Source organism: Rhyacophila brunnea, unplaced genomic scaffold, assembly GCF_057557595.1.
Source record: "Rhyacophila brunnea isolate RB1 unplaced genomic scaffold, BYU_Rbru_1.0 scaffold_15, whole genome shotgun sequence".
In the NCBI taxonomy this organism is placed as follows: domain Eukaryota; kingdom Metazoa; phylum Arthropoda; class Insecta; order Trichoptera; family Rhyacophilidae; genus Rhyacophila; species Rhyacophila brunnea.
This window is the reverse complement of record NW_028232806.1, coordinates 30,176,296-30,320,474: the sequence shown is the minus strand read 5'-3', so window position 1 is coordinate 30,320,474 and position 144,179 is coordinate 30,176,296. Positions and strand designations below refer to the sequence as shown.

General features: G+C 33.6%; 6 protein-coding genes across 7 annotated transcripts; 3 read left to right on the top strand and 3 right to left on the bottom strand.

Moving 5' to 3' along the window:
• The first annotated feature begins 77,871 nt into the window (after window positions 1-77,871).
• On the top strand, window positions 77,872-81,657 carry LOC147075232 (GATA zinc finger domain-containing protein 1-like). The gene is made up of 3 exons (XM_085942815.1): window positions 77,872-78,391; window positions 80,588-80,774; window positions 81,295-81,657. Exons 1-3 carry the CDS (start codon window positions 78,017-78,019, stop codon window positions 81,462-81,464), a joined length of 732 nt encoding a protein of 243 aa, XP_085798941.1. The 5' UTR covers window positions 77,872-78,016; the 3' UTR covers window positions 81,465-81,657.
• A 3,143-nt stretch (window positions 81,658-84,800) lies between these two features.
• On the top strand, window positions 84,801-85,837 carry LOC147075231 (U6 snRNA-associated Sm-like protein LSm6). The gene is made up of 2 exons (XM_085942814.1): window positions 84,801-85,096; window positions 85,353-85,837. The coding sequence occupies exons 1-2, from the start codon at window positions 85,006-85,008 to the stop codon at window positions 85,499-85,501; spliced, it is 240 nt and encodes a 79-aa protein (XP_085798940.1). The 5' UTR covers window positions 84,801-85,005; the 3' UTR covers window positions 85,502-85,837.
• A 3,460-nt stretch (window positions 85,838-89,297) lies between these two features.
• Window positions 89,298-98,498, bottom strand: LOC147075230 (uncharacterized). The gene is made up of 3 exons (XM_085943090.1): window positions 98,319-98,498; window positions 94,006-94,100; window positions 89,298-89,581 (listed from the first exon to the last, which is right to left on the bottom strand). Exons 1-3 carry the CDS (start codon window positions 98,349-98,351, stop codon window positions 89,464-89,466), a joined length of 246 nt encoding a protein of 81 aa, XP_085799216.1. The 5' UTR covers window positions 98,352-98,498; the 3' UTR covers window positions 89,298-89,463.
• A 7,652-nt stretch (window positions 98,499-106,150) lies between these two features.
• LOC147075229 (uncharacterized) lies at window positions 106,151-116,986 on the bottom strand. Its single transcript, XM_085943020.1, has 2 exons — window positions 116,819-116,986; window positions 106,151-107,308 (listed from the first exon to the last, which is right to left on the bottom strand). The coding sequence occupies exons 1-2, from the start codon at window positions 116,840-116,842 to the stop codon at window positions 107,003-107,005; spliced, it is 330 nt and encodes a 109-aa protein (XP_085799146.1). The 5' UTR covers window positions 116,843-116,986; the 3' UTR covers window positions 106,151-107,002.
• A 3,237-nt stretch (window positions 116,987-120,223) lies between these two features.
• On the bottom strand, window positions 120,224-140,010 carry shrb (charged multivesicular body protein shrub). 2 transcript variants are annotated; one of them, XM_085943326.1, is made up of 6 exons: window positions 139,694-140,010; window positions 137,321-137,498; window positions 135,460-135,610; window positions 134,043-134,148; window positions 131,726-131,770; window positions 120,224-121,784 (listed from the first exon to the last, which is right to left on the bottom strand). In XM_085943326.1, exons 1-5 carry the CDS (start codon window positions 139,872-139,874, stop codon window positions 131,733-131,735), a joined length of 654 nt encoding a protein of 217 aa, XP_085799452.1. In that variant the 5' UTR covers window positions 139,875-140,010; the 3' UTR covers window positions 120,224-121,784; window positions 131,726-131,732. The 2 variants fall into 2 exon arrangements, with proteins under 2 accessions (XP_085799452.1, XP_085799451.1); XM_085943325.1 differs by lacking the exon at window positions 120,224-121,784 and adding an exon at window positions 129,749-131,392.
• A 607-nt stretch (window positions 140,011-140,617) lies between these two features.
• LOC147075227 (uncharacterized) lies at window positions 140,618-143,856 on the top strand. Its single transcript, XM_085943079.1, has 2 exons — window positions 140,618-141,829; window positions 142,806-143,856. Exon 1 carries the CDS (start codon window positions 140,695-140,697, stop codon window positions 141,238-141,240), a length of 546 nt encoding a protein of 181 aa, XP_085799205.1. The 5' UTR covers window positions 140,618-140,694; the 3' UTR covers window positions 141,241-141,829; window positions 142,806-143,856.
• The last annotated feature ends 323 nt before the right edge of the window (window positions 143,857-144,179 follow it).

The following is a 144,179-nucleotide window of genomic DNA, read 5'->3' as shown; positions in this document are numbered from 1 at the left end:
TGTATATTTTAATTTAGCAGTGACATATATCTAATTTCAATGACAACTCAAAATGATTTAAGCCTACTTATAATGAAAGGTACGAAACATGGCGATCCCCAACGAATAGAACTAGGTTGAATACATAGCTCGAAAATAGGAATAATTTCTGGACAAATTTAGTCATCCGTTAGTACTAAAGATGAAGAAAATGTCAGACAATTATACCCACTAATTTGACGAAATAGTTAAGCTTTGTAGAATAATTAGTATGTGGCAGTGCAGCGCACAGAATCAGGGGAGTGGCCAGGAGTGGCATATATTTTGAGAGCCCAGGTGTGGATGGATTTAGGCTAGAGTTGATTAATAGAAATGTATACATATTTACTTAAATTGAGCTATATAATATAATATATTTGATTTCCTTGTTATCTATTTTCTACTTATATACCTTTTTCAATAACTTGAACTGCAGTTGGAAAACAAAGAAGTCATCAATGTTTAACATGGAAATAGAGATGCGGCAACCCATAAGATCCACAAAACGTGACCCGTTGCTTAGATCAGTACTTCTGAAACTTTTTCATTATACTGACTCCTAAATCTTAAAAAAAAAAAAAAAACAGGACTACCCGAAAAATATAGGAAAAAATAACAGAATTTACTGTATAGGTGTGTAGTTGTTTATAGGCCAAACAGTACATTTTCAACATAAAATATAATTTAACATAGCAAAAACGATAACAATAATCGAATTTCGTTTTGTATAAGCACACATTTTAAAATGTTAATATTTACACACCGCAAAAAGAGTTGCAGGAAGGTTGCGGGTAATCATTTTTTTACTATGCATCGAATCAATTTGTGAGTAAACTGTATAGAATTCACTTATTACAGCAATTTACTAAAACCAGTATTGTCGTAAATTAAACCCGACTTATTTATTAAAATTTTAATGTTTTACTATATATTATATTATAATAAAGATGATATATACATATCCTATATACATGGTTAGGTAGATTAAATTGTGCGGTTATGTGATAATTTATAAATTGTGGTGTTACCTACTGCCAAAGGGTCACAAGTCGATACTTTAGGTATTTAGAGTTAACAACAGATTATGCGTTTATATAAGTATTATAAATAAATGTAAGATAGAAAAAAAATCAAGTCGTCCGATATATAGAACATGCACAAAAAGCAGAAATAAATTAGCAGTATGCCTTATTTTAGAGGTCATGTTATTCTTTTAAATTGCAATTACTCCATTACATGATTTTGAGACTTACCAACTTTTGGCAGTGATAGTAAATTTTGTCTAACCACTGAATTATTTTTTGCTTTCCTAGAAGGAGCTTGAGGGGGTTGAACTTCCAGTTTAAGAGTATTGGCATAAATAATAACGTCAAGTTCGATAAGTTTAGTTCCATTATAATTCCGTCAACGAACCCCAAATCAAACTAAGCTACGTCCCCCTGTCAACGCTTAAACCAAATAGCCAACGGGTTGGTTTCACTTATGTTTAGATACTGGACTTGCGCATTTCTCCCCTTTATTAAATTCCTGTCTGCAGGGTCTTCCCCCAAATATCTTCTCCAAGGGTCCGATTTATAGATTAATAATCTATAATAGTTTGCAATTAAAGATTAACTATTACTGAACTCGCATGCTATAGGAAATATTTAGATTGAAGTTAAACAGAGTTCTGAGAGTCCATCGCTCCTTTTCTTGTATTGGGCAATATTACCAATATTAACAATGACGTTGAACACATATTTTTATCAGTCATTACGTGTAAATTGTATGTTTATATTATATTATACTTATTTTAAAAACTAATTGATTAATTTATTAAAATACTTTTAACATAAATTATCCGGAAATTTTATGATTCGTATTGTCACTTGCTGTATATAGCAGAACTACAGTAAAGCGCGAAATATATTATGGTGCATGTCGCGGACTATCACGTGACGTCACAGTAAGCTACCGCTACGGGAAAAGGTGTATAAAGTCGTTTTTCTTGGTGTTTAAAATGTTATCAGACTGATGGTCCCATCCCGTAGCACATTGTGAACCTTTAAACTTTAAACGAACATTGTCAGATCTGCCGAAATCACCAAAACAACAATGAGGTCACCTCAAGTTGAACCGTAGTGCATTGACACCTGCCTGACGTTTTGAACGTTTTATTATTTTCTAGATGTCTACACTTTTTCAAAACATGTCAAAATCACATTTTTATTATTTTTAGTGTTTGGCACTATGTATTTTCTATAAGAATATTGTCTATTATCTATGGTCTGCAGGTTGGATTCTGTTCAAAATATTATCTATGGATACAAGTAATTTTAACGTACGCACACGTAGAAACTGTTAAAATTAAGGCTATACCTCAGCTGAGGCATAGTCTAAAAAGATCGTAGCTAGGCGATGCGCGGATTGTGCAAATGACGCGTGCCGAACGAAATATAATTTATCATATAAATCTAACATGCGTCCATTTAATGTTCTGTTTATTGTTCTATTAGTAACAATAATAATATATTCATTGACATGTTTCCTTTTTCAAGTAAATGGGTAAAGTTTTATAGTCATCTTTACACGATTTAAGAATTAATACCCCCGTTGCCATCACGAAACAAATTGCCGTGTTCACAGCTCGACTTTCGCTCTCCGATTGCCTGCGAGTCCAAAATTTCGTCGCACCTATAGTTGAAAATTATTTGCCGTTTTACTGATGTATGCTCCTAATTGAAATTAGCATGAATAATTAATAATAATTCAAAATATTAATGCATTAGAGTTGGCATTATAATTGAACTTAGAGAGGTGGTGATCATTCAAAATATTCTGCAAAATTACGAAACCATAGACTAAATTTGTCGCCGTGACAGCGTGACAGTGTGTCATGCATCTCAATTTGATCAGAACCTAATACTGCACTTCGCCTTAAACAACTTCAATGACATACGAAATATCAGCTAACACTTTCGAATGACTACATAGCTATGTAATAATATTTAGAGAATTATGCATCTAGAATTAAATGAAGAGGCATTGATCCGCGCGCCGGTGGGCGGGGAGCAGAATCCAGAGCGGGCGGCCAAGTGCCAACAATGGTGGGCGGAATGGCGCTTTTAAAAGGTGACATTAATTCGAACTTATTACCCAACCGCCCATCCTCCAGCCCGGCAGTCTCCCATCTAAATAATTTCCATATTGTTGTCCGCATCGAAACGAGAATATTAGATTTGATCGAATCTCCCGATGACATCAAAGAGTCGTGGTGATTAACAGCTGTCTTTACATTTTTGAAGTTAATTACGACATAAGTATAACAGCTGCTAATTTATTATTACCTCTTCACTTAGTAGTTCATCTTACGAATCCCGCTGGTTTACAAAGTTATATTTTGTTAATTCCCACAGGTACATTCCAACATAACACTTTAACCAAAAATTCAATTAAAAAAGTGATAAATCGTATTCTAAGATTTAATTACGAGTACCTCGAGATAATAATATGAACTATTAGGCATAACGTTTTTAACATTCCCTTTTTTACTAGATGCCTTTATGGATACCTTGCATTTACTATCGAAGTTTCTTTAAGGATTTTGCCACACAAACTACTTGATGCTATGAGTAAGTCAAAGTATTTTTTTTCCGGCTCAGAAAAATGCCTTAAGATCTATAGTCTTCCCGCATCGGCTATTTCCAATTTGAATTCGACCATGGCTTATGAAACCGCCTTGCAAAAACCATGGATTTTTTTTTGTAGCGCAAGGCGGTGGTGATTCCGTTGAATATTTCGTCGTATTCATTAGGAACTGAGAACTGTATATATAACCCCATTTTTACTATGGAAAAAGAAATGTCACGTAGAACTGATATTCTGAGCATATACTTGTCCTCAGTGGCGAAGGGTGACTTTTTGAAAGAGGTAGGCTGTGGAGATCAGAGAAAAAGAACACATTTGTCAGGTATGGGAAATATGAAGATAATACGATATTACTACTGATGAATAGGTACCTACTCACTAATGATAATGACACACTAATTGACTAATACGATGAAATTTCAAAAACTCACTGACGACATAAAATTGAGCGAAGAGTGTAAATTACGCATTTTTCAAAACATTCTATATTTATTAATATGCGATTATAAGCCATAGAATTTTTTTTTTAAATTATCTAGTTATTAATTATTTTTGTCATGACAACAATATTGTGCGCGATGGTTTTAGGCTCTGCGATAGGAGACTAACATTGTCATACAATTCGATAGACTGGGCGGGGTTAAGTGACGTAAAGTCCATACGAAAAAAAATCACAATTCCTGGAGAGGGATACATTGACATGTATTTACGTCAAGACAGATGGCGCGCTGTGGTATATATTTTTGAACTTTTGCAGATTGTTTTGTTATCTGTATGCTTCATTCCTACATATACGACACCTGTCGTTGGCAAATTAAATTATTTTTATAGAATACAAATAAATCAAATAATCATATTATAAATATGTCAATATGCAATTAAAAAATATTTTTCTTAAGAAGGTAGGCTTTAAATAATCGCCTAGTATGGAGTCTTCGCCACTGCTTGTCCTAAAGTTTATGACTGCAATAACTGGATTTGAAGGGCATAAATCAATTTTACACGTCACCGTATATTATTTAGATTTTTTTATTACTTACATCACAATACAGATATTAAAAAGCGCATCTCTTCCGGTTTGGTGTGCCATGGTCCCGGATGTCCGCGTCTGCCATCTGTAATAAAAAGTTCAGGTTGTGCCGCTCCTTGGTGAAAATTGGACAATCGAGGAGTAAATGTAGGAAGGACGTCCTGGTCGCTTCCGTCGTCACATGGGCACTTTCCGTCAGATGTTATTTTAAACCGGTGCAAGTATGCTCGCATGACTCCGTGACCTCTCATCTCAAAACATAGCCCCTTCACGATGCTAATAAATTCCGTCCGTTCCGGTGATGACACTTTGAGTTACCGTACGAGATTGACAAAATTACAGTAGGCAAAAGGGAAATGCCTATTTTGACAATATAAATAATAGGGTCTCATCATCATTATTTGTTATATGTTTTACCTATAAAATGATCAATTTGAAAACTTAACTATTAGGTTGATGAAATCTGACGCATATCAATCAATTATATGTAGATACTTATGTATTGTTTAATGCTATCGATGTTTAAAATAACAAAATAGCGCCTGCACACGTGCATGGATTTACTTACACCAATAGTGTGCATCTTAAACTATCGCGATAATAACTGTTTACACGTAAAATTGCTAACTGTCTCGCCAATCTCATTCTTCAAGAGTAAGTGAGACGCGATGTTGTCATTTTATGATACTATTTGATAGTCGTAAAAAATGGGTAACCTCAAAATGATTCTCTGTGCGGTGTAGTCCGTTTTTTTTTCCGGCAGGTTCGCTACAATCGCTCTACTGCGCAGGCGTAAATATCGAACAAATTATCGCGTGAAATTTCAGAAGCCTCCGAAGATTTTTGATTCATGTATGCAATCTTGCAACGTGCATTTTCTTGTTATGGCCGCGATAATACGTACCCATGCACGTTTAATACTTTGGACGCTGAAGACGCACCTGGCGTGTAATGACCAGGCGGCCGATCGATGTAATTAACGTGCATTTTAAAGGTGGTAATTAAAAAATCATTATCTATTCAGCAGTGAATGAGTTAAGTTTAAATATAAATGTTATATTGATGTTTTTAGAAATAGCCGAATTATGAATATGTATCGTCTTTATCATTAATTATATATCTATCTTAAGTTATATATCTTAAGCATTAAATTTTGTCACGTGACCGAAACGTCCATATTTAGTATTGGTAATATTTGAGGACACTCAGTGGGATTTACACTTCTTGCGTGTTATAATCTGACCGTCATTAAATCATAAACCAAAGTCGGAATTAAAGTCTTGGTCTATGGCGACTTTACATGTAATGTGTAAAAAATCTAAATTAAAGTTTTTGGACGACTTCATCGTGCAGTAGAGAGAAACCAGTTTCAAGATTAAATGTGATCAAACAATTATGTCGCTCTACAGATAGAATAACAATACACGAGACTATCAATATGATGAAAGCTACAGAGGCGTGAGGATACCCAGGGGCGTGCGACCAGGGGTGGAGGAGCCTGGGAAGGGATTCTGGGGGCGCCCTTTGATCGCGCTGCTCTTTTGTCAACACAATAGCGCTCATCCGTAAATTCTTTCCACTTAACTGGAAATATAACGATAATTAAGTTGTCTGGGAGGTGCCGTGTATAACGAACCTAATGGATGATGTCACTATGGTTTTCGCGAAGCTTCTGTTCGTGGAATAGACGACGATTCAACGATGTATGTTTGTCATTGAAATATTCTAAAGAGAGGATATTCCATCATCATCAGGCGAGGTCGATCTCCTGCTAAATGAAAGCTTTCCCTAACTCCGTCAACTGCCTAGTACTTCACTACCACGTACATCCATATAAATAAATAAGTTCCACCTGGTTTTAGGGCATCCCTGTAACAGTGTAGAAGAGTGGAGGTAGGCTGTTAAAATCCGCCAAAAATCGTGCACACTGAACTTTGTCAGTTATACGTATTTGTTTTTATTGAACTAAGACTACAATTTGCAGATAATGTTGGTTAGTTTTTAACCCTTCATCAATCAATGTACCCGGCATAATGGTACCCACACTAAACTAAACGACTACAGGACAGTGGTGAGAGACTGTGAGATGTGTAGGTAGGCTGTTAAGATTTTACTTAAATAGAGCACAATAAACTTTGTCAGTCATACGTATTTGTTTTCATTGAAATAAGACTGCAATTTGCAGATGGTGTTGGTTAGTTTTTAAAAATCAATTAATCCCTACCCAAACCAAACAATAATAGTTTTGGTATACTTTTGGCGATACGACCAAATTATTGTACTGTACTTGTAGCAGTGGCGAAGTGTGGAGGTAGACTGTTAAGATCCGGCATAAATAGCGCATACTAAACTTTGTTAGATAAACGTTTTTGTTTTCATTGAACTAAGACTGTAATGTGTAGATAGTGTTGGTTAGTTTTTAAAATTCAATTAAACCTAGTCTAATCCAAGTCACAGTAGTGAGTAGATAATAGTCAAAAATATTCGTTTTTCTATAAAATATCTAAAATTATGCCATTAAACATCATCTGTAATGTGTATTAAGGGGGGACATGCTCGTCGAAGGTCAAAATTGAGTTTTTATTGTATTTTCAAACCATTATCCTGGACACTCCTTAATCGTTGTAGATAATCTATTTATATAATTTAAAATAACTATAAAGGATAATAAGGCTTCAAAATTATATAAATAGATTATCTACAACGTTTAAGGAGTGTCCAGGATAATGGTTTGAAAATACAATAAAAACTCAATTTTGACCTTCGACGAGCATGTCCCCCCTTAAAAATTCAACGAAAAAAAATAAGTACCTATGACTGAAAAAGTGTACACTATTTTGCCGGGTCGTCTATAATTATTATCAAAATAGTTAACTATTATGGTTTGGTTTAGGCAGGGTTGATTTGAATTTTAAAAACTAACCAGCATCATCTGAAAATTGTATTCTCAGTTCAATCAAAACAAATAAGTATGACTGATAAAGTTTAGTGTGCACTATCTATGTAAAATTTTAACAGCCTGCCTCCACCTCTCGCTCCTCACGTGTCCTGTAGTATTTTAGTGTCTTGTGGGTACCACTATACCGGGTACTCATTAGCGCGCCGTAACTGTGACTGTTGCAGATACAGTAACCAGTATGGACGCCAAATAATTAGTTAGGAGGCGTAGTAACATCATGTTTGGAAACCACTGGTTTAAAGTGACTTTTGATAACCAACTATTTTTGTTTTTATAGATTAATCCATTTAGAGTCACTTTGTATATTTAACTCAAAAATTACAAAATTGCAAAATGTGAGTTATGACTTGGCGATTAATTTGTCACTAGCCAAAGTAGCCAATTTCCAATTTAGTACCATAAGCAGTTATCCAAACCTCCCCTCCATGCAGTGAAAAAATGATTGACCTACGTCTTTTACGAATTTCAGGACAGTATTTTATTTATCAGTTCATGACCTTACCAACCCAGTATTGACTACATAACATAATCGCCTACCAACCATAATTATGTAAGTAAAAATATGTAGTTTATGAAATTACTATATGTTAATCAATAATAATTATATAAAGTAATATTATTGATGCTAAACGTCGCTTAGCAGTCACTCACTCGTTCGTTTGACATACAATCCCTTTGGAGGAGTGAACGTTCACTGCGAATTCCATTGAAATTGTCAGTAGAACTGTGACTCTGTCGATACTTTGCGTATATTTATGCCATGCTAATAGAAAATAAAGCTCACAATTAATTATCAATTTAATCAAAACATATTTTTTACTATGACCTTTTACGGAAATGTAATACATACCTACCGCAAACGGATTGAGGTCTCGGTGAAAACAGATATTTTCGAAGTATGTAGGTATGTGTAAAATGGTGTAATACATAATATTATTATTGAAAATACATAATTTTGAAAAAGGTGAACCGAGCGGTATTCGGACTCACGACTTTCAGTGTGCGGGTGAGAGCTCTTATCCGTTAAGGTGATACATCAGTGAAACGGAAAATAATTTTCAACTATTGGCGCGACGAAATTTTGGACTCGATCGCATTCTGAGAGAGAACGTCGAGCTGGAAACGCGTCACTTTATTTCGTGATGGCGACGGGCGTATTAATTCTTAAATCGTGTAAAGATGACTAAGAATATTACCCATTTACTTTAAAAAGAAAACATGCCAATGAATATATTATTATTGTTACTAATATAACAATAAACAGAACATAAAATGGACGTATGTTGGATTTATATGACAAATTATATTTCGTTTGGCATGCGTCATTTGCATCCGCGACCCGCAATCCGCGCATCGCCTAGCCACGATCTTTTTAGACCGTGCCTCAACTGAGGTACAACTTTAAGCCACCGAACCGATACGTCGCTATTAATAAATAATTTATTAACAGCGAAATAATAATAATAATACATTATTTTAATAACTCCGCTCTCTGTAAGATTTCAAACTTAATGAAAAGCAACCAACTTTTTAATTATATTTCGGTAATAATTATATGAATGGTATATTTTTACGCCCACGATGGCCGAAGCGTCGGCCTATAAGGTTATGGGTCCCAGGTTCGAATCACGGGTCTGGCAAGTACATGATATATTATTTTTCAATTTGTGTTTGACTCAAAGTATGGACGGATTAGGTTGAGCAAGTCGCTAACATCCATTTCTCGTAATAACAAAAATCTTTTAATACAACCGTCCACTCTGTGGATGCCCATATGATCGAACATGGTAAAATATATATAATATGTATGCTCCTAGATGGCGCTGGGTGTTAATTAAACTTATTTAAACTTAGCCCTCGCGAATATTTTTATTATTATTATATATATTGTGTATAATATACCTACTGAATACACACGTAGTTTAGTTTGTGTTTTTTGTGTGTTTTATAACAAATAATTTTAATTTGTAAATTTGTTAGTATAAATAACAACGTAATCTCAATGCTATACGGATACGCTCATCTGTTTCCAGTACAACAGCGCATGATGAACTATCAGAGCCGCGCCAGGTGTGGTTGCCGCCCGGGTACTAATCCAAAATTGCCGCCTCCCTTCCCAAACAGGTACATATTTTTAATGGAAATATAAGAGAAATGAAAAATGGTTTAATAAATTTATTTATTCTCATTAAAATCTTTATAATATTATAAATATTTATGTAGTTTTTTTATAATAACGATGTTTACTAAAATGGTAGGAAATTGAGCCGTAGGCGATTTTTTAACTGCATATGTATAAAACAAAATATTCAGTAGAGAAATGCATTTGAAATGAGACCCCAAACAATAAATAATATTACTATTAAATAATATACCTACTATAAAATACATTTTACATTAATTCGCCGACTTGACTTCCCTTAGCAAGAAGTGCCACCCTAGATAGATTTTAGCTAATGTTTTTATTTATTTATTTATTTAAAAAAGACACGTTAGACGAGTACCTACATAACAAATTATTAATTCAGGACATTGACAACATGACATTTGGAATAAAAAGTACAAGTAATCAGTTAGAGAAAAATGTTATTGAAAGTAATTGGTACTTTGGGCATAAAGGGTAAAGATAACAAAAGAAACTGGATAAGGAAGCAGACAAGAATACGCGATGTGATAAATGTAGCTAAGCAGATGAAATGGCAATGGGCTGGACATGTCGCTCGGAGAGTGAAGACCGCTGGACAAATGCTATCATACAGTGGTACCCCAGGGGCACTAAACGCCCACAAGGACCCCCTAAAGCCCGCTCGTAAAATTCGGTGGATGCAGGTACGTGGCACCAAACAACTAGAGACCGGGAAGAGTGAAGAGAGCTAGGGGATGTCTTCATCCAGCAGTGGATCGACCCCGGCTGATGATGGATAAGTATTAGATAGATATTAAAAATGTATTTTCCGCGCATTTTTTCCATCCCCTAAATCCTTTTGCCAGGGTCCTACGCACCGCCAACAGCCCCGCTTGGTGCGACCCTGACTGATACGGCGAACTGCATACGTATAATATTATTAACATGTAACCGATCTTATTATATTACTTTAAATGTATTTAAAACATCATAATAAAGAACAGATATGTCTAAATGATAATAAAATCTATTATCAATCTGCCATGGCACATTTCGGGATTCAGGTTCCATTAATTACAGTAATAAGTGAGAAAATTAATAACATTTCTACCCCGAACCCTGCTCCTGAGATCCTCCACCCCTCCGCTTCATCATTTCTGTAACCCGCTTGACACGACATCTATGGAAATCATTTCACAATTAAGATTATTACATTTTACCGGTGAAAAAATGCGATAGTCCAATTTTATTATTTATTAGATATTTAAATTTTATTATTATTTCTCTAAATTACATACAAGGAATTCTTATGGTGTCTATATTTTATTTGCATGCATGTTATAATTAATTTTATTTACTGTTATTTCTTGGCGGAATGGATGAGTTGATAATGCTTTGTGACTAAAGCTACCGACCGAATTTTACCACGAACCTGTGGATTCTCCTGCCGTAAGAAGTGTAGGAGTCAACCGGCGGTGGACGCCTTCGTGGGGCATAGAGAGGTAAAAACAAATTCAACGTCTTGTAATTATATCAACGGTACTAAGCCGGTTTTTTGTGTTTTATAAATGTGAAAAATTACTTGAAACATATTAAATAATTATCGTTAAAAAAACCTTATTTTACGACACTGGATAGTAGATCTACTAGCTATTATGTAGTAGCCTACTGTCTGCCATCGATGAATGTGTATGGTGCTTGAACTTGGCTTGAAGCTGGTCGTTAAAAACGATTCAAATTAAATAATACAAAACGTTAATAGATAATATAATATTTTTCTTTTATTCAACGAATAATTCACAAGATTAACATACTTACATAATTTTGAAAACACTTCTGAGAATATAATATAAATAACCAACAGAAAAAATCTTTTTTGAAAAAAATACAACACCCAGCAGGAATCGAACATGCATCTCTCGGGTTTCGCGCCCGTGCATGTAGACCACTATGCTATAGGCGTCATATCTAATTGCGACAAATTTTAATTACTGGCTCTTACTTACTTACTTACTCTCTGAAGCGCTTGCCAAATTGAGTTACTATTGGCGATCGGCTTTTTGTATTTTTAAAGTAGGTAATACTTTAATTACTAACCGATGTCACGGATCACTCCAATACTATTTTTTGTTGTAACATACTTGAACATGCTAATAGTTTAATTAATTATTTTTATTTAACGATTAATTCACAAGATTTAAGATTTAAGATTAAGAATGTAATATTATTACATTACAACGTTTTTATTAGCTCGTATTCTTGTTTGTCCGGTAGTTGTTTGTCCATTACAAATCTTGCAATTGATTTTTAACTAACTTCCCGACTAGCTTGACATTTGAAACTTTTAGAATATATCAGAACACGATGCCAATGCATTCTTTTAATACTTTTAGCTATCTTTAAGTAGAATTGAATTCATTTTCAGTTAAATCTGTTTTGTATGGAAAGTTATTTCAGAAAAATCCGTAAAAAGTAAAATACTATTATTGGTTGCTAAGGGGGTGGTCCTAGCAACTAAATTATTAATATATACGTGCGTAACTATGGAAATCAAAATAAAATGTTAAAATGACATTTCAGTATTCTATATTTGTTTGTTTGTTTGTTTTTTATGTACTTCATAATATCAGGTACAAGTTTGAGCATATTGAGCATAATAATTCAACAGAAAATTTAAAAAATTAGTATATGAAAATTTCTTTTTATCTTGTAATTATTTTTTGTTAAATTAAACATATTAAAAAAATAATGTTATTAAATTTGGTTTCTGTAATTTTGAACGCACCTCGTAACGGAAAAATGCTGAAAATCTTATTATAACATTGTTATCTAATTCTATCATTGCATATTGAGCATAATAATTCTTTTTTGAAAAAATACGACACCCAGCAGGAATCGAACATGCATCTCTTGGGTTTCGCGCCCATGCACATTGGTTATTTACATTTTCTCAGAAGTATTTTCAAAACTGTGTACTTAGTATTAAATAGTATTCATTAAATTTACTTAAAGCTCATATTATGATTCCATAGGTATCATTAATTAGTATATCAGGTATTTAACCTTTTCTCACAAATGTATCTTACCTGTTCAACCCATCGTCTCTCAATATTAAATTATTAATAAAGGCAAAGAGCACGTAACTCACGAGTCTAACAATATTCGGTTTTGCCTCAGAATCACATTTAGTCATATTATTCTGCAGTGGCACGCTCTATTTTTCCAAGTAGTGGGATGCCAACAAATGAAAATAGGATACGTTTTTCGTATAAACAAGTTTAGTTGAAGGTTCATAATAATGAATCCCTCCTACTATGTTGTCAAACTAATAGCACGTTTTACAAGACGTTGTTTATAAAGCTTATACTCACCTACTCATTGGAAACAGCGCATCTATTATATACACAAGACTGCTATCGGGGATAGTTTTCCATATTGTTGTATTGAAGTATTATAATTTTTACAATAAGTTAGTTGTAATTGTTACATTAAGTGCTATGTTCTACCTCTCTCGGTTGTGCTAACTTTTAGAGTGAGATAGACAGTTTTGACTGCTTAGACGGCTAACGTATTGTAACAATTATAATACCACAATACAAACATTATGATAAACTACCCTCGATAACCGCCGATAGCAGTCTTGTGTATAGAATAGATGCGCTGAACATTGCAAAATAAACGATGCTTAAACATTTTTGAAAGAAAATTTATGTTACTATTTAACTAACTAAATTTTAATAATAAATACAACCATAATAATTACAAGATAAAAAGTACTTTTTATATACAACGTTTTTAAATTGTCTGTTGAATCATATAAACTTGACTTGACTAGCTTAAACGATCAAAAAAATTTATACTTGATAGAAATAATACTGAAATGTCATTTTGACATGTCATATTGATTTCCATAGTAACGCACGTATATAATAATATAGTTGCTAGGACCACTCCCTTAGCAAGCAATAATGGTGTCGAAATAACTTTTCATACAAAACAGAATTAACTGAAAATGAATTCAATTCTACTTAAAGATGGCTAAAATTATTAAAAAAAAATGCATTAGCATCGTGTTCTGATATATTCTAAAAGTTTCAAATGTTTAGCTAATCGGGAAGTTAGTTAAAAATCGATTACAAGATTTGTACCGGACAAAGAACCACCGGATAAAAAATAAGAATACGAGCTAAGAAAAACGTTGTAAAGATACTGTAATAATAACGTAACCTATGTACCAAATATGTGACAATTTCACATTTCTATCTTTGACTTTTTGAAAAAATCTTTTTAATGTTTTCAGATACATATTTATTTAATTAATACAGTTAAAATTGTTAATTATCAACAAAAAAAATCTCAAATTGCAAGCTTCGTATTTTTCCGCTAGGTTCTCTGTTGGCATATATGATCCCCCTTAAGGGGAGTTTAACGTTACTAGAAGTATCTAGCGATATAATAGGAAGCGTGCAATTTACTGATAATTAATATTTTCAAGTATTTTAATAAGTAAATAGATACTTATCAAACAACTTTTAAGACGAGAATATTTTTAAATCAAAGAAAGAAAATTACAGTAAATTGAAAAACCCCCTGTTATACAATGTACACTCGTCTAACGATACCCTTGGTGTCCTATGATTATTACATGGTATTTTAATACTGTTTTTTTACAATTAAAATGCAGTTTAATCAAGGTTTTCGAAGATGACAAAGAGATTTTTTAATTGTTTATTTTTAATAGATTTAATTTTAAAAATACCGTTAAATATGATAAAGCGTATTTAACTATATATCTTTTTTATTTATATCTAATCGAGGTTCTGAATTGTGACCATACCGAAACTAGATTCGGTAGAATTTATTACCTTCATGTAGTTCTAGAGATATACCTAGATGTTATAAATTAAATTAATGTAAGATTACTAAACTTACATAATTATTCTGAAAATACTCATGAGATAATGTAGCCAATAGAAAAAATCTTTTTCGAAAAAAGTAAGACATCCGGCAGGAACTTTTTTCGACAACATTTTTTCAGAATTATGTATGTTCAATAATTAGAATAGTACATTCTTAAATCTTGTGAATTATTCATTTAATAAAAGAAATAGTTAATTAAGATTACTAAGATTACTTAAGTTTAACAATTAATAACAACAATTAATTTTTTGTAAAAAATAAATAATTTAAAGCATGTTTTTTTTTAGAATTATTAATAACCATGTCCTTGCTTTTTCGTACAAGGTGGTTGTTAGTAATTTTGAATAATCAAAAACACCCAGGCTTTGAGAAAACACACATAAATATTGTGTCCTGACCGGGAATCGAACCCAGAACTCTCGGGGGGAAGGCAAGCACCTTGCGCACTGCACCACGAGAGCCGCTAATTTAAAACATGTTGCGTGTCACCGTAAAGAATTTGCAAAAACTTATAATATTAAATACAGTACAATTATTATTAGTTGAAAAAACCAGTGGAAAATTTAACGAAAACTCATTTTTTTTCGACCATGTCCAATCCTAATAAGATCATATTATGGACTTCCACTACATTGATGAGGATCTCTTTTTGGCCCGCAAAGCAGTTGAACATGACTTTCGTCTTTGTTACATTTATTTTCAAACCTACTTTGTTGCTTACTTCAGCGAGTTTCTGCATTCTGCTTTGGAGGTCTTCTGAGTCTTGCGAGAAAATATATTATACATATTAAATACTACATACACGTCACTGTATTGATATAATAGACAAGAAACGTTATTATTCTTCGTAGAATCGTTGTACAAACTTGTATGCTCCCCGACCTTCCCTTTTACCGCTTTAGTCACTCTGTACAAAACGCATCCAACCTGAAAGTTAATCGTAATTATTACAAAACATTTGACATATTAAATCATAAAATTAATTATTACTCTCACTGTATTGAATTCGGCAATATAATCAAATAAACTGACAGTTATCAACTACCCTCCTTGTTTTCGTGTCGTATAATGTAATTGTTTAGGGTTGTGACTTCATTTTAATACTGTTGTTATAACTCTTCAACGATCTCTACATTCCGCTATTTATATATTTTAAGCATATCCAATGGGTCGATCGTGATCAATCAACTTGTAGCATTGGATCTACTATCCCAGTGGTCGGCAAACCACGGCTCGCGAGCCACACGTGGTTCTTTGGCCCCTTGAGTGTGGCTCTTCTACAAATGACCACGTACGGACTAAAACAGTGAAAGATAAAACAGTCAAAATGTCTTCGAATATAACCAACCAGCATTTCGAAGATCATAAATTGGTTTCAGTTTTGTGACATAAATGAAACAGGACAAATTTGTACAATTTATTTCATCTACAGGTAATAAAGAAGAACTTTTAGGATTTTTGCCACTCAAAGGTCAAACACGTGGAGAGGATATTGCAAATACTGTAATTTAGTGCATGGAAAAACATCATATTCCACTCGATAAAATTGTGTCAATTTCAACAGATAGGGCGAAAAGTACGACCAGTGTAGGAAAAGGGTTTGTTACTACTTTGAAAGAAAAAAATAATCACAATGCATCATTCGTCAAAAAGCGTTTTGTGCGCAGACATTTCCAAAAGAAATTAGCAAAGTTAGCTCTTAGTTATCGCCAATTTTTTTTTTTAGTTAGTTTAGTACGCAGATCTTCTGCTGCATAACATGGTACGTTGATTATCAAGAGGAAACGTTTTAAAACGTTTTGCTTTCTTATTAACAGAAATTAAACCATTTCTCCTTGAGAATGATGTTCACTATCCAGAAATAGGTAACGGACAATCAGTTGATCCAAAAATTTATTTCATGGGAGACATTACGTCTCATTAGAACAAGTTATTTCATTCGAAAACAAAGTATCCCTTTTTGCTTAAGATTTCGAAAGAGAATCTTCGATTCACTTTCAAAGCCTGCTGAAACATCGCTACGAAAATAATTCTGATATTGACATTTGCTATTTCAAAACAACAATTTTAAATATGAGGAAAGCTCTTCTCAACAGGATTCAGGAATTCAGAAACAGCAAAGCGACGTTAGTCTTTGTTAAAAAAACTTCTTAATGCTACGGTAACAGAATTATTTTTTTCTCCCTTTAATGTTGACATTGGCAACTTTGAAATTTTGAAATGTAATTGCTGGATTTAAAAAATGAAAAATTATGGAGCTCTAAATTTCAACGTCTCTGTGCTGATATGGACATATTGGAGAAAAACAAATATGACTATGGTTCATAGTACAAGTAGTCTACTTTGAAAGACCTGGAGAAGTAAGACATGATGATTTTTAACACCTGGAATAGTATTCCTGACTCATAATATGATCAATTGAAAAAACTAGCGTTTGCTGTTCTTTCCCTTTCCGGTTCTACATATTCATGCGAACAATCTTTTGCAAGCATGAACCTTATCAAGATTGAGAAGTCGTCTTATTGATGAAAACCTAAATCGTGCCTAAAATTAAAAACGACATCATACAATCCTGACTAACCCAAACTTTTCAAGGAGATGGAAGGCAATTGTTAATTTAAAAATAATAATTGATGTAATTCAGTGCTCGAAATGGAAAAGTTTACGAACTGGAGCACTCGGAAATTTTCTGAAGATATTAACATAGTTAACAAATGTTATGTGTATTTCATAAAAAATAAGTTTGTTAGATTTTTGTTATAATATGGCCTATCTAGCTCAGGCTGTCAAATTATTTATTCCACGAGACGGAGCGATAACTTTACCGATTTCACGAAAAGGAACGGCGCTCCGGTACGTTCCGGTCCATTTCGAGCCCTGATGTAATTTATATCTCTATAGACTTTATTTATTTAATTTTATGGATACCGTCCATACAATTCAATTTTTATCAATAAATAATATCATTATTAAGTAAGACATCAAGTTTTTTTCACTGTACCTACCTATAGTTTAATTAAGACTTAAAACTTTATTAAATTAATAATCAGTGTACCTACATTATATAGTTTAAGTTTAAAAAATTTGGCTCTTCAAAGAAATCGCAATCGTTGTACTCTTGATATTTGGCTCTCTTGACTTATGAGTTTGCCGACCAATGTACTATCCAATATGAAAACTGGCAATGATCTCCCACTATCATTTTTCAACGTAAACAAATGAATTACATTTAGTTGAAGACACTGAGGCTTCGGCCGCATAGGCAGGTGCTTCGCTAGTTGCTATGTTCGTCTACTAAAAACACTACTGCCACATTGCACGCTACGTGCTTAGGTACAAATTCATTTGACATTTGAGAGCGCTCAAAAGTCAACAACGATATGTCACTCTAAAAACTAACCAAAAAGCTACTTCTCACAGAGGATTTAAGTTTAAAATTTCGAAAGTCACAAATTCGAACTTGTTGGGTGCATTATGTCAATTCATCCCATGCGTCATTATTCATAACCTCAAAATATACGGTGTTTGACGTTTGTCATACTGAAGAAACATCCGCCATCTTACAAAATCACTAGGTGACACAATAAAAATTACCACACGTTTGTTCGCCGGGAGACTCACGAGGTGACTCATAATCACGTAGCGAAGTGCCAAGCGTGCAGTGTGGCCATTGCAATAGAATAGTGTGCGTTCGTTCATTAGTATATGTCACCTAGCACGTAGCCACCAAGCAAGGCACCTGCCTATGTGGCCTTAGCCTGAGACATTATAAATGAAATAACAACACTAATTGTTTTCTACCATCACAAATAAATTCATCGTGAATATGATGTTTTGGTCTTCTTTTTTGTACACTTATTGCACGTCAAATGATTACCCTACTATGCAAAGAACAGAAATATTGACTGACAGAAAGGAGAAACTACTGCTGCAGACAGAGCGTTGGAGCGGAGCTCGGAGCAAGAGCACGGAGCACTGGAGCAATGGGATTTTACCTGGAGCACCGAAAATTTGTAGTGCTCTACTGCTCCGGATGTTTTTTTATTATTAAATTTTCGTCCTAAAATCCAATAAAAATAGTAGGTATATTTTGACACTTTGCAACACTGGAATTATTTTAATTATGGCAACACTGCCGAGTGATAAATAACCACACTTTTTTGACAGAAGATGCAAATAATGAGAGACGATTTCCTGTCGTTTGTTTAATAGAATTAATAATGAAAATGACGATTATTTTAAAACTACTTATTTTTCATTTTTTTAACATTTGTATACATATACATAATACTTATTAACACTTTTTACTGGAACGGAGCAGATCCTGGAGTGGAGCTGGAGCAAGTATTAAGTCCCGGAGCGGAGCACCTAAAAAAAGGGTCCGCTCTCACCGTCTGGCTTCAGATATACAAATCAGTACATAAACAGATGCTTCCAAAGGGGGGGGGGGCTTTCTGTTCCGGACCCCACTTTATTTAAGTAAATGGAATATTACTTCTTCTTCTTTTTCTTCAGAACTTTATCACTGAGGATCATAACCCGGATGATTTGGCTATTAAACAGCCTTCCGAACGAGTTGACCTCACTTCTCTCGGCAGTGTACGCAAGGCCTGTGGCCACTGGTAGAACTGTAGTAGGTACTCATGAATAAATTGGTGTAACTATCTGTTGCCTCTAATATTCGCTTTAATATTTTGATGCGACATGTCTAAAACACAAAACAGCGCGGACGACACAAACGGACACAAACGATCATAATAATAATTATGACTATCAGGCTATACGCATTCAATAACCGCTTGCAGATGCGACAGCTCGCAAAAACTCGTAAATGAACATCCTTAGTTATACCTGCATTGCAGAGTCTTCTCAACGGGTTGCACGCAGCACACAAGACCTGTGGCCACTAGCAGACCTGTCCCACTCATTTATTTGTGTTACTATCTGGGCCAGCCAATGATTGATTTAATATTACGATGCATATCAGTGTACGAATAAACAACCAAACAGTTTTATCTATTACTTAATTATTTACCTACATATTAAAATTTAAACTTAGTAGTTATACAACTACAAATGGTGACCCCGACCTTAGATACACCAGGTGTTTATTGCTCAAAGTACGGCGTGTCTGCGTTAGGAAAATATGTGGCATTTCGTGATTGAGGCGACAAAAAGTTGTAAATAATAAGCGGGGTTAATTCACCTCACACTTAAAATCAATAAAAAATAATATTATGGAATTTTTTTTTTCAAAATAGACCACCCCAAATTATTTTTCTATGTACGAGCCTGCGAGATCTGCAGATACTTTATATAATTTATGGAAACCAATATTTTCCAACGTGTCTATAGAGAAAAATATGGAGATTTCCTTTTTCTCGTCTGAAAAAAAATGTCGTTTTAATCCCAATCAAATTAAAATATAAATTATTTTAAGTGCATATCGACGACTGGTGATATCATAATCCACCCTCTAAGCTTTATACCTACTTAAATGAGTGGTGGGGGGGGGTGGGTATGGTTTGTTTCGTTAGAACCGCATTTCGGCAGTGGAGTACCAAAAAAATATGAGGGAAGTGTGTTTGCCCGCTTTTTAATCTGTCGACGTTTTATTGAGGCACTTTGCTATACAAGTGGTATGGGATAGGTATATTATATTCTTCCAACGAAATATTTTGTGGGGACGTTCATAATATCAACCCGCGCCGAATTGTCATTTTATTATTTTTTATTAAACTCTAACTAATTTATTACCACATTTAAATAGCATTTTAATTATATCTAATGGGCAACGCAATAGTTGCGTTTAACGCACGTAATGAGTTAAAATAGTAAAAGCGGATCAGAATAGTGTATTGGGAGTGCAAAACCTTACCTTATTACAACCATTTGTATATATTTTTTTGTTAAATTAAACACATTTAAAAAATATTGTTATTAATTTTGGTTTCTGTAATTTTAAACAAGCCTCGTAACGGAAAAAATTCCGAAAATCTTATTATCACATTACTATGTATCTAAAATCCTATCATTATTTTTTTTACCACTTCTAAAGAAAAATTCTTATTTTCAAAATTAATAAGCTCATTTAAATGACACAGGTGTATTTTCGAACTTCTAAATATTTTATTTCATACTTTTTATAATATCCCTTTTTATTTTAAAGTACCTACCACTACTAATACCACCACCATGGCGAAGGGTGGAGTTAGACAATTAAGATCCGCCATAAATAATGCACACTAAACTTTGTCAGTCATACTTATTTGTTTTCATTGAATGGTATTGATTAGTTTTTAAAATTCAATTAAATCCTGCAAAAATCAAGCCATAATAGATAATAGTAAAAAAATACTCGTCTATCTAAAAAATATCTAAAATTATGCAATTGAATCATACATAACTTTGAATATTTTATAGATAGAATAATATTTTGTATCTATTATAACTTAGTTTAGGTGGGGCTTAACGAATTTTACAAAATGAATCAACAATATTTTGTCCGGTTACCCTTCTTTCGATCATGTCCGATCCTAATGGGATCATATTATGGGCCTCCACAAAGTGGAAGTTTGTATTGACAGATTTTCTCTATACGAGAAATGGATGTCAGCCACTTGCTCAACCTATTAGGTCCATACCTATTCTGATTCATACACAAATTGAAAAACCAATATGTGTAGTTGCCAGACTCCGGATTCGAAGCTGGGTCCCACGACGCAATAGGCCGACGCTTAAGTCGCGCGGCCATCGTGGGTGTTTTATGTACCTATTCTTAATCAAACGAAAACCAATAAGTATTAATGAAAAAGTGTGCACAATTTTGTCGTGTCGGCCAAAATATATTAAAACTATTATGGTTTGGTTTAGGCAGGGTTTAATTGATTTTTAAAAACTAAATGGTACCATCTGTAAATTGTAGTTCAATAAAAACAAATACGTATGATTAAAATTTTAATTTGCACTATTTATGGCGGATCTTAACAGCCTACCTCTTTCCTTCGCTACTACAACACATACTTTACACGTATAATTTAAGTTATTAATAACTATTTTTAAGTGCGTCATTACGCCATTGAAATGACAAATAATTTTCATCTGTTTTGATCACCTGTCAGTAGAGTTGGGTATTTCACGAGAAAATCTCAATTTCGAGATTCAGGATTTCCCGAAATGATAAACTTTTGAATTCTCGAGATTCTGGATTTCCAGAAAAGAATTCTCGAGATATCAGGAAATTTAAAAAAAAACTGTAAAAATCCTAAAATCAGTGTAAAAATAGACAAATTCCAAAAAAATATGATTTTTTTTTATTTATTTAAAAAGACAAACAAAATAGAAGAAGGGAAACAATAATAATTCAAAACATTACTTATTAAAATAGAATTTCAAAAAACTGACAAAATACTGTCAATCGCTACATCTGACAATCGCGTACGTTTTTGAGACACAAAACTTCCTGATGTTCCAAAAATCGCGCTCATTTTGAGTCGACGTTGGCTTAATTGTGTTAAATGCCCCGGTCAGTCTTTGAACGCTTTGTGTTTTCTGTCCATTTTTTAATATGGAAAATCGTTTTTTCAATTAATATTTGATAATAAAGAAATCCCGAATCCCAAGGAAAGATTCCCGAGATCCGGGATTTCCCGAAATGTTAAAAATTTCAATTCTCGAGATTCGGGAATGAAAATTTCGAAAATTTCTCGAGAATTCCCGGCGGGAAATTCCCGAAACCCAACTCTACCTGTCAGTAAAGTTGTTATCGACCACAAAAATAATGTTTAAATTTGGTACTACGCAGAGCACCCGTGCACATTTTCGGCTTCATTTTTTGTGAAATAATTTATAAGTTGTGTGACTTTTCTTTCATACGTTTTCCACTACATGTAGATAAATTCGAAAATTCAATGCTCTATGACTAAAAGACTTTCCTTATGAGGACGAGAGAAATAATTGATTGTAACCAAAAGAGTATCATCTAACCTTGTAGGTACCGCATTAAACAACATTTTCTAATATCGTTCCGAAAAGTATTCTCAGAATCTGTAATCTGCCTCTCAAATAATTATATTAAATATCTTCTCATCACAATACAAACATAGGTCAGAATGATTTCAATGAACATCTTGTATCATCAGCAGCTTGAATCTATCCACTGCTGGATGAAGGCCTCCTCAAGCTTCTTTCACTTCTCTCGGTCCTGTGCGTTGCGTTTCCACGTACTTCCACAGAACTTTATCATTTCATCCAGCGGCCTCTAGGTCTACCTTGCGGACGTTTTGTACCTCTTGGATACCACTGGATGACTAAATTTGTCCAACGATTGTCAAAGGTGCGCAAAGGCTGACTACGGCCTCAATTATGTATACTGATGCCAATAGGTATACTTCTAAAAAAATGTTGAGACGCCACTGTCCAAGAAAGTCAGCAAATCCTATCTATAGCCTCCGCGCGGCGTCCCCCGGGCAATGCAGATAATGTGCAGTATAGGGCAGCAGATCTGTAGCTAATAGAGAAGGGTACAAGGTGAAACTCTGGCGCCTTAAAACGAGAGACCTTTGGCTACGGGAAGGATCACCCAGACATAAAAACCACACACAAACCCGTCTGGACAGCGTGGTGTGTTATGTCCAAAACCTTCATGAAATGAAAACTTCAAAAATTCGGCCCTCATTCTCTGGAGGCCAACCTGACGCTGATCACGGCAGCGATCAGCAAAGGAAGGCAGAGGGTGCTAACAATCCCCGGAGACCCAGAAAAAGCTGTCAACAGATGACCATTGCTACGTATAACGCATCTTGTATAACTGACAATATTGGTTATATTCTCAGGTGCCATGAAGTTAAAATATTGTTATCAGTGACCATAGTAGCATTTTTTATCAGCTTAACACGTTTTTTTAGATGAGTGACAAATTAACAATAGAATCATAGGTAAGTTTTAGGTAGTCAACATTTTATTAAGCTTGTCATTGGGAGTATATTATCATACAAAAACGTACCAAATAAATGTCATATCAACTTTAAACCACCCCGCGATATACATGACGAAAAAACATCAATTTAAACTCGGAATATTTGGCAATAATCCGGTTTTTATGCTCAACCCCAGCCAGATTTGTTTTATATCGGGAGAGTAGAGTTTTAAATCAATCCAGATATAGTCAAATATTAATGAACAAATCATCGGTGGCGAAGGGTGGAGGTAGGTTGTTAAGATCCGACACAAATAATGCACACTTAACTTTGTCAGTCAAACATATTTGTTGTCATTAAACTAAGACTCACGATGCCGATAACGATAACACCCACGGTGGCCGCACGGCTTAAGCGTTGGCTTATTGCGTCGTGGGTCTTAGGTTCGAATCCTGGGTCTGACAAGTACACATATTGTGTTTCAATTTGTGTATGAGTCAGAGTATGGACCTAATAGGATGAGCAAGTGGCTAACATCCAGTTCTCGTAAAAACAAAATCTGTCAATACAAACCTCCACCCCGTGGAGGCTCATATGATCCTATTAGGATCGGACATGGTCGAAAGAAAGAAACTAAGACTACAGTGTGTGCATAGTATTTGTTAGTTTTTAAAATTCAATTAAACCCTGCATAATCCAAGCCATAGTAGATAATAGTCAAAAAAATATTCGTTTATCTATAAAATATCTAAAATTATGCCATTAAACCATACATAATTTTAGATATTTTATAGACAGAAGAATATTTTTTATCGATGATGGTTTGGTTGGGCTGGGCTAAATAATGTAATATATAGTGCAAAAATAAATCTAAAATAATATATAATGTTTTCTCATGACTGAAAATCGTGACCATCTTGAAGTGACCAAGACTTTCCACCTCTCTCGCTTCTCGCAGGGCAAAGTGGAGGCTGTTCCCAATAAGCTTATTTGTTTGGATGCTTCAGCGCACGGATGACGACGTTCTGCTTCATCTTCCTTGGAGCCTACCCAACACCACCATTCTCTCCAGTATTTCATCAGCAGTGATTACCGTGGTATAAAGAGATTTTTAATACATCCAATCTCCCCTAAGAAACCTCGCTTGATCGATAGTAGTTTTTATTAAATTGGCCTGAAGTCATCCAATTAACTACATATGTGCCAGTAGCGATGGGTGGTAGCAGTAGGCTGTTAAGATCCGCCATAAATAGTGCACATTAAACTTACTGTTAGTCATACGTATTTGTTTTTATTTAACTAAGACTACAATTTACAGATGGTATTGGTTAGTTTTTAAAAATCAATTAAACCCTGCCTAAACCAAACCATAATCGTTTTGGTATACTTTGGGCGATACGACAAAATTGTGCACATTTTTAATTCATATTTATTTGTTTTCGTTGAATTAAGAATACATATTACACATATTGTTGGTTCATTATTTTAAATTCATTAAGCCCTGCCTAAACTAAACTATAATGGATAACAATATTATTGTATCTATAAAATATTCAAAGTTATGTATAATTTAATTGTATAATTTTAAATATTTTATAGATAGACGAGTATTTTTGACTATTATCTATTATGACTTGGTTTTCGCAAGGTCTAATTGAATATTAAAAACTAACCGACACCATCCGTAAATTGTAGTCTTCTTTCAGTGAAAACAAATACGTATGACTGACAAAGCTTAGTGTGCACTATTTGTGGCGGATCTTAACAGCCTACACCCACCCTTCACCACTGCTACGTATAGTACAGGGTTACTTACAGAGGTCACATGCATCGTATCTTTTTGCAAGATACTGGTACTAAATCTACCGTAGCTATAAGTATAAGCACTACAATTTGCATTAACACTGTATAACTCAACCCTTTAAAGTCGTGTCGAATCGATACAAATTGCTACCATAGCAAGGTATACATTCATGGATTACGGTAAGTGGAACAAATTTCATTTAATTGGCCGATGCAAATGTGTACTCGGACATCGATATACATCATAATAGCAGCTTATAATTAATAATCCTCCAATTATTGTTATCTAGCATGCAAAACAATGCACTTGATTTTATTCCAAATATTACGCTATTCCACTCTTCCGGTAAAATCAGTAGTATTCATAGTGTACGCGGGAAAATATTTAAACCTGGAAACTCAAAATCAATTGGAACTGGCTTACCCTAGTCATAGTGTATATTATATGGAATAAAATTAAACACCTGTTAAGGGCCCACATGCTCAGCGTAGGTCAAAATGGAGCTTTTGCGGTATTTTCACCAATTTAACAGTTCACATTAATTTTACTAATGGTTTTTTAAATGCGTATAAAAATTAATAAATCTAAAAAAATTTAACACCACTGCACATGGATGTACTGAAATAGGACTATATTCTAAAACATTAGAGCGAGAGGTTTAAAATAATACTATTTTATATAATAAAAATACTTTATGCAGTCGTCAAATGTTTAAAATAAATATAAAGGATAATAAGGCTTCAAAATTATATAAATAGATTATCTACAACGTTTAAGGAATGTCCAGGGTTATGCTCTGAAAATTCCATAAAAGCTCCATTTTGACCTACGCTGAGCCTGTGGGCCGTTAAAGAATATGTTATTTTCAATAGTTACGTATATATCATTATAGTATGCATTAAAGTTTGTCGTTCGTAAATGTTACACGCATTCAATATTAAAGGCAGTCGGCACGATTTGTTATATGTACCTACTTGGGTTTTACAGCCTTATCTTACTCTGCTCTTGGTCCATTGCGATGACTTTAACATTTCTATTTATTAGTATGTTCTGTGATTCAATTTAAACAATTCAAATAATACTTTATTTTGAAAACTCTACCTATTAGAAAACAATAATAAAAACGGGTAGAGCGAATGTGACTCGAACCTCACATCTTCCGCTATTCTGGTGAGTACTCTTACCGTTTGAGCTATCGGTTCGCATATAGCGTATGCAAATTAAATCTTATAATATTCGTTTCTTCGGAGGTTTTTTTTAATAAATCGAGACAATTATATTACCAATACGATTTATAAAATGATGACAGTGACTAAGCCCTAAAAATCGCGCGATTGACGTTTCTTAATTTCGGTGAAGGGCTCTAAATGGACCGGAGAGTACAGGAGCGCCGTTCCGGTTTACAAAATCCACAAAATCATCGTTGCGTCTCGTGGAAAAAATAATTTGACTGTTTGAGATAAATATGCCATAAGTAAAAGAAAAAAAATGTTATTTTTATAAAATACATATACAATTAGATAACTATTTATCTTAATATTTTCGTAAAATTATCGAGCACCGGTTCGTAAAATTTTCCATTTCGAGTGCTGTTCCGGTGGGCTAGGCGGCAGCAAAGAGCAAGAGACCGAGAAGAGTGGAATAAACTGTGGAAAGACCTTCATCGAACAGTTGATCAATCCCGATTGATGGCGACGATGATCCCTGTATTGAACACCAAATATACGATTTCCTACTATTGGTGCTAACTTCTTGTGGTTTTTAATGCTTTATCTTGTAAAGTAAACAGGGTAGATTGTTTTTCAAAACGTGGGTTTAAATGGTTTCAATATCATCAATGATAATAATGCTGTGATGCTGGTGACTCTAACCCCCTCACCCCCTTTCAAGCGCAACCCTGTTGCTTTCGCAGACTCCTGATTGCATAAATGAAAAGTCCCCACAATAATGGAGGTAACTCGATCGTTAGTTTATACTTTCAAAGGCATATCTACATAATACAATGGCTTCGGTTTGTATCCAGGCGACGAGTGCAGTTGACACCAGCCTCGTGACGTCACAGGCCAGCTGCTCCTGGCTTACCTACTAATTACGTAAACTTGCCAGCTACTTGCCTACTAACTTGGCTAATAAATGGCATTAATGCGACATCTTTTGTCGGGGACGTCAACTACACGGCTAGCGCCCCCGCTGGGCGGGAAAACTGATCGCGCAGTGGCGGGGATTATTTTAAGCGACACAAAAATATCTCCAAGTATTTAAATTTATTCTTTTTCTGCTTTTTAATAATCTTTTTATATCCGCTGTGGTACTTAGGGCTCTCCCATTGTCTTTAGATACTTTACATATAGGTACTTCAATACACCATCTTTGATAACCGATTTCGTATCCGGAAATTTGTACGTATGCAGTTCGTCGTATCACACTTCATCGTGAAATATTGTATCGGCAATATATGGCGTGTATTAAAAACCATCCAAACTCTATGGGTCGTATAGTACAGAAATATTCATATCTAAATAAAACATGATTCTTGTCGGCTTACAGGAAGCCAGCAGTAAACAAATTTTAAAAATAGCCGATATACTGGATTATCTGTTAGGTTAGGTTAAGTAATCATTCTTCAAGGAACATTATTGTTTGCAATGCTCCACGAACAACGCGTAAATTTTTCATCTTGGTGCTATAGAGATGACCGTATTCCGATAAGAAGCCTCACAACGAACTGTGCTACGGTGAAATGTAATACGTATAATTTACACGCAACCAACCGATTTATCTACGTTAAAATTGAGGTGCTTAGCTGCTCATACTTTGGTTACATTTAAAAACTGTTAATCTAATATTTTATTAATTATTGTGATTGTTTATTTTAATTTACATTAATCTTTTGTGAATGTGTAATTAGTTATATATTGCTAATTTACCCGAATCTTCCAATATGTCCAATGTTTCCTACCATTATTCAAAAAAAAAATATTTAAATTTAAATTAAAAAAAAAAAAAAAACTACGAGTAGCATAACATGGCATAAAAGTGTGTATGCTGGACGTAAATTGGAAAGAATACAAAAGAAAGCAATAGAAGGCAGCGTTCAAGAGTACGCGTTTTGCTAAAGGTGACCAAGTAGATGGAATAACAATGGGCTGGAAATGTCTCTTGGCAAATGAACGACTGCTGGCAAAATGCAGTCATGCAGTGGTACCTATGGGATATTAAATGACCACGTGAATGCTCTAAAACCAGTTGTATTGATCTCAGCTGGTCATAGTAAAGACGCAAACTATGCTCTTAAAGCTAAGAATGCGTCCGATAAGACGTTATGAGACATAACATGTATGACGGTGAACTCAATATTACTGTATAAACTTCAAGAAACAGATAAGTGAGAGTAGTCTAAACTATACGCTGAAAGACAGTGGATGCATGATTATCTATGCATTGATGAATAATATGCCAACATAGATCGTAATATTATAATAATTATTCGGTAACCGCTTTTAAAAATATCAATTTCGACCAAATCGAAAACAATATAAATAATTACAAGATAAAAAGAACTTTTTATATACTCGTACTTACCACGTTTTTAAATTTTCTGTTGAATCATATAAACTTGACAATTCCATGTATTAATAATTTAGGACAAATAACTCAACTGTCAACAAATCATTTTTTTGCTATTATGCAACAAACAAATATTATAGAATGCTGAAATGTCAAAAAATTAATAATTGAGTTGCTAGGACCACCCCCTTACCAACCAATAATAGTGGATTGGATTACAGATTTCTTCCCAAATAACTTTTCATACAAAACAGAATTAACTGAAAATTAATTCAATTCTACTTAAAGATGGCTAAAAATATTAAAAGAATGCATTGGCATCGTGTTTTGATATATTCTAAAAGTTTCATATGTCTAGCTAGTCGGGAACTTAGTTAAAAATCGATTGCAAGATTTGTACTGGATAAACAACCACCGGACAAACAAGAATACGAGCTAAGAAAAACGTGGTAAAATGTATCAAATTAAATAGAAAATATAACGTTACGCCACTGGAAAAACAAAAGAGATAATAGGGTCGCTCATATTATATTTTGTTATTATCAGGAATACAATTTACTTCACTGAATAAAAACAAAATGCAAAGGTAGGGGGATAAAATATATCCAATTTCTAATCCAATAAAACAATGATTTAAGTATGTAATATTATAAATATAACACACTTAGCAGAGTTTATATTACATATCTATATACGAAGATATTTTTTTTTTTATTAAGGAAAACAAACAGTTACATATTGATTACAGAAATTTAAAATATAATAATAAAAAGTTATTGCAACCAGCAAAGTTTCCATATATACATTATAATATAGTTAAGCCTAACAAGATAGAGAGTACAAATAACATAAATATAAAGAAATTACATAAGAAGATTACATAAGGAAAATGAGGAAGAATAATGAATAATTAAATGATATACAAAAGATAAAAAAGAAAAATAAAAAAGTAACATAAAAAATAAAAGAATATATATAAGTAAACACATTATATATTATTTAACTTAAACTTATACATTATTTTTAATTTATTGATATTAAAATGTGCTATATATATGGAAAATATGTATGTCATTACTACATCTATGACACTACAGTGATGGAAACGTCATATGAAAATCAAGGAAAGCTACATAGACCAAAAATAAAAATTATTATTTACTATTAAATTGACGATTCTCTATAATATTGTTATTATACCCATAATATTGTATAGTGTGCTTGTGCATAAAAATATTTAAAATATAGTGAACCTTTTAAGCAACTACGGAATGAATTTTGACAGATAGATACAAATGCTAATACAAGTGAACAAGAGTTTAATAGGAGTATAAGAGTAGGTTTATAACACAATATATCTCAGGAGTGTCATTTTTTCAAACGTGCCGATTAAGCAAAACTTTTGCGGTTGTGTGAAAATCAAAGTGAAAGTGTAAAATAGGCGAAATAAGTGTCGTAGACCCGACGCACCGACTGATTTTGAGGCCCCCTAACGATAAAAAAATTAACAACTCATTGTTTTGATTTTTTATAAATTATAAAAACATAGTTAAATATAAACAGTCGTCTTTCTCATAAATCACAATACATAAGAACACACAGCAGTATACCAACATAGTCTTTGGAAAATAGCTTACTTACATAAATTTATATTAGACACAAATAGAACGGAAGTTGGTGAATTACAAAAAAAATACACATTTAATCAATACATTTAAAAATACACACCTATCTATATATCAACTTCCATTATTGTTACAGCATGAGACGTTAGGGCCGCAGGTAAAAAATCTCATAATCACGGAATCTACAATCAATGAGTAATATTCTTAATTTCTGCCTTAACTGTCTGTGTCTAAGCAACGCATGAACTGCCTAATCCCACGTGACGTCAATGGTTTACATCGTGAGTGGGTTTATTCTTCGGAGGCTCCCTTTTAAAATCTCTGAAGAATCGATTGCGTCATTTGTGTCAAATAAACACGCCAGCGTAAATTTAAAGTGTAGTAATAATATGCATGGTTATATTTTTAATAAATATTTTTAATAACTGATTCTGAATACTTGCTTCAGAAAATTAGTAATCAATACAATTCCTCACGTACTTAACTAAAATATGGCATATAAAAAGAATAAGTAATTAACAAAAGTATATTAAATATAATAAGTGGGTACAACCACTAACTTAATATTGTAGGTGAAAAGATAATCCATCAGCTTTATAAAAGATCACAATAATTCAGCGGCCATTTAAATTTATTAAATATAATCATCTTGAAAGCTTTATTTCGTCAAAACCAATTAACGAAATGAATTGTACTGTGCTCTTTGATCGTCCGTCCATATTGGAATGATGCGCGCGCAACATCGCCGCCTAATTTGGCGCCTTCCTTCCTATTTCCTTCCGGAGTGCGCCATTTTTAACCGCGAACACAGATTCTTCAATGCCTTTATGTTTTCCCGCTCATTTTCGCTAATCGCGGGTCGGGATACATCCAACTTATTTTTAGCAATGGTTTATTAAATTGTATATTGTTATACTTATCATAGATATTATGACGTACACAGCTAAAGAGTTTAAATGTATTAAATCATAAACTAACCCGTCAGATGAAAATAACTAGTACTTAACTTAGATCAAACCTGTGAAGAATAATCACTATCCCATTAGTATGTGGTTAATTATTTTTTATAATTTTAATCTTTTAATACAAATATTCAATACATAAGAAATATATAATAAAGAAATTAAGCAAAAAGCAGCCAAAACAAAAACATTTAAAGGTCAGTTCTTCTTCCTTTCGTGCGATTCCTAGAGCTATACTTATTTTCTCTATTGTCTGCTACCTGGAACTGTTCGGTAAAGATTCACTCGTATCAATCACGAAAATTCTTAATATAATAATGCGGTATTGTCCTCTGCCACGTTTGTCGTTGATCTTTCCATTTATTAGTTCCTGCAAAATAATTTCTCATGTGTGCATACCGTTGTTACAACTTCCAACCATGCATGTGAATATCTGGTACCTACTTACTAATATATTTGTCAGATCAATGCATTTTCCTAGTAATAATTGGAGATACTGCCTTTCCCAAAACCACCGACACGCGGTATAGTTGCTGGTTTTGGCATATTCGATGATTAATTGGCATCAGATTTGCTGAAAATGCTGTTGACTAGTTAATATATTTTATTTTTGTATTTATGTTAGTATGCATTCAGACAACGTCATGAATGCATCCTAACATTATATTATCGACGATCACGTGTGATATACTCGTATTATAATTATTATAGTTACTACCAGTACGTACATGTGGTAATCTCTAAAATTATATATTTTTTTATTTCAAATAACTTCAAAATGTACATAATCATATTATATTATGTTATGAATATAATCAAAAGATGTAAGTAATACCAGCAAAATAGTATATGAATAAAGGGATCATGTATAATAAGCATCAGCTAAAAATGTATAATAATAAGCTTAATGATTACGGCAATTATTTTTATTGTGCAATTGGCCACACTGTAATTGCACATTATTGTCTGTGGTACTTACTTATCGTTCGGTTGGTAGCACTGAGCGGTTCCCTCTTTTGGCGGGTAGTTGAGATAATGCGCGGCCAATTGAAACAAGCTTCCCGCCATTTGTCGGGACACTTCACTGTATTCCCGCGCATTTGGCCCTCGTATTGTATCGGATGGCCATCAATAATCATTCCAAATAATATTTTTCATACTTGACTATCTAACCAACAAATATGTCTTTCTGTCTGAGTATGAATAAAATATTAATTATTATTTATTCATACTCACCAAAAATGTTGGATCACCCCATAAATATTACGGTATTTTGAGAATATTTAAATGACGCGTGCATTTTTGAAGCAAGTATTAATAGACAATTTTGAAAAGTTTTTAAATAACAACTGTCAGAATTTTAAATGAATGGTAAGTATTTATTTCAAAGTATCGGTATAAGCCCGCCAGTTTTAATGTTGAATGTAAAATAATGGTACAGCAAGAAATAATATTCAAAAATCAGTAGTAAAAATAAATAATCATTATTTAAATGACATGGGCCAATAGATAAAATCAATATCCATTATTATTTTGATAGTATGAAAAGTAAAAAACATTCAATGGGGCGCACGGCATTTTAGGGTTACCATTATCGCTATAAAGTATATTAGTCTATGCATTCATGAATATCGGTAAGAACAAACTATTTATGATTATATTATTATTAAAAGACGATCAAATAAGAAGTCGCAGAGGTGCAGAAAAAAGAGCTAGATGGACATTTCACAGAATAAATGCGAATAATCTCAAAGATTAAATTAATAATTGATCAAAAATATAGGTTCTCTAGGTAGGTACTGCAAATATTACAGAAATCATTTTTTTAAACTAAGTACATTGTTATTACCTATTATTGTCTAATTTTATAAAAAAAAATGAATCTCAGTTTGGGTACAACAATAATTAATAGTATGATATAAAATTTATCTCAATTAAATTGTATGCTAAATTAATTAGTTAGGGTTCGTGGATTTTTTATATTTTACATGTTTTTTACTCATCACTACAAAAAAGGTTTTTTTCAACGTCTTTTAAAATTACTAATTTAAGTAAGTATCCTAATTATTTATATAATATGTATATTATTATTTTTACTATTAGTGTAAATGCCGAATCAGATAATAATTTAATATTGTTAATTTATTACAGTATGTAATGTAAACAAGACCGTGAAACGTATTGCCATTGGCGAGCCAAAAGTCCGAGGACAATTAATAAGTCGTCCGATTTGTCTATGCTCTGATATTGATCAACGAACGAATAAAAAAATTGAGCTGTCAAAAGTTGCGATTATCGGAATGTTTTCCGATAATCCTAAAATGTTGTGTTATTTATATGTAGACTTGCATAAAATAATATAACAGTAAAAACAACACATATTTTATGTTTTCTTTTATGAATTTTATAAACGTTTTAGTAATAGGTTGTACGTAATTGAAGGAAAAGATTTTTATGTTATCGTTTGACTGGGTGTGTATTCTAGATTATCATTTTCAATCATTCACATTGATCGTCATCGGTCGTCTTTAGTAATAGGTTGTATGTAGTTGATATATCATTGAAGGAAACGTCTTATTCTGTCATATGTTTGTTACAACTGATTATTATTGTGAATTTTTGAACACAAGAAAAACATTTATTGTAAACAACTGAAGTCTGTCTTATTATTTAATTCTGATACTGAAAATAGTATGTAATAAGCACTATACAAGTCTGAAGTATGTCTTGTTATTATTGCAAAGTTGAAAATGTATATAATAGACACTACAATTTATTTAACTCCGCGATGAAGTAGAGATTAAGGGTTTGAATCTCATAAGGTAAGGTTACATATATCTTTGAAGTGCGCTTAGATCAAGAGTGTATGCCTAACAGCTACCTACAACTGGTGGTTCGGAAGGTGCAGTTAAGTTAAGTTACAGCTGATAGTTAAAATGAAATAGTATCTTAAAGGCACTAGAAGCTTGCTCAGGAGACTCGCATTGCATCATTGAGCCTTTTTATAGATACATAAATGCTGCTACACTAAATGGGCGTAAGGGATGAAATAATAGAGAAATACCATTCTGATAGTACAACAAATTATTTAAATAATTCCCTATCATAATTTAAATACTTCCATTGTTATATTATAATACTTACCAATAATCATTTTTTACTTGCTGTTCATATTAAATAGTTCCCACCTCTTTAATAAAATACTTGCTCGATTTTTTATTAAAACACTTGCTGTTAATGCATATATATACTTACCCAATAATTTGAAGCCTTAAAAATATATATTTTTTTAATACTAATACTTTCGACCGAGTGTACTTCATGGAATTTGAATGAAAATTCTAAGGGATGTAAGTTTTGTACTATTCCATTTGAGTCATTTTTTGCGACTCGGGTTTCGCCTTTCAGCATCTCCAGGCACTATGCTTACTCACCAATGGTAAATACACAACGTGTGTACGATTGGTGAGTGTGCACTGCACATAGATATTGCCCGAAGATGCCGAAAGTCAAAACTCGAGTCGCAAAAAACGACTCAAATGGAATACCTAGTACAAAACTTTAAAATTAATTAGAATATTTTTTTTAGTTTAATCCGACTAAAATGCTGCAAAACAAATAGTAGTCTAATAGTGCCAGGTCAGGAGTATATAGTGGATGTGTCAGACTTGATATAATATAAACTGGCGCAGTTTTTGAAGGTATTTTGTGCCGTATTAGATCTTAAGCACTAAAGTGCATGGTTACTACATCAGTCCCGTGCAGCATCGTTTCGGGACAAGGAAGTGTGGCATTAAAATCTTTTTATTCTGACACGTCTATAGCATCATGGAACAACCGCTAATAACCAATGACGTCCGTAGACAAAATGCCGCTCATAGGCAGCGCCAAAATACCGCCCCATTTTTTATACAGTATTTTTTATCATCCTTTCATGACTCCAATATCTAAGAAATGTGTTGTATGGATTCATTACTGACAAAATATATACCATTAAATCTAATTTAAATGCCATCTCTACTTCAATAGACAGTATTGCGAGTCCACGGTTTCAGATACATTTAAAAATACACCTGACAAATTTCAAAACTCGCGAGTGACCGGCAAAAATAATTGGATAAATTAATTATGTAAGTATGTACCTACCCATAATTCAAATATAATTCGCATTCTGCACGTGCCATTGCTGGTCATTAAGGACGTGATGTCCAAGGACAATGGAAGTAAACTAGACATCGCGAACCCGACAATAAATTACAGTCCTGTTAAACCGTCTATGTTATTTAATACATTTTATTTCCAAGCAGTGAGCTGATTTTTTAATGAAAGATATTTCCGTTATTACTAAGTTTGGGTACCTATTTCTATATATACCTTATGATTCTCCTCGATTTGCCGCCCTTCGAGTAACTGCCGCCCCCAAGCGACGCTCAATCTGCCTACCCCCACGGGACGTCACTGCTAATAACTGAAGTCCACAGCATGCAGTGCGCCTCACCCAATGACATTATAAATGTACAACGCACTCAATACAGTAGCTAGCAAGTCAATTCGCGCTTAGCGACATTTTCACATGTATAGGAAGACGTCACGCAATTTCCATTATGCGATATCACGCATCGGGAATTTCATATATAGCAATATGACCTTTATTCCAATGGCGTTAGAACAGTGTTTCTAGTGTCAATGTTCATTTGAGCGAACCCGTTCGAACCGAACCATTCGGCAGACCGACAAATCGGGAATTTATAGCAATATCACCCTTATTGATATGGCGTTAGAACAGATTATGCCATTAGGCAGACCCGGCAAAAAAGTGAGTGTCATTTTATTTTCCAAATGCTTCGTCCATGCCTCACCATACATTTCTCATATTACTTACATTTTTTTTCGCCATAGTTACGATCCCTCCTCGCATTTCGCCACACTGAATCGTCCAGACTACCTACTCCGACTGATAGTATACTTATAGTCAGTGTAGGTTAACTTCAAATAATTATTTTAACACACCCGTTACAACTCGTAAAACTGGCGTAGACAATCGATTACGCCTCTCTTTGTGGCCGCTCATTGGAAAAATTTAAAATTTCTATACCCCCCTTCATTCACTTCATCTCCTTCCTCTTTTCTCTTTATTATTTACAATTATTCGTCAATCGGAGCAATTTCGCTTCTTTTACAGACACACGGCTTCCTCTTTCTCTTCAAATTATATCAAAGGACAGAGATAAGAGTGAGTATAGGATACTCATTCCGACAAGAGAACAATTAGGTATTACCTATACTAATTATTTGTGCTTCATTTTTACCACGTTTTTATTAGCTCGTATTTTTGTTTGTCCGGTACAAATTTTTTCTTGTGTGTCTAGTATAATTTTTTTCTTGTTTGTCCAAGATTTGTATTGGACGATTGAAGATTTTTAACTAACTTCCCGACTAGCTAGACATTTGAAACATTCAGAATCTATCAGAACACGATGCCAATGCATTATTTTAATACTTTTAGACATCTTTAAGTAGAATTCAATTCATTTTCAGTTAATTCTCTTTTGTATGAAAAGTTATTTTGGAAGAAATCCGTAAAAAGTAAAATACTATTATTGGTTGCTAAGGGGGTGGTCGTAGCAACTAAATTATTAATATATACGTGCGTTACTATGGAAATCAATATGAAATGTCAAAATGACATTTCAGTATTCTATAATATTTATTCAGTACCTATTTCTATCAAGTACAAAAAAGTATTTATTAATACATAGAATTGTCAAGTTTATATGATTCAACAGAAAATTTAAAAACGTGGTACATAAAAAGCTATTTTTATCTTGTAATAATTTTTATCTCATATATTATATTATGTAAATCCTGTTACGTTTAGTGATATATTAGTTATAATGATGTCATCACATGCCTAATAAGTACTTTACCAATTAAATTTTCACTTCAAATACCTACCATAAACGTAGATTTAATGAAAACTACATTTTTTCAGTTTCTTTGAAAATCCATCAATAAATAATTGTTATCAGTCTATCTATATAACATTAAATTATAATATTATTACTAACTTTGGTTCATGAACAGCGTGTCATGAATAATACAAATTTGGAATTTAGTCATTTTCAAGTTTAGTGCGTTTTGACGATAAAGAATGCTATTTTACTAGGTTTTTTAAGCTCGTATTCTTGTTTGTCCGGTGGTTGTTTGTCCAGTACAAATCGTGCAATCGATTTTTAACTAACTTCCCGACTAGCTAGACATTTGAAACTTTTAGAATATATCAGAACACGATCCCAATGCATTATTTTAATACTTTTAGCCATCTTTAAGTAGAATTGAATTCATTTTCAGTTAATTCTGTTTTGTATGGAAAGTTATTTCAGAAAAATCCGTAAAAAGTAAGACTATTATTTGTTGCTAAGGGGGTGGTCCTAGCAACTAAATTATTAATATATACGTGCGTTACTATGGAAATCAAAATGAAGATTTTAGTATTCTATAATTGTTTGGTTTTTATTTACTTTATATCAAGATACTTCATACGGTGCACATGACCTAGCCATCGCAGTCTCCCAATCTTAATTGATTGAACTGCGCTGCAATCTTCGTACAGCCCGTAGAGCTCAGCATTATATCTTTTCCTCCAATTGGTGCCGTCCCTGATCGGTCCATATATACGACGGAGAATTTTTCTTTCAAAAATGTTCAGGGCTCTTTCATTTCGCAGAGTTAATGTCCAGGTTTCCGATGCGTAGGTGAGCATTGGCTTTACAAGTGTCTTGTAAAGAGTGCTTTTAGTTCGGCGAGATAGTATGCGGGACTTAAAATGTCTTAACAGGCCAAATTAGCATTTATTCGCAGACATGATTCTCTTGTTGATTTCTTCTGTAATATCATTATGTCGAGTTACAAGAGAACCAAAGTATATGAAACTGTCGACCGTATAAAACTTGTATGCACCAATATCTAACTTTGGTGCGCCTTCTCGTGGTTACAGATAAATAAATCATGAAAAATATACAACGTACCTAATTCTCAGTTTTTAATAAATAATAATTAAAGAAAAAACGTCATTAATATAAATTTTAATCAGTAGATTTTTCGACGTAACTTTTAATAATTCATTTCATTTCCAACATTGTTGACCTCACTTGAAAACATTCGAATGGCCATCGATAAAAATAAATTCCATCTTAGGAAAATAAAATTTTCAATAATTTTCCCTTTTCAATTCGTTAAGCGTAACCAAGATGGCGACACCCTCTCAGTTTTCGGTAATACCAAGTGGTCTCTTGTTGACAATATTATGTTTAATATACAAGAGGTCACGTTATTTTTTTTTATATTATTAATGAAATTATTGTGTTTTCATTCAAATCTGAATTCAGGGAATGCGATTTGTAGAGGTTTACCCAACTCTACAACCGAGGTATTATTGTCTATGTTCATTTATATAACATAGACAATAATACTAAGCGGAAATGAGTCAACAATTTAGTTGCAAATCTGGCCTCAAACAATACAGTCATAATGCGAGCAACTCCGCATAAAGTTTCGATATCAACTTCAAAATCATAATCTAACCTTCAGTAATAATAATAAAGTATAAAAACAATGTGACAGTCTTATTTTAGTGCCGTGTTAATCTTAAATGTTTTAAGACAATATAAAACAATCCATATCAAAGCTGTATCTCATTTCAATTGTACCCCCGAACATTATATTATCACACACACACGAAGCAACCTTCTACATAAAATTAATAGACGTTATATTATCTTCACAACCTACAACACAAGATCATAAAGAACATAACGTCTATAGATTTAGAAATATTAACTTCTTATTATTGGAAATACAAAGACTTCCAAAACCTAATAATTAATAGAACGTCATGTATAATTATAGATTATACCTATTAAAAGTTATCCAAATTTATTTATTACGTTCTTGATTTTGGGATTTGAATGTAGAGCTTGTGATTTCTCCACATTCGGTAATTCTCGAATTCAATATTTTTCCCGAGAATTCCTGTTTTGTTTGTTAATTTCTCAAGACATATCTTTATTTCTTTTTTGTGATCAAATTTGAGATTTTCGTAGCTTTTCTTACCACAAATTTTGTAATAAAATTGCAACATTACTGGTAGTTTTGATTTATGACTATGTTGTAGTCCAATTACGCCGATGGACTAGAAGTACGGTATTAAAACCATGCGACAGCACCAAAAACTGTATCATTTTTGTATAGTTTGTATCGTGGTAAAATGTGACAACTCCACGTTATGATATTTCGAGGTAAATCGTGCCAATAAACGTATTGTACGATAAAAGTGTTATTACTATTCGACTGCTTTATCTGCAAACCGGCTAACTCCATTTGGGCAAATTGTTCAGGAAGGAGAAAAAACTAAATAATTTAACTATCGAGCGGAATTTAACAATTCCAAAAATACACTTGGTTTGTTTTACAAATAGGCTGCACTATTAATGAATACACTATCTTACCTTCCCTTTTATATATAAATAACATATATATAAAGAGTGGACTTGTTTCAGTTATGATATTGGAAATTTGGCACCTGCAGTTGGCTGTTTTGTGTGAAGAATGATAACGCATTTATTTATAGGTTTAGGGCGTAAAACCCACTTAACGCAGCAAGTGGGGCTCTCGCGCAAAATTTCACAAGTGGCGCGTAAATCATCGAAAATACAACGTAATCAAATACGCCAGCGCACACTGGCTTTGACGACGCATTATGCGCGCCCGCTCCATGAGTCATCGTTTTTTGGCTTCTCGGCGATACGAATGAACGAAAATACTGTGACGTTGCAGACGTCACCATCGGGCTAATTAACAATCATAATTAGTGGAGAGGTTTTTCTCTCGCGGGCAACACTAAAATCCAGCGGTTGGCATTCCGGGTTGGATGAGTGGTGGGGGGATCGATGTCAGGCGATCGAATTTTGTTTGGATCTCCTTCCTTTTCTGGTTGACCCTTGAGAACGAGAGGACGTTGGGAGGAGCGATTCCCGCTTGGCAATTTGTCAAGCGGCTGTAAATACATTTCAATTTCATTTTTTTAGTATTAATTAATTTTAAGTTTTTGTTTTAATTATAACCTCACTCACATGTGGATATTTTGGTTTAAGTTTAAGTTAGTTGCTGAGAACTTATTGTGTTAAAATTTTAGTTTGCAAACGCTGATATTGTGTCTTTTGTATAACGTAAATATTTATGTATTATAACCTCGTCGTTTGTGAACGGTGGTGATTTTTCTATGGCGTCATGTCGCCATTTATGTACCATTGACTTTTAATTGCATTTTCTTTAAATACAGTGAGGTTAAAATTATCACGGTGTTTCATTTAATTTAATTGTATCCCGTAATATTATGTTCTTTTATGTTCTTTTCTTTCATAGAAAAGGCTTTGGCGTCCAATAGAGTCAAGTTTTCAGTGCTCGCAATTAACCGCTGCAGCGGTATGGTAAACATTATCCATCGAATACCAATTGATTTCGATGGTCCTTTCCGTAACAGGATTGGAATTCATCAGAGGGATAGTGTGGAAACCCAGTACCCTGAGCTAGCGGTGCCTGTTATCCAGATAGCTTGGATAACAGTGTTGAATGATGGTCGGATGTTATTATTCATTTAACAATACAATGCAGTCCATTCATTGAACGCGGCGAGCAAAATCACGCTCTAGAAGCGTCGTCGATTGACGGGCGAGAAGCCATTATTTAATAACAGAGAACTCATTGTTTAATTTTATTGCGTGTCCGATATTTTGCTGGTAGAATAATGTCATCGTGAATATTAATTACAAGCCCCGAAATAATATAATATTTTTATTGCTTTGTTATGAGAGACGCTGATAATAATAATTATTTTGTGCTTCTTGGGCCCCTTATTACATAGGTGAAAGGTAATGCGCGGGTGGGAGGGGGCCTACTCAGTAGTGAGCGCGTCGAGCGCTTTTTTGGTGGGCTTTATGCTTAGGTGTTTGAAATTTTGTGTGAGCATAGAAAACATGCTTGATAACAAAATGCCATTAAAAACTCATTTTTTGGTAAAAGCAGTCATATTGTATTATAATAAAGAGTACTTACGTGGCAAATCTTTTATTATATACGTTTGCGTAATTCTCCTAAGTGCTCTCTCTCTTTCATATAAGCATAAGCGGACACATTAACGGAATTTTGCAAAATTTCGAACAAAAGTTTCTGATTATAATCCCTTCATTCAAATGTGATACGGGGAAATTTAAACGCAACGTAATGCTCTTGTCTGTGTGCCTTATAACAGATTCTGAATTTTGACTTTTCAATGCTGGACTAATTTTTGAGAACATTCTGTTTATCACCATCATTTGCGCTTCACTAAAACTCACTACAGACAATAATATATTTCAAATTGAAGATTTATGTTTTACAGTTTCTAATTACCTAACTTAGTTGTTGAGTTAATTTTTAATTGATAATTGATCAAGATTTTTAAACATTTTAAATTGGTGGTGCTACCTGTGCTCCTGTATGGCTTTGAAACGTTGCATCTTAATGTTCAAAATCATCGAATCTTCAATCAATGCTTCTCAATCTTCAAAGGTCTCAGCTTTTGTGCTTTGAGGATTGATGTCACCGCCAATTCTTAGGGTTATATCGATACAACCGCGTTACAAGCACTCGAGTTCGTAAGCGGACACGGCAGCCCTCGGTAATTGAATTAATCATAAAGAGCCGTTTAACGTTGTTGGGACATTTTTTCCGGATACCGTCAGAAAGTGTCACACTCTGTACCCTTGTGGCACAACCTCAAGGATTCCATCGCCATAGCCGGAAAGAGCACACCTACAGCAGGGCTACAAATACAATCTAGGCGCTCTGCAGGTCTGGCATGGCGAGAGGCATGGATCGAGGGAAGTGGCGTGAACTTGTGCTTTCCCTGTGGCGTGATAAGGTAAAAGAGTTAAGAAGAAGGTTTAAAAGTGGATTATTATTACATATTGTTTCGTATTGTCATGGTCACCTGACTTAGTCACGTGTTACAGAAGTTTCAAAAGAGTCTCATCCTGACCCAACTTTTCACTAGCTAGATTCCGGTATGGAAGGTTACTAAATACTTTCTGCAGTGTACCTATGTGGCGGAGTTTCGGGATGCTGGCATGACCTGGAAAGATGCATGATAGCTGGTGAGGGATAAGGATTGATAGAACCACCGCATGGTGTTCATATGATCTAACTAAAGAGCGGACGTGGACTAAGAAGAACACTATCATAGTTATTATTAATTTTCTTTCAGTATGTAAGAACATATATCATTTATATCTAATCTTTTTGGAGCAGAAGGCTACCTTAGCTATCTCAAATCCTATAATAATTATTGACCTAAGGATAAGGGAGTGTTTTTTTTTAAATACTCCATTTCTTTTGTCATTCTCCAGTGGTTAAGCTACAACATACGGCCGTAGCCATAAATTGATAAACTAAAATTGAAGTAGGGAGTAAGATCATGTTAACGCGCGTGTTTGAATCAATAATTATTATAAAGCAATCATTATTCGTAGTATGTTTACCACACTTGAATGGTCAAAGACATAGTTTATAATAGGTATCTTTAGAATTATCTTCAAGGTGTTAATTTTGCCCATTTTTTGAATAATAAAATGCCTAATTCTTGTCAAATTTGGGATCACAGAGATTATCAATATAATTTTTTATCGTAAATATTTTACAAAAATAATCTCGTCGTAAATTATACTAATGGTTTTATAAATGCGTTTAAAAATTAATAAATGTAAAAAATCTTAACACCGCTGCACATTCATGTACTGAAATATGACTATATTCTAAAACATTAGAGCGAGAGGTTTAAAAGAACACTATTGTATGTAATAAAAATACTTTTTGTCAAGGCTTCAAAATCATATAAATAGATTATCTACAAAGTTTAAGGAATGTCCAGGATCATGGTTTGAAAATGCAATAAAAGCTCTATTTTGACCTACGCTGAGCACGTCCGCCCTTAAATAAAAAATATTTTGATTTTTAATGTTTTAAGATACGTATTTATTAATTAAAAAATAATAAAACATGTCTCAAATAGTTAAAAGTTTAGTAGTTTTATCTAGATTCCTCTTGTAGACAGACTATTCACCTTGATGCACAATTTTACCTAAATGAATTAAACTAAACCATTCGGTCAAGAGAAACATATTGTATCGGGTAGTGACGTGTAATTGGGGTCTTAATGTCTCAGAGCGGATTTCCATTAAACAGTTACAGAGGGTGGGATTCGATCCGGCTGCGTCTGCGGACGACAACTCTATGCCATCCTCGTGAACGACGCGACGGAAAGAGAATGTATCCGCATTAGACGAGGATCAGAACCGAAAGGGCAGAACTCTTAAAACAATAAACTATAATTATTAGTATATGCATTTTTTATCAATTTATGTTATACCACATTTTCAACCGCCTAGCACACTGGTTTCCAACATATTAATCACGACGCTTCGAATGGTAGAAAAGTTTTTAGAATAGTAAACTAAAACTATTAGCTATGAAGCAAAGTTAATTCGATGTTTCGATATTTTAATATATTGCAAAATCTATCGATATAAGATAGAACTAACGATATCAGTCACTACCAAATCTTTCAATCAAGCAGTTCACAAATAATCTCTGCGCATCTATTCTATACACAAGACTGCTATCCGCAGATATCAAGTATAGTTTTTCTTATGTTTTTATTGAATTATTATAATTGTTACAATAAGTTAGCTGCCTAAATAGTCAAAACTGTCTATCTCGCTCTAAAATTTAGCACACCCAAGAGAGGTGCTGTTAAAACAGCACTTATTGCAAAAATTATAACTAACTTATTGTAATTATTGTTACAATACATAAACAGAAACAGTTACCGGTGGAAAATAAAAAGACAGTCTTCAAGAGACTCTCTAAAAAATGGATTCAAAGAGTTCTGCAGTCGTCTGACTATATAGGCGGAAAGGGACAAAAAAAATTAAAGAAATTAATATCGTCAGCTGAAACATCGACGGCCGACACGTATGAATAAAATCACCTACAGCTACACGATAGTCTAATCAAGTGGAGAATGCTACCGTCAAATTGTGCATACGACGGAATGTAGGGATCGTCGGACTGACTTAACTAGAAAATTTGAAAGAACTTATGATTCACTATGATTCTATCGAGACACTAAAGGGCGACCCACATTGAGGTGCATGTCGCGGACTATCACGTGAACTGACGGCGATAAAAATGTCTATGGTTTCGTCATTTTGCAGAATATTTTGAACGAGCACCATCTTGTAAATTCACTGGATAATGACACTGTTGAAGAGTGCCTACTATAATGTATTAGTTATTTTAATTATTATTAATTATTCATGCTAATTTCATTTCATTTTAACAGTTTCCACGTGTGCGTACGTTAAAATACATGTAGCATAATATTCATAGATAATAGAACACAACCTGCAGACCATAGATAATAGACAACATTCTCATAGAAAATACATAGTGCCAACTGCTAAAAACAAAAAATAACGTCAGTTTGACAGTTTGACGTGACAGACGAAAAGTGTTGACATGTGGAATATGATAAAAACGTGCAATTGTTGTTTATTGAATCATGCAGGTGCTGATGCAGTGAAGTTCAACGTGAAGTGCCCTCATTGTTGTTTTAGTGATTACGGCAGATTTTTCCAACTGACTATGTTCGTTTAAAGGTTCAAAATATGCTACGGGATGGGAGCATCAGTCTGATAAGACACCAGTAACAACGACATTACACACTTTTTTTCCCGTAGCGGCAGCCCGTGACAGCAGGCGACAAGCACCGTGACACGCACCTCAATGTGGGTGGCCTTTAAACCTCCCCTGTGTGGTTGTAGGTACCTACACACAATTATAAATATATTTTATTATACTGCATGTAAATAAATGCATGTAGGTACATTTAAATAAAAATAACGCATATTAATCATTGTCCGATATCGGTTGCAATGTTTTTTTTTTTTTTTTTGAATATTTCGTTTTTAAGTTCAAATATCATAGACTCATAGAGCACTTAAACGTGTATCTCCCCCTTTAACCCCTAAATCCCACCCTGTGTCCTCGCGATTGCTAAGCTGCGAGAGATTTCGTTGGAAGTATATGAAATAAACAGGGTCGCATTATTTTAGTAAATTAACAGGCGATGTCAGATCAACCTGTGGTAGTACGTGGCAGCGAAGAACTACGGACCAAGAAGAGTAAAAGGAGCTAGGAGAGGCTTTCATCCAACAGCGGATCGGCTGATGGTAGTGATTATTATATCTATTAATAGAAACAATTTTATATTATACGATCTGAATATTATCCTTATCGTCTTTTAAATATCGGTAATAGGGCAAATGATAGAGTAACCGCTTCTGAACCTGTGGGTAGAGTTGGGTTTCGGGAATGTCCCGACGGGAATTCTCGAGAAATTTCCGAGATTTTCCATCCCGAATCTCGAGAATTGAAATTTTCAACATTTCGGGAAATCCCGAGAATCTTTTCTCGGGATTCGGGATTTCTTTATTATCAAATATTAATTGAAAAAACGATTTTCTATCTGAAAAAAGTGGACAGAAAACACAAAACGTTCTAAGGCTGATCGGGGCATTTAAGCCAACGTTGACTCAAAATGAACGCAATTTTTGCAACATCAGGGAATTTTGTGTCTCAAAAGCGTACGCGATTGTAGGACGCAGCGATTGACAGTCCGTGTTTTTTTAAATTCTATTTTAATAGATAATGTTTTGAATTATTTTTGTTTTCCTACTTCTATTTTATTTGTCGTCTTACATAAATAAAAAGAATCATATTTTTTTGGAAATTGTCTGTTTTTACATTGATTTTAGAATTTTTACAGGTTTTTTTTATTCCTCGATATCTAGAGAATTCTTTTCTGGAAATCCCGAATCTCCAGAATTCAAAATTTCATCATTTCGGGAAATCCAGAATCTCGAGATTGAGATTTTTTCAGGAAATACCCAACTCTACCCGTGGGTCCCGGGTTTGAATCCTGCGTCTGGAAAAAATTACGTGTTGTTTGTCAAGGAGTGTTGGGATCCATATGACGGACCTAATATGTTGAACAAATGGATAACATCCATTTATCAGGAAGCAGTTGAGATCCACATTGGATTATTATAGTCCTAGTAGAAAAAATACTGAAAATTACAGACGCGTCAGTGGAATAAAACAATAGTGCTGTAAAGACATAACTGAATATTTGAAATTATAACCGTTATTCAAGTAATGTAAGTATAGTTCAGTCATGGATAGTAAGTCAATGGATGAAAGTAAATTTATGGTTTCTATCGGTCCATGACCAACATAATATGCAGATCCAATCCAATATCCTATTCTTTCCTGTAAAGTGTAAACCGACAAGAACCGTCTTTTATTTAGACATAAATTGTTTGCCAGTACTATACGACCCAAAGTGTTTAATATACCGCCATATATTTCCGGTACAAAAATTCACGGTGAACTGATCACCTTATATTTCAAGTCGAGAATAAATCTAAAATGAACTTGTATACTATAATCTTCAATTAATTGTATCGACTAAATACGTCACTGGTTTGCCATAGAGGCCGTGCAGTGGCAGGCACAGCCGCAACTAAAAGTGGCGAATGGCAAGTGATCGCAATAATGATACGTCGACCGTCATTATCGGCTTTTCTTATTTGCCACTCATTTCGCGTGCTCCCCTGCGCGATTTAATAAATTCGGCCTACCATATTTCGTACACTCACTCAAATTAATGCGAAAGATATTTCATCATAATTACATATTGAGTAAATATAAATTAATATAGATTTAATTGGTTTCTATTAAGTCTTTCTGTTTCACGTTCGGTTATTCATAATAAATATTGGATTTCTATTACATTAAGCTCGGTCAGACATAATATTATAAGCTTGTCGATAGGATTTTTTTTTGTAAGTAATTCACAAAACACATGTAACTTAATATACCATCGCACATAGCGTCGGTACAATATTTTTCATATAAAAAAATCTATCTGTTGCGTGTAACAAATTTTACTCGACATGGGGCGCAGGTAAAATAGCCAAATGCCTGCTTTTTCATTCTTTCGTCTTTCAGCATGTGCGCATGGAGGAGAGTTGCGTCATTTCACCATGTTTTGATGTATGACCATATAGTCGAGACGATTTTCTATGTGAGATCGGCCTAACGGTTCATGTTTCAAATGCATACGTAAACACTGGCACCACACATTGGTTGCAGACTACACCTAAGACGCATAAGATAAGAAGGCAAAGAAAAGTACGCGGTGTGATACAGGTTGCTAAGCAAATACAAAAATAAGGCTGGACAAAAAAATACCATCATGCAGTGATACTCAAGGAGCACTAAATGACCATATCGACACAACCTTGAGAGAATTATGATGATGTATTCCAAGAAATTACATTAATTTACATACAAAACTATATAGTAACACTAATTACTACGCAATGTCTGTTGCTATCTAGGGGCCGTATGTATGAGATTCCCAAGTTCTTTAAAAGCTATTTAACCGATTTTCCACCATATAGCGAATAGCACTGTTTGTGACGTAAGCAATCTGACGTCACACGCCATTCAAAATGGCTGCTTCATCTGTCACTTTCAAATATCATTTTAATAATGCATTCATTACAACAAACGTTTGCTTGAGGCCCTTGTTCATTTTGTAGACTCTGTAAAACATTTGCGAACTTTAAAAACAGTTCCTAGTCGTGCTATTTCCAAAATACGTATAATTTTGATCCCTAGTATATAATCTAGATAGTAGGTAACTGATACAATGCCTCGTACCTATTTCGCTTGTAATATTTCTCAAGTAGAGATAAGATGGATTTACGTAAGATTACGATAAAATATCTCCGCTAAACGACCGCAAAAATAGGTACCTACTGCTGTATCTGGCATTAAAATATGTAATTGGAAGCATTCTGCATTCTCCAAAATATTATGGTACCTACCTACCTAGTTAATTATTGTAAGATAACTGTAATAAGCAAGGCACAACTCTCAAATATACTGAATACATCATTAGTGTCATACGGTGATTGGTATAAATGATAATATTATACAGAGATCATTACATATTATTATCTAAATCCATTTGCATTTCTGTCATTTATTCTTATTCTGTTTTGACATCTCATAATTGAAGTGAAGTTAGTCATAATAATATGTACGTATTCAGTATTGCCACTAAATGGAAATGTTTACTGGCAATACTTTATCCTTTCGTACAGTAGAATTATAAAATAAATGTGATAAAATAACTGATAAATTATTAAAGATCATAATAATTATTTATTTATGATTGTTAAATTTATATGGTACCGTTCGCACACTTTCAGACACATTTACAATTTTAAAATTTTGAATTATTGATAGGGGAATGAAATTTTATAAGATTGCCATTATACGAACACCATGACACATGATGACGTCACATTCGTGACGTCACTAAACAACGAATTACGTTTGTACTTATGCATACAAACGTGCAGTATAATATAGCCTATAAATTATTTGGGAATCTCATGCATACGACCCTAGGTATATAAGAGATAGCTGTTGGGCAAAGAAGAGCGGGGATTTTCTTAAAATGACCAGTTTGACTTTTTCGCATAATAAGGATTTTATGAAAATGTTATTTAGATATTCGATGTTCTATCATTGACACCTCGTATCTGAAATTTAACATCTTTGACTGGGGGTAGTTAACATGTTATACAAAAACTATTAAATGAAATTACATTAAAACATAAATACGCTAAGTGCAAAAATAATTTAGTTTATTATTTAAAGTAAGTAATTGGATGTTTGTTTTTATTTAATTTAAATAAGTAGGTACCAGATTATTTATAATATTTTAACTCCCCCTATCAAAAATATTGAATGTCACATACGAGGTGTCAATATTAGATAATTGTAATTAAAAACCGATAAGTACCATAATTAAAAAAAAATAATCGGTTATGTTTTGACAAATTAATACTCAATAACAAGTAGTCATTCAACATGTATAATTTTGAAAACACTTCTGAAAAAATAATATATTATAACCAATAGAAAAAATCTCTTTGAAAAAAAGTAAGACACAGCAGGAATCAAACATGCATATATCGGGTTTCACGCCCATGCACATATAGCACTATGATATAGGCGCCATACTTAATTGCGACAAATTTTAACTAATGACTCTTAATACGCTTTCCAAATTGAGTTACTATTGGCGATCAAAATAGGTATTATTTTAATTACTAACCGACGTCACGAATCACTCCAAGATTTTTTGTTGTAACTTACGTGAACTTGCCAATAATTTTTAATTAACTGAATGTGAATAATTATTATTGTTCGTCGAATAAAAATAAATAGTTAATTAAAAAATAGTGATTTATTTTATTGGTTATGTTAAATATGCAACTCTTATTCTAAAAAAATTTATATTTTGATTTCACTTCGTTTCGCCCTTCACACAAAGGGAGAATTAATCCAAGCATTCATAGGTTAAAAGAGTCTGTTAAGTGTATGGAAATTATTAAGTATTTAGCCTCGCAATGTCTTCAGCTTCACGTCAAATCGCTTCGTAATCGACCCCCCTGTTTCCATGATCCACAATAGAAACACCACCCACCTACAGGCTACTTAATAATAATTGATATGTCGTAGTTAAAGGCAAAATATCGAGGCTACGATATTTTGATCATTTAGTGAAGCAATTATTAGGACGTTTTTATTCTAATGAGTTGTATTTTTTTCAATATAGCCGAAAATAATGTGATATCGTGATGAGACTATAGATTAATTTTCTTATGACAAAGACCTTGGTATCAAAGGTAATTATTGCCTTTCAATCAAACCGTGTGTTTTAAAAATATTTAATTAATAAAAACTGAGACGAAATTTGTATGAAATATTGAATAAATGTATGAAATAGTGAAATAATGAATAATATTGAAAGAGTGTATACTAACAATAGTTTTTTTGTTCGATATATGCATACTTAAACTTACTTTCTTTTTTTGTTATACGATTTCCCAAGTTTCAGAGTTGGTTATACCTACCAAACTTTGCAAACTTATAGGGGTTAATAAACAATACAATAATGTGATGCAGTACCTACAGATAACTTGATAAACACAAGTGTATGGCATCAGACAGACTGTCACTGGACTACGTTAAAGTTCCCACCACCACCCGTCATATATGCACAGCCGTGGATATGCACGGCCGCTTTCCATGACGCTTTAAACGTGTCTGAAAGAAGTGATTTTAAGTGCTCATTCCGTCCCAAGACGGAGCCGCATGGGACTGATGCTTCAACCATGCACCGTAGTGCTTAAAGAAGAAAGTTAAGAAAGATTTTTTTTGTTTTTGGACTGGCTCTGTTGTCCGCTGACGTTAAGCGCCTTGTGTACCCGCATACTGAGTGTCACGAATTGAAATGGATGAGTCTACAGAGGAGTCGGGACTATCCCGCTCCCCATATGACGTTGCAAATTGCTCGAATGCCGCAAAGTTGGCCTCGGTTGCTATCAGGTCTCCATGTCCAATTGATGGAACTACGCCAGATATCACACACAAGACGTCAATAAAATAATTATTAAATGATATCACCAAAAACGTATAAAAAGGGACACGCACCTCGAGCCCTTCGTCTATTATTTTTAAATCATTGTAACGCATATATCTTGTCCGCTTTATGTGTACTCGCATTTCCGTTGAATAAATTTTAATGTTTTAACTTTCGTGAAAGCTTATTGTTTCCTGCTTCTCGCCATCTAGTCTAAATACATTCTTGAAGGTAAATCAACTGACAATTAATTACCTTCAAGAAGACGGTCCTTGAACGTATCAGCTGTGAATACTACTCAGGAGTTGCACAGAAGTCCAGTCGTTGGTAAGGAGACAAAGGAAGCATAACACCATCAAACCACATCATATTCCTGTCAACCCAAGCTAACTGTTTCCTTTGCTTTCCTCCCTAAGGGACATAACTGTTCGTTTAATTTTTGACATTAACTTTTCAGCTATCTCTAGACTTGTTCAAAAAAATTAGTATCGAATCCTTAGGAAACCGATTATGAGGTTTATCGAATATTTATTTTTAAAATTAATAAAATCTAATCAAAACAATAACCATTTAATTTTCCTTAATATGTACCTTTTTAGGTTTCTCTTAAGCATTTTAAAAGTTATTATCATACAATAAATGTTAACACTAAAGAGCAAACATTTTTCAGAATCTTTTAAATCTTCATAGACCACTAATTCTGCGTTAAATCTTGTGGGCTCCAGTAGATAGCCAGTTTTTTTGCGACGGCCTTTCAGAACACTCTGTGGATATAATATTCAGAACGTATAACCGTATAAACGTATAACCAAAAAAGACATTGTCTACGAATATTTTCACACACGGTTATACGTTTGAGTTGCGCGCGCCGCTCACCGCTCCACCGAACACGCGTACGCTAGACGAGAGCGCTTATAGCAGGTGGCTGAGGATAGCGTGCTTCCTGAATGGGTCAAAAAATCTGACTATAACCTGTATTCATCGTCTTTATTGAAATTTAGGTATAGTTAAATGAACACACTCGGGCAGATTCATAAATGTATGAGGCACAGTTTTTATGGGGGTTATTTTATCGATGTAATTTTGTGAAAAAACCAAAATCATTACAGATATTTTTGTTATAGCCCGGCCACACATACAAAATCCCCTCGACGGGAACATGGGTATAAATCAAAGCAGCCGGAAATGTTGCAACTCTCACGCATACAGGCGAAACCATACCGAGACACCGGCGTCACTCGGCTAGCCGACGGTATGTGTTATGTAATTTACAACAAAATCGTCAAATTCGTCGTGTTGCAGTAAAGACGAGTACGTATGTGCGACCGCGCTAAGATCTGATTTTATGTATTAAATTATGTAAGAATATAGCTAATAATAAAAAGTCGATATTTGCTTTTAAATTTTTATGAAATCATACGTATTTATAATCTTAGTTGTCATACCATTATCAAAATTATCAACATTTTTACCCTCACCGTATGCTACATCAACATGACATTTTTATTTTCTATATTTAACCCCCTCCCCCATCATCACACTTCACACTTCATCATAAAATATTTAAACCCCCCCCTGGTCTAAATTATATTTTCTAACTCTCCCCCCCCCCTTTGTTAAAAAACAGATTCGTTGAAAATGGTCGATTTCATATATATTTTAAAATCCCGTTAATGATTTTGACCAATTCTTCTTACCTTACGTGTCCTTTGTAATTTTTTTATTATTAGCTATATACTAACATAATTTAATACATAAAATCAGATCTTAGCGCGGTCGCATATACATACTCGTCTTTACTGCAACACGACGAATTTGACGATTTTGTTGTAATTTACATAACACATACCGTCGACTAGCCGAGTGACGCCGCTGTCTCGGTATAGTTTCACCTGTATGCGCGAGAGTTGCAACATTGCCGGCTGATTTGATCTATGTCCATGTTCCCGTCAATTCCGTTTCAATATTAATTCGCCTCAATAACGTGGGTATTAAGTATGACGGAGTTAACAGATTAAAACTTTAATATCGAATTTGATTATCTATTATACGACCGTCAAAGCAAAGTGTATTAGTGCTGGGTTTATTTGCTGTTTCCGCTTTTGAAATTCTTCCACAATATTCGCACACGGGAATCGACCTTTTTGATCTGCAAACACCTTCCCCACACTACTATATTATCCCCAACCCTGAATCGACAAAACTGGGATGTCGAAACTTTTTTATGGCGTTATTAATGTTATTATTAAGTATGTTGATAAGTATATTTTATTACCTACTAACATATTATATTTTCACTCCTCTGGAGGATACGTCGAAACGAACATATTACTTACTGCCAAAAGTTGGTAAGTCTCGAAATCATGATTATGTTTTGGAGTAATAGCAATTTTAAGTTCGGCATGCCTTCTAAAATCAGGCATAATGTTAATTTATTTGTGCTTTACGTGCATGGCAGTGGCGAAGGCTCCATAGTAGGCGATTATTTAAAGCCTACCTACTAAGAAAAATAGATCTTCAAGTAAATAATTTAAATTAAAAAAATAAATACACTGAATAATCCAAGATAATTGATAGTCATTTATCGTCGTTTAGAAGTACATAGTTTTATTTTATAATTTAGTAAGGTTTATAACCATAACTAGCGCCGTCTGGATTCAACTGTATTATGAAATATTCGATGGGAATTAAAGATGTGGTTTGTATGCGTTTTTAGTCACGTGACGCCACTGACGCCAGTCACTGTCTGGCTTTTTATTCCGAAATCATAGGTTGCTTAGTTAATGCTTACATCCGCTAGAGCACATTTTTTCTACATAATTATTAATAAGAAGATAATTTAAAAAATAATTTCTAGGGTTTCAATCACATATAAATATTGATTGTTGTTAAAAATATAAAATAATTTATCTTGTGATTTTTATTTATCAGTTATTTATACTTAAGTCTGTGAATAATATTTAAGTATTTCATATTAAATATTTAATTATTTTAATATGTCTAGTTTTACGGGTTAAATTATAAATTGTTATGGAACATAATATTATACACAACAACGGATATATTTTGAGCGTATGTTACGTTTATATAAATTTTTAGGAAAATAAATAATTCAATCTAATTGCTTATTTATAAACTAATTATATCAAACTAATTGATAATTTAATTAAATTAAATTCATTAATTTGAAATTTCATCGATTTAGTGTACATATTCATCAGTAGTAATATAGGGTTATCTTCTAATTTCCCGTAAATATATCTGACAAGCGTGGTTACTCCACAGCCTACCTCTTTCCAAAAAAAGTCACCCTTCGCCACTGGTGCATGGTCTATATATCAGATGACCTTGATTTTTTTTCTAGCATACATATGTATATACCTACCTATAGACACATTAACTCTAAATACATAAATAATTATCGACATTACCAATTTTTGGCATCAACCCGACGATATTATGTAATGGTTAATATTGAGAAGACCCAAATAAATACAGTCATGTCGAGGAAGAATAAACACTCAGGAAACTCGACTGGGGACTTAGTGGGTAACTCGACATTCAAAAGCAACGCTTTTTTAAAGTACAGTGGAACCTCGATTTAACGGACTAATGTGGGTGAGGGGGAGTCCGTTAAAGCCGAAAGTCCGTTATATAAAAACAGAAACAAAATCCTGTTTATTCGTCTTCGGATGATATATCCAGACACACCCGTTGTGGAGTGACATTAATGTTCGATGTCGACGCACTTGCTTTCGGTAATCGTGCTTTGAAAAAAGTATCAAGTGTTTTTTTGCACTTTTGAAGTCTGCTGTTTTTTTAGAATCAACTTTTTAAAATTACAAAAATCCGTGTAATATAGTTGAATTTTGTTATTCAATTCAAATTCAAATTATAAATTTAACACGTTCACAACATGACATAGAAATAGTATTAAACATTGTAAAGAAGAAATAAATATGTGCAGTATCACAAAACAGTATGAAAAGTAAAGTAAAAGGTACAAAAATTATAACGCATGGAAGCACACCGAATGATCTAAGTGGACCATATTTTAAGAATTTATAAAACATCGCCCACCTATACTCATACTCACGTAGGTGGAATATATCAACATCAAAAGCGATTTGGTTATCTGACGAATAGTCAATAAATGTTATTAGATTATCATGCATACTTGGATTTACATATGTATAATAGTGTGTGCACAATGGTATTTAAAAAAATGCAAGAATGTTTAGTACTGTGTTTGTATGTATACACGCCTCCGCTCAGTACAGGAGAACCGAAATGACATATTTTTCTCGTTATGTTTGGTTAAATGTATATTATTTTTTCTTCTTTAAAAGTTTGCGAACCCTTTCTTATTCCTGCCAATCCTTCTATCATCAACCCCCACTATCCGCCGCGATCCCCATCGCACCCCCACCCCGGCGGCGCTACCATTATGTCCCGACGTTATTGCCCGCGCCGTGTCACCCTATTGACATATCAGATTCTATTCACGAAGCGATTTTATACGTCACCGGCGATGGGGTGACTGAGAATCGCACTTTATCGCACTTCATCAACTAACTAATAATTGTTCTACTAAAAAAACCTTAATATACTAGTTTGGTTAGTATATTAAGTTTTTGGTGCTTATTATTATTAATTTTATCAGTATTTTTTATTAATCGGTCAGTATGTGTCGTACTACCGGTAATTGGATAATTTTTCAATCGTCGAACAATAAAGAGGGTATAAAAAATAAACAGTACCCAGTTAACGTATTTAAAAAATAATCATCATCATCAGCAGCAGCCTGAATCTATCCACTGCTGGATGAAGGCCTGTTTAAGCTGCTTCCACTTCTCTCGGTCCTGTGCATTGCGTTGTCACATATGAAAAAAATAACCAGTTCTATCAAAGGAAACCTCTACAACACCCTTAGACAGAACATAAAAATCACTTCGCTAAAAGCAATCAAGCCCTTCACAAGGTTACCATAATCACAATATTAAAAATACTAACGAGTTTTTACGATGAAAACTTGATTACATGGTCTTCTTCTTCTTCTTCTTCTTCTTCTTCTTCTTATGACATATCTGTAGGAATCATACCACTCAGTATTACAGGTGTGACACACTTCGACATTCATGTTTAGTTTTCAAAACAAATCAGAGTTGTGGAAGAGCATGGTCAGCACTTCCTCGTAACCGATCATCATAAATAATCATAACCCAGATCAACAGTGTTTATAATAATTTATCAATTGCGACAATAACTCTTCTATTGATTTCATTTGTATAAATAATGAGGACGATCCATAACTCGTTACTACTCATCTCGAGTCCGGTCACTCGACACAGTCAATCGTCATTCGCTCTCAGTATTATCTTTAACAGTAGATCGGTAGTTGTCGCTATCGGATCGCGGCTCGGTCTGAGCACGAGCTCGCCACAATTACTCTGAACCGTTAATCTTTACTCCTACCAACGTAACTCTAGAGAACTTACAAAAACATTGTGTTAATTACCTGTCATTCGCTGTAGGTTCTCTTCCAAGCCACTACAACAAAAACACGTGAGACCACGTGACTCGAAAGTGTGTAAATCAAAAGTGTACATATATCTCGTGTGATGTTGTATGTATTAATTCTAGGTAATCTAAATACATGTAGGTATTTCTGCTTTTAGTATCCAATATGATTATAAAGAGGTTTTATAAAAGATTGATAACGCAGTAATGATACAATAGCGATCGACGTGTTTTAGAGATAACACGGAAGAAGGGTTCAGGATGTACAGTTTGAACAAAGGAAATAGCGCAATCTTATGATTTTCCTATCTTCCGATGCTGGAGTGTAGACCGTGATATGCGTAAGTAAGTCATTAGAGATATATTTGCATAACTATTAGATCGTTAAGTAGGAAAGCAATATTTCTTAGGTACCTACTTCCCACGGTTATTTTTAACTGCAAGTGCAATTAAATTTATTGACCTTAAAACTGTAATATTTTGATAATAGGTCGGTGTATAATAAAATATAAATGTACAAATTAATTAAAAAGGAAAATCAAACGTTTTTTCGCTCCACCCTTGTCTATCCGCGTGCTCAGCCTCTTAGCAAGTTGTTCTCGGATCATGTTTTCCTACGCTCCGTCGATAAGGCAGACTTTATTAAATTCATATCAATGAAATCAATAAAGAGTATCAAGAGATGGCGCTATCTTAAGATATTTGCAATTCACTCGCGGAGCGGGACGGGGGTTAGCGGGGGCGCAAACCGAATTGTAAAGAAAGATTCGAAAAACGAAATTACTTTCGTATCCAAACAAAAATTTCCAACCGTTGTAAAATATTAAATTTTATAAAAATGAATGTGGCGCATTGTGACAACACGACAATTTTAAAATCCGCTGTAAATTGAAATTTCCCTCCATTTAAATGGAGCTGTATTTATACATAAATGAATGCTTTCTCGATTTTTTTCGTTTTATGTTACTGTGACTACGTACATAATTGCTACTTTATTCACAAATACTATGGCAGAGAGGTAAACGATTCATAACCGAAAAAACAGTAAGTAATATATTCACAAATTTTAATTACCTTCGTCAATTGCCAAAAATAATAACAATATAAATATTATTATATGTAATGCTTTTTATGAATACACACTTCACAATATGACTAACAAAATTATGGAATAATAAAACACAATTAAAATTCTCATATATTTAAATAGATACCTACATAAACCTGAAATCAATTATTTTGGAAAAAAAATAATCCCACTTATAGTATCCTCCACGTAACTTTGCAATTGTACGCAGTGACAAGATTTGTGTGTAATACGGACTCCGTATTAGTGTATTAGTAAATGCCAGGCGCCTGATTGGCTGATTTCATCAAATAATTCAAAAAAAAATATTCCAAATTGCAATGTTACGTGAAGGGTAGTATACCTTCTAGTGATTGTGTCACAAAATAATTTATATTTGCAAGCTATTGCCAAGCCGTTTGAAATTTGCTAAAATAGAATATTTTTATTTTAGAACCAAGGTATCCGTCAATATTCTTATATTTTAAACACGACGTGAATAATATTAATTGTAATAATTCATAGATTTCATTTTAATTTTGTATACCTATGTTATTGTTTGCTCATGCTGTTTCTAATATAAATACTCGTAAATAAATCGTTTTGTATTATGACTAACACTAATTTCCCACAGGTGTAAATGAATAGCAGTTATTAAATGATTTATTGATTTTATCAATCTGTCACTACAAACTTTTTTTCTTCTTTCGATGGCACTCCAGCCCAAAGCAAGCGTTGGTCTCCTCCGCCACCATCCACCAGTCAGGACGATTTTTTTCATCAACGCTGAGAAGACGCTTGCGTCATCTTACACCACCTCCTCCCAACGTATCTATGACCACTCAACATTCAACCAGGTTCTCGATGAGGACCATTTTTGATACCCTTGCCAAACCTAGAAAATAACATATGTATAAGTAACTTAAGAAAGAAAAAAATAGCATATTGACTTTCATCGCACTCAGCGCCATATTTAGATTAATAAAGCCTGAGCATATCTTTTTGCACAAGCAACGAGTGGTCCACTGTTCAGCTGTCAAAATCAGATCTCAGATTGCTTGACATATTGATTCGCCCTTTCTCGTTTCAAATTGAATTATAAAAAAATCTCAAATCAAATTTATTAACTATCAGTGTTATTTATAAATAATATATATTCCTTTTATTCATCAGCTGTCAAAGTCAGACTAGTCCTTCATACAAAAACCGGTGGAAATATCGATGTCCAAAAAATATGTAGCATTGATCTATGCATTATATTTGTGGAAGGTGTGTTAATGCTAGTGTATTATTTATCGTGAAACTCATATATCCTAATCAAACCATTCCCTGTGTGAACACGACAGACGCGTCAGTATGAGCACTCTATAGAACAATGACAGGCAATGACAGGTCATCATTAGTCTCATAGACAACAACGGGAGGGGCGGAAAAGGTAGGACCAGTCGCTGTGAATGTATCGGCTTTCTACTTGAGTCGGCAATGTCGCACCCCATCAAATGTGGAGTCTTGTAACCCCACTGATTTCACAGTATTCTTGAAAAGAATACTAAACAATAATATTATATACTCAAACAATGTTATAATATTACTTTCATATAAGAATCGTCGATAATTTGGTATTATATTTAGACACCAATCATATATATAATATACAGATAATATTATTTCACTAAGACTACATCAGATATACCAAAAGCTCAAATCCGAAAAGCTTACTTATGTTTCTCATCATACCTAAGCTGTTAATATATATTGTTTACAAATCTACTAATAAATATGAATAAAAAATGCCCAATCTCATATTATAATTAACAACAAACATAATTTTAATTAAGTGTAAGTATAAAACCGTCAAATTAAATTACAAAACCGGTTCCCGATACGGTCCTGTGGAAAGAGATTAGATGAAATTGAATAGAGCAGTGGGCCGGATTTGTGGAAATGTCCTCAATAAAGTTGCCCAATAGTATGAATCACAGCCGCTAGGCAGGATTTGTAAATACGGCTTATCTTTGAATGTGCGTAATCTTATTTAATTAAGTTGCTATTGAATTGATGACAAAGGTAGTAGGTGTGTAAGTACTAATCTTACTATTTCAATTAAAGTGATACCTAACCATTATTGTTTTTGGCCATTCTTCTCATAATTGAAATATAATATTAACCTCACAGACATAATATTACTAGAATTTATTTAGACTAGAACAGTCGGTTATGTGGAATACAGCGGCAAACACATTTTGAAAATACCATATATACTGGATTATTTGTTAGTTTGGGTTAGGTTAAGTTAAGTTAGGTAAACCTAACAAATAATCCAGTATATCGGCTATTTTCAAAATGTGTTTGACGCTGTATTCCACATAATCGACTTTTATCAATTTTATGTATTATTAAACTTATATTTACACATATTATATTTCTCAAACAGAAATAATTATGTAGTTCTATTTATTTTCATATAATTTAGAGTTAAACCCACAACAAACCCACAAAATCTACAGAGTAGATGTTTGTATTAACAGATTTTTTTAACGAAAAATGGATGTCAGCCACTTGCTCAATCTATTATATCCATACCCTAACAGACACAATTTGAAAAACAATATGTGTACTTGCCAGACCCAGGATTCGAACCTGGGACCCACGGCGTTATATTCCAACGCGTAAGCCGCGCGGCCACCGTGGGTGTTTTAGAATTTTACTAATTATTATTATTTTATCAATGATATATTTCTATTTCTTCAAATTTACTATTATATTGACTTATATCTACTAATATATATTTTATTAGGTTGTATTGTACTTATACAATAATAATATTATCTTCGTATATATAAAACTTTGCCTTGTCAGTCGTCATCAGCAAGTCTTTTTCATGGCATTTAACCTCGACACAAAAATAGACCAACATATAACTCGTTTCTTCTACCTTACCACACTCACGAGAGACGTTCTTACCGAAAAAGATGACCCATCTTTCCATTTTTTTTTTGGATCTTAGGACACAGACACTTTGCCTATTCAATGTCTCTCAGACATCGAAAGGGAGTTCCTTTTGTTGTTCTTTTTTTTTATATTATAACCATGCTCTTGCTTTTTCGTACAAGGTGGTTGGGTAGATTAGTTGCATTGATATGGAGCTAATTAGGTTACTCTATTTATATATTTAATTTTCTTTATGGCCAGGATTAAATATTTTGTGTAGTGTTCTTGTGTTGTTCTATTGCTTAGTACTTCGTGAGGCTTTTGGAGGTAAATTTCATGATTATGCTAACTACACTGAGTCCTGAGAGTCCATCGCTCCCTTTCTAGTATAAGGCAGTCGTTGATGACATAGCACACCGTTTGAGATGTATTGCCGTCACATGGACAACAGTCATCATCCCTCAATTTATATCTTTTTAGATAAGCTCGCACCGTTCCGTGGCCTTTTAGTATCTGTGTGAGTTCGTGTGATATCTTTATGTTCCTGGCAAGAGTGATGGCAGAGTTTATGTTTGGAATAAATTTCTGCGTTGTTGATCCTGTGGCAGATGTTGTGTATCTGTGGTTCCATAGCTATATTATGTTTTCGTTTAGTTTTTGTTTTGCGTAACTTAGATGGAAGTGTGTATAGGTTGAAGGTCTTTTATCTGTTGTGGCATGTTTAGCGTATTTATCAGCTTCCTCGTTTCCGGCTATCCCTGCGTGACTTCTTATCCAGAAGAATCTAGGGTGTGTTCTTATCATTCGAAACTGTGTTGATAGTGTTAAAGTTGTTCTTGTAAGTGCACTATTTTGTTTTCTTCTTTTATCTTCATGATATATTATTTTAACTGGTTTTCTTCTCAGATATTGTAAAAGTGAACATTAAATTGGTAATAAAAATGTGTCCAGCATGAAGAAACAAAACGATCATGTGAAATATTTATCAGGCATTCTTCATAAAGCTCGTTTGTAATATATTCTATAACATTATTTGTAGCGTTGTGAACTAATGACAACATTCACTACACTACGGCATGATCACTACAATACTGTTATTGATACTGCAGTATTAAATAAAATACATATGTATGTATATTACATTTTATTATATTTTAAACTATAACAATATAAAAAATAATAGCAAGCATCGCGGGTCAGGATTATGTTGAGATGTTTTGAATAGCAGTGATAAAACAAACTGTCTGAAAAGGCCATACAATATCACTGATTACAATATCTACTTTTACTGTCCATAACGTAAAGATAAATTGATACGGCAGTCTTAGGTTACATCCGTCAGAATAAAATTCTCCCGCCACTTTTCCGTTCCCGCGCTAAATTCGGCAGTGATACAAACTTACCAACCCATTATGGTGACTATATTGGTCTCATTCGTTCCGACTACACTCCGTATAGCCACATCCCTCTCGCACGCTCTAACTTAACGGTTTAACTGCATAGCGTAACTTTACATCGCGCTGAAAAAATTGCCCAGAGAGCATGGCGGCACTAAATGAAACTAAATAATATTGGAGAACTGGTGTTTGGGAGATAGGCTAATGGGAAAATAGTCATATGAGAGATTACTTTGTATAATATGAACGTTTCCTCGAGTTACCTGATTACGCATAAGCTATTACTAAAACAATAAGACCAGCGCATATATTCTATACAAAAGACTGATATAATAGGCCGCTATCGGCAGCTATCGATGGTAGTTTTCATTTTTTGTATCGAAGTATTAGCAATAAGTGCTATATTTTAACAGTACCTCTCTCGGCTGTGATAAATTTTAGAGCGAGATAGACAGTTTTGACTGTTTAGACGGCTAACTTATTGTAATTGTTACAATAAGTGCTAATACTTCGATACAAAAAATTAAAAACTTGCCTCGATAGCTGCCGATAGCGGCCTATATCAGTCTTATGTATAGAATAGATGCGCTGATATCCGTATTTTTATACGGCGTTGAGTTGTAGTTAATGAAGACAAGAAAATGAATGCAGGACAATAATTATTGATGCCTTTGAAATTTAATGTAGTCAAATGTAGTCAAATATTTTGAATTCAATATACAACGCACATAAAGGGCTTACATATATATATATCCAAAACGCCTCTACATTAATTAGTTTAGTAATTATTTCCTTTCATAGATCGGAGAAGTTGGAGAAACTAATGGTTTTTGGTGGCCTCAAGAGAATAACCTTATACTTGCTTACTGTAATATCAAAATGAAGGAGCTTACTAGGAATTGTCTCCACTTTACCCAAAGAGATTCAGATAATCGTGATGGTTTGAAAGTCTTGATCACTCAAAGTAGCTGCATTCCCATTTTCTGACTGACAATGATGATTCTCATCCATTGAGGAATGACGAATTAGAAGAATGATATTATATTAAGTCGAAATTTTTTCTAGGTTTCGAGATTATTCTTTTAAATGCCACAGACGTTAGACGTAGAGCCTTTATACCATAAAGGCTATACGGTTTTGCTACGACGTAGCAGTAACGAGATCAAGAGTGTTGACCGTAGACGCACTAGGCTAGAGATGGTGAAATAATAAGCTTGTAGAATTTTAAGTTGGTCAGGTTTTGATTTGACCGAAGCTCGGTGTGGTATTGTGGCCATACCAAAGCTCCATTCAATATATTAAACAAAAACGATTTCATTTTTCACATAAGTATTTCAATTTTGTTAATTTAAAAAAAATACAACAAATTATTATTAAATTATTCAAAATTATCTCCGCATCCGAAAGAATGAAATAAATTACTTTTTATTTCTAAAAATGTAAATAAAAAATATGTTGTAATAAAAATAAATAATAAATCACCATGCGAAATGGAAATGGTCTGGTTCGATAGTTTGGCAAAGTTCGGTGGATGTATATGGCAGCAAAGAACAGGGAAGTTAAGAGTTGAAGGAGCTAGGCCCTAAGGGATATCTTCATCCAGCAGTGGGTCGACTGGGCCTGATTATGATGAATATCATAAAATTGTTCAATGAACATAAAGTTTATTTAAGTGTAAGTTTATCTTTGAATCAAAAATAAATATATCTTAATTGTCTGCAAATTGCATACATCTCTTTATACAGCTCTTTGAAGATATGTATAATGTAGAGACCAAGCAATTCACATTTATATTTTCTTCTAAATAAGCATTCTCTTTATCTGACAACTGCTCTCGGTTTAAGCATTGACGCTCATTTAATATTGGTGTATTCAAGATTGCAACACATACGAACACATACACGTAAATAATGCGTGGTTCAGTTTCGTAGGCCACTCACACATTCAAAACCCTGCGTTCTTCAAAATTATATTTACAATTAATCTGTTCGGTGCTCTATATTCATACCGTAGTAAAATGGCGTAGTGGTAAAAGCAGCTGCCGCAATCCAAACAGCCCGATAGAGTACTCGACTCGGCAATTTTCCAGCTCCGAATAAAAGATGAAGAAGTTAATAATGGCAGATGAGAGATACACTGCCGCTGCTGGTTGGTGGGAGGGGGTGCAGGGTGCCTGGTGGGGGTAGGGTGGATTACTGGCGCCGCCCACGTGACGTGCGCCGATGTTATTTGATTCTTATTAGTTTTAAGTGGTATCTATCTGATGGGGTGTGCGCCAATAATGGTGTATATATTAAATTATTATTAAGTATACCAAAATCATAAAAAATGCTCTTTTATCCCTAAGCATAACACAATCTTTACAACTAACATCAAAAGGCCCTATATAGTAACTACTCAAACAGATCAAAATAAACCACTAATGTGTAATTTGATGTGTAATATGTAAATTGTCATTACTGTGATCTTATAGAAAAGAGATACATTGTTATTGGAATCGATGGTTTTTATTTTTAGGGAGGCTTTTAAATTAGTCAGTGCCTCAGGAATCCGGGTACCTAAACGCACCACTGCTATTCCTCGTGCAGTTCAGTATTCAGACAGTACGCGCTTTGACTCCAGCAATGAACACCAGGCCTCCACTGGAGTGATTTTCAAATACAAGTAATTGCGACCTGTCTCACCTTCAAGTGGCTATTGTGTGCACGTGACCATACCACGTCATAAACACTCATTTTTTAATTGATACATCAGACTTTGATGGCTATATGATGAGTATAGTTTGAATTCCGCTCGTGAGTGCTACACTCTGCTCCCACACGGCATTGTATCGCGTATTCCACAATCTTGGATGACCCTTCTTCCTGCAAATATCTGATGGAAAAAAGGGATGGTGTGACCTTCTGCGTGCCAGATGCTCCACATCAGGATAGATACAGCGTATAATATGTATGTAAGTAAGTAAGTGTATCACTACTATAACCCGATGGCTTGATTTTGATATAAACGTAACCTAACTCAGTTAATTATCATAACGTGTCAAATCGATTATCGTTTTCTTAAATGACATACCGACATTAAAATTTAGAAACTAATAGAGCTTGCAGACGTGCATGGATTTACTGGCAGCAATAGTGTGTAATTTAAACTATCGTGACAATAACTGTTTACACATAAAAGTGCTGACTGTCTCTTCAATCTCATTATTCAAGAGTACGCAAAACGCGATGTTGTCATTTTATGGTACTATTTGACAGGTCGTAAAAATCGGTTAACCTCAAAATGAGTCTTTCCGTCGTGTACTTTGTTTTTTGCCGGCATGTTCACCACTATCGTTCTACTGCGCAGGCGCAGATCGAAAAAATCCCAACTGTCGCATGAAAATTCAGAAGAAACTTCTTTGATTCGTGCATGCAATCTTGTAACTTGCATGACAAAACGTGTTAACACGTGCATTTTTTTATTATGGCCGTGATAATATATTAAATTGTCAGCATTAAATCCATGCACATGTAAACGGGATATATATTAAGTAGATTTATCCCTGTTACTTTGTCCACATAATTGTTGACAATACTAAAGCTTCAGAGAGTTTTGGAAGCATCGTATGGTGGCCATATGGTACAACAAAATATACTTAATAATATATAATAAGTATTTACCTATTTAAATATAGTTTCATATAGTATATACTTGTCATTATTATCAACATCTAAATTAGTTATAATAATGTAAACATTTCGAATTCATCGTCCCATTTTAATTATCGAAATGACGAACAAAATTAAAATTGTCTTTCCTTTTGACATCTGGATTTCTATACTCTTCGTTTGAAACGATTTCAAAATTAGAACGTTAACGTTAACGGGCGTGAAAATAAAATGGCGAACGCGGAAAAGGAATAAAAAAACCTAACGCGTTCTTTTGCCGAGTGCTTCGGTCTGGAAATGTTACCATCACTTCGATTCAATTTGAAATTTGAAGACATAGAATTATGTTAGAATTATTAATCCATCCACACGTAGTTTATAATATAACATGACGTAATGAAAATGTAAGCATCATTTTTTCATCAGAGATCCCCTATTACACAATTTTGTCTCAAATAATATGCTCTACCACAGTTTGCACTCTATCTAGCACTAATCATTTTCTGAAACCCTCAGAGACTAAATTTGCTGTCAAATCTACTTCGTTTGACATAAATGTGGTTGATGCAGCAATAGAAATGGAAAAGTTTATGAACCGGAGCGCTCGACAAATTTCTGAAGATATTTACATAGTTACCAAATTGTATGTGTATTTTATAAAAATAAGTGTGTTATATTTTCTATTATATGGCCTATCTAGCTTAAACGGTCAAAATATTTTTCCACGAGACGGAACGATAATTTTACCAATTTCACGAACCGGAACGGCGCTCCAGTCCATTTTTAGCCTTGGGTTGATGCCATAAAATTCATCTTGGATTTTAAACCTTATTTAGCAATTATCCGGAATTTTTAAAGCCATGCTTTCTGCCTTCTTAAAATATTCACCATCAGTTATGTCTCAACGATTGACACGTCGAACAAGTTTTGCGATTCTACAACGGAGCGGTACCGATATACTTTTTTATAGACTGAAGGTACCTAATATCGACCTAAATGAAGGCCTTAATAAAATACTCCGTTTACACGTGAATAAATTTACTTCTGACAGTACGTATTATCGCTGCCACGTGTAAACACATTATCGTGCAAGTTGCAAGATTGAATGCATAAAAAAGTTCAGAATCTTCTAAATTTTCACGCGATAATTGGAACTTGCATGACGTATGCGCATACGCAGTAGAACTATAGCGGCAAATCTGCCAGAAAAAAATACGAACTACACCGCCCAACGCATTTTGACGTTTACCAATTATCAAAATCTATCAAATAGTAGCACCACACAATGATAATAAAATGTCTCGCTTATGCCTAATGAGATTGGCGAGACAGTCAGCACTATTAGGTGTAAACAGTGTCATTATCGCAATAGTTGAATTTACACGCTATTGGTGCCAGTAAATCCATGCACGTGTACAAGTACTTCGGCATACATTGGATAACACCCATATAATACCCCGCTTACACGTGCATGGATGTACTGTGCACAGTAATAAAATGTATGGGGAAATATGTATTATCCTGTAGTTGGCAAGATTGCGTGCATAAATCAAACAAGATTCTAAATTGTGATGATTTATTGCGCGCAAGTAAGACTATTTTCGATCTGCGCCTGCGCAGTAGAGCGATAGAGAACATGCCGGTAAAACAATGAACTACTCATTTTGAGCTCCGATTTTCAATATGACCTGTCAGATAGTAGTATAAAATGACAACCTCGCGTCTCGCTTACTCTTGAAGAATGAGATTGGAGAGACAGTCGGCACTTTTACGTGTAAACAGTTATTGTCATGACAGTTTAAAATAAGCACAATTGCTGACAGTAATTTCATGCATGTGTACAGGCGCTATAACGTTTGTTCGAACAACAATATTTTAACCTGAATACCTATTACTTACACATTAAAAAGCGAGCAATCCAGCAGCAGCTCCATGACAAGTGCTATACCACATAGGCACCAGACAGATTACTGCAAGACATATTTTATGAAAATCAATTTTTCTAATTAATTAAATTATTAGGTAACTAATTTTCAGTACCACCGAACGAAATGTTGAAAATCTTAACGACGTTATGATAGCACGCCCGCCCAAGTCAAGTTGAGTTTTCATTAAAGTTAGTTACAAACATCGCCGGTAGGGTTGGCAAACATGACGGTGAAATTCAATAAAATTTCGTGATGCTCTTTCTACAATGGAGACTTCCATGGCATCTAAAGTAATTATCGAATCTTTTTCTGACAGGGGCGTAGTTTTATTTTCAATGAATAAAATGAGGAATCACTAAATATTTCTTCCTTGTATGCATCGCAAAGAGAACAATAATTACAGACGGCAAATAATTTTCAACTATAGGCGCGACGAAATTTTGGACTCGCTGGCATTCGGAGAGCGAACGTCGAAGTGTGAATACGTCAATTTGTTTCGTGATGGCGACGGGGGTATTAATTCTTAAATCGTGTAAAGATGACTAAAAACGTTACCCATTTACTTGAAAAAGAAAACATGTCAATGAATATATTATTATTGTTACTAATAGAACATTAAATGGACGCATGTTGGATTTATATGACAAATTATATTTCGTTCGGCATGCGTCATTTGCACCCGCGACACGCAATCCGCACATCGCCTAGCCACGATCTTTTTAGACCATGCCTCAACTGAGGTATAGCCTTAACAAATATAGAATAGCCGTGGTTTAATATCACAATGAACAGGCTTTGTATTTTTTGTCATCTTCTGGTTTTGAGATAACGTAAAGGGCAAACGTAATGAATGCCGAAAAGGACAAATGCCTCCGTACTACATGAAATATTATGAGTAAAATATATAAGTAATAGGTACCTAAAATATATCCAGAATATGTATTCAGAGAGTTCTACAATTATTTTCACACATAGTCAGAAAAGATGATGATAATTGAGTGTAGTTATACAGAAAGCAGCCAGTCCACAATTTGGGCCAAAATGAATTGTCATGTTTAACAATAAATATGTAACGTGTTTTTTCTATGCTCTGCATAAATTGCACAGCTCACATTTCACTCGCAGAATATGCCATCTTCGACTTGTATAAAACATTCACACGACGCTAATATAACAAAACATTAAATTAAAAATACTCCATTAATTATCTTCTTAAAAAATATTTACACTAGTATAAATATTTACAATAGTATTTAGGTAGCGTTAAAAAGATAATATTATATGTTAAGTTTGTACTTTTAAATAATCATAATATCTAACACAAAAATACCTATTTATTTTATACTTACTGTTCTATGTACAATACGCTAAATTCAAAGATGCGCATTTTGGTATCAAAATTGAGAGTTGATGCGGAAGATGAAACCCTTATACGTGAAGTTCGAAATGAACATTTTCTGGCGAGCTATAACGAAGACAGCAATACCTTCGAAATCTTACGTCAGGGATCGCCACACATTTTGACAGTCATCCGAACAGCATTCTGTTACTGCCTCTTGGTAAAGATCGTGTTTACCTATTTGGACTGGGAAAGATTATCTACGAGAAGGCGACCAATTTTGTTGAGATTTGTTATTCAGGTAATTATTACTGGCGCTGTCCTTTCATCCGGGGGGTTTCGGATTTGATTCCAGGTGAGGTCACAATATATTTATGTGATTTTTTCAAACTCTGGGCATTTGTGATTATTTCACTTATATTACAAACTGCACTGCAGTTTCACTACACTACTGTCATTGTACCTAGTAGTTGTTGTAGTATTAAAAAGAATAAACCCTTTCATATATGAACCATGAAATGGACGGATAATCGAATATGTAAAGCAACAATGAATAGTTCATGTTAAAATTAGATTAGCCCACTATGACAATTGTCTCTTCTCTTAATCACAATCGATTCAAACAGTCGTATGTTGCTACACTAGAAAAGGTTTACCACTGCTTAGCTTCTGGTCCATGTCCCAAAGCAGCTGCGGATATTACTTATGTAATAATTAATATATTATCTAAAGCTTTTTCAAACTTCGTCAATAATGGTAGCAATCTTTATAATTTACTCTTCTTCACCATTATTATTTTTAATCGTCAATAAAATTTGCCCACGGTGGCGGCGTGGATTCCCAGATACCCAGATTCGAATCCTGGGTCTGGCAAGTACACATATAGTTTTTCAATTTCTGCGTGAGTCAGGGTATGGACCTAATAGGTTGAGCAAGTGACTGACATCCATTTCTCATAAAAAAACAACTGTCGAGGCCCATATGATCCTATTAGGATCGGACATGGTCGGAAAAAATTAAATTAAATTTGTTAGAAATATAAGTTTTTGGTACGCTACTGATTGCCCTACTTGAGAACAGATACCAAGTCAAGTTAGTATAGTCAACACTTTTATATCTTTCGCGCTACCTCTGTGGCTAGATAGCTAGACTACATATTATAGCTAGCTATACATCTAGCGGAATTAAAATCCTGCCAGCTTCTGCAATAATAACATTGTAGATGGCACTTTTTTAATCCTCAGTATATTCCTCGTCCAAGGAATTATTATGTGCTTTGCTTTCATACTATCGTTACGCTATTTTCCCATTATCAAACCAAATAATATGTCAACGTTGTCATTATTAAAAATACAAACGTTTTAAAAGCCATAGAAACACACATTAGAAAAATTGAAGAAAACTGACTGGGATTTAAATACACAACTCTCTTTTTCTCGGTGAGTAAGTATCAGTAGCGAAGGGTGGATGTAGGCTGTTAAGATAAATAAGCCATACATAGTGCACATTAAATTTTGTTAGTCATACGTAGTTATTTTTATTGAACTAAGACTACATTTTACATATGGTGTTAGTCTTCAATTAATCAACCATTTTTTTATAAATATAAATAAAATATTTATATTAGTATAAATAAAAAGGATTTCAAATTGCAAGCTTCGTATTTTTCCGCTAGGTGCCTCTTTAAAAAAGGCTCAGTGAAGACTTCGCCTTAAGCCCTGCCTTACCAAACCATAATAGTTTTGGTATACTTTGGGCGATACGACAAAATTGTGCACACTTTTTCATTCATACACACATTGTTAATTCATTTTTTTTTTAATTCATTAGACCTTACCTAAACCAAACTATAATAGATAAAAATATTATTCTATCTATGAAATCCAAAGTTATATATTATGATTTAAATGCATAATTTTAGATATTTTATAGATAGACGAGTATTTTTTGATTACTATTAATTATTACCTATGTCTTGGTTTCGCAGGGTTTAATTGAATTTTAACAAACTAACCAACACCGTCTATAAATTGCAGTCTTAATTCAATGGAAACAAATACGTATGACTAAGGTTCTTGTGCACTATTTATGTCCGATCTTAACAGCCTACCTCCACCCTTCGCCACTGGTAGGTGTATATATATGCCATAATAAATTATTTTCCGGTGTTCGAATTTAGAACTAAGCTCATCACAGTATAAAAATTATTACATTGGAGGATGACAAATGAAAGCATGTTGCGCCCTCACTTAGCGGAAAACTTATACAGGTGGATCTATTTAGATATAGGCTATTCGGTATTTAGAGATTATGTCTACACAATCCAATAATGTTACATAATATAAGAGAAAATGTAGCTTAAAACTTAGGTTCTCATTTTACTACAACCAAAAAAACTGTATTTTTACTTAGCAGGGCAGTATAGGTACTCATTAATAATTAAACTATCCACGATGCGTATATCTTTCTTGACGCACTATCTGAAGATTCTGTTTAAAATATTAGGTATATTTTTAATTAAAACCAAAATAATGGCAATAGGTACTAACATGATGTACCTATAGATGGCGTCGGGGTGGTTTAAGTTTCGAAAAATATTAATTATTGTAATTGCAACCAGTGGCGGGCTTAAAGACGTAATGACCCGACGCACTGACTGATTTTGAAGCCCCCATTACTAAAAATAAAACAAAAACTAAAAATTACAAGTACCTACCTATTATTTGTATAACTTACCTTATAACGTGCAAGTACAAACCCATTTAAATAGGTACAATAAACGCAATTTCTGCTAAACACGAACCTCTATACGATTTTTGTATAATTCAATAAATTACGTTTTTGAACTGTTTCAAGTCCCCCTCATAAATCTTCTAACGAATCGATTGCGTCATCTGAGTCAAATAAAATCGCCGATGGCACAATGGGAGAGCAAGCAACAGCTGCTCCCGATTACGAAAGTCATCAGCGACACATTAGTTCTCATTTCTACCACTGAACTAACTATTATGAGCACAGAAGTTCTGAAAGGTGATAGTATTATCTTTGTGATATTGCGCGTAATACAATAAACTAAATAAAGTAACATTATTATTTATTTTTAGTCATAAAATCATGATTTGGTTACTTCGCCAATTGATCTACCATGTCATTTTATAACATGTCCTGAATTAATACATATCCTCATATTAGGTATAAGTTATACAATATGTAATAATATGCATTTATTGTTTATTGATAGAGAAATAGGGCAAACAAATAATAATATAAGATACTTTTCATATCGGAAGAAATATTTGATACAGCAGTCGAATGACATATTGTCAAGTATTTTCTCGTGCACGACACAATGATCATATTTCAAAATTGCATTTTAATCCCACTTTGTGAATACTGTGACCAGACGGTTAAGTATTTTCCCATTATTTTATTAACGACAGTTTTAAATAAATTATTTTTATATGTAAGCTGTTCCCAAACTCCCACGATGGCCGCGCGGATTAAGCGTCGGCATATAGCGTCGTGGATCCCAGGTTCGAACCTGGGTCTGGCATTTTGGCAGTACACAAATATTGTTTTCCAATTTGTGTATGAGTCAGAGTATGTACCTAATAGGTTGAGCAAGTGGCTGACATCCATTTCTCGTAAAAACAAAAATTTGTTAATACAAACCTCCACTCTGTGGAGGCCCATATGATCCTGTTAGGATCGGACATGGTCAAAAGAAAAGAAAAAAAGAAACTGTTTAGGTAGAAGGTTTGAAGGAATATCAGAGCTTCACCAAAATCTTTATAAAAGTAAATAAATTCATAGATATTTTTTACAATCCAGTGCTTTTATTTAAATACGCACACGAGAGTGGTGGGACATCTTGGGCCCTGTGTAGTCGTACACACTTTGTGAGTATCTACATTGTCATTACATCACCAACGTGACGCAATAGCTGACGTCCCGTGGAGGTAGGCAGATCAAACGTCGCTTGGGGGTGGCAGTTACTCGAAGGGCGGCAAATCGAGTGGAATCATTTGGTATATATAGAAATAACTACCTAAGCTGAGTATCTACTTAATAACGAAAATATCTTTCCTTTCAAAAATTCAGCTCACTGGTCTTGGAAACAAAATGTATTAATTAGCATCAAGTTTTTTGATGGGTTTGCGATGTCTAGTTTACTTTCGTTGCCCTTCGACGTCATTGGTGATTAAAACGACACGAGCACGGATGATAAAAAATATTGTATAAAAAATGCGGACGCATATGGCGCTCCCAGGGGCGGCATTTTGTTTAGGGGCGTCACTGATAGCTCGTGGTGATCTTTTCTAACCTAAGAGGGTTACGTCATGCATCTTGAGCCTCAAGGATGGGTGATTATAATCGATATCTTGTTTCAATGCTATCGATTCTTTATACATGTAGCGTCACCGACTCGGTAGTCTATTGCGGGCCTCGGCAGAAGTAATACGCATACTACACGGCCATAAAAAGTTGTCGTATTATAATATACGAGGGTTATCCAAGAATTAAAGACCGTCATCAATTTTCGGCGACGCGGATGTTATTTCTCAAAAGATGGCAGCACTGGCATGTAGCGCAGACTTCCTTCTCCAGAACGAGTGATGAGCCGGCTCGTTAGCTGTTTCAGTGTGACCTTTGCGTCCGTTTAAGATTGACGCTCTGCTGTCGAATCCCGCCGCCTGTGAGGTGCGTTCAATCATTCGCTTTCTCAACCAGGAGGGAGTCCACCCTGTTGAAATCCATCGTCGTCTCACATCCATTTATGGTAATGTGATGAACCAGCGGAATATCAGGAAGTGGTGTGCTGAGTTTTCGAGTGGTAGAACTAGTTTTCATGATGAGGAGCGGAGAGGTAGGAGTTCCTCAATTGTTAACGTTTTGTTGAATAAAATCAATACGTTCGTGAAGATGCCGTCTGATAGTCCGTGAGCTCGCAATTTTGATGCCAGGACGTCAGTAAATCTACCATATAAATGATTGATGAAGGAAAATTTGGGGTATGCAAAGGTGTGTGCTCGTTGGGTGCCCAAAATGCAAAATACTTCCAAAAACCCTCTGGATTGACGAACTCATAAAGTTTAATGGATGTAGACGGCAGATAAAACCAAGGGACCGATAAGAATGGATCGACCTCGGCTGATGATTATGCCTAAATGGTTTATTTGTATTTATCAGCGTTGTTTTAAGATAGCCGTTGCTGAAAATATTAATTAAAAATTGCCTGCTTGTTTGCTTTCAAAGATTTGATATTTCGTAGAATTGATTTTTCTGTTACTGTAAACGAATTGATGTCAAGAATCGAACATCTCTCTCTCTCTCTCTCTTTCTCTCTCTACCGATCAGACGGCTTCGCATCAAAAACATTAGTGGCATACTTATCTTAAACTGACTTTTTAATTCCAATTGGCCATTCACAGATTCACCTATTAACCTACGCAGATAGAGTAACGAGGGACGTTGAAAAAAACACTACACACTCTTGTCTACGTATCCTGGAATCATTCTACAGTAGCACAATGGGTAAGTACAGCAAAGCAATTCGCAGTTGCATTATTAATTATACATTTGCTAGCATTGAAACAGGTATTGTAGCAAACAATACAAATACACATACGAATCGCACATGATGCCACTTTGAAGTAGTGTTTTATTTAACCAGCGAGATTCAATCACCATCACACACGCACTTCTATAATTTGAATACGTGTATTAAATTAGGCTCTAAGTACCAAAAAGTAGTATTGCCTGTAGTTACAAAATACCGAGTCATTGCAGGAAAATTTCATGAAGCAGACCTTTTGAAAAATGAGTCGCTTAGAATCATAACTCACATATTCCAAAAATCAAGTTTTGAGATAATCGCTAAAAACCAACAGAACACTATTTTTTGTAATTAGAAGAACAGTATTGAACTCCCTAGAATATTAATGAGTGAGAGAGTCGAATAACTTTTTTTTTAAAATATATATACCTAATACTCCTAACGTTGCAGACATACAGCATACTATGAGAAATAGAGCTCCCCGATTGGTTAGGAAGGCGTTGGTGACAAAACTCTATTCTTTGAAATATACGACATATTACACCAACAATGAACTTTGTCAACGATTTTCACATGGTTTAAATTGACTTTTAATACTTAACTATTTTTCGGTATATAGATTAATTCATTTAGAATCACTTGGCATATTTAACTAAAAAACGACAAAATTGCAATATGTGAGTTATGATTCTAAGCGACTCAAATGTAGTATTACAGTGTGAAGCAATCACGGCAGCTTATATAGTTTTAGGTATTAAGAACTCGCAAGTGTCAACACACCATTTTCAGCTATTTTATATTGAATGCCGTTGACCACTGCAGTGCTACGTACACTATTATAAATAAAACACGCCAACGGACTTACAACGTCGACAGGATTAATTATTTTGCTGTATTTTTTTGACTTGCTTGAGGCACTTAGACTATAGTTGAAGTTATTGGCGTTGGTATGTAGAACATTTTTCTATAAAAATGTCAGTTTTTATTATTTTGGTACTTAGCGCCTTAATTAATACACGTTATAATTAACGTACACAATACAATTAATTTTATATAAAGTATAATGTGCATACCTAATAGTAATTATCCGATTAGATTTACTATTTTGGGGCTGTCATTGATGGTCACCCTACTAAAAACGCTTGAAGTGGTATATCAATAACGGCTTCAATGGTTGCATCATATACCTAGAGCGATTAGCTATTTTAGCCATTTGCGAATGAGTAACTTCATGTTGTACATATCTATATTTAGGAAAAGCTTTAAAAATATGTCAATGAAGAACATCGTAATATCAGATAATATATTGCGAAATAATAATTGTGTTATTAAGTATTTTACCATCGATTGTCAAAAATATAGATAGGTATTGTATCTAGGTACATAATTTTTACTTCTTCGTGGGTTCATTTACAATCCGTATATACTGGCAAATATTAATTTTCATGTTCCCACCAATATCACTCGTAGCTCCACGGTCTTCTCGTACCTCGTCGCAGGACAGATGTTATGTTTCATGATGCTGTGTATCGTGCAATTAGCTTATTTGATGACACCATAAAGGTTGATTTGTTTTTTATTAACTATATAATGTTTGTGGACGTATTAAATAGATTAAATTTATAATTGTATATATTATCATATTTCTTTAATATTTACACATGCTGTCTTTTCCACTTTCTTGTTATATTAGTTGTTATTTGTAATTAAGATATTTTTATATATTTGTATGTATTATGGCGCATTGGCCAATAGCTGTAATGCCGTAATACTCTTTTTATAAATACATAAATAATATTACGTTCCTAAATAAGACGTGTGTAAATTATTATACATATTATTCACATACACACACGTCTATATTACATACCTATTCTAGTTTGTAGTAGGAGGAAATACGTCTTATAGTGACTGCGCACACAGAGAAATGTTATAGAGGGGTCCATTTCAAAAAAAAATCCATAAAGGCGCGTTGACACGGTCCAAGTCAGGGCTCGAAATGGACCGGAGCGCACCGGAGCGCCGTTACGGTTCGTGAAATTGGTGAAATTATCGCTCCGTCTCGTGGAAAAAATATTTTGACTGTCTGAGCTAAATAGGCAATATACTAGAATATCTAACATACTTATTTTTATAAAATACATCATAAAATTTGATAACTATGTAAATATCTACAGAAAATTGTCGAACGCTCCGATTCGTAAAATTTTCCATTTTGAGCGTTGGTCCAAGTACGATCCAAGTATACTTGGACCGAGTGCCATCCAAGTGACAGCTTCATACTAATTATTCCTATCCAAGCTAACTTGGATGAGTAGGACGCGGTCCAAGTAGCTTGGATAGGAATAATTATTAGTATGAAGATATCTCATACGAGTGCACTTGGATGGCACTCGGTCCAAGTGTACTTGGATCGTACTTGGACCATGTCAACGCGGTTTAATAATAAAATTTATTAGGTAATGATTTTTTTTTGGCGGTAGGAGATGGTACGTTTAACAAAATCTAGCAAAGGGTGCTGACTTCCGCTTTTACTCCGCTTGCAACGTATCTATAGCTTCTCGTCGCATCAATCGACCGCATTTTCCCAGATACATTCCCCATTACCAAATACTCCTAACTTTGAGTCTACCATTATGATAGTTATGCGTTATTGCGACCTGTCGCATCTACAATAATTATCAATTACACGTGGCCATAATTATTAGGATATTAAGTGTCTGTTTGTGTCGTCCGTGTCCGTGTCTCTTTTGGACACTTCTCACAATAAAGCAGGAATATTAAAACAGATTGAAAATCAAAATTATACTTAAAATACTTAAAATTACTTAGTACTTAAAATTAATGCTACATACAAATTTATCAATAAATTTCTCACTTGTACCTATTCATTTTCAATTATGACTTATTTTATTAGGCAGTTGTAAAATACTAAATCCTTTTTCGATATTTGTTCTTGTAAAAACAATGTAAACAATTAGGTTGAAATAATAATTACTAAACACTTTTTGGGTAATTTTCCATCTAGCGAGCAATTATTTTCTTACCCTATCTGGCATATTTTTGTCAAAATTGTGATGAAAACAGTGACTTGAATCACTTGGAAAATCACATCCCTACATTGCGTCGGAGAAAACAAAAACCGAAATTTTGTTGTAATGAGAGACATCTTTTGTTTAGTAGTAAAATTAATATAAATATTAGTACGGTTGTAATTATTTTAGTTTTTCTATCCACCACTAGGTGGCTGTTACTGAAAAAAATAGATGGCTTCCCTTTTTTGTCATCCATATTTGTTTGATTCGTTGAGTGACATTGTTTTCATTTTGTTTGTTTGGACAAGTTATGCTTTCTCGAATGTTTACAAGTATTAAAATCCATTAACGGTACAGCTTATAGATTAAATAATCATGCCGAAGCCGGTCTGTGTGAAATGTAGTTCCACGGAATCATTGCTGTGGCGGCCGACAGACAATGGCCAAATCTGCAATGATTGCTTCATAAACGAAACATTACCGAAGACGGTCGCCGTAAAATCAGACCAGGAGGAAGCGGGCGCGTCTGATTTGAAGCAGGAACCTTCGGAAGCTACTCCCGCGCCTGCTGCTGGAAAGTCTACGCGGAAGAGCACGCGATCGACGAGGTTCAAATTGAAAAACCCCGCTTCGGGCGGGAAACCTGGTCCTCCGAAAGGACGCGGAAGAAGAACCTTGTTCAAAAGACCACCTCTCAAGGCGCCAACTGCTACTGCAACGATTGTCACAAGCGATTCCATATACTTCAAGGTATGTCAAATTATTCATTTGAAACTACCAACTAAGTACGCATCCTTATTTTTAATTCCAGTGTTTGTTTTTCGTCAGTGACAAGCAATTCAAACGTCAGTCGTACATAGACAATCCAATGGATAGTAAACATTGGTAATCGTATTTATGGACCTACTCAATAATATTGCTTTATCTTAGGCCAGCTTGAGCCAGGCGGGAACCGCGCTAATTGACATAGCCGATTATGGCAAAATTCAAGAATGAAAAACCTAACCTCTAACTTAACCTAAACTAACTCAACCTAAATAATCCAGTACCTATATTGGCTATTTTCAAAATGTGCTTGCCGCTGGCTTCCCCATTACCGATTTGTTATGATATTATGATTATCTTTTGCGTATTTTCGCAAACCGTGCCGTATATCCATGTGATGAAGTAGCATTTAAAACTACACCTAACCAATACTATCTCAAACACTCGGTCCACTGTTGGATGAAGGTATCTCCTTGTTGTCCCCACTCTTTGTACTTACATTGTTACTTCTGCTAAACCTAATCATCACCGCTTAAATCTTTTAATATCTCTTGGGCACCACTGGATACTGTTATTTATGCGGAGATTCATCTCCATTTTGAGGCTTTCACGTATTGTATTTAGTATGTGTCACTTTTATTTGTTCCCTTACTTATTTTTTATATTATTTTTCTCGATCCTTGCAAACTATGTCCAACATGCGTCTTTCCATACCTTGTTATGTTACTCTTGGAGTAACGCTACACCTAATAGTGTATACTAGGAATGTCCAACGTGTCAATAGATTTTAGTCAATTGCACCCAAGGCCCATAGAGATTTTCACTGTTAAAAGCGCATATATTCAGTTGCAAACTATTACGATTTCATTGATATTTTGATGGTGCAACATTAACCATGAGGAAGCCCACATGACCTCGTCGTCGTGCATCAGTCACGGCCTGCCACAGCAGTGAGAGATAGAGAATGTGAATGACAATCCTCATGCTTTAAACTGAGGCATAGTTTCCTCTTATAGTTCCGCAGTAGGCCTTTGTACAGTAGATGAATAGTTTGATGGCGATGTTTGTGTAATGAAAATGACAATAATTTTGTAGTTCTTCCTGTAATTTTATATCAATAAGTGTTGCCATAGTTTTGAATACAAATATTTCAAAAAGCCTATAGTGCAGGCGCGGGACACAAGACGGGAGTTTTTGGGTCTGGTCCCGCGCCCAGAAATAGAAAATATACAAATTATTTTGGTACTTAAATGGAATATTACTTTTTCTTATTCTTCGTCGGGACCTCATGCTTGAGGATCGTGACCCAGATGATTTGGCTGTCTAACAGCCTTCTGAGCGAGTTGACCCCACTTTTCTCGGCAGTGTACGACACGCAAGGCCTGTGGCCATCGGAAGAGGTGTGGCACTCATGGATTGGTGTAACTATCTGTAACCTCCGATGTTTGCTTTATTATTTTGATGTGACATGTCTGAAAGATAAAACTGCGCGGATGACACCAACGAACACAAACGATCCTAATAATTATGACCAATAGGCTATGCGCATTCGGTAACCACTTACAGGTCTGACAGCTCGCAATAACTCGTAAGTGAGCATCCTTAGTTGTACCTGCATGAAGTGCAAAGTATCTGGGTATGGGGAATGTACCAGGAAACGTGTGAGGGGTCCATTATCGAAAGCATGCGCGTCGACATCGAACATTAACGTCACTCCACAACGGGTGTGTTTGTGTTTTTTTTATAACGGATTTTTGGTTTTAATGGACACCCCTCACCAGCATTAGTCCACTCTAATATCAAGATTCTACTGTATGAACATTTTTTTCACCATTTTCTACAAACAAGTTATCGTTTGTATTTTGAAAAATAAGCAATAACTAGCACTACAATCGAAATTCAGAGTTACGTGCTGTGGCCTGACTTTATAGGACCTTAGCACAACACAATTAATAGTCATAATACTACCAAAAGAGATGTCTTTCTAACACAGCTCATAGTATGTAACCTACATAATTGTAAAGCTTTTTATGAGATAGACTTATTATCTGTGCATCGTGCCTATCTCCACCTTAGAATGCTGTGACTCCATACAAAACCATTGTGTTGCGACTGAACCACACACCTATATCTATAATATTATGTAAATCATCAATAACTATGTCTTGTTTAACATTGCAGGGTTCATATATGCAAGTCGGTGATATTGTAGGCGTACTTGATGAAGGAGGAGGCACTTACTACGCACAGATTCGAGGTTTTATGACCGATCAATATTGTGAAAAGAGCGCAGTTCTTACTTGGTTACTGCCAACCAAATCCAGCCCCCCTCCGGAGCAGTGCTTTGATCCCGCCACTTATATTATAGGTAAGTTGCTTCACCTAACATTGTTTTTAACATACACCTAACATTAACTCGGGAGAATTGTGGAACTTGTGAGGGCTTAGCTCTGCGCACACAAAAACCAAGACGTTTTTACACTGCCCATGTTAGTAGCCAAATAGTGAAAGTTTTGCCTTTCATTATCTCAGAAAGTAAATCGGCAGCATTTTTATTTTATATTTCTTGGTTTACGATGACGTCACATCGACGAATTCGTCGTAAGACGCATGCGGCGAGTTCTGATGTGCGAGCCCTCTAAGAGTGTTAAAAGACAAAAAAAATATGTGTAATGCACTATATCCACACTCTCGCTGAGGCTACCTAACGAGCAAGGCTGAACTTGTCTACTACACTCGATCAAATAGTATCAGGAAAGTCGCCGATCGGCTTAGCGAGAGTGTAGATCTGGCATAACAAGTTGTGCAAAATAGAGTTGTGTCGGACGACATACATTGTAACACTTATATTATGTTCAATATGTACATTATATTTGTGTTTTATTTAGGTCCTGAAGATGATCTCCCCAGAAAACTTGATTATATGGAGTTCATAATGCACGCACCTTCCGACTACTACAAGAGTACAACCACTCCATATCCACCGATGGAATCCGAAATTATCACTAAGCCTTACAGCGGATTTATTTGGACATCTATGGACCCCAAAGACAGATAGTAATTGTGCACTTTGATACTGAGAAATCGTAGAGTACAAAATTATTACCATTTTATTGTTACAAAGAAATAAACTGGTCATGAGTGGATGCAGAAAGATTGATATTGTCTACTTTATCATTGTCATATTTTATTATACTGATTAATTTTAGGTCTGATTTATTTGAATAAAGTTTTTCTATACATGCCCTATACCCATTATTTTTTTATTTCACATTTTTACATATTTAGAAAAATTTATTGAATAATATTACCAATAATCCCTAAGCCGGCTCGCACATCCAAACTCATCTCATCTGCAACGTGTCGTGTACGTTGATTGCTAGCAACAAATCGCTTGCGTCTCGGGCTGCGAGTCAAAGCCTCTAGTATGCACACTCTATGAATTAGTCATTCCTATACCGAGTCTCCGCATCCCATGTATCGAGAGGGGCGCAGTCTACATATGCAACAACGGTGCGACATTCCTAGAAAGTTTGATTCAAGGCTGTGCAGCAGATGAGGCAAGTTTAGACGTCCGAGCTGGCTTAGACTAATCGCGAACCTAATACTACAAGGTTCTAAGTATTCGTCCTTGAAAAAACAAACCCAACAATGGAGTAGTATTCTAAGCTGCCTCATTGTTACTTTTGTTTCTTCAAGGACAAACACTTAGAACCTTGTAGTTCTCCACTCGCGTAATGTTAAAAGAAAATCATTTGGTATCGGATGAAGAGTATCGATACTTGCAAGTTATCAAGATGCGTACTGAAATATCAATAGTACAGGAGGACCTCGACTTTCGCACATAATTGGTTCCTGAAAAGGTGTGCGAATGTTGAATGTTCGAAAGTAGAGGGAAGTAAAAAAATTAAATTGTGTGTATTTTGAAATATTTATTTATCAAGTAAATATAAGATGTTTAAAAGACATGTTTAAGTGGGGTTTGCGGGTGCTTCCCTTAAAAAGTTATCAAGAGTTAACTCTTTGCCACTCTTCTTTTTCTTATTTTAAATAAAATATTTTAAATGGTAAATCATTAACTTTACAATATTGCTTAACTGCTGGCACGAAATGTAAAGTGAACCAATCTTTTAATATTAACGCAGTAAACCCAGGCTTTTTTATTTGATTACTGTAAGCAATTCTTTATCCTTCCCTTTCAATGCTCTGGGATTTTCTGGTTGATAAATTAACATTGGCATCAATTTTAAATCACCAGCCAAGTTTCCACCAAGAAGCAATGTCAATCGGTTTTTAGATGGTTTATGCCCTGGGGCAACTGATTCTTCCTTAGATAAGAATGTACGACTAGGCATTTTTTTCCAAAATAAACCTGTGTCATCTACATTAAATATTTGGCTAGAGGAATATTCTCCATCTTCAATAATTTTGGATAATGAGGAAATAAATTCTTTTGCAGCATCTTTATCCGCATCAGCCGATTTTCCAGTGAATTTAATATAAACCAACTGTTACTTGCTTGAAAAATCGTGTTAGAATCTTCTTTTTCTAGCCTTCCAATCTTTGTACAAACTAAGAGCCTTCGCTTGAATAATTGAAATATTCAGAGGGACATCTTTTTGATGTTGGTCGTCGATCCATGATGACAAATATTTTTCCATTTCATCCATAACTATGCCGTGTCCTTTAGAAACAACCTTTAAAGATAATATATTTCCACAATTTTGAACGTATTCCTTAATTTTATTTTTATTTTTCAAAATTGAACATATCGTAGTAGACCTGTTTGTATTATACGAACGTCCGATTGAAGCAAAAGATTCACCGCAATCAGAACGTCATGTGAAGTTTATAAGTCCTTGATTTCTTTTTGTTCGTATTAACACTGCAGTTTTTCCGTTTCTCACTCATGTTTATAAATTTTTCTGCGCAAGCCACCTATCCTAGCTAACTCACAAGCAAAGTGACGGGTGCGAGCAGGATGCAAGTGACGCAAGAAATGCACTTGCTTGTGAGCGAGCGAGAAGGGGATATCTTAACCCCACGGCCAGCGCGACGTTTTAAAAAAAACGATTTTTTTTGAAATGTGCGAAATAGCGAATTGTGCGAAAGTCGAACGTTCGTAAGTCGAGGTCCGCCTGTATATAAATTTAATGTTACAGCAAATGTAAGACTTTTTTGAAAAACAATCATGACATAATATTTATAATACTAACTAAATGATATATTATTATTGTCATGTGGATGGCTATTTGAGAGTACAAAATATTTTCAAAATAGGATCGGTCTGACCCCACCCCATTTTATAGCACATTTATCTCAATATGAATTTTTAAAAGGTCATTACAGGATTAATGTGAGACAACCTAAAATAAACGGACACATTATTAATTTCAAAATGATGTAATAGGTACTTATTGAGTAATATTTCTTTATTGGCGAACACAAAAAATTACTTCATTGACCAAATACTGTGCTGTACTCAGGGTTCAAAATGGCCGGAGCGCCGTTCCAGGTCTTAAAATCGGCAACATTGTCATTCCGTCGCGTGGAAAAAATAATTTACCGTTTGAGCTAGAATTGTTACATAACAAAAAATCTTACACTTAAAAATTAGATAATGTTATTTTAGGAAAATTAAAGAGCGCTGCGGTTCGTAAAATTTTCCATTTGGAATGCTGGCTGTACATATTGCAAATATTGTAATGAATGGTAATCGGCATTTAAATATTCCAGTTAAGGAAAGGGTCTAAAGTAGTATCCTATCGGAGAAATTTATAGAGGGCATTTGAAAATTTAAAGATTCACCTGTTTATTTAACATAAACATTTCAGCATTGTCAACTTAGCGTATTTTTGCCAAATCTAACATTTTTCACTATATTACATCTACATAGCTTGCAAAGTTGAATGTGCCGTTAAATCTAGCATTTTTCATATCGCTAGCTGAAAACTTTTCATGAAAATGCTACATGCTGTGTGTTTTCACAATTTCAAGAGTAAAGGATTTTTAACCGATTATCATATTCTAACCTAGATCTAGATGGGAGTTTTGAAAAATTTAGTAACCTGCTACACGGAAAGAATGGTTTCATTGTCGATTTTTCGATACAAGACCTAAAAAAAGACTGGCACATTTTTTTTTCTTTGGAAAGCAATTTTTGGTTTCACTGTCTATTTCTCTTTGGGATACCTACCTAAAAAGTTACTCTTTTTCTTCCTGAAATATTATCGATAGCTACGAATTTTTTTAAAATTTCAGAAAATCTAGATACCTAGTATTTTTTCTCACCCTGTCTGGTATATTTTTGTCAATAAGAGTAGCTAGCACTGAATATACTATTTAAAATTGAACCATAGATAATAATTATTTACCTGTAATGGCAACACATGACATAACCACAATTTTTTTTAGCGGCGCCGGCTTGTAATTTTTTGAAGTTTCGATAATAAAACGTATATTTCTATTTTACAATAATTAACATTCCATATAAGCAAACCGACAATTTGCCTCTCATTTTATATTCGGTGTGTCGTTATCACCATTGCTGGTTAAAATAACCGAGATTTGTCAACTATTCAGTAGGTTTTCAAAACAAAATGAGTCGTAAGGAAGCTTTGTCAACATTTATTCAGCAAATCCACGGAAGACCTGTCGTGGTTAAATTAAACAGTGGAGTGGATTACCGAGGTTAGAAGCCAATTTAATTGTATCGCTAATATGTATATTTGAATTGACAAACGGCCCATCTAGGTACCTGCCTAAAACGTTTTGAGGTTAAATACATGTTTTGTTTTCTTTCAAAAAAAAAACTTTTTTGTATGATCGCTAAAGCAAATGGAACCATTCTTCAATAATTCCAGGTTTTTTAATGTTACTGCAGTTAGATTTGACCGTGTCCAGGACTGATATTGTGGAAAAATACAACACTATTATTCAATTTCAGGAGTCCTCGCTTGTCTCGATGGCTACATGAACATTGCATTGGAACAAACAGAAGAATACGTCAACGGTCAGCTGAAGAATAAGTATGGGGATGCTTTCATCCGGGGGAACAACGTCTTATATATAAGCACACAAAAGAGAAGAGTGTAATTTTTTTAAGTAAATATCGTAAGTTTTATCTATATAGGTATCATTTCTTACTGGAGTGTTTTGAATATTGTCGGTGCACCTTCAAAACCGTGTTTTTGTGCATAAACAAGAAAAAAACATTGCTTATTTTAATGACTACGCTTGGAACATTTCAATAATAGGTATATATTTTTTAAATTTTATTGTATTCCAAAAAATATTTTTAAAATATTTCAATGTTCCAAAATTAGTGATGTTTTTTGTTTTCTCTATTTAGTTTAGCACAAACAATGATGTGAACAATATGCATATTAAATTCTTTTTGTGAATTTCTATAATAAATAAATTATAAACCAAGTCTTAATTGTTTTTAATCATTTATAGATTTTTTTTTATATCTTTATACATTTCCTATATGTTAATACTAATTCATTTGTTGACTAATAACAATTATCAGTTATATTGTCCTGGTAACTCTCTTCTCTTCGTGAACATTGATCTGAAAATTTAAAGAAATACATGAGACAGTGTTCATGACGTACATTATTTAAAAATCTCATGTGTACATATTAAATGAGTCACTTATTCGCCGAACCTGCTCTGGGCGATTTTTCAATAAAATTAGTTTTGAATGTACTTATGTATGTGTTATATTGATAGGTCTATCAGCCCATCGAGGTCCGAGTTTTAAATTTCGCCCTGTTTCGTCAAAAAATCAAAATGAATATTAGCTTGAGTCGTCAAATCTGCTCTAGGATAAATAACAAGTTACTAAATCCGCTTGTATTCTGACGGTGCTGCTTAACGGCAGTGAATCATGGCACCTTACGAAGGCTCAGAGCAACCGTATACTGAGCTTTGAAAACAGATGTTTGCGGCGGATACTGGGTGTGCGGTGGACTATAGGAGATAAGAGAACGCACCAAGCAGCCTCTCATCACGCTGAGAGTGAAGAGGCGACGTTGGACCTGGCTCGACCACGTACTGCGGATGCCAGAAGAGAATTTCAGCCTGGCTTGCCTGTTCTTCAAGTCAACCGGATTCTGGTGTCCTGGAAGGCCGCTGAATACTATCTATAGAATGTATACGGCGGAGCTACGGGATGCTGGTTTGACATGGAATGATGCAAGAACACTGGCGAGCGACAGGGATTCTTGGAGGCGCCTAGTGGTGTCCATATGCTCCAACTAAGGGACGGATATGGCTGAAGAAGAAGGAGAAGAAATCCGCTCTACATAGCCGACCAATCAGATGTCGTGATTCAAACCATTATTTTTAGCATACGTTTAAATCGCTATACAAACTACTACTAGCATCAACATCATCGTAAATTTTCGTGGTTTACTCGAAACTTAAAAAAACTTCCAAAGCAGATTTAACGATTAAGCGACTCAAATGTAAAATTATTCATTTGAGTGGTCTCTCTTGGTTAGTGTTTGTGAAGATAATCGGTACTCGATACAATTTTGTTTTGTCCAGAACAAGTAAACATTCCATACTATATTTTAGGTACTTGATTTCTGTTTATATTGTAAGTATTTATTTATACCTCCTTTCACTATTGTTTCAATTTCACCAATAGTTACATATGGTGGTAATTGGGTACCTACATTAAATATAAGCCCACTTATTTATTTAAGTATAGTTACAGCCTGTATTTAGTACATGGATTCACTGCCAGCAATAGTGTGTATTTTAAACTATCATGACAATAATTGTTTACAAGTAAAAGTCCTGACAGTCTCTCCAATGTCATTCTTCAAGAGTAAGCGAGACGCAATGTTGCCATTTTTTATGGTACTATATTGACAGTTCGTAAAAATCGGTTAACCCCAAAATGAGAGTCCGCACGGTGTAGGTTGTTTTTTTGCCAGCAGGTTTGCCACTATCGTTCTACTGTGCAGGCGCAGATCGATAAAATCCCTACTGTCGCATGAAAATTCAGAAGCTTCCAAACTTTTTTGATTCGTGCATGCAAGCTTGCAACTGCAGGATAATACATGTTTACCCATACATTTTCTTGTTATGGCCGCGATAACACGTGCATACCCCGTTTACACGTGCATGGATTTACTGTGCACATTAAGAAAATGTATGGGGAAACATCTGTTATCCTGCAGTTGGCAAGATTATGTGGATGAATCAAACAAGTTTGGAAGCTTCTGAACTCTGCTGAATTTTTATGCGCAAGTAAGATAAGAACTATAATGGCGAACCTGCCGGTAAAAAAATGAACTACTAATTTTGACGTTAACCAATTTTCAATACGTCCTGTCAAATAGTAGTATAAAATGACAACATCGCGCCTCGCTTACTCTAGAAGAATGAGATTGGAGAGACAGTCAGCACGTTTACGTGTAAACAGTTATTGTCATGATAGTTTAAAATAAGCACTATTACCGACAGTAATTCCATGCACGTGTACAGGCGCTATTATGCTTGGACACATGAAAATCTAGGTAAGATCTCTTCAAAAAAATCAATCTTGCGACAACGAATCACTGATTCTAATTAATCATTTAAAATTGAATCTTATACCTTTTTCAACTCCATATGTGACATATTTATACCATCTGTGTCATCGTAATAGTCCTCTTCACTGTTTTGTTCCATTACTTGCCCCGATCCAAAACTGGCTATCAGGTCTTCACCATGTTTACCATACTTCCTTTCAAACTGTTGTCTCATCTTTATTCCATCCTGCGGATGAAATAGTACTTGAAATACGGGTCCTGTATCCTTCTTAATCATTTCCATCATGTCTTCATGTTTGAGACTTGGCACAAAGTCATTTGCACTTGTTTGCTCTGATTCGTATCCAACTGTTAAATGCACCACAAAACTATAAACTAGTACCAAGATTAGAAAGCTTAAATTTTGCTTCATGTTCTTAATTTGAATCAGTAATTTTCAAATAATTCAGTGCTTTTAATGAAATTCTTTATGGACTTAACTCTGCTCTTGATACTGACTTGTAAAACTAAATGATCATTTTAGAGAAATCATCTCATATATATGCAATATATGAAGTATAAATAATTACAACCATATTATACTGGTTTGTGATGCGTTAAGTTCAATAATCTATTCAACTCTCACTTATGTTAACAAAATGCATGTTTATTATTCATAATATTATAATATATTATTCATTAAGCTAACCTAAAATATATATATTTTAGACTTGTTTATTTCATCACAAAATTATTGATTTGTCAATACATCATCAATTTCTTAAAATGCCATTTGAATTATATTATTATCAAGGTAAAAATGAATACCATGGCACTACTTAATATGCTTTGATTCCTAGTGGACGGATGAGGTAGAACTTATCCAAGGAAATTAATTGCAACCCTCAATAATGAGCATGGTCACCATATCCTGAAGCGGGCCCTCAGGCTAGGATCTTTGGCGGGCCTCCCTACCTATCGCTAAAGATAAAGGCAGTGTGACGCTCTACAGTAGGTGTACCAAATGGTGTACGTGTACGCGATAAAATTAATTTGTATATTTGTGTTTATATTTTAATATTATATAACATTTGAATTATGGAGTTGTCGAATGTAGACACAATAATCAAAATTTGCATCACACAATAAAATATTTTAAAATTTTAATATCCTAAAAGTAAAATAGCACCACAGGCGACTTTTTTTACTATTAGAGAGAATTTGTGATGTGTGTTTATATCACTTATCTGGTCGACTCGCTACGCCAGGTCCTTCCTGAGCCTGGCCCCCCCGGCTAGAGCCCTGTCGCCCCCCCCTTTGGGATAATGAGGTAAACAAAGATATTAAAACAACACATATTATATTTTAAATGCAATATATTATACAAATGAAAAAACTATTTACAATAAATTATATAAGTAATAATATATGTCATTTATTTACACATAATGATTGTTTGAATAATTTTGAATCTATAAAAAATAGAAGTATGCATTAAATTATCTAAATATTTATGTAAAGTGTTACATCTTAATGTATCCCTTCCAATGGTGAATAAGTCTTGTATTGGTAGAGCTCCTTGCCTCCGTATCCGTACAGAAGCTTTCCCTTACCATCTTCATCGTAATAAGGGTATCTGTATTTGGGCCTGAAAGAACAGTTAGAAATGTTTATTTTCGTATTGAATTTAAACTTATTTCTGTGTTTTTTACACATTCGCGGAACATGTTAGTGTAATGACACATTAAAAATTTAATTTTTTAAATTTTAGATTTATATAATACATAGAAATGAGTTAAGTCTTAAGATACGATACTATCTAATGGAAATATATTCGCACAGTGACACAGGTAGTAGGGAACATATTGTTTTAATCCAAAATTCGACTTCTATACTGCCCTTCCAAGTGTGAAATTGAGTTATGAATACCATCCGTTAGGTAATTTTGAAAGCTATATATTCTGTTCACTTTAAAATCAGTATTATCACTAAAATACTGTTAAAATCCTTAGTGAAAAAATAGACATCTTCTAAATTAATACAATTTTTTTTAGCAAAAGGGCAGTAATTGCACCTATTCATTGCAGTTACTGCTTGTTTATTATTACTTTGTATTTTAACATCCTACTAATAAAAATTATCACTGTTTTTTATTAATTCACAGTACTAAAGTTTGAAGAAAAACACATTATGTCGTTTATCTCGAAAGTGTGTGAGAGTCAGTTACTGCCTCCTTCCTTAGAAGGGCATTATAAACGTCATGTCGTATTCTGTTTCACAGGTACCGGACGTCAATGGATGTCCTGTCATATCACATCTCACAAAATACGACGTTTATAGACGTCATGTCCGCAAATGTGTTAGCAAAGGGAACCATGTGGAATTTTAGTATTTAAATACTTCATGACATTACTGAAAACTTTTTAATGTGATTGATTTAGTAGCCAAAGTAAGATTAATATTACAGTCATAGTCATTTGTTTAAAAATTTCGAAAGTCAACGCACATCCACACCTGCAAACATAGCTATCAAATTAAACATATTTTAGATATTCTCACTATCATACAAATTTGTGCGCTTTAATCAAAACAACATTCCACAAGAATCTTGGCAATGATGTTCTGTCATATCGGTGGATTTGCCTTATTTTCGATTCTATAACATTGAACAGCCAACGATTCATGTCTCTCGTGCTCACGCGTCCTAGCAACATTTTATCATGCAATGCCGTTTAAAGCTTCGACAATGTGGATTCGGCATAATAATAATAATTTATTGAATAGACTGTTTCAGTGAATCAAAAATATTGTTGAAATTTCGTTTTTGCAATGAATAGCAGCTAATTTAAACCTTTAATTTTTCTATTGTGTGTGCGGATCATACAAAGCTACATGATAGTACACCGAATGAGCTAATTAGTAGAGATGGGAAAACTGGTCGATTTTGAAGACTAAGTATACTTACTACCAGTATAAAAAAATACTTCATATAGAAACTTGTTCCAAAATACTTACTAGTATTTGGAATACTATATAGAGCGTTTGGCGTGCGTAAAAGTTTCATACTCAACTGAAACTAAAACCAACTCCATATTAGTATTTGAAATACGTATCGGCTCAGGGTACTCAGAGTGTGTATCGGCTTCAATAGAATCGCTAAAAATACGCTGAGCTCCGCTTGTCGAAAAGTCCCATTTATTATAAAATTTTAAACATTTTAAATTTATGAGTTGTTTTTCTGTTAGGTTACAATGTTCTTGTTAACAAAAATGAATAACAGTGTTTTTTATTTAATTTTAAACATGTTTTGAGCGGTCATATAACAAGCCTAAGCCTGTGCGTCATCTCACCACTGTGCGGCGACACAAAATTTATGACCTATTATTCATACATTTGAACGCAATAGACTAATAAATTAAAATATACCTATATTCAAGTGCTATCTCGTTCACACGCATTTAATGTCAAAAGTGTTGAAAGTCTACCAACTGGCGAGTGCACAGAACAGCGACTCGCGATGATATCATCGCAAGTTTTTTGGAATAAGTTTATTGGGCCACACATACTGAGTATGGGTAGTTTCATCCGAAACTTGAGTACACAAACTGGTGAGAGTATTTCCAACTCACCTCTACTAATTAGGCTCTATTTTAAGAATCTACAAAACAACGTCCAATGAGACAACGAGGGAATGTCGTACAACACGTATAGTTCGTGGTGTACCTTCCTCGCTATATGCCATCTTTATCATATACCTACAGCTCCATAGTCCATTCAATATCTTTCTTTTAAATATATTCAGCTTTTTCCTCTATTTTTGGATCGATTCTATATGGACAATAACTTCATCTATAGGGTAACACATGACAGATTAGCAGTGGCAGTAATTTTAATTTTCCAAATAAATCAATGCATTCAAACAATTTAAAATTTTTATGATCTCTCTTAATTGCTTAATAAATAAGTCCTTAGAAAAGCCGACAGGTGGCGCGAATCGTACTGTAAGCGGTTTGTTTTCATGCAGCGGCACTACCGATTCAGTATGCTGCGAAGTTTCAATTAGATCGGTCGGGTTGTTGTGTGTTTCTCGTACATTTAAAAAAAAAATTGCTTGTGGAAAATGGAAAAATGGAAAATGGAGAAAATTGAGTTTTGAGCTGTTATTAAACATTTTAATATAAAAGGGTTAACAGCAAAGGAAATAAAAAATGAGTTGGATTTAGTTCACGGCATATCTGCTCCTTCACTTGCAACTATTTATAACTGGTTAAATGAATTTAAACGTGGTCGTACATCAACAAAGGATGAACCACGCTCAGGACGTCCTGTAGAGGTGACTACACCAGAAATGATCAATAAAATCCACGATATGGTGTTAAGTGACCGAAGATTAAAGTTGAGTGAGATAATTGAGGTTCCAGGGATCTCAAAAGGTAGCGTCATTTCTATTTTACATGACAAATTGGGCATGAAAAATATTTCTGCAAGATGGGTGCCGCGTTTGCTCACAGTCGACAATAAACGCAATAGGGTGGTGGCCTCTAAAGCCCTGTTGTCGCTCATGCAACGCAATCCGGATGAATTTTTTCGTCGCTTTGTGACTGTAGATGAAACATGGATACACCACTATACTCCCGAGACGAAAGAACAGTCAAAGCAGTGGATTGCGAAGGCAAACCATGTCCAAAGAAGGCGAAAACCGTAAAATCAGCTGGTAAGGTTATGGCTACTGTATTTTGGGATGCACGTGAAATTATTTTCGTTGACTATTTGGAAAAAGGAAAAACAATAACAGGGGATTATTATGCATCTTTATTGGACCAGCTAAAAAACAAAATTGAAGAAAAACGGCCTCATTTAAACAGGAAAAAAATCCTCTTTCATCAGGACAATGCCCGTGTTCACACATGTTTACGATCAATGGCTAAAATTGAAGAATTGAAGTTCGAATTGGTCGACCACCCACCGTATTCGCCAGATTTAGCCCCCAGTGACTTTTTCCTTTTCCCAAACTTAAAAAAATGGCTAAGTGGACAACGTTTTTTTTCAAATGAAGAAGTCATCGATCGGACAAATGCTTATTTTGAGGACCTTCCGAAAACTTATTTTTCTGACGGTTTAAAAAAAATTGAGAAACGTCTAACCAAGTGTATTGAGCTCCAAGGAGATTATGTTGAGAAATAAAAAAAAAATACAAAAATAGTGTTTTAATGCTTTTTTCTAAGGAATTATTGACCCACCCTCGTAATATATGTAGTTTCACTATATTTTATCCTATTACTAGGGATTCCAATCCCGAGCTATTTTTGATACCTATGAATCCCAGGATTGATAAACATAATCCCGAAACATTCGGGATTGATTTTTTTATCAATTTTTATGGAAAATAAAATAAAAACGAAAATATAACAGAAAAAATACTTTTAATAACAAATAACTACATTAGAAATAAACTGAGTTTGAATGAAGTTTGATTTATACCCATGTGTAAGTTGCCGATTCATTTTATTTTTTCACATAAATTAATACAAATAAGAAAGATTGGAAAAAACAATGCTTCGCACTATTAACAAAGTAATTCCACTATGATCTTATACGTTTTACTGCAGTTTCGTATTTGACTGACTAATTAGATTTATGAAGCGGAAGGCCATAAGTACACCATGATTTGCTTTACTATTTTAAATCTCGCTAACCCATTCATTAAGTTGTTACTATCAGAAACAGCAATCTCATATTAAATTCACATTATTATTTATATTACAATATTATTTACTCCATTAAACTTATGTATTTCCAAAATTGAATGTATACAATATTAAATATCTTAAATAGGATAAAAAATTATACTCACTAGATTTATTTTTGATTGATTTTATCAATGTTATTTGTAAATATAAAAATTTTATATTTACAAATAATTTTATATTAACAATGGAAAAAAATGCCAATTCCGGGACTGTCAAATTGTAATCCCGGGATCAGAATTTTGGCTCGGGATTGGATTCCCTACTTATTACCTACTTACATAATAATGATTATGGAAAACTAAAAATAGTATAGTATATTTACCTTTCGAAATATTGGAAATTTGGTGCTCTAGGGGTGATTGTTGCATTCACAGGTGGAGTTGCAATACACACTAGGGATATTACAACCACTAAATACTGAAAATAAAAAATGTTTTTATAAACCAATCATATTAGAAGATTTTAATAAATTTGATCATCAGAAATTTATAAGTGAGGTAACTTAAGGGGGGACATGCTCGTCGAAGGTCAAAATTGAGTTTTTATTGTATTTTCAAACCATGATCCTGGACACTCCTTAAACGTTGTAGATGATCTATTTATATAATTTTGAAGCCTTATTATCCTTTATAGTTATTTTAAACATTTGATGACTGCATGAAGTATTTTTGTTACATAAAATAGTATTCTTTTAAACCTCTCGCTCTAATGTTTTAGAATATAGTCATATTTCGGTACATAACTGTGCAGTGGTGTTAAGATTTTTTACATTTATTAATTTTTAAACGCATTTATAAAACCATTAGCATAATTTATTACGAGATAATTTTTGTAAAATATTCACGATAAAAAATTATATTGATAATCTCTGTGATCCCAAATTTGACAAGAATTAGGCATTTTATTATTCAAAAAATCGGCAAGATTAACACATTTGAAGATAATTCTAAAGATACTTATTATAAGCTATGTCTTTGACCATTCAAGTGTGATAAACATCTTATGAATAATGATTGCTTTATAATAATTATTGACCTAAGAATAAGGTAGTGTTTTTTTGAAATACGCCATTTCTTTTGTCATTCCCCAGTGGTTAAGCTACAACATACGGCCGTGGCCATAAATTGACAAACTATAATTGAAGTATAGAGTAAAATGATATTAACGCGCGTGTTTGAACATGTACCGTTTAAAAAAAAATAAAAAAAAATTCGGTTAGGTACATGTTCAAACACGCGCGTTAACATAATTTTACTCCCTACTTTAATTATAGTTTGTCATTTTATGGCTACGCCCGTATGTTGTAGCCTAACTACTAGGGAGTGACAAAAGAAATGGCGTATTTCAAAAAAACACTACCTTGTTCTTAGGTCAATAATTATTATAAAGCAATCATTATTCATAAGATGTTTATCACACTTGAATGGTCAAAGACATAGTTTATAATAAATATCTTTAGAATCATCTTCAAATGTGTTAATCTTGCCGATTTTTTGAATAATAAAATGCCTAATTCTTGTCAAATTTGGGATCACAGAGATTATCAAAATAATTTTTTATCGTGAATATTTTACAAAAATTATCTCGTAATAAATTATACTAATGGTTTTATAAATGCATTTAAAAATTAATAAATGTAAAAAATCTTAACACCACTGCACAGTTATGTACCTAAATATGACTATATTCTAAAACATTAGAGCGAGAGGTTTAAAAGAATACTATTTTATGTAACAAAAATACTTCATGCAGTCATCAAATGTTTAAAATAACTATAAAGGATAATAAGGCTTCAACATTATATAAATAGATCATCTACAACGTTTAAGGAGTGTCCAGGATCATGGTTTGAAAATACAATAAAAACTCAATTTTGACCTTCGACGAGCATGTCCCCCCTTAAGCCGCATTGACACGGTCCAAGTACGATCCAAGTTGACTTCGACCGAGCGCACTCGGACGTAACTCGTAACGTGGCAACCGTTCATCCAAGCGCACTTAGATGACGGCGTCCGATCTAAGTGAACTTGGACCGCGTCCTACTCATCCAAGCTAGTTTGGATAGGAATAATTAGTATGAAGATGTCCCGTATGAGTGCGTTTGGATAGCGCTCGGTCCAAGTGTACTTGGATCGTACTTGGACCGTGTCAACGCGGCTTTATATGAAACTATGATTAGGTATAAATGATATATCATTATAAATCGTTTTGTGTTCGAATTTAGAACAAAGCTCATCAAAGTATAAAAAGTATTGAATGATTTATCAAATGTTGCCATGTGGCGCCCTCACTCAGCGGACAACTCATACTGGTGGATCTACAGTAGGGGAATCCTTTCTTAATTTTAAAGTATGACAAAACTCATCTTTTTTTGTTTATGGGAATTGGATTGAATTTAAATAATTATTAAAAAAACATTATTCATAGTATTCGACTAGACAATGTGTATTTTTTAAGAACAACCAAAAAATCCATCACTTATTTTGTTCATAATATAAGGTGATTACTTCAACTAGGTACCAGAGGCACCTAACGGATAAATACGAAGGTTGCATTTTGATAATATACATTTAAAAGTGTTTTAGTTTGAATACGTAAGTATCTACCTATCTAAAAATATTAATAATAAACATGACCTTAAAATAAAGAATGTAAGATGTATTGTCTCAGTTTCATATTTATTATAAAATTCTGACCATAGAAGACTTAGTAATAATATGTAAATACCTACAGTTAAAATTTAAATGTTTTACAGTAGGTATGTACGATTTTCCTATAGTAGGTATGATGGTGCAACGTTTAGACTTTAGAGGCCATGCTCTTTGACCGTTTACTCTTATGATTGTATGATCATTACGAGTTAAAATATTAGTAAGTATATTATTGATTTATTTTTTTAATGTTGTCAATGAATGACAAATCGAATTTTTGATATAATCGGATTGTTACAATGAGGTTACATATTAATTTTGGTGTAACTTAATTGACTAGCTTGATATCAAAGTACGCCAAACCCCATTTACAAAATCTTACAAGAGACTCACAAACATGTGTGAAAAGTGTCAGTTTTTCATATAACATACCAACTTTAAACTCAAAAATCTCCATGAAAACTACCGTTTTTTATACTTTTGGTGGATTTTATGAAAAGAGCATCACTTGCACTACAACAATCAATTAAAACATACATTTCGTTAAAAATGGCGTTTGGCCTACTTTGATAGGTTACCTGTAAGTTGTACGTATGCAGTTCATCGTGGGTCACTTATTCGCGCGCCGCAGTACGTGAAACATGAGTTGGTATAACATTTTATCAAATGACGAGTTCTTCGTTGAACATTTCACCGTGGAATACATTTGTACGTATCATACAAAATGCGGCGATAGTTTGCAAATAGTACTGTTCCAATTAGATTAACCCTAACCTAGTAAAGACATCTCATAAAATCCGTCACATGTTGTAGCATACGTACAAAATATATACTCCACGGTGAAATGTTCAACGAAGAACTCGTCATTTGATTAAAATGTTACACGAACTCATGTTTCACGTACTGCGGCGCACAAATAAGTATCCTCTGTTTACGTACAAATTTTCGGATACGACTTTGATATCAACATTAATTATTAATGTGTGACTCTACACGGAATTTAAACAATTTCATATATATAGCGACTTTAATATGATTATAATATTATATTTCATAGCAAATCATATTATATAGGTATTCCTAACCAAATATAAGGATTTTTTTTATTTAATTGCCATTGGTTATCACACACTGCGTTAGCTGTTTGATTATATTCGATTTCGATTAATCCAAAACTAATAAATTGCACTTACAACTGGTTAGAACTGGAGCGAATATAATAATCATGCTGCCTACACGCGCAGATATACCTACACATAATTAATTGTATACTTTAGTGTAGTATCGCTTCATAACTTTGCACTCCAGCTCTACGGTGAAAATGAAGTAAAATATTCTATTGTTTTACATGCATATATTATTATCTATTTATTTATGTATTAGGTACTACATATTATTATATTAATACAAGTGAATATCATTAAATTTGATCTAATTTTACGCGAGGTAGTCAGGCAAAGAGGCGAAAAAGTGTAGGAAACAGTTCAAAAAGGTTTAAAGTTATAAAACGTATAGGTACTCTAAAAATATTATACTTAAAGTAAACCATCAGTAGTTATATTTATTCATATTTTGTAATACGAAGTTTCTTTGAACAATTTGATAAAAACTGTGTAATCAAAGAGATTGCGTAACACATTAATTTATATCAATCACCCCCCCTCATTTGGGGTTGAATAAGAGTTTGGTAAAATATTGCTCCAATTATCTATATTGCGCCTGAAGCTTATATGGCGGCGAAAAAATGATAAATATTTATTTGTTTTTGCACCTACTCTGACCTTACACAACAAAATATAATTATTTCATGGCTTAAATTTGATGGCCATAAAATGTCGTTAAACCTTGGACACTTAATTTCTAATTTGCAACATTGTTTCACAATAAAAATTCACACACACCACTTCTAAAATAGGTAACTATTAAATTTAAATATAAAACTAAATAGATAAACAATTCGCGTAAAATATAAAACTTTACGAACCAAAAAAATCGTAGAAAAATTCCGAACAGCCATCGCGTCTCAATTTCAAATTCGAATTAAATAATATTATTATCGATGTTGTGGGGACAAACGTTTTGGATGCGCGATTTTATAACATGTTGGATAATACTGTGAGACCAAAAATGCGCGGACGTGACACAGAGCACCTAAGCAAGCCAATGTTCCCTCTGCGTTACAAAATAACTTTTAAAATTCAACACTTAAACTGTGACGTAGTCGGCATACCGATAATTTTAAATATCCAGAGGTTTTCAAGCACAATTACAGTATTTTATAGAAAATTTGACATAGTACTTACATAATAAAAGATCATAACTGTATAGTGTATCTATAGGCTGGAGTGATTTTATTCCTCGTGTGCCATCCACTACCAGAAGTCCTGCATTCTGCCTTTTGTCGTCTGAATATGAGTAGAAAATAATATGTTACTTACATTACAAAACTATGACACTGCTGCTGCTCAGTTGCACTACATAAAACCGGGCCTAATCATAATAATAATCGGTGTTTCTGTTGAACCAATATTATTAATTAATAATACCTACGCTTTTGTTGATCTACATACAGAATACATACTTATATTCACAATATTCAGAACACCATTAACGTAGATGAAGGACAAATTCTTCTGGCATTACGACCACGACGAAATCACTTTGCAATGGTGTTATTTGAACATAACGAAACCAACACCTAAATTAGTCGCCTGCACTGCCAAAAGAATCTGACACCATTCTACCTATTGCATAGTATAAAATAATACACTACCCCATGGGCCCCCACAAGGGGGGCCTGAAAGGGCTCTAGCCTGGGGGCCCCGGCATGGCGAGTCAACCAAATAAGTGAGATAAACACACATCACCAATTTGCTCTAATGGTAAAAAAATCGCCTGCAGCGCTATTTTCCTTTGATAATTATTATATTTTTAAATATCTGATAGTGCGATGTAATTTTGAATTGTATCATTACTTGATAATTAACTCCATAATTAGAGTAGATAGGTATGCTTCCGATGTGTTCAAAATTATGATGGTATGTATGGTAAAGAATGGTGCATTCCTAAACATTGTGTATTAATAACATAAAAAAATAGATTAATTATATTCTCCACCAGTCTATCGCAAATTCATATGTTGTTTTTTTATGTGGATTTTAATGGGCCCGGAATATGAACCGTTATGAGAATATGGTACAGGTTAAGCTAATAGTGAACAACAATTTTATTAATTATTGTCATAAACAAAAATGTTAAGAATTCTCGTTGGGATCCAGATCGGAATGTAGTTGTATAATTACATAATACCGATGATGACAATATTATCTTATTTGTAAAATTGAATGCTACTAATTAAATGCCCATCCATTGATATTGCTGACCCATGTAATTTTCATCTATAAGTGACACTACACAATGTATATATTATCGTGTACCTACCTACTTATTTAAATCAATTACAAAGTTATTTATTTAATTCAGATTCTATCTTATTTGTGTGAAGAATTTAATGATTAATGAGTGTCATGACAAATTTGATTAGACAGTTTTGCATCGTTAATAAAACCATAAAACAATAATTGTCATCTAGTAGGAACGCGAACCGCGGTTTTAAAATCCTCTATCGAGAAAGTGAAACCGCTGCATTCCGGTGGGGATATACAGTCTTGGAGGAAAACCTTGGGCAGGTGGTGGAGGGAGTACATACTCCTTGGTACTCGTGCCATCAGACCGGCAAGTGGAGGTAATCGCCTCCATCGCGAACGATGTCAAAATTCACTTTCACTCGAAGCTTATCGACAGTCAAGCAGTACACGCAATGAACGTAAACAATGGCAGACCCGAATCAAGGATCGTTTTGATTCGATAACATTTTAGTGAAGAATGTAAAAAATGTTTTTTTATTGTTTATGTTGCAAATCTCAGATACGTGAATAATATAATACAATCAATCCAAAGTGTTTCAAAGGAAGCAAATGGGGCATTACATTTGATAGTTTTTAAAAAATGATTTTAGTACCTATATTTAGTTGGATTAGTGACTACGGAATACTAATTATTAGACATTCTACGGGGGGCTTGACTAGTAAAACGATCGCCTCCAAGTCAGTGAGTGGCGTGTTTGAATTAGAATCGCTGGTCTATCTTTATACCCTGTTTACACGTGCATGGATCTACTGCTGACTGTACGTATCTATTATCGCGGCCATAACAAGAATTGTTATCATTATCCTGCAGTTGCAAAATTACATGCATGAATAAAAAAAAATCGGAAGCTTCTGACTTTTCATAGGACAGTTGGGATTTTTTCGATCTGCGCCTGCGCAGTAGAATGATAGTGGCAAATCTGCTGACAAAAAAACTAATTACACCGCGGAAAGACTCATTTTGAGGTTGGAGAGACAATCCGCACTCTTACGAGTAAACAGTTATTGTCACGATAGTTTAAAATACACACTATTGTAGCAGTAAATCCATGTACGTGTACAGGCGCTATTATTATTATCATAAAGAATATTAAATGTGTCATGGCGCTGTAAAAGTGCGTGGCTACACGTACCTACCAAATTAAGCAGCATTATGTGAGGATAGCGTTTGTATTGAGTTGACTACTTGAACTTTCCCGCATTCTTTTGGCTGTGGAAGTAAATATAACCAGTAGACTAAGAACTCATATTATGATAGTGAATGACATCGCATTGGTGAAAACGTATCAGATGTTTACAACGTGCGGCAATAAAATTATGTGTTTTTTTATTATTAACCTTTGCTTTTTCATACGAGGTGGTTTGTTAGATATTTGAACAATCACAAACACCCAGGCTTTGAGAAAATCACATAACTGGCGTCCTAGCCGGGAACCCTGAGCTCCCGGATGAAAGGCCAGTGCTTTACGCATTGCGCCATGACTCACGAGAGCCGCCTAGTAAGACTAGGTTACCGGAGATTTACTATCTTATCTACCTCGAAAATCTATCACATCCAAAATTTTATTATTTAAAAATTTATAATCAGCTAATATGAAGATATGACGATTGATAATCTCCACCAGGAGAAGGTACTTGAGGAAAAAGAAAAAATAATTTTATGAAAATCTACATTTTAAGAGTTCAGTTAAAGACTTTCCGGTACAAGTCGGTTTTAGGGAGCCAGACGGGACCGCGCTAATTGTCATTGCCGATTTTGGGAAAATTCATGAATTCAAGAATGAAAAACTAACCTAACCTAAACTAACCCAACCTAACAAATAATCCAGTATATCGGCTATTTTCAAAATATGTTGCTGCCGCTGGCTTCCCCATAACCGACTTGTACCGATTTTCCTGTAATAGCAACATATTATGTAAGTAGGTACCTTTTAATGATAAGTCCAATCGATTGTACTCTAAATTATAGATAATCCTAAATTCTATTGAATTTATGAAGATGCCCGATGTCAGGATTCACAAAAACACAAATTCGACAGAATATAATTCTATGACCACCTTTGGCAAGGTTATTAATTTTTAGGATTCATTAACGGGCAAATAAATATCTCGATTTGATACTGTAAACCTGTTACGAATAAGATTATGCCTCTGTAACTGATCGGCAACATTTTTCAACTATCCGATTATTATTAGGTACATGTTTATAATATTATTATCATTAATATTGAATAATACACAAAATTATACAGGTGTTCTGTGGGATACGTTATTCAATGTAGAGAAAAATTAGGTTATATTGTGCATATTTTCAGAAAATACATTGATCCTTTTGATCGGAATGTATTGTAGCTACAAATGATTTTTGACATCTCTAGAAACGTCATAGGTACCTACCTTCATTATACTCTTTATCTCGTCGTCATTGTCGACCCCACAACTTTTAACGGGTCTTGCCCTCCTCCATCTCGGATGATCCAGCTTTACAATACTGTTTGGATTTTGAAATCAACCGTGGTGCAGCCAGCCACTCTAGTCTCGGCTATCCATTTTACCCTGAAGAGATGCGTGAATGTCCCGCCTCGATGGTAGCTCCTCTGGCATTCTATTCTATAATCTAAGGTAAGAATGTTAGTTGCCGATCCAGTACCTAGAATCTTGCATTTTGCCATAATGACATAGGTAGGTACTTACCTAAATGCTATTTTCTTTGATAGCCCCAAAAACTATTCACAGAATAATTCTACTTTCAAAGATATCCACTTTTATCTCATCCTATTTACTGAGTGTCCATTATTATGATGCACATGTTAATATCGAATCCTTCAGGAGCTATTGGATACTAAAATATAGCTTGGTAGCATTGTTGATAATATTTTATTGCATGGAATCTTATTAGAAATAACACACTTGTAAATGTTTAGTGAGATATAATTCGTTTTATTTTTTGGTTCATAATTCACAATGTATTGCAGTCTGCTATTTCTATAATAGTAGAATGTCATTTCATCAGGAATCAGGAGTAGGTCACTACGATGGCCGCGAGGCTTAAGCGTTGGCCTATAGCGTCGTGGGCCCTAGATTCGAATCCTGGGTCTGGCAAGTACACATATTGTTTTCAATTTGTGTATGAGTCAGAGTATGGACCTAATAGGTTGAGCAAGTGGCTGACATCCATTTATCGTAAAAACTAAATCTGTCCACTTTCTGGAGGCCCATATGATCTTATTAGGATCGGACATGGTCGAAAAAAAAACTATAATTATTATGAATTTCGGATGAAATCTTCTCCAAATATCTTTATATAATATATATGTATATAATACATACAATAGGTTTGTCTTCAAGGTTTTGCGATAAATAGGTACATAATATGCTAATATAGGTATTATAATATGACCTGCCCGACAGCAGTCAGTCACATAGTCTAAAATCTGATAGGTCTTAACAAGTTAGTTATCATTGTCGGCAAGAATATAACCTACTGCTAACAAAAATATAGCCGAACAATAATAAATTGGTGGCAGCGCATGAAGTTCACCATTTAATCTTAAATTTCTGTATTTAATACGATTCAATAAATAATTTTATAATTTAAGTATCATAGCATCTTATTTACCATAACAGCTTTCTTCTCTACAATGTAGAACAATAGAACGCAAATTTGACACTGCATTTATTGTGTTTGTTTAAGGGGGGACATGCTCGTCGAAGGTCAAAATTGAGTTTTTATTGTATTTTCAAACCATGATCCTGGACACTCCTTAAACGTTGTAGATAATCTATTTATATAATTTTGAAGCCTTATTATCCTTTATAGTTATTTTAAACATTTGATGACTGCATAAAGTATTTTTGTTACATAAAATAGTATTCTTTTAAACCTCTCGCTCTAATGTTTTAGAATATAGTCATATTTCGGTACATAACTGTGCAGTGGTGTTAAGATTTTTTACGTTTATTATTTTTTAAACGCATTTATGAAACTATTAGTATAATTTATTAAGAGATAATTTTTGTAAAATATTCACGATAAAAAATTATATTGATAATCTCTGTGATCCCAAATTTGACAAGAATTAGGCATTTTATTATTCAAAAAATCGGCAAGATTAACACATTTGAAGGTGATTTTAAAGCTATTTATAATAAGCTATGTCTTTGACCATTCAAGTGTGATAAACATCTTATGAATAATGATTGCTTTATAATAATTATTGACCTAAGAATAAGGTAGTGTTTTTTTGAAATACGCTATTTCTTTTGTCATTCCCCAGTAGTTAAGCTACAACATACGGCCGTAGCCATAAATTGACCAACTATAATTAAAGTAGGGAGTAAAATTATGTTAAAGCGCGTGTTTGAACATGTACCTAACCGAATTTTTTTTTATTTTTTTTTAAACGGTACATGTTCAAACACGCGCGTCAATATCATTTTACTCCCTACTTCAATTATAGTTTGTCAATTTATGGCTACGGCCGTATATTGTAGCTTAACCACTGGGGAATGACAAAAGAAATGGCGTATTTCAAAAAAACACTACCTTATTCTTAGGTCAATAATTATTATAAAGCAATCATTATTCATAAGATGTTTATCACACTTGAATGGTCAAAGACATAGCTTATTATAAATAGCTTTAAAATCATCTTCAAATGTGTTAATCTTGCCGATTTTTTGAATAGTAAAATGCCTAATTCTTGTCAAATTTGGGATCACAGAGATTATCAATATAATTTTTTATCGTGAATATTTTACAAAAATTATCTCGTAATAAATTGTACTAATGGTTTCATAAATGCGTTTAAAAATTAATAAACGTAAAAAATCTTAACACCACTGCACAGTTATGTACCGAAATATGACTATATTCTAAAACATTAGAGCGAGAGGTTTAAAAGAATACTATTTTATGTAACAAAAATACTTTATGCAGTCATCAAATGTTTAAAATAACTATAAAGGATAATAAGGCTTCAAAATTATATAAATAGATTATCTACAACGTTTAAGGAGTGTCCAGGATCATGGTTTGAAAATACAATAAAAACTCAATTTTGACCTTCGACGAGCATGTCCCCCCTTAAAGAAAGTAGACATCCAGGTGAGCGTTGAGTATTTTTTTCCGAAAAGGGGATAGTGGGACAAATATGTTTGGGAATCTCTGGTTTATAATCAGTCGTTCATACCGCATTGTGATTGGCATTGATATGCCTCCATATAGGTATATGGGCCACTTACTGTTTCATACAATTTGAATAGTTTGCTGAGATATATAATATTTACTTGTTGCCTATCGCTACGACGACTAAGTTGTCAAGAATCTCTGACATACTAACTCGAAAGAGACATGCAATTTCTATGATTGTATTTGTTTTGAACATTCGAAGTATTTTATGACATAATGTTACAAAATCTGTCATGGTGACGTTTCAGAAATCCCCACATAAATTTGAAAATTTGAATTTTGCGAAAAATATTGCTGGCACGAAATAACAAAAAGGTTATATTAATCACGTAAAACGTAACCATTATACAGTCTCTTATTTTATTTTGGGTTATAAAAATACCTCATAAATTTATTGTATAGCATTATTATTAATAACGTTACAAGTTTTTAGTTCTTTTAATAATTCAATTTCATCTAATGGTAGGTGCCTAATTCGTACTCTCGAAATGAAATTCAATAATGGAATTCATTAATTTCACTAGAATGTTGGTCTATTATAATAAATTCATGTATTATTGTAATTCGTTTTTATTACGTTGCAACATTTAATTAGAGCAAAAAATCGTAAGAATATGCAAATAGGTAAGTATTACCTATACTTACATACAATACATATTATAATTGATTGTAGGTATAATACATAATATTATGTATTAATTTCCATTCGTTAAAATGTCTAAAAATACTATTCATGAAATGAGTACCTACATATATTGAAAATCTATGATTAATGCAGAATTTTTTTATGGTAAATTTCCGAAACTTTGCTCCAAAAGCATTTTAACATACTTACATACAAAATGTGGGGAAAGGAAGGTAATACTCTTTTTATGGACAGAGAATTATAGAGTTAATGTTACAAGTTTTGGGATTGTAGGAAGGAGACAGATAAGTTTTTTTCTCCTGCGGCACTCTTGAGTTCCATCAGTCAAGTGCATGTGTATGTAACCATTTTAAAGATTTTCGTTAGGTACAGCCATATAATATTGTTAAGAAAAAATAGCATAGGTAATAAATATACATATTAGATTATTAAATACCTATAAACTTATTAGATATTACTGCTTCCACTCTAAATATAAGGAAACCGAATTAACTTCAATAGTTGACTCATAAAGAAAACAATAAAGAAGTTTTTCAGTTGTTTTTATTATTCATGATTGTCATTAGATGCAGCATTTTCCCTTCATAATTACAATCACAAAATAAAATTCACGCCTGGTTGGTTAATTTTTTTCTTAATTTAGAGAAATATTAATATTGAGGAACATAATATTTTAAACACGCAATTTCTGTTAACTGCTTATCAGGAAAGAGAATTAGAATTTTATATGAGACATGCTAGATCAGTAGCTCATGCAAAAATAGCATAATGTAAATAGGTATAATCGTTTTTAAATTTATTTGTGAAAGTGCAAATTTCTGTATTTTAATTTGTAGACGAAAATATAATAAGATACAGGATTAATTGACACAATTAGATAATTCAGAATTATAATCTATTACTTTCGTCAGTAGGGATTATAATATTATCTTGAAAGTAAGTGGTAAAATATTATTTGTGGTACTTATCATTTTCCTGTGTCATCAAATTAGTAATAAATTAAACTTTTATTAATTTTTTCTACCGGCAAACTTTTTATAAACATCGAAAATATTTACGCCAAATAATGAGTACCTACATGTTATGTCGTAATATAGGTACCTTAACCATTTTTTATATAATTCATAACATTAAATAAGGTATTACAAACATATTATAAGTACTTACATTAAATTTTACTATACATATTTTAATGCTTTATTCTAGATAGTTCATTAGGTGGATTCCCTATCAAAAACACAATTGATTGACACTTGATAGGCTTATTTTAATAACTGTTTGAAAAATATAAAAATATATTTTTATTATTGATTAGCTAAAATAAGTAGATACATGTGGGAAAATTTTGGTATTTATCTGGCAAATTTAAAAAAATATATATTTAAATAAAGAACAATCTCCCATTATGGCCGGAAATAATTCAATCCTCCAAGATGTCCTCGGTCTCTGATTCGCTGTCTGGCCAAACGCTCGTCGGCGTTACCATCGAGCCCTAGCCCCAGTCTTTCGATTAATTTCCCTCCTTTGATTCCGTTGGTTTCTTCCCACAGTTTTCTTCTCTTCAGCGATATATTTGGGTCAAAAGGCCATGATGTTTCTGTATGTGTTAATTGTGATCCTACAAGGTTGGTCTGAACGAAGTCGCGAAGTCCTTCTATTTGACAGTTTGCTCTGTGGGGGTTGTATGTCAACACGAAAAAGGCGACAAACTATAAAACAAAAGAAAACGTCACATTAAAATTTGCATGAATTTATTATTTGAATATGGAATTTTCCCATAATATACGGATATTGTCATAGATAATAATTTCGAGATCGCAGTAAAATCATTATTAGGTTAGGTATTTATTAATAATATAGAGACTTTAATCGCTTAGAAATAATGTTACACCTAATATTTTCCAAATTAATAAAATGATTTATACGAGCAGACGCAGAAAATGCATTAGTAAAATAGATAACTTTTGAAGCGTTAAGGCTCTTGTCCGGGAAAGTATTGAAATTAAAACAATTGAAACTAATAAATTAATGTTGATTATGGAATATACTTATTATCTGTTTTTGATATGCTTATGTGTGATGTGAAATCGTCAATACAATAATAATTAGGTCATCACAACATTCAATTTTTCATCGAAACTATGCGAAGGTTAATTATAAGCTTTTACGCCTATTAAAATGCACGAATATCTGCCGACGCAATGAAAGTGTATATTTTCTTTATAATTAATACCACACCAAATAATTTTTGCAATGGGCACCTATGCTACATATAATAACACTTAATTATCGAAAGAAACATAATGAAGTAATAATTGACTTATTTTCTGCACATTGGAATTAGTTTTGTATCACAATATTTCAATAATTTTGTTGTATCTAACCAATTTAATGAATTATTTGGTTTATAATAATTTTTAAAGCATAAATACTGGTAAAATTCATCAAATAAAGGTATTTTTAAAATATCTCACTAAATATTACAGTATAAACCAGTGATTTCCAACCTTTTTGGTAATAAGGGCTACTTTGGCGATTTAAAACTCCATAGAAGCTCTATTTATTCCATCATTACAAATTACTTATAGAGATAGTTTATTTTACAACGTTTTTTATTAGGTCGTATTCTTATTTGTCCGGTGGTTGCTTATCCGGTACAAATCTTGCAATTCATTTTTAACTAACTTCCCGACTAGCTAGACATTTTAAACTTTTAGAATATATCAGAACACGATGTCAATGCATTTTTTTAATACTTTTAGCCATCTTTAAGTTGAATTGAATTCATTTTCAGTTAATTCTCTTTTGTATGAAACGTTATTTCGGAAGAAATCCGTAATCCAATCCACTATTATTGGTTGCTAGGGATCTGGGGTCCTAGCAACTAAATTATTAATATACACGTGCATTACTATGGAAATCAATATGACATTTCAGTATTATTTCTATCAAGTACAAATTTTTTTGATCGTTTAAGCTAGTCAAGTCAAATTTATATGATTCAACAGAAAATTTAAAAATGTTGTATATAAAAAGTTATTTTTATCTTGTAATTATTATATTGTTATTTTAATCGAAATATAACCAAATTATATTTTTAAATAATATAGCCGATGAAATGTAACCATTTATGGCGCATAAGAATAAGTTTAATCGTAGTATTTTCAATAAGTCTGTAGTACCTTTGATTCAGTATTTAAATTAATTTTACTTTTACATTAGGTAAAATTGGTTTAAACAAATATTATTAATTTTTGATTCATTCAATTTTCTTCTTTCGCCCTTTTAATATTGTATACATAACATTGCATTCATAGCTTATTAATTATTAGCCAAATGATTCACTAATGATATTATATAAGTATATGATATATAAATAAATAGTCGTCACGTATTACAACACTGCATTGTATATTATTTTTTTGTTCAAATGCAGGTTTCGTGAAAAACTAATCTCGCGCGTTGGAATCGCTTCTGTTCGCTTTATAAAAAAGAGTTAATTTTTCTCGTGCTATTTATTCAAATAAATAATAAGTACTTGCTCAGTTTATTGAAATCGTTTTTTATTGACTAACTATTTAATGTTCATAATGATTGACCCGTAAAAGATTTGTCTGTGATATGAAAAAAACAGGTTCAAACTTCAAGGTGATGTTGAACTCAATTTTTAATATGGACGGTCATTCTTTTGACCGTAAAAATTAAGAAATCTTGAATATAAATTGCATCAGAGATCAGTCGTTTTTTTTAACTGCCAACTTTGGAATTGTATTTAAATAAATAATACTACATAAATTTGTTCGGCCAAGGATTTTTTGTCATAATATTATTAAAATGGGTCCAGATTATGGCCAAGAGGTTATACTATTTTAAATAATTAATATAACGTGGGTAAGTGTATGTATTGTCATAAGCATGGCCCCCACAAAGGGGGGGGGGGCTGACAGGGCTCTAGCCTGGGGGCCCGGGCTCAGGAGGGGTCCGGCGTGGCGAGTCGACCAGATAAGTGAGATATACACACATCACAAATTTGCTCGAATAGTAAAAAAAGTCGCCTGCGGCGCTATTTTCCTTTCATAATGTTTTTTTTTTTTTTTAAATTTTGTGGGTGTATGGTGCAATTTTTAATTGTGTATCGATACTTGATAACTCCATAATTCAAATAGATATATTAAAATATACAAAAAAACACTAAATACCTCTCTCTCGACCATGTCCGATCCTTATAGGATTATATGGGCCTCCACAGAAGAGAGGTTTGTATTAACAGATTTTGTTTTTCACGAGAAATGGATGTCAGCCACTTGCTCAACCTATTAGGTCCATACCCTGACTCACACACAAATTGAAACACAATATGTGTACTTGCCGGACCCAGGATTCGAACCTGAGACCCACGGCGTGATAGTCCAACGCTTAAGCCACGCGGCCACCGTGGGTATAAATACCTCTATGTACACATAAATTTTACATCGTAGACCATTTGGAAAACGCTACTATAGAGCGTCACACAGACTTTATCCCTTACGATAGGTAGGGGGCCAGCCAAAGATCCTAGCCTGGGAGCCCGCTTCAGGATGTGGGGGGCATGGTCATTAGATACACAGCGTTCACCACCCTGAGCACCGAGTGTATTTACTGTCAGTTGTCACTGATAAAAGTGGATCCGAGACTGATTTCAAGTATTTATAGCAAAACCAAAATGTTGAAACTGAATCACAAATATTGTAAGTACGTAAAACTCACATAATTATATCCTAATGTCATAATGTTTGGTTGTAAGAAGGTATATAATTATCGAGTGTGAAGAAATATGTGAAACTTATACACATAAGAATATTCTATTTTCTTTTAAAAATTTTCAATAGTTGCGTCCATATCATAATAAGTATGCAGTAAAATTCATCACGTAAACTAAACGCGTATTGTACCCAGTGTTGCCAACCGTACCATAATTATAGTACAATACTATAATTGAACGTATTTATGCAGAATGTAGCCAGTCCACAATAATATCGAGCTGAGATAATGGCACTTTAGTAACAACATGATTATTACAAATGTATGTAAAATGTCAAATTGTAAATAGTATTTTATTTCAAGAATATTTTTTTTGCGGCTTGGCTGTTTTCAGCAGAATGTAGAGAAAACCTTCTCGCATCTGATCTATATCAAATCTCATTTTTTTATTTTTTATGGACTGGCTACTTTCTGCATAACTATGTCCAATTTTGATTTCGCGAAAAATGTAAAATACTACAATTTTACGCCAAATATGCCAAAATACTATAATTTTAAAGGATTCAAGATAAAAATGTTACTGTACTAATTTTTTTTTCAGAAATACTATAATTTTTACGCCTTTGTACTATAATCAACATTGAAAAAGATGGCAACACTGATTGTACCTATATTTTTCTTTATTAAATTAGTCATAAACCAAATATGACTAAAAAATCTTTGTCTATGGCAACCGGGTTTCGTATTTATTTTTTATTGATCCGTTCAGTTTTTAACAATTCATGAATAATGCAGCAACCATAAAGTTATTAATGTTAAATTAAATTGTAAATAGGAATAAAACATAGTTGTTCGTGTGCGCGTAATTTCCGATAGCGGTAATTTTTTATGAACCCTTCCTTTACCCTTTTTCCCTATAGGCACCCTCTGATCCTGGTAAACATAATTACAAAGCTGACACAGAATGGAAACTATATCTGCGAGTAAAAACATGTAGATACTAACCGTTTTCAGCGATCAACAAATACTAAATAATAATAACTATAATCCTCGATGACCTTCTATATAATATTAAGAATAAAAAGATATAAATAGTATTTCTTTCGTTAATCCTTACCAAGGTTGTTGACCCCTATATTATTAGAAACGTGATCTTATTTTGCGTTGAAATTGCAATTCAGTCATATTTAGTTATATTTTATTCTATCGATGAAAGTGAAAAATATTGCATCATTGCAACACTTTCACTATTTAATGCAAAAACTTATGAATGGTGCTAATTATAATTAAGGAATTTTTGATAGACAAATTTTGATTTTAAATAATATATTAGACCTAAGTGTCATAACATAACAATATACCTAATATTGGAAAAGGCGATATAGATAGTCCTATGTTATAACCATAGCATATTATGCTCAGTGACATCCCGTGGGGATAGGCAGATTGAACATCGCTTGGGGGCGGCAGTTACTCGAAGGGCGGCAAAACTAGGAGAATCATTTGATATAATATATAGAAATAGATACATAAACTTAGTAATAATGAAAATATCTTTCCATTAAATAATGCAGCTCGCTGGTTGGAAAGCAAATGTATTATTTAACATAAAAGATTTAACAGGAGTCAGGAATGTAATTTTTTGTCGGTTCGCGATGTCAGTTTACTTCCGTTGCCCTTCGACGTCCTTCGTGACCAGAAACGACACCATGCATATTTGCGAATAATTAACATCTGAGTTATTCACCAGTGCGCACGGAAGTTGCGTTGGCCGTCGAAACTAAAAATGCACCCCCTCTTACAGAGTTTCCCACCAACCGCTCCTGTCCACGATGTTAGTCTGTATCTAAGAGCCCCCACTTTTACGCTTTTGGGGGGAAAATGTGTATAAATTTAATTTTCTACGCTTTGCTGGTACCTATTTTGTTAGTAATGTATCCATACAACACATTTCTTAGATATTGGAGTCATGAAAAGATGATACTAAATACTGTAAGTATAAAAAATGGGGCGGTATTTTGGCGCTGCCTAGGAGCGGCATTTTGTCTACGGACGTCACTGATACTCGTAGCTTTTTAAAATTAAAAATTGGGTAATAAAAAAATATTTCTAATTAAGTACCGCTATTATGAAATATGTATATAGAACAGTGCTTCTCAATGTTTTTTCGCGTTACGGCACACTAATAAAATTATATAATTTTCGACCACATTAATTGAAAAATTAAAAAGGCAAATGAGAGGACATGATGAATTGTATTAATGAGACACGCATGCTTACTTAATTGAACACATTTTTTTGTTTGATATTTGAAAAAGCTATCCATAAAAAATAATATTTTGCACTACACTACTTTTCAATCGAAAAATTATACTAATAAATAAATCCTTTTATGGTTTATATCAGGCCTGGGCAGACTACGTACAAGTATTTCTGTGGGGCCCGCGAGCTTTAATCAAATTTCTGAAAAAGTTTCCTTTTTTTACATTATTTAACGCCTTTAAAAAAAATTTAAATACTTAGAGCGGAATGCAGAAATATTTGTCATAACTAAAATTTCCTTAGCAGAAAACACTATGCAGAAACATTGTCCTTAGTTAAGATCATTTCTATTGAAAATAATACCATATTTAAAAATTCTCTTTCCTATAGTTAAGGTAAATTATTTTATAATTGTTAAACGATGACAAAAATATGACAACTGCATTTGAATACGTGTATTAATTAAGGCGCTAAGTACCAAAAACATAAAAACTGACATTTTTATAGAAAAATGTTCTACATACCAACGCCAACAACTTCAACTATAGTCTAAGTGCCTCATGCAAGTCAAAAAAATACAGCAAAATAATTAAACCTGTCGACGTTGTAAGTCCGTTGGCGTGTTTTATTTATAATGGTGTAAGTAGCACTGCAGTGGTCAACGGCATTCAATATAAAATAGCTGACGATGGTGTGTTGACACTTGCGAGTTCTTAATACCTAAAATTATAGAAGCTGTCGTGATTGCTTCACACTGTAAAACTACATTTTTCAAAAGGTCTGCTTCATGAAATTTTACTGCAATGACTCGGTATTTTGTAACTACAGGCAATACTACTTTTTGGTACTTAGAGACTTATTTAATACACTTATTCATTTTATAAATGCAATAACTATAAATACATATTAATATTTAATTATATTACTCTTATGTTTCCGTTATAAGTCATTATACGTGATTCCAAGGGCACCGCAAGATATTTTTTTAACATGGTAACACTAGCGTCAAGTGTCATTTTATCAACTGGCATCTTGTATTTCTGCGGACTGGCGTATACAGGTAAAATAATATTCTGCAAGTACATGCCAAACGAATTAACACTATCAATATTGAGATAAATTGTTAAATGAATATGAGTGTATGGACTGTTTTATAGCACGCGAATTTATTTTGGCAGCAGCTGTCAGTGGTAAAATGGTAATACGGAAAGAGGCGTGTTCATAACAAAAGTAGTCTATGGTTAAGGATTACTTAACTCTATACTCAGTATAGTCTATAGTTAAGTCATCCTTTTCGGCGACTTATCCTTAGGACCGAAATCTTAGATTGTGCATGCCGCTCTTTATAGCATTTTTTGATAAAATAAAACCCGTGAGGATGGAGCAATTAGGATTGATGTTATACAATACCTAATATATTCGTTTATTTATATTTGAAGACGCTATAACCGGGAAGATTGAATAACCTTATTTCAAAACTACTTATTTTTTATTTTTTTTTCAAACATTTTGTAAGTACGTATAATATAATACATACCTACATTGATTTACAACACTCTTAATTAGGACAAATTCGAAAAACTTTCAGAAAAATTCTGCTCGAAAAATGTTGATTATTTTTGGACCTACTTACATAATAATATGTGAACAAACCTATTCAATTATTATGAATATCAATAAAAGAAAATACGATCAAGCATTACTGATGGACATTTACAAGCAGTTTTAAGAATCTCAACTACAAAATTAACACCTGAAATATAAAAAAAATTGAAAAATATAAAACAGTTTCATTATTCTAATTAAATTGTTGGCTTAATAGAATCATTTATTTTTTATATTGAAATTTCTTTTCCATGATAATAAAATAATGTATGTTTAAAAATAGTATTTTACTTGCGGCTCGCCGTTCATTTTATATTTCTAATGTGGCTTCTTCATCCAAAAAGGTTGTCCAGATCTAGTTTACATAAATAGTTCAGATTCATGACTGTCAAAGACAACTGAAATAAACTTATACCATAGTCTCATTAGGCTTACACTGGCCTACCTAAAGACGAGAGCATGGCCCCCACATCCAGAAACGGCCCTCCAGGCTAGAATCTTTGGCGGCCCCCCTACCTATCGCTAATGTTAAAGGCAATGTGACACTTAACTATACAAGTATTTTCCAAATAGTGTTCGAGGTAAAATTATTTAGCGATTTTCATATTTTTGAAATTTAGTTATGGAGTTGTCGAGTATGTATTGACACACAATAATCAAAAATTGTATCGCATAACCACATATTTTAAAATGTTAATACCTTTGTAGTAAAATAGCGCCGCAGGCGACTTTTATACTGTTAGAGCGAATTTTTAAAGTGCGTTTATCTCACTTATCTGGTCCACCCATCATGCCGGGCCCCTCCTAAACCCGGCCCCTCAGGCCAGAGCCCTAGTGGGGGCCATTGACGAAGAGTGTTGGGCTCTATCAAAACAATATGAGAAGACGCTGGATATGGTTGACAAGACAAAAAGGAGCTTTATGTGAAGATGGCAATTCTTGCTAAGGAATATAGGTTTAACTTTTTACAGTGATTCTTTCATCGACTCGCATGTAAAAGTGAAGCGACTTCGCTGGGTAGACCCAGTGACGTCCTATGGGGGTAGGCAGATTGAGCATCGCTTGGGAGCGGCAGTTACTCTAAGGGCGGCAAATCGAGAAGAATCATTTGTTATATATATAAATAGCTACCATAGCTGAGTACCTAATAATGAAGATATCTTCAATTTAAAAAAATTCAGCGGGTTTTAAACAAAATGTATTAATTCACATAAAAGGTTTAAGGTATTTTTTGTCGGGTTCGCGATGTCTAGTTTACTTCCGTTGCCCTTCGTCGTCACTGGTGACCAAAAACGACACGAGCACGGATGATAAAAATATTGTAAAAAAATGGGGCGGCATTATGGCCTTGCCCAGGGGCGGCATTTTGTCTAGGGACGTCACTGGGTAGACCATGTCTAAAAGATGTAAGATAGACAACCACACGAGAGATACGGAAGGGAAGCTAAATCGGGAGTCCTAATGGAGCTTACGTTGGACAGATGTGAGTGAGGATGTTCCCAGGACGTGACCAGAAACCCATATCGAGTGGTAGTGACGATAGTAATAATATGAGTCAGAGAGACGAGTTCTAATTTTTTTTTGGTACAAAAAATATATCAATCACTCATTCATTGTGGGGTCACGTCAAGTATAGATACTCATTACACTCACTATATCCGTTTCATATGTAGCAATGTAGAAATACGGTATGTTGATATGGATCAGTGGCGAGGGGTGAAGGTAGGCTGTTAAGTATGTGTGCACACTAAACTTTGTCAGTCATACTTAATAAGTCTTATTTGATTTCATTGAACTAATAATACAATTTTCAGATGGTGCTGGTTAGTTTTTAAAATTCAATTGAATCCTGCCTAAACCAAACTACAATAGTTTAAGAATGCTATGGGCGATCCGATAAAAATAGTGCACACTTAAAGAATACATAATATTACGATTACATTATTACATTGGTGTTAGTTAGTTTTTTTAATTCATTAAGCCCTGCCTAACCAAACCATAATCGATAAAAAATATTCTTCTATCTATAAAATATCAAAAATTATGTTTGGTTTAATGGCATAATTTTAGATATTTTATAGATACTTAAACAAATATTTTTTGACTATTATCTAATATGGTTTGGATTAGGCAGGGTTTAAATGAATTAAAAAAAACTAACAAACACTATCTACACACTGTAGTCTTAGTTCAATGAAAATAAATACATACGTTTGAATGACAAAGAGTAGTGTGCACTATTTATGTCGGATCTTAACAGCCTACCTCTACCCTTCACCACTGATATGGATACCTACTGTTTACGAGAATTATTGGTTGTCAGCTAGTCACATAAAACACATATTATAAATAAATATGTAGTACCTATGTATTATCTAAATTCTAAGCCATAGACTGCCCCTAATGTGTGCATCCAGACACTATCTAGTTTTGACGATAATTAGTTTTATCAAATTTAAATTTCGAACGCTTGATAATAATTAAAATATTTCTTAAATTTTATTTTGTTTAAAATATTATTACAATAAAACAACAAATGTACATACATTAAAAAATATATTAAATATGTACCTAATACGTTAAAAATAATATAAATAAGTAGGTTTACTCACAATAATTAAATTACACTTAAACATTGTGTAATTTTCGCACTGACAGCTCTGTATTGTACCAACTTATCGCATATAAACTAAAACTGTCTGCAGAACTTACTTTCTCATACTGAGAACATCAAAACTTTAACCGTAGCTATGACGAATGTTACGTCACAGTTTATTACTAAAGAGGTATTCGTTTTGCAACACATTCAAATAATGCGTACCTATGAAAAACTTGTTCTTGATTTTGTGCAATAGGCATATTATTTCGAGGTTATATTATAAAACTCGACATTATGATAGTATCAAAACCTATTTCTCAACTACATTATAGATAATTTATATTTAAATGATTGATGTATTCTGTTTATTTCAATTAAATACGATTTTTATATTATTAATATTATGTTATCTGTCAGCTGTGAATGATTTCTGCCATGATTTGATTTCGGCGGTATTCACACCGGCAACCTAAAAAAACGAAAATATTTTCGCGCCATCCGTTATAAGCAGGAAATAACCAAAAATATTTTTATATGTTGACCATAAATAAAAAGGACTATGTACTATTTGATTTTGCAATTTATGGAACTTCTTTCAATTTTATTTAGGATACAAAGCATAAAATATAGGCTACAAAGAGGTTGAATGGTGCTATTTCTCTGTTCAAGTAAAGCAGTGAGTATTTCATAAATAATAAACCATAGACAGTTAAGCTTTTAAATGTGTATATTTCAAACATAATGAATACAAAAATATCTTCATATTAAAAATTATTCAGTATAATAATAGTAATTAAGATAATATTAATAATCCTGAAAATCTATTATAAATACATTTAGAAGACTCGATTTACTGAATAAAAGGCAGTTCTATTTTATTGCATATCGGATTGACTGTGACCAGAATATTCTATTAAAGAAAACAATAGGCAAAGGTTACAAATACATAATTACTATGCATGTAGGAATCCTCCGGATATAAATAATATTGTAATAAAAATTCTGTATAATAATTTAGATTATCAGACATTTTGTAACGATTCCATAGCCAATAGCCAGACATAATGTGTAATGATTTGGTGCTCAAATTTAAATTCAATGGTATTAAATTTTAAAGAATAATATAATTAACATAAAAAAATTATAGTCTATGCGACAATAAAAGATATTGTTTTCTACCAGATGGAATCTACTGTAATTTCACTATAAAAGTTGCTAAAGCAAGTGCCGTTTTTGTAAGCGAAAAAATATAAAAGTACTTTTTTGTTTTGTTGCAAGTTTGTATGAAAATTGGAGGTCACAGAGGTATTTTATTATTCTTAACGACAGCATTTCATTGAAACAAGATACATGTTTTATTAAATCGTTGACCATAAACAACTTGTAACAGATTTGAATGCCTAATCATATTTCTTGTCGGAATAGAAATTCTAATGTCAAATAAAGGTGATTGTCGATCGAGCAGAAAGGATTGTACTCATCGAAAGACCATAGCTTAATTTCAGGGACTTCATTAGCTGAAAGTAAAAGGCGAAGAAATCCAATTTCCAAGAATGTAATCATCTTATTTAAGTAAGTCATCTTATTAAGATACGGAAAAATCACAGCAGCATCATACATAATACCAAAAAAGTTTTATTAAAGCGGTGATTCTTTGAATTTTCCTTTATGGTTTGTAACCTGGACTCCCTGAGAATTTTGAAGTTCGACATTGGAGATTTGAAGTTGCTCCACATTCTATAGACAGCAGTGCAAAAAGTATATGGTCTATGGCGGTGCACATAAACGTTTCTATTTTGGAGAAGCTTGGCATCAAAAAACGTCTCTCATCTACCTCTAGAAGAGCCATAGTTCAATTATTTGGTGATATAGCTAGAAGAAATCCGAGCAGTTTGGAGAGGAAGGTGATGATTAGTGGCGTCCAAGGAAAACATTGCTATGCTATGGCTGACCGGACTATCAATAATTATTATTGAAGCAATCAGATCAGCGCAGTATCTCTTAAGATGAAAAGAGGGTAAAGCTGTAATTTTAGTGATCACCATAATCAATAACGGGGGAAAGAAAGAAATAAGAAAAGAAAAATAATAAATTAATATGGTTTAATAAATCAAAATATAAATAATATAGTACAAGTATAAAAAAAATGCCTAAATAAAGATTAATATAGTAAATTTAGTGGAACTCTGATTTTAAAAGCCTGGAATTCACGCTTTCTTGGTAATTGCATGCGAGTAGTTTGTTCAGCCCTGTTTCATTTCAGTACATTGTACAAATAATGTCTCAAAAAGAAAAACATTGTCAGTTCAAGAGAAAAGGGACATTGTTGAAAGACACGTTGATATAGTATGCTCCAAATCAATTTGTATGATTTCTTCTTGTCGGTCGGTCCCTTCAAAGACGTAAAATTGGGATTTCATTGTAAGTAAAATGTAAGGCAACATTGAATTCAATTTGAAAATAAATTGAATAAAGAAACAGTTTTTCTAAAATCAATCAAATTTGACTATCGGAACAAAAATAATACGAACATAATTCAATTCTTTGACAATAGATGGACGTTTATAATTCTAATTTCATTTATTGGTTTTATTGATGCAAAAATAAATTGTTACCAAATCTTTTCTACATAATTATAATAACAATGAATGGGATAAGGTAGACCTCGCTTTTCCGGACCTCGATTATCTGAATTTCATTTTGATATTTAGTTTTGTATCATTAAGAAAAATGTACAACTTAAAATACTTAATTAGTAAAAGAAGAAAACATTAAAAAGGTGTTGATACTTATATTCTGAAATCAAAATAGATGTTTTATTATTTTTTCAATTATCTGGATTATCGTCATTTCCAATTAGTCCGGATAACCGGGGTTCTACTGTAGTTAAAACATTGCAATCGAGAAAGGTATACAATTAATATTATTAGGTAGGTATGTATAAAAAGCCACGAAGGCTGAGCAGCTAACCCATCTGCTTATGCGTCCCAGATTTGAACCCTGGGTCTGGCAAATACACATATTGTTTTTCAATATATGCTTAGAGTCAGAGTGTGGACATAATAGATTGTGCAAGTGGCTAACATCCATATTTACTACACTATAATCTGTTAATACAACCTCCACACCATAGAGACCCATATGATGTTCTTAGACCGGACATGGTAAAAAAAACAATTCAACTTTGCAAAAACAAAACCAAACCCAATCATAAAAGAACAATTATTATTGTTTCATTATAAAAATTACAATTGCATTCAATCAGGAATTGACAGTAATTAATAATATATTTTGATGAAAAAAATTTAAATCTTAAAATTTATAAGGTTACCACAATGTGACCTTATTTTTAGACATTATTTTAAATTAATAGTTACATACTTACATCAAAATATTTTATTTAATTCTATATTTTTTTATCTAATTTTTACAAATTACAAAGTGTTCACAAGTAACTATCGTCAAAATTGTAAATATTTTATATATAATATTATTCAGTATGTTTTTCTAACAAAATACGTGGATACTGTGTTTTTTAAGAGGCGAGTATTACGCTGATTTTTGGTTCAAAATTTCAAATGAATTCAGAGAAAAACAAATACTTAACAGCACGGTGGAGATACGGCGTATCCCCAGTTATCCCCAGAAAAAATATACTGCATAAAAATAAATAATCATGAAATATATTGAATACAATGAACTAAATTGATAATGGTGCAGTTATGATCTTGAAAGTAAATGACAAAAGAGATATGTTAAGTATTTATGGTAATTTCGTTATGAAAATCTATTACATTTCTTTGAATACTTAAGACTTATTGTGGAGTATATTGCCCAACGACAGTTTGATGAAAATAATGAGACATCTGTTAAAAGTATACTTTAAAAAAACAAATAGGAATGAAAGTATTTGAATTTGAGTAAAGGTGATACACGTAACTGAATGCTTGACAAGCATGCATGATCAATCTTTTTGCACAAGCATGTAGAGTACCTAGTACCTACACATGGCACAAGCATGATTGAACAGTGCATGTTTGTGCGCACACTTTGGCAGCTTTTTCCTAATTTTCGAAAGAATAACACGCAGAAGAAATACAGTATCTGGTGTAAAGACTGGTTGATGAATTAATATTATATGCCATGTCCTCCTTCGTATTATCACGAAACTCTTTGAATTTAATACGCGAGAGACATGACTCACTTCGGAAAATTTGGATAAACATGAATCTCAGATTGCTTGTCGTAGCGCGTTCTTCTCCACCAAGTGCTCGCCCGCAATAACTTGCTTACACATGTCCAGTTATGCTTGCGCAAGTATACAATCATGCATTTGAAAATTCAACAATCTTCAAGACACTACTTGTACAATCAAAATGCTTGGGAAAAATAATAGTACAGACGTTAAAGCATGCAGTTACGTGAGCTACCTTTACGAAACCTGTTATAAAAGATAAATTATGAAATTTGAACATACGGAAACCAGAAAAATTTACAGATTTTATAGGCTAAATCAACTATGTAAATGCATATCCTCGTATCCCATTATTTCTCCTTCTTCTTTTTCATATAGAGTAAGTTTGATGACTTGATGAATTATTTAGGCTTTCACAGTTATATGTTTCTCGAAAGGTTGTTTGTGTTTCCAAAACATCCGAAAACATTATCATCATATTATCTTAGAAATAATAAATATTAATTTAAGTAGCTCCGAAGCTTTTGAGTTGATTGATGGAATAGCCAGCTCCCAATGCATGAACTAAATTTTCTCCTCTGAAGCCGTAAGTTCTTTGAAAAGATCCCTTAAGCCTGTCGGATTGGTACGGGTCGAATGGCATATCGAGAGACTTCGTGAACCTCGGATCGCCCACCAGAAGGTTTCGGCTTGCGCGTATGAATCCGCCAACATTTAAGAAGTCTAGTTGTTGCAGGTTTATCAGGGGCAAAGCGGAGTCAAGCAGACAGAAAAGCAGGAATATCTGCAAAAGAACAAAAGAGAATTTAAAATCTTTCACTGATGGCGAGGACTTATGTAGCCCGGTAGAGATGCCATGTCTACTAACATCAGCCTGATGTAACATTAAGATACGATCTGACTGATTAGACCAAGTTTCTTTACGTCGCTAGGTTGTAGTATCCTGGAATGTCACTAAACAACGTTGGATAAAGATATGTAGTATTCTTAACACGTTTGGTGTACTGAGCACGGCTCCTGAGTTCATATAAAAATTGTACTGACAGAAAATCTACAGAGTTACTGTTATTCTTGAAATTTGGTATCGGCAATTAAAAACACTATTATGTATGCACTACACTTTATATCGGTACCTGTGGCGGGTCGGTTGTTCTGAGCATTTGTCATAAAATTCTCAGTTAAAACAGTCAGTGCTCAAAACACTGGCCACAAAACCTGGCGTGTGGCCATTAGATACATGTACATCCACTGCTGACCAGTCAATTACCACATTTAATTATCATGCTAATTGCTACACGCCAGGCGTGTCTTGAGCACTGGCCGAGTTGTGGTAATTAACTGGTCAGCAGTGACTGTGCTATTAAAGGAGCGTTTATACCGGTGAGAAAATAAGAAATTTGGCAAATGAATTATTATTTATTGTTAAAACATTTTTTTAGATAAATTGGTTTTGTTTTGTCAAGTGCATATACTTTTATGTTGTTTTCTTGGTGTAGTTAATATACATATTGAAGGTTCATTGTATTTATCTTTCTTTGACTGCAGTGTTAGCTGATAATATTAGATAGATACGGAACCAGCAGGTCATGTAGGTATTTTGAATTAGTAAATTAGTGTACATAGATACGTATTGATGAGAGTTTTTTATTTTTAATAACGTATTAAGTTTTCGGTAACGTATGAGATATTTTATTAGCAGTGAAAATTTTAAGGTAACCGCATGACGATCATATTTTCTTCTTGGGGTTTGAGTAAGCTATAAGAAATATCTCTCTGCCGTCCATGAGAAAGTCACAGGTTTGAATCCCACCTTAACCAAGTACTTCAAATGTTATTTTTCAATCAACATCTTCAGGATCCAGGACGTAGATATGCAATTTGCCATAATCTAAGCTGACACTAGACAAATTCTAAAGCTGGGTACTCATTAGCGAGTCATAACTGTAACTGTTCCAGATACTGTAACCAACTATAGATGCGAAATAATTATTTGGCATCCATATTAGTTACTGTAACTGCACCAGTCACAGTTATGGCTCGCCAATGAGTACCCGGCTTTAGAATACAAGAATTAAAGTAAATATGGCATCTATCTATACTTTCATCCAATAACAAATATTTCCGAAAATGGATATGTCATGTCTTTGTTTTACAGTTCATAAAATAAACTAATGCATGCAGCATAGAAAAGCTATACAAACTACAGTTTTGCCAAGAGTAAATAATTGCTGTTTTCATTCTTTCAAAACACACATTAATGTTAGTGTGAACACTGGATTGCATTATTATTGAACACTGCAAAAGATTATATATTTTTGCAAAAAATAATTCCATGGAGTTTGTTAAATCATATTAATATTTTATTGGTTATTTATTATTGTTTAAAAATTGTCATAAAGGTTAGCTAACATAAGTTCATTAGACTGCGGCAAGTATACCGTGAAGCCTAGCCGTTTCGAGAACTACAATCCTCCCTAGTCCTTTCCTCTTCGTTCCCCTCACCCTGCAATCATTTGACGTTCATTATTTGTGCGTGCTGCAAGTTCGTGTAAAGTGTTTAAACGTGTTAATAATGCAAAAAGTGTTGAAAAGTGGTAGCAGGCGGATTATAAGTTGTGTTATAACCTACTGCAAAGAAGAAAAAAACAAAATGAGCTCACTGGGCCTATAAATAAAGTCAATGATAGAGTCGATGCAATGACAGGTAGATATTTTTTGATATTTCAGTGTTACCATTAAAATTATCCTGACAGATTGGAAAAATATTGTCATCTGGTATTATATTCGATATTCACATTCTGAACAAAGTAGGGGGAAAATAGTCTCATAATACTGGTAATCCTTTCATAATATCATCACTGTTCTGGCAGAAGACACTAATGAAAAAATTACATATTGAGTTAGTTATACCAAAATGTTCCTCATTTCAAACTTTACCGTCTGGAAACCTTCTTAATAAATAAACAGTCTTTATTTTAAAGTCATCCTTTTTACGATTACTTAATAAACTCACATGTTAGACCATTTCAAACATTTTAACAACTTCAAAGTCAAATTACTCAAAACTAGTATTCTCCAGTTAGTGTGTTATGCCAGAAATTGTGTATATTCATACAATAATTACCAAGTCTAGCTGTGTCTGTTAATTAAATAAAATCTAACTAAAGGTTGATTGCAAAGTCGTTTATATTCATCAGCCGCCATTTTTTATTAACTTTAAACATAATGATTATTTATTAATTTTAATGACGATACGGACATTTTATTACCCTATTCGCTTTTTCAAATTGTTTACTAACATAGATGCAAAATGAAAATATTCTGTTTGCAGTCCTGAATGCACTAGACAGTTTTTTGCAATAGCGTAATATGGAGATTACCAACTTTCAAACTAACAGTTTCATTTTATTTTCTTTTAGTCTTGCACTAGGCTTGTCGCAATCCAGAGGTTTTTCAATTTTTATGTCCAATATGACATTTTTACAAATAACGCAACTACTAAATAATCACGTAGTAAAGAGTCGTCGCCGCTAAAGTCCTTGATGGAAATAAATTTTAAATTCAAACTTATTTAACTGAAATTAGTACACTTTCGTATTGACATAGCCAGAAGAGATCAAATGGTGAAACCTGAGTATTAGATTTTTAAATATAATATACCGTATTAATTGGATAAATTAAATTCAATGCCTTGATATAATTAATAAAATAAATTATTTATAGTATATGGAGTTAGATTAGAAATAATTACTTACACTGCACATAGATCTTAACTTTAACATTTTCAAAAATCTGAAATCACTCGAACTGTTATCTGTCACCAATAAATCTATACTGATATCTCTGTCACAAAGCTATTGGGAAAGGGAAAGTGACAATGCTTCATTCATCCTTACGACATAAGGCAAGGGTTAATTTACATGCAGTACAGCACATCTTCACTATATTGGCGATTGTATGAACAATGAAGTGTCACAACAGGTGAATAAATGTAATTATAATTAGATGCACAATTACATCATACTTATAGGAAATAGATACTTTCTTTGCAAGGTTACGAATTCATATTTAATATTATGAAATATGTAGTGTATAATAGAAGGCATAATAATTGTTTTGGGATTGACACAATGCAGAATTCTGATCAACTGAATGCAGAACTATTCTACCTGACATTCAATTTTTTTTAGAAGCGAGTTCTTTGAAACAACCTACTTTAATTATTTATTTAAATAAATGTAAGTATACATAATAATTTAGAACTGTTGATGAAAAAAATGTGTTATAAATATAGGTAATAATTAACTTGACTATGCTGTTTCAAAAAACACTTACAAATTAAGTAAAATATTTCAAATTTAATGTGAGTAAGAATAGTAAGACTGTCATGTTAGTATGCTTTTAATTGATGTGAAATAATTACAAGATAAAAAGAACTTTTTATATACGTTTTTAAATTCTGTTGAACCATATAAACTTAACTTGACTAGCTTAAACGATCAAAAAAATTTGTACTTGACATGTCATATTGATTTCCATAGTAACGCAAGTATATATTAACAATTTAGTTGCTAGGACCCCAGAGCCCTAGCAACCAATTATGGTGTCGAAATAACTTTTCATACAAAACAGAATTAACTGAAAATGAATTCAATTCTATTTAAAGATGGCTAAAAGTATTAAAAAAATGCATTGGCATCGTGTTCTGATATATTCTAAAAGTTTCAAATGTCTAGCTAGTCGGGAAGTTAGTTAAAAATCGATTGCAAGATTTGTACCGGACAAATCAGAATATGAGCTAAGAAAAAACATTGTAAAATAGGTTGGAATTCTGTTAGTTGAGCAAAATTCACATGTTTGTTCAATCAATATGACGCGTCATTAATGTCTCCATCCATAAATAACGTCGCACAATTTTCAGTATTTGTGACCCCTTCCCCCAGTCATAAAATTTGTCTCCCCTTTCTAAATTAATTAACATTTTCTAACTCCATCCTTTCAATCATTGATTTCAGTATTCTGTTCTCGAAGAATATTTTATTCTCCACTATGCTCAGGAAGTAGGTAGAGTTAATGTGTTTATTGTGTATGGTTGCTATCTTTGAGGCCGTGTTCCTAGAGGCAGGTATAACCAGATATTTCAATATTAAAATGGACACGTTAACGATTGTCCATACATGACGTCACACCTAATGAAGGGAAGGAGTTCAGAGGGATTTCAGAAAATGTGACAATATAGACACCTCCTACGTAAAAGTCTGTATAACTGTAAAACTGCGTTTTTGGCGATTTTGACTTGATTGCTTTTATTAAATAATTTTAAAAATAATACAATCGAAAAAAAAACAAAAATTCAATCAATATAATATATCAATCAACTAAAAAATTACGATTTCAGCATTAAAAATAAATGTTGTGGTGTCATTAAAATTTACTAAAATCGTACTATAGAAAAGTACTATTTTGCAGTTACGGACTACGTAGGAGGTGTCGATATTACAAAACCAACACAGTATCTATAATTGAGAATGAAATATTCTATGAGAACATTATACTGAAATTGATTATCAAAAATATTGAAAATCGTGTGACATCATTTTTATGGACATCTATACCGATATTGTGATTCAAAAATAATAAGACTATTATTTTGTTGCAAATTTTTATTTATTTTAAATTAATTTACTAACCTAATTATTTTAATTGCTCTTTTAATATTTCATTGAACAAGCAAACACATGCATTTTATGAAAGTAAAAAAACATATTTAATCTTTTGCCATGAGACGGATTTCTTTATTAATATAATATAAATACACCTATTTTAAAAGCACTGGATTTGTTTTATAAGTAATATCGTTTTCCTTTAACGAACCACAGAGAGATGAGGCTACTAGAACCAAAAGCAACGATGTCCCACGTAGTTACATTGGTTCCAATAGCCATATTATATACTATGTATTTAAGAATATATCTTAACATTATTGTGTGAGTATTTACAGTACATTTAGATTTTGAAGTTCTAATATATAAATCGGTGGTGTTTGGGCATACCTGATAACTGCTTTTTTGGTCATTTTATGTTAAGAGTAAAAATTGGGTCACTATAGTATTATCTTCCATTTGGTAATAACCCGATATCTATATTTCACTTAAAATGGTCAAAACGCTATTGTAATAATATGATATGTAAACAAACAGTGGTTAGTTTGGTCAAAACATGACCAAAGACCTTATCATAGTTTGTTCACTGATAAGTGACCTTATTTTCCTAATTAGTGAAATAATTGACAATCTAAGCATTGTCTTCTTCTTCTTCAGTTATTTATTTTTAAATGTTTTTTTTTTCAATTTTGAACAAAAAAACGAACTGAAATTTATGTGAGCAATTCATAGCTTAAAATGGCTCTCCTGTAAATTCAACATTTTGCAGTTAACAGGTTATGCCCAAACAAAACCGAAATTTACGGCACTTCTGGCAATACTCATTGCAAATTGTGCTGCCAGCAAATCAAGTGACCATCACTGTAGACAAGGAAAAGTGATTTTTTAGTTTAACACATGAACGTCATCAGTCATTAAAGATAATTTCCTGTAAACATTTTTTGAAGTTTGTCTTGTTAAAACCTCAACATTTAACATAATGACCAATTTTCCACCTGTTATATAATAAATCTAAAAATCGTCTGAAATAATTGATGCCACTACTAAGAAATAAGAAAAATGATAAATTAAATATCATTCTCTTGTTAACTTGCACAGAAATATGTTTATTACACCCATTCTAATCAATAAAGGTTCGAATCTGACTTAAAATTCATGTTTATTTTACTCAATGATTATATATTTGGGCCCTGAATAGGTACTTTTGAAAGAAAATTTTTCAGCCGTATTTAGACCAACTAAAATGGCGACAACAAATTGAGAAAATACAATAATGCTGATGACAGACTGTTCTGACATCATATAAATGAGAATGAACTGGCAAAGAGAGTAATATTTAGCAATCCAATAGGATGCAGAAGAGGCAGGGCAAAAATTCATTGAGCCATCAATGATTGTCGTATACTTGAGATACCGAACTGGAAAGGGCTGACAGTGAAAAGAGTTGTAGGAGGAAGCCGGGACCCATCTCAGATTGTTGCGCTCCTGATGATTATATATTTGGATGAATGGCTTTCATAAAGAAATGGAACGGAAATGGTGATTCAATTATTTTTACATTTTGTTTCATACTCCCACACTCATTGTGTATTCAAATATTTTTATAAAGATAGGTCAAGGTTTAACTATCAAAAACTACGTATATCACGGCAGTTTTAATCGGTTGAAATAGAGCATTTGTCAATCAAAAAGTGACCTTGCATTCAATAAAGATTGTAAAATGCGTCCACAGCTAATTGATGTTGTGTTGATTGTAACAAGACGGTATTATATCTGTGTGCGAAAGGAAAAAGCAAACACCGCATTCTCACATGGTGATTTTTGCCATTCAACAATGTGTTAAAATATGACAGTTGAATGTCAATAATTGATAAGTGGGAACCACATTTCAACAAACTTGATCAACTGGCAAGTTGAATTGAACAAACTTGAGGTCTTTTCAACTTTTAGTCATTCAACATACGACTGGTTTCCTAGTAACTAAGGTGATAACCAACTATTGGTTTAAGTTAAATCGTTACGTGGTAACATTCTTTTCGATTTCTAGTTTAAAATTTAGCAGACACTTGAATGAAAGAAATACGCCACGTGAGAACGTGGTATATGTCTGACAAATTAGTTGAATGTGTCAAATTAGTCATAATGTATAATAGCACCTGTACACGTGCATAGATTTACTGGCGGCAATAGTGCGTATTTTAAACTATCGTGACAATAACTGTTAACACGTAAAAGTGCTGACTGTCATTTTATGGTACGAAGTAGTCATTTTATGGTACTTTTTTTTTTACTGTACTGTACTTTTATTGTACTATTTGACAGGTCGTAAAAACCGGTTAACCCCAAAATGAGTATAGTTCGTTTTTTTGCCGGCAGGTTCGCCACTATCTTTTACTGCCCAGGCACAGATCAATCCCTGTCGCATGAAAATTCAGAAGCTTCCAAACTTTTTTGATTCATGCATGCAAGCTTGCAACCGCAGGATAATACATGTTTTCCCATACATTTTCTTGTTATGGCCACGATAATACTTACTGTTAACAGTAAATCCATGCACGTGTAAACGGGGTATTATGTAAGTGGTAGAAAGATTGAAACATAAAAATTTGCTTACAAAGTAGTCCAAAACTAATCTTCTTTTGGCAGTTCTATAAACTAATGATGTTAATTAAGTATTCACTACCTTTTTCCATCACACACAAATATTTTCTTAAGACGTAAGACTTGAAAGAATTACTAAAATAGGCTACGTCAGGCCAAAGACGGTGTTCCTTCATGTAGAAACACGTCATAGTATTTATTTTATAGCAACCGTTGAGAAGTGGGTTTAAAAACGATATTACTTGTGAGTAAATCCATGATTATTTGGTATTGTGTGGTGGTGCTTGGGCTAATAAACAAGAAGCTAAATGATATGACGCAATAATCACAAATACTTCCATACATAACAAACACCTACTTAACTCAAAATAATTATAATAATTGTATTATTATAATATGTTAATTATAGTTTTAAAAAAATATTTATCTTCGAATATTATGCTTTCCGTCAGCCGTGGAAAATTAAAGAAAACCGCAACATTTTACTGTCATTTTGATACTATTTATCATTGGCTCTTTTACAAAATGGATTGTAGTGAAAAAAATAACAAATTTACACGATGTTTATCAATTATCTATAAACTAAGATAAATTACACCTGAGTTTTAATGTTATTTAGGTGGATACATGAAATTATTCTTCTAATTTAGGCCAAGATGCATAGAATGTCACTAATCACTAAACAGCAGTTATTTGAGCATATGGTGTTTAGTGTTAAATAAAGAACGAATGCAAATCTGACAGCTGTCGTATTTCAACCAGGAATAATTACATAAATACTGTTTTTAATGTCATTTACTTGTTTTTCGACAGAGGAAAATATATGCTTTATTATATTATTATATTTTTGACATTATGTTTACATCGATCACGCAAATAGAATGATGCCATATATGAATTTCATTGGCATGTCAATAAAAAAATATAGGAATCAGAAGATACTGTAAGTATAATGTATCCATTTATTCAATTAACCACTGATAAAGCATACAAAAAATATAATAATTACCAGCCAAACAACATTTAAAAAATGGTAACAATTTTGACTTCAGAATTCAGTGTTGTTGCTTTGTTGGTTAAGATTTTCGCATATGCAATTCTATTTTGATATATGCATGACTTTTGTCAGTATTTTGATTCAACGTTAACATTCTATGCATAGTGGACCTTAATCATCACAGCTATTACCTTTTACAAAAATGCAGGTGTCAGTTTAATTGATGAGCGATTGGTTGAACCTCTTCATGAATATATTTGATACATTACACTGAACTGTAAGCGGCAGTAAATTCCATATAACATCTACCAGCCATTGATTAAATTATAACTACAAGTCTATACAAAAAATTATGCAAAACTCCCCTCGTCACTCCTATAGCAAGAAAGCAAATGAGATAATCAATTAACAACGTGAATGTATCTACTATAAAGCAAAAAAAATAAATATATATATTATTCTCAGAGAGATTCAGACCTATCACGGACTATTTTATTTGACAGTCATTAATTATTTACATTGTAGTGAAAAATTAGGAAAAACAGGATACTGTGGGTAGTAACAAAAGGATGTATGTATTTACGATACCCAGTTTCAGTGAAATCATAAAAATGTTACATTTTTATTACATAGCTTTCGTATATAATTATAGCTAGTGTATATAATTTATAGTAAATACACAATTAATTAACTACGATTCAATTTTGTTGTTGATCTACTTCTCCCAATGTTTATCATTCACTGAAATTTACATTAGATTTCCCATTTAGAGTCAAATAAACAGATCTCAACTTTTTAAATTAGCATACAAACATTGTGAACATTAAAAATATTGACTTGTTTTGACTAATTTTGAATGAATTTTATATTAAAGGTACATATTTTGACTCCAAAGACAAATCGTGTTGAGGTACATGCGGAAATGTTAAGGTATATAAAATTACTAATAGTGTGATAGCTGTTATATCGCCTTAAGGCCATATTGTTTGCATACTAGACATAATTTTATTTACAATCAACTGAGTGATTTTACAAATAGACAGAGGCAACTTGCACTAAATTTTCTTTTATAATCCCGACTGAAGATTTTTTTATCATTATTACATGATTGCGAACACTGCTGTGGCAGATCTGAAACAAATTAAATCGGAATATTGTACACTTTACTCATTGACCTGTGATTTATCGTGAAGATAAAATTTAACGTTAGATTCAAATCTCTCTGATAGGCAAACGATATTATTAGATTCCTCAGTCTAACAAAAATTACTAAATAATCAATTAGAGATAAGAACTAATCAGCAAAATAAAAAAGGGACCAATAAAACGGGGATCTACTACATCCTGGCTTCGACAATTGAAGCCAAGGGAAAACAATCAAAAAATACTCATGCATGAAATGACCAGAAACAGATAAAAATAACATTAAGTGAAAAAGATAAAATATTAGAGTTTAAAACTTACAGTAATTTTATGTAGACCATTCCAAGAGCGATTTCAACGCAGGATCTGTAACATGATGAAATAATATTTAATTAAAATTCACTTGAAAGTCTGCTGGATAGACACTCAGAGCATGGAGTCGAGCTCGGTGCAGTGGAGCAATGGGGTTTTACCCAGAGCAGGAGCACCGAATATTTGTAGTGATCCACTGCTCCGGATGTTTTTTTTATTGCTTATTAAATTTTCGTCCTAAAATCCAGTGAAAATATTATATTTGACACTACAACACTGGAATTATTTTAAATATGGCAACACTGCCGAGTGATAAATAACCTCACTTTTTTGACAGAAGAGGCAGATAATAAAAGACGATTTGCTGTCGGAAATTTTGTTTAATTGAATCAATAGGTAATGAAAAGGACAAATATTATGGTATGTTTACATTTGACACTTATATTGTCATATTTATGTATGACACCATATTCACTAAGTGTAAACAGTAATTATATTTGTACCAGCCACTTATTTTGCGTGTGTCAACACTCACCTGTCACTTATTCAATCTACCTATATACGCAAATGTAAACACCGCGTATTCGACAATTCCGAACTTGCAGTGATATATCACCGAAGTTGGACCACCGTCTACTTTTATGTCAAGTACCCGACACATTATTCGTAGTTTGACAGGTAGTGAATTGCATAGGTATATTTCTAAAACAACGGACAATCAATTATCATACACCATGAATGTATGCCCAACGTTTACGTTAATAAATGTACTGTAGAGATCTGTCAAAAATCAAAGACAGTGAGAAATAAATCGGATCTGCCGTGTTCTATGGATTTTGTTCGAAAATAAAATATCGCTTGTTCTCGGCACATACGATAAATTCTGATGCACTCTGTGAAGAAAAAATGCCCTTCAAATGGTATTACCTGATTCATTTTGGCCCACACCTGCACTCGTATTACGATAATATTATATTGAATATGCAATGACGATCAAGTGCTAGATATCGCAATGTTACTGTTAATCGTTCTTCTACACTTGAGGCATTTCTGAATTGTGTCTTGTTTTTTGGCAAAAGGTCCAATCTTGCAAACTAAAGTTCACAAATTGAGTTGCATCTTCGATTTGAAACTCTGACATTAAACGGAAGGCACCTAGTTCTTCTCGTCGCTGAATCCATTCCCGCACCCATCTAGACCATTTTTTCCTCCTTTTTGTTGCCAAAAGACTTAAAATAATAACACTCGCTGCTTTCTTTTTTAACATTCCCATATTGACAACTGACATAACGTTTTTGAGAAGTATACGAAATAAGTGTCCGAATAAGTTACAATACCATATGTAAACACCGCATATATTTATTCCAAATGTTGCCATTGAATAAAGTGTAGAGACTTTATTTCAACGAGAAGTATACGAGAATTTTATGTCAGATCCATGCAGGTGTAAACAGTAAGTGAAATTTTATGTCAGACACATAAAATAAGTATAACGGTATAAGTGTCAGATGTAAACGTACCATTAAACCCTATTTCAAAACTATTTATTTTTTAAATTTTTTAACATTTGTATAAGTACTTACATTATAAAACCTATAAAACTTTTTACCTGGAGCGGAGCAGACCCTGGAGCAAGTATTAGGTCCGGAGCAGAGCAACTCAAAAAAGGGTCCACTCCAACCCTTCCGGCTGGACTAGATTCTAAACCTTTTTCTAAAAGTGACATACCGCGGATACGAGACATTCACTATTGCATCATACCTACATAGGCATTTAAAAAATTCTTCGTGAACGCTCAAAAGAGAGAAACCGAGAAACAGATCGTAGACCAAGAGATGAAGAAGTGGCTTGTACGGTCAAGGAATGTAGGGAAATTTCATTCTTCGTGACTCGGTTTATGAGATGAGGAGAGATTTTGTTCTACCATGACTCAAATGATCTAAACATTCTAATCAATCATAATGAGTCATGAATGGAATGCAAAGGCTTATATAAGTGACTCATTTCACATGAGTGCTTAGTAATCCATTTTTTTTGTCAATAATACTTTATATACGATCATATTTTATTACCAATATTTGTGAAAATCGAATCAAAATTAATAGTGTAAAACTGCATAATAATTTTGCAATAAAGGAATTTGTAATACAAAAAATTGACTATACGGCAGTAAGCAAATGGTTATAGGTATTATGTAAAAAATTTTGTCAGAGGTCATATCTGTGACTCTGAAAAACAAGAAAACCACATAACATGGTATTTTCGTAGAACACGAAAAAAACTTTTGTAAATTTTCAATGTTTTTGTAAAAAATTTGAAAACTCACCCATGGGTTTCTCTTTTTCCTTGTCTTTGACTGGTTCAGCCGTAGGCACTTCTGGTAATTCTGCATCAGCCTCTCCGACACCGAGCAAGTCTTTGTCCAACTCCTCCTGTAACACCATAAAATGTTATTCAATATAACAATACAATATAAGGAGATATAATTACTAACTTAGGAATGAAAAATAGTTAGGTATTTTAATTTTAGTTTTCCTTAATCTGTGTCTAATGCAGCGGATAGCGGTCTCTTTTGTGAAGATGAAAAATAGTATCTGCTGGAATATTTCAGAGTTGAGTATGATCCAGATACAATAAGTTTCACATCATTATCAGCCTGGATAAAGGTATCTCCGAATCATTGATTTACCATACATGACAAGCCTTTAGCTAAATTAACATAGATTTGATGCATACACAATCTCAGTCAGTTTGTAACGCATTAGAAGCCATTGATTGGTCAGCGTATTGCTATTGAACGGTACACAGCCAATGAGGTATTGACTGATTAGTATGGAGTGATTTTAGCCAATGAGATATTATATCAGATTTGCTTAAACATCTCCATGATCGTAGCAAAAAAAAAACAAGCCACATAGCTCCAAGCTGATTTCAAACAATCCAGTGCATTGCGTTCTCACTTACTTCCGCAGAACTTAACCCGGAGGTGCCATGAGCGAGTTAACTCTGATAAAAAATTGTATGTACTGTGAAGCCACAATTCGCAACTTCATTGTCAACGTTGTGTATATTTTCAAAACAATATTTATCATTTTAGTGTGAAATTGTGCTATACATATTTTTCATTAATTTTTAAGTGATTTATTTCATTAATAATTGAACTGCCGTTTACGTGGTAGAACTCCATTGTAATGGTTTTAAGCAATCCCATCTAAGTTTGTCCAGGACATGTGTCTTCTTCGAGTTATGTGTCTTACTATTTTCCATTTCATGCCGTTTTTAGCGAATTCGATCACATCGCATCCTCTTGTGTGTTCCCTTATCTAATTATTTTTTTGTCCTTACACATTATGCCCATACCTTTCCGTACCACACTGCGATTCGAAAGTTTCTAAAACTCTCTTTTACTGAAAGTCCATGTTATAGTTTTCTATACACAATGTTTGCGTTTTGTGTATTCTCAGCTAAATTGAGGTTTTATCTATTAATCATTTTAGTTGCTAGTTTAATTTACTGCACCAACTGACGATGCACCAATTGCAGCTACTAATAATTCAAGGGAACATAGAAGGTTGTTAAAGTAAGAAGAACTTCCTGACTAGACAGTCATACACACAATGGTGAATTGGTAACAACATGAAACGACAGCTGCATTGACTGATTATGTGTACTATTAGCTGAAAGGGAACATAAAGATGAAGTTCACGCTGTCTCCATAGAATATGATGGATACTTATGCTGACCTGTTCGAGAGCTTCTAATTCCCTCTCCAGCTCCTCCTCGTCGATGTCTTGTCCTAAGGCAACAGGGCTACTGATGGCATCGCTAATTTCCTTCGCAACGTCTTGCTGCTCGGCTATGTCATCCATCATATCGTGTACTTGGTCCACATCCCTACAAACGAAAAAAAAAAAAAATACTCATTAGTACAATATAATAGCATAGAGATCGGCTCAATTGAAACATTTCCTGGAAAACTTCCTGTGATTTATCGAACTGTCCCCGAATCCTTGGTTCACAAGTTTATGGAATTCAGTTCAAATGATACGCTGAATTACGAGGCAAAATTCATTATTTAATCTAGACGACAGATGGCACTACATAATAGTATCGTGTTTTTTTTTGTAATTTTTCTGATGTCATCTCTTCTTCCCTAAATGAGGATTAATTCTTCAGGTCCTCCCTCTGATTCCGTTAGATAACTTACGATTTTACTGAGCTTTCCTATTCCCAATGGCAGGGCACATTTCAGTTCATCGATGTACTCAAAGACACCTGTAAGTCGTAGCTCTACTCCGTGTCCCTCAAATTTGGGGCATTGTACCATTATGTGTACAATCCTGAATCACACAGCCGCGAATTGTTTTCCCCCATGATAACGTCAAATCTTTTAACCATAGTGTGCCCATATCTTATCCTCAATATAAAAGCTGAATCTCATTTCTGCACAGAGACAACTCGACAAACAATGGCACTGGGCAGCGTTGAGATGTGCTTGCTAAAGGCTACATCGATATAGCCATGACGACTCCGCTGCCTGGTTGACGAATAAGTAAAGTTTGGCAGTACACCACCGGGCATGGAGAATGTAGAGTGGACTTACTCCATTTCCCCTTACCTAGGGATGACCGTGGTGGGAATCTATTCACATGCTTCGACTCATGGTTGATTCACTGATTATTTTTTTATGACTGGGAAGGTCTTAGAAGCAGTTACCCAAGACTGAGGGTGCCACGCACTCAAGTGTGTTTTGAGGCAAAATTAATAAATGTAATTTATAACAAAGGGTAATACAAAACTGCCGAACAATCTAAGTGAAGAAATCTTCATGTTGGCAGTATGACGCCGCAAATTTTCTAAATATAATAAAATTGGTCTTAGTGGTCGGACTGACTTGAGCAGTTTTTTCCTTTTTCAAGACATTCCTGGAGAATGTGGTTTGCATCTTGATACAGCATCATGTTTATTTGATTTAATCTCGATTTCATAAGATTTTAGGGTAACATTATTTTTTCAGAAAGGCGCTCAATTGCAATAGATATGCCTTTGATTGCAAACTTATTAATGCAAAATATATATTTTAGCAAATACCACACGGTTACATGTAAATTGTGCGTAACACATTTCGCCGTGAGCGGAAAGAGATGACCGTATACTATACGGTCTCCAATTTTATTAGATTCAATATGAGCATTAATTCAATTTTTATAGTTGATTTTGGCAAAATTCCTGAATTCAAGAATGAAAACCTAACCTAACCTAACAAATAATCCAGTATATCGGCAATTTTCAAAATTTTTTTGCTGCTGGCTTCCTGTAACGTGTAAACCGACCAGAACCGTATTTTATTTAGACATGATTTTTATGTCAGTACTATACGACCCAAAGACATTGGACGGTCTTATACAGCCATATATTTCCGATACAACATTTCACGGTGAAGTGTGATACGGCGAACTGCATACGTACAAGTTTCCGGACACGATACCACACATGGTACACATTCTTAAAATACTCACAATATAGAAATTAATCTTACAACCAATTGACAACGGAGTAATATTTTTTTTTGAAATCAAATAGAAAAGTAAAAATAACCCTTACATGTGTTGATGTGCACTTTTGAGGGCATCGGCAGCTAATTTCATAGTGGTGAGCACGGCCGTGTTCGTATTGGCCCCCTCCAGCGCCTCCCGTTGCATTTCAATTGTACTAAGTGTTCCATCTATCTGTTGCAGCTGCTTCTCGTATCGCTTCTTTCTTTTTAGCGCTTGTATGGCAGCTGCATAGGACAGACAAAATGATAATTCACACATTACTTCTTCGGATGATATGCGACATTGGAAAAATTCCAGAATTTTAAGCCAAAAAACAATCCAATGAAAAATAACCTCACCTCCACGAAATACAAAACGGTTATCTGTGGTTAGGTTAACCTTCTAATATATAAAACAATTATGAGGCCAGTGGTCACTTATGGGTGTGAGACTTGGTGCTTGACTCAAAACGAGGAAAATAAATTAGCTGTCTTCGAGCGCAAAATACTCCGGAACATCTTTGGACCCACGATGGAAAAACTACAGAATAAAAATGAACCACGAGTTGGAAGTGCTGATTGAACAGCAAACAATCATAAGATACTGTAAGTCCCAAAGACTACGATGGGCGGGATATGTGGAAAGAATGCCTGAAGTTAGAGCACCAAGGATCATGACGAAGTGGCTACCCCAACGAACGGAAGAGACCCAGAGGCCGTCCAAAAAAGAGATGGGCTGACGCCGTAGAAGTGGAATGGTTACCATATAGAAAGACCTGGCAACTGGAGAAGTGTGGCGAGAGACCGGAGTGAGTGGAGAGCGGTTGTGGAGGAGGCCAAATCCCACCCCGGGATGTAGCGCCGTGGAAGAAGAAGATCTGTGGTTAGGCAGTTAGTACCGGTGTTTCATTCAAGTTCGAATTCGTGCTTCAAGCGAGATAGTACTTGCTCAGTATGATGGCGCGCTTGTGCAATACGTTATGGCTAATGTCACAGTAAATTAAATGCCCGAGCGGTTATCTAACTAACACACCTAGCGGAACAGCCATTAAAAGAGTTATTTCATACTAAGCGCATAGCATTTTTATCATAATTTTGCATGATTTTCGAGTTGGGTATTATGTTGGAATAGACCTGCAGAGCAATTTGGATACTGTCCTAGGGATTCAACCGATTTCTGTTCCAAGGGAGTAGAAAATCTATGTTTGTAAAGATAGATTGTTGTAAAATGCAGCACAATTTTTATCGCTTTCTTTAAAATCATAAAACTTACGTTCAATTTTTCTTTCACGTCACGTCACTTAAAAAATATTATTATTTTTTGTACAATTATATTTACCTATTGATTATAACCAAGATTTAAATTTTTGGAGTAATTCACACCATTCCCTATCACTGACTTAGTGCATGAGGTCTTTTCCAAAAGAAATATGTAGAAGTTTTAACAGTTTTATAAAAATTTGGGTACTGTTCGGTTATCAGGAATACAGCGGAAAACACATTTTGAAAACAGCCGATAAACTGGATTATTTGTTAGGTTAACCTAACCAAACCTAACCCAACCTAAACTAACCCAAACTAACAAATAATCCAGTTTATCGGCTATTTTCAAAATGTGTTTTCCGCTGTATTCCTGATTACCGAACAGTACCAAAATTTGATGTTAATCTGACGATAGACACATAATATGTCCAATGACATTAATATGGACGAAGTATCTGGAAAAAAAATGACACTTTTTGTCGGGTCTGCCAAATGGCATAATCTGTTCTAACGCCATTACAATGAAGGTTAATATATTGCTATAAATTCCCGATGCTTTTTGTCGGGTATGTCGAATGGTTCGGTTCGAACGGGTTCGCTCAAATAAACATTCACATTAGAAACACTGTTGTAACACCATTACAATAAAGGTGATATTGCTATAAAATCTCGATGCGTGATATCGCATAATGGAAATTGCGTGATGTCTACATATACATGTGCGAATGTCGCTATGCTCGAATTTACTTGCTAGCTACTTTGTCCATTAATAATGTCATTGCACAGGTCTTACTAATTAGAGGATATTTTCAGTTGAAGTAATGGAAAACATTAGAATTGCTGTTGCTGTTGCTGCTCGCTATGCCTTCTAAGATTCTGATTTCTTTCCTCAGCTTTATGTGACCAAATGTCATAGGGAATAATTCCTGATGAAAATCAAGCTCTCCAAAAACTTTTTGAACAGTTTTGATTCCAAATAGTTTATGACATTATTCCACAATAATAATTATGAATAAACGGGTATACTAGGCGACCATAAAAAGAAAGCGATATGAAAACAAAGATGATTACTTATCTATTTATGAAGGTCAATCCTAACTGTCAAAAATTGGATTTCACTTTATTGCTGTTGTGATGTCAATAATTCCGAATTTGACGGAAAATTGTTTTCGACTAACCTCTTTTGTTCTTCGTGGCATTCTTTTTCGCCATTACGATTTCTTGGTCAATTTTCTTTTCTAGGAAGTCCTGTTTCTTGACTAACATTTCTTCGGTTTCTCGTAATTTTTGAATGGCCTCGCCAGTCGTCATGGCCTTGTCAGTTTTCTTCCCACCGAACACTTTGCTGAAGAAACTCATCTTGGATGATTTTAAATTTCCTAATTACGCTGAAAATAATATTATACTCGATATAAAAATCAACACCATCCGTGAAGGAAAAGTGGATCGCAGATCAACTCCAGTCACCCAAATTTGAAGTATGCGTCACCAGTGTGGCTAGAGCGTATATTTTTAAACAGTGTAATTATTGAGCAAAATGACGTAATCTTTATTTATCTACCCACGTCTTTACTGGGCTATGAAAAATATTTAGAACAATTTATTTAGCTCAATTAGAAATAATTGAATAGTTTTATTTGTGTATTAAGTATATAATAATATACTAAACAACTTAATCATTACGACACCACAATTTAAATATTATTTACAAAATTGCCTTAATAATAAGGTCGATTTATAAGACGTATGAACGAATTGTAAGCGCCCAGTCAATGAACTTTAAATGTAAGTATTGCAACATTATTTCAATGATATTAATTTTCTTAATTATAGAATGATAAAATAGTAATTATGTTATCAGAAAATATCATTGTTATGTCATAAACTCAGTTTTATATTTTGAACTTAGCGGTATATAATACGCTGACTTAGATTTTGGTGGTTGTGCTACTTTAGCATAAGACATTGTAATATGGCACGCCAATTATTGTTTAGTATGAATTACATGATCATTTGTATATACTATTTTTTTACCGTTTAAACACTACTGCCGTATATTGTCTTTGACTACTGCAACCATAGATAATATACATACTGCAACTGTCAAAAATGGTTAAAAACTTTGGCAGTTTGCAGATTTGGTGAATTTGATAGTAGAAAAATTCACAGTTTGTCGTTAATGGGTTGCCTTAAACTAACGAGATTTCCGGAAACCCACAGACGTTCTATAAGACTATCAAAAGCAATGGAAGCAAGAGTATTGAGCCATCTAGCTTCCCTAGGATGCAGATCCAGACTGAAGGCAGCTCTAGCCTATCAAGTTTACATCGAACTTTTTGAGGTTATGTTGATGTACGATGTTGATTTCGCGTATAACAACAAGCTGAAAATCATATACTTGACTGCAAAGACATCGAAAAATTCTACTCCAGACATATTTGTCCCTTATTCGACGTCTGAAACAATAACGCCTCAATATTTGCAAGAAATGCAGAATGAATTGTGTGGCGAGTCTGAATGTCAATCAATCACCATTGCTTGTATTGAAAGCGATTCCACTGTTGTCCTTTATAACTTCACAAGTGGTTTGGTTAATGTAAAAAATCCCGAAAGTCTGACACGGCAGAAAACAAAAGAAGATAGAAGAGAGTTTTTGGAAAATGAAATCAGGAAAAACAAGGATGCAATGTTGCTCGAAGCGCACAAGGAAACCTGTATTGACTAAATAATGGTTTCATGACTACATTACCTACCTACCTATCTACCTTACCTACCATAAAGTAAGTCAACCTTGCACTGTGTGCATTTGGTTTTAAAGGTTACCAAAACTGAACCAGGAACCAGATGGATCTGACAGTTGCACTATGATGCGTACACTTTAATACGATTTTTATTAATATTATTCATCCCTGTATGAATACCTCCTATGTAGTGATTTTAACGAAAATGAGTTATCGTTGCTACGTGATGTGATACCCATTTTTTTCTCTTTATCACCTGTATTATATCGTCACTGTTCTGGCAGAAGACACTAATTCGAAAAAATGACATTTGAGTTAGTTATACCAAAATGTTCCTTATTTCAAACTTTACCATCTGGAAACCTTCTTAATAAATAAACAGTCTTTATTTTAAAGTCATCCTTTTTACGATTACTTAATAAACTCACATTATAGACCATTTCAAACATTTTAACAACTTCAAAGTCAAATTACTCAAAACTAGTATTCTCCAGTTAGTGTGTTCTGCCAGAACAGAGACGATATTATCATGTGTAAAATGACTTCACCGTAAAGAAATAAAATCAATATTAAGTTAACCCTTAACACTCGAGTGCCGCCATATCGGCGGCATTACAAGTTTCCCGTATTACTCGAGTGCCGCCGTAGCGGCGGCACGCTTATAAAATCATTTTTTGTAATATTTTCAGAATTTTTTATAATGCGATTTCAATCAAGTTAGAATGAATAATAAAAAGAAGTCGGCAAAAGAATACTGCGTGCGTAATTTCAACATAGTATTTTTATCGGAATCTTCTCTTTTTATTCGTAGGTCGTCGCTTTGCAAGCAATGTTTTTTTGTCACATAAATTTTATTTATTGAACGTTCCCAGACTAGAGTGAAGTGTTTGTCACGCATGATTTTGAAGTGTGTTAAATTTTTTATTGGTTCTCGCTTGCGCAGGGGCGTCTCGTATAGTTTACAGTTTTATATTTGAATAGACTGTTTTTGATGACAATACTTACTAGTATATTATGCCGATTCGGAACCTACATAATGTGAAATACTCTAATGAGTCAAATGAAAATTATTACGTATCGATTTATTATTTTTTGAGAAATCTTTTGATAATGTGTACCGCACTGGGATTGAGTTGTTATGAGCCCGAAACTAATTTAGGAAATTTACGAGACAGCCGCTTATATTACAAGTGTATTTGAAGGCAATTCATTTGTATCATATTTACAGTCATGACTCATAACTATATGTTTGGACGATTTACACTTTATAGCCACTTCTCTACATACCGCTATTTCATTACGATTCTGTGATAAGCCAGGATTACATATTGGAGATTGCTTTGTGAAATACCACACAATGAAGAATTATAAATAAACTAAAAATAAGTACAGTATATTCATTATAAATCTATTTTACAGAATAAAAAAAAAAAATTTTTTTTTACATTTTTTTCATCAATTAAATGTTTTATATTGAGATTATGCTTTGTACGGAAAAAAGTCTCGAGTGGGTGGTATGTACCTATAAAAAAAATCTCGAGTGGAAAAGGTTAATACTATATAAGAGTATCCAAAATCCTGCATTGTAATTAATCCTATGTGAGCGTCCGCCGCGACATGGAAATCTTATTTGATATAATCAGAAAATTCCTTCCAATCAATACCTACTGATGAAAATGAAATCAGCATTAATGATCACACACTCTGCGAGGCTATCAATCAGCTAGTCCCTTTGGAAGGTCGCGATATCAATGCGGATATTGAGTCATTAGTATCTAAGATTAAGTTAAAGTCAGCGAGGTTTATGGATAATCGATGCGGTCATGGAGTCCCCAAAAAACCAAAGTTTTTATTTTCTTCAATAATGAATGATGTTTTGGGTGCTAAAGACATGGGCAGAACAAAAATCATTTTTAAAAAGTCCGGTATCCACTATAATATTTTAGATTTCAAAAGTTATGTTTCCTACTAAAATATTGTGAATTTATTGTTTTAACCTTTTCTATGCCTCACAATATTACTATGGCAGTCTTGTGACTTTGATCTTTGACGACACACGTCGAATGTAGAGCGAAGCTCTTACTACAATCGCTGTAATACCGATAATTTGCGGCTTAGTATTTAGTAATTATTCAAACAGATGTCACTGTGTGTTTAATTTTTTAGATTATGCATATCAATTGACAGTGGTTGGTAATTTAAGATTAAAGCCAGACGAGATAACTCGATAAAGACATAGAATCGGTTAAAGCTGTTGAAAAGTTGGTGGAAAATACATCCACGTCTCACATTATGATAATAATTATGAACTCACAATTTATTGATATCATAAAAATATAGCGAAAAATGAATACCTTTCCAATTTATTTCCCGAGAAAAACTTCCTACATTTTGACAAGAACTATCTATGATTCTTTTATGTTGTTTACTGATCTATGTCGGAAGATTTTGTATGGCGGCAAGTGAGAGGACGCGAATTTTTTAGCAAAAATAAACATTTTTTTTTTTTAAATATATTGAAAGTTTATCATAAACACTTACCAATCATATGCTAAATGTCTCATTATTGGACCAGTATTCTTCCGAATTTTAAATTATTCAAAAAACAAACGCCTGAGACTGGCATTCTGTCTTCAAAGACAGGCGAATAAGTTTGCGTTTTTTGTATGGCCGGCACTGTACTCCCGGCCATATCTGCAAACTAGTTCGCTTTGACAGAGAACCAGTTAATTGAAAAATATTTGAGGGTCTGTCTATATGGTTTTAGACACTATAGGTGTTTATGTTTTAGATAAACAGACTACAGAAGAGAATGATAGTATCATGTAGGCATTTCATTATCATCCATCGGAAAAAGGTCAAAATGTTAATATAATAGGTATTAAGTAAATATTTCATTGAGAATATTATAAATTTAAACTGA

Bases quoted from the DNA above. Each gene is read 5' to 3' on its own strand.
- LOC147075232 (XM_085942815.1), top strand. From the start codon at position 78,017: ATGCCGAAGCCGGTCTGTGTGAAATGTAGTTCCACGGAATCATTGCTG. The intron at 78,392-80,587 runs GTATGTCAAATT...TTAACATTGCAG, and splicing joins GCGATTCCATATACTTCAAG to GGTTCATATATGCAAGTCGG. The intron at 80,775-81,294 runs GTAAGTTGCTTC...TGTTTTATTTAG, and splicing joins TCCCGCCACTTATATTATAG to GTCCTGAAGATGATCTCCCC.
- LOC147075231 (XM_085942814.1), top strand. From the start codon at position 85,006: ATGAGTCGTAAGGAAGCTTTGTCAACATTTATTCAGCAAATCCACGGA. The intron at 85,097-85,352 runs GTTAGAAGCCAA...ATTCAATTTCAG, and splicing joins CAGTGGAGTGGATTACCGAG to GAGTCCTCGCTTGTCTCGAT.
- LOC147075230 (XM_085943090.1), bottom strand. From the start codon at position 98,351: ATGGCTGTTCGGAATTTTTCTACGATTTTTTTG. The intron at 94,101-98,318 runs GTTCGTAAAGTT...TTTTATTTTCAG, and splicing joins ATTTTTCTACGATTTTTTTG to TATTTAGTGGTTGTAATATC. The intron at 89,582-94,005 runs GTAAATATACTA...CTGTTCTTTCAG, and splicing joins AATTTCCAATATTTCGAAAG to GCCCAAATACAGATACCCTT.
- LOC147075229 (XM_085943020.1), bottom strand. From the start codon at position 116,842: ATGTTTAAGTGTAATTTAATTATT. The intron at 107,309-116,818 runs GTGAGTAAACCT...TTTGTTTTATAG, and splicing joins TTAAGTGTAATTTAATTATT to TTTGTCGCCTTTTTCGTGTT.
- shrb (XM_085943326.1), bottom strand. From the start codon at position 139,874: ATGAGTTTCTTCAGCAAAGTGTTCGGTGGGAAGAAAACTGACAAGGCC. The intron at 137,499-139,693 runs GTTAGTCGAAAA...TGTCCTATGCAG, and splicing joins TGCCACGAAGAACAAAAGAG to CTGCCATACAAGCGCTAAAA. The intron at 135,611-137,320 runs GTAAGGGTTATT...TTTCGTTTGTAG, and splicing joins AAAAGTGCACATCAACACAT to GGATGTGGACCAAGTACACG.
- LOC147075227 (XM_085943079.1), top strand. From the start codon at position 140,695: ATGGGTTGCCTTAAACTAACGAGATTTCCGGAAACCCACAGACGTTCT.